This window comes from Cololabis saira, chromosome 24, assembly GCF_033807715.1.
Source record: "Cololabis saira isolate AMF1-May2022 chromosome 24, fColSai1.1, whole genome shotgun sequence".
In the NCBI taxonomy this organism is placed as follows: Eukaryota; Metazoa; Chordata; class Actinopteri; order Beloniformes; family Belonidae; genus Cololabis; species Cololabis saira.
In genome coordinates, this window is record NC_084610.1 from 19212991 (window position 1) to 19333854 (window position 120864).

Genomic DNA, 120864 nt, shown 5'->3' on the forward strand with positions numbered 1-120864 from the left:
TCTTTGGTTTTCTTTGGGGTTTTCCCTTTAGCGGCCCCCCCAGCAGGTCACCTGTTTCCATCTCACACTCAATTCTGCACATTTTCTTCAATGCATAAACTTAACTGCCAATTATCATCTACAAATATCCTCTTTTTTTTATAACTGTCCAGTTTAGCATTTTCAATTGTTTTCATCATGAGTTAACTTCCCTCTTCTAGTTCCAATGAGCCTGCTGATTTTATCTTCCACTGCTGTTTCAGTGAGCTTTAGTTCCCCCTTTTGGTCAGAATCCTCCATAGCAACGTGTCATTCCATCATATATAAGCAATATGCACAAACGGTATGAAACCACAGCCCGTTTCCAATATGGATCAACTTCTATCAATCTTTTCATGTTCATTGACTGACACTGTAGATATTCAAAGTTAAAAATTAGAATATTGTGATAAAGTTTTTTATTTTCTGTAATGCAATTTAAAAAAAAAAACAAAATATACATTCTGGATTCATTACAAATCAACTGAAATATTGCAAGCCTTTTATTATTTTAATATTGGTGATTATAGTTTACAGTTTAAGATTAAGATTCCCAGAATATTCAAATTTTTTTAGATAGGATATTTGAGTTTTCTTAAGCTGTAAGCCATGATCAGCAATATTAAGATAATAAAAGGCTTGCAATATTTCAGTTGATTTGTAATGAATCCAGAATGTATGACATTTTTGTTTTTGTAATTGCATTACAGAAAATCACAATATTCTAATTTTCTGAGACAGTCCTGTGTATGGCATTTCGGACGCACCGCATGTTAACCATTCCGTTTGCCATGTTGTGGCAACAGCTGCTCCGCCCGCCTGGACCTGCCGGATACATAAAACAAACATACACCGTTCTGCCAGCGGCTGCCGTGGTTGCCATGGAAACCACCTGGCGCACAAGTCCGTGTATCCAGGTAGCGACGGTGAAGTTGACCGACGCTATGCGAGTCAAGTAGTGCTGATATTGTACTTCATTTGCCGTTTAATAGAATAAAAACGACGCCTATGTCTGCTTAAACGACAGTTAAACAGAATTTAATCGGAGAAGCATGGATGGAAGTTGTCTTCGAGTTGATCCACCGTCTGTAGACTTCAAGAATGTAAAAGTCGGTGAGATTTACAAGAAAGCTGTCAAGGTTACAAATGTTGGAAAATCCTCGAAGAAAATATTGATCAAGAAGCCTGCACTGAAGGTAATTTCATTCAAGGTATTTTTAACGACTTTTTAAAGATGTAAAGTTGCGGATGACGTTAGTAGTTAATGAGACATTTTATCATTAATGAGCAAAGTCATTTTTATATAATTTCACAGTAGAGGATAGTGTTTTGTGTCTCTCTGAGATTTTAATTTATGAAAAAGATCGAGAAACGTGTGGACATTTGTATTTTCAGTGAAGGAGCAGCAAATATGGAGGATTTTTTGTGCCAAAATGTGTCTTTAATTAATTAAATGCAGTTTTACATTTCATGATTCACACGCAACACGAAATCATTAATTAAATGTGTCATTAATGTCATTAATTAAATGCTGAAATAATAAATATATTTTTTTACTTAAAATGAATTGTATTTTAATTAATTAATGACATATTTAATTCTAATTTTAATTAATTAATGACACATTTAATTAATTAATTATATATTTAATTCCCATTTTAATTAATTAATTATGTATTTACTTATTTAATTTTGGCACAAAAAATCCTCCATAATCAAATGTCAAACCGTAAATAATTCAGTAAATAATCTTGCTAACTAAAATACATTAAGCTCATGATTAAATTAAATATGACTTATAAAGGCCCTGAATTGTGTTTTTTAGCAAGAACAGACCTAACATTGATTAAAAAAAAAAAAAAATCTACCACTGTTCCCCATAAAGTTGTTTTCAGAAACATTCCTCTTTATTTCTCTTTTTACTTACCCTAATTCCATAAGAAGATGTGAAACATTTATTCCAACTTTGTGGGCAACAATGTATTTTCAAAGCATTGTCTTCTGTCTTTATTTTTCTAATAAAATGGGTATAAATTGGAGGCACACAATGTCAAACAAGTGGCCCAAAGATCCCAAAGATGAATTAATTAATCTAAGTGTATCCCATCAACATCTCCCATTTTTTAACACTATGTTTTTTATTCCGTTCTGAAATTTTACTGTTAGACATAATATGCTATTTCCTTCTTAATAAACACCAGCTGAAAGTCCACAGTTTAGAACAAATCCTAAAAGCTCATCTCAGGTTTAAATTTGGGGGTAAAATTTCAATGTCAGCAACAACACACACACACACACACACACACACAAAACGACAACCCGTTTTTAATATTTGAAGAGTATATATATATATATATATATATATATATATATATATATATATATATATATATATATATACATATATATATATATATGTATGTCTTTTTTTTATTATGGGGTGGTACAGAGGTCTCAGAGGGCTCATATTGTATCCAATATGAGCATTATAGTGTTAAGATTGAGGAAATATCTCTTGCTAATCCTCAATTTAATTTGCTATTACATTTGTTCAGAGCAAGTTTAGGACACATCCTACAAACAAAGAATTTCCATCAATTGCCAATTGAAGTAGCAAATGCTTAGACTAATCTGTTTACATCAGTCTGAGATGGATTACAACATTATGAAGGTGAAAGAAGGCGGTTCTAGAAAAATTGTTTTATGTTTGATACAGTTGAGATATCCTGGTCAAAAATTGCTCACAATAACTGATGTCAAACTAATGCGGTTCTGGGTTACAAAATGACTTACTTACTACAACCCCACTCTTATGTGGGTTTAATAACAGGTAATAACAGTCACCCTTATTTAGTCACCTTTAGTCACCTTATCAAGTTCCTTTTGGTGAAGATTTATCTATTATTAATTTTCCTTTCAATCGATTACTCAGTACAACATATAATGCCCTTGCGTGTCTTGATTGAACACACCTCTAAAGACACTATTAAGTTACTGCCAAATGATGAAAAGTGGGAGGCCCCACCCTCATATGAATGCAACCGTTATCTTACTTTTTCAACTTTCTTCAGGGCTCAACTTTTGTTTTGCAATACCAATGGTGCCACATTTGTAAAGAACATGCATTTGTGGGATGAGCAGCAGAGCTGGGTATGTGGGGTTTTCCCATGAAAAGTCTGACATCTCCAAATAGCTTATTTTGTTGTTGCTATTGACTCTTGTTTGGAGATTCTGGTACTCCCAGGTGCTGCCAATCAGGCGCCTGATTGGCAGCACCTGGGCACCCTGCTACAGTTGTCAGCAGGTGTCTGGTCCATGTACGAAGTGCCATGTTTGACTGATCTGGATAGAGCTCGTGCTATAATGGGGAGGGTCAGAGACAGGAGGCCACGAAGTGGATGTTCCAAGAATACGACACCCCTAGAGGATTGTTTTTTCACCCTGTGAGACTTGATATCATTGGTACGGAAGAGTATTAGGGCCAGGCAGGAGAAGAAAAAAAACATTTTAGAGGAGGAATATGTTTTTTTCATTATGCACTTCGAGAAAAAAGTCGAAATGTCGAGAAAAAAGTTGAAATGTCGAGATTAATGTTGAAATACAATTTCAAGAATAAAGTCAAAATTGCGTGAATAAAGTTGAGAAAAAAGGCGAAATTTCGACTTTATTCATGAAATTTCGACTTTATTCTTGAAATTGTATTTCAACATTTGTTTTACTGGCAGTCTTTTCTCTTACTTTTTGCTTTTATTTCATTCATTTAATTAATCTTTTTGTGGGTAGGCAAATAATAAGCTTTGCTTCAGCCTACCCCTTTTTCGGTCTAGATGCTATTTGTTTATTTGTATACTGGAAACTTTTTTGTTATGTTTTCTTTGAACAGTGTATTAGTTTTCTTGTTGTCAGTTTTATTCTTGGTTTTTTATTTTTTATTTTTTTGGGTCATGACCGAAAATAAACTGAACTAAACTGAATTTAACTGAAACATTAATCTCGGCATTTCGACTTTTTTCTCGAAATTGTATTTCAACATTATTCTCGACTTTTCGACTTTATTCTCGAAGTGCACAATTAAAAAAAATCTTCCCCTCTCAAATATTTTTTCTCCTGCATGGCCCTAATACTCTTCCGTACATTGGAGCCGATCTCAATGCAGAGAGATATGTAGATGTACTCACAGCAGCATTACAAGTGGAAAAATACTGTGAAATGAGTGTTGTAAGAGGCAACTTTTGACCTATTGAATCGAATAAGAGGAATGTGATTGATAGTCAAAAATGTGATAACATGACTGAATGAAAATAACTTGATGACGAGGTATTTTCAAATGCAGGTTGAAGAATGGTATGCCGTCGCACAGCAGTGTGTGGCCAGCATGAGGAGGAGATGCCAGGCTGTTGTGGCTGTGTATAGTTCTTCCACACACAACTGAGGCTCCTGTTTGTTAAATGGATAAATTGTTAAATTGCCAATATGTTTTGTTTCTTCAAACTTCAATCATCCCATCCATCAAACAAGAGTCAACGTTGTTTTGCATTGGCAGAGAAGATTTGGCAAATTTTTCATGGGCACAACCCTCATACTCTGCTGCTGATCCCACAAGTGCATGTTCTTTATGAATGTGGCACCATTTTAAAGGGAAATAAACAGACCGAAAAGTAATGGCTCAAGTACAAAAGTTATTTTTTTTTTTTTAGTTTATTGTTTTGCACAGTTTTTAAAAGTATACAGGAAATATCAAATATAAATACTATAGGTGCAGGAAGAGGCAAAAAACCCAATGGGCTTATTTGAAGCCTCCACCGAAGATATTAAAATTTCATGTGTTATAAAGAACACAAGATTAACATACAAAAACAAAAAGTATAACTACACAAAAGTGATGACAAACTAATAATGCAATATATAAATAATAAAGAATAAAGACAAAAAAATAAGTAATAATAAGTCACTATGAGTGAAACACAAAAAAAAACAACAAAAAGTACATGGATACATGTATAACATTACATTGGGAAAACCGTTACAAAACAGAAGTCAATTGGTCCTTCAAACGTCTTTTGTAACATTTCAAAGAGGAAGAGCTCTTTGCCAAGTGGGAAAAATCATTCCACAATTTAGTCCCTAAATCTCACCGAAAATTGACCTCTGCAAGTGAGAAATTTAGGAGGATGAAGATCTGAGGATTGTCGAGTTGAATAAGAATGAACCTGTGGATTTAATTTAAAGTAAGTCAGGAACTGTCCAGGAATATTCCCTTCACTTGAATTTAGCTTATAAATAAAAACGCATAACTGAAAAATATTGATATCATAAATAGTAAGTAGATGAAGTCCCTGTCCCTGTTTCAATCAACTTGTATTAACTAAGGGGTCTTAGTACGTTTAATCTACCGGTAGGTCTTTGATTCTACAATTTCTTTCCTTTCTTTCTTTTTCCTGCAGTTGTTGAAGTTCACTGGATGCAGCCGAGCTGTAGTTTTAACTCCGGGCTTTTCTGTAACTGGTGTGCTGGAGTTCACTCCAGAGAAAGAGGAGGAGGTCAGTGACTGTCTTCAGATTCTTATAGAAGATGGGGAGACCATGCGTGTCCCAGTGCTCGGGTGAGAACAGTAGACATCTGATATGTGATACAGCTACACTATAATGAATATTTGTCATTTACACCCATGTCTCCTGTTATTAATATCTCACCTGCTTCAGGATTCCCAGGGCTTGCTTGCTTTTAATAGATCCATTACTAGACTTTGGCTGTGTTCTCGCCAGCGGTCAAGTGATTAGTAAGCAACATCCTATAACCAATCAAGGATCAGCACCAGGTAAGTCATTAAGATTAAGATTAACCCATCCTTAATCAGCAGGTGAAACTAAATACTGTCTATTTACTATATGGTTAACTTTTTATCAGTCACTTTGTCATTTAGTTTAGTTTTTATTAGTTTAGTTTAGTTTATTTATTTAGCAATATAAGACAAATATGAACAAAAAATTAAAAACAATGAAATAACATGCAAGGAAAGGAAGAAGCCATGGTGGCTTATATAGAACCCTTTCCATATATGAATAAAAAACAAAACAAAGCTACATAAGGGAGAGTAAAAAAAACAAAAAAACACAAGAAAATGTAACTCAGATCAAATAATGAACATTACAAAGATGAAACAATAAGAAAGTTCTTTAAATGTTTTTTGAATATTGGCAAGGATGGTGATGATTTAAGAGATTTATTGAGTGAATTCCACAAGTGGGGGCCTCTGTAAGTGATGAAAGATTGCATTTCCATGTTCTACAAAATGGTAAATTAAAATCATCTTTGTGCCTTGTGGCATACGAATGAATATTGGAATTAACACAAAAGAAATTATGAAAAGAAGAAGGAAGACTTGTCTGTTCTGTTGATCTTTACTGGCACTGAGATATTATCAAATGCATTTGTATCTTTTTTTGTACAAAATGCCTTGCCAATAATAAATGCCTTCTCAAGCACACACATATTTTGTTCTCTGACTCGACAATACAGTTATTTGAAGGTAATCATTCTTTAGTATTATTACATTAAGCAACGTACAGTAGCTTTCAGTAAATGCCATTAGAATACATTTTGTCTGTGTGGGTGCGTGTGCTTATTTGTTCTTGCTTGTGTCATTACTGAAGGTTTCTTCCAACTTCAGTATGATGGAGACCCTTCACTCAACGTCTCACCGTCCAGTGGAACTATAGCGAGCGGTAGCACCCAGTGGCTGAAAGTGGAGCTGTGCACAGACAAACCCAGACAAATAGCTGAGGAAATACAGTATGTTGCTGTTTATTACTACTCTTCAGCATTACAATGAATGAATAGCACATATTCGAGAAAAAGACACTTCGTGTGAAGTGATACATTTAACAAAATTATACTGTCTCCATTATTAGCATATTTTGTCATGGACAAAATACAGCATTAACCTGTAATCTTGGTGGTTTAGATGCACTATTTTAAATTCTATCAACTGTAATAACAAAATAACATGTTTAAGATGTTTTAAATACCAGTTGTGGTATTTCTTCTCTCTGTCAAAGGGTGAAACTCCAGAATGGCTCTCCTGTGGTTCTCAGTATTAAAGCTACGGTTGTGGACCAGTGTTTGGAGGCTCTTGACCGGCAGGTAGGCTCATCACGTTTGATATGGTACCGACCGTATTTTCCGCACTATATAAGCTGCACTTAAAATCCTTGATTTTTCTCAAATCGGCAACGCGCCCTATAATCAGATGTGCCTTATGTATGAATTTTGTTGTGCTTACTGACCTCAGACCAGTTTTAGGTGATACACTGCGCTCAAAAATGTGTCTAAATGTTTTAGTGACTTTTGGTAGTGACGACTGTATCGTAATCCAATTATGATCAAATGTTGGAATACAACGGTGTTCCAACCTCACAGTTTGGCCTGGCAGGTATATACATGGCTTTTAAGGATTAAGGCAACATTTCAACTTTCTCTTAGTGCATGTAAACAGGATTTAGTACAACGCTTACCTCCTCCACTTTTTATTGGTGGATTTGTGGAAGACAAATTATTTAAAGTGTGAATGTATTTTTCTGGATTAGTTACAACTGAACGGTATTCTGAGTTGTTGTGAATGAATCACACTTTTAGGCAAATGGAGGCAGGATTTTGGAAAACTATTTGAGGGGAATGCCATACATTTTTCAATTTGGTACCTGAACAGAACAATGATGGACGGCAGTGAAGTTAGTTTTAAGTTAGATATTCGACAGACATTGTCTCTGGGTAAACCTCTCAGTTGCTCAGGGTCAACATTTCAAATGCACGAGTATTGCGGACTTTACAGTAAACACAAGGAAACGGAAGAGGGCTGAAGCGTGTCATGACTTCCTGTTTTTAAAATAAAATGTTGTAAACATTAGCTAATGAGCTAATTTTTCCAAAAAATAATAAAAAATAAGAACACATTTTAAATGCAAAGACAAGAGGTGTATCTCATGAAGCCAGTGAAGTACTCTGATCCCACACAGATTTTGGATCAATTGATCACATGACCCAGTGGGCCATATTTCAAATCTTTAAATATGTAAATATTAGCATTTTAGCTCAATAGCTTCCAGGTCATGTGATCGATTGATTTAAAATCAGTGTGGGATCACAGTAGTACACAGGCTGCATGAGATACACCCCTTGTTTGATTTTAACACACACACACACACACACACACACACACACACACACACACACACACACACACACACACACACACACACACACACACACACACACACACACACACACACACACACACACACACACACACACACACACTCCTTTGGGCAACTTAGAATTAACTTAGAGTGAATAGATTGAAAGAGAAATTAATGATAAATAAATCTTCCCCCAAAGAACTTAATAAGAAAAATGTAGATAACTTAATGGTGCCATTTTACAGGGGAATCCACTGTCATGCCTGTGGTTTGGACCGGTTTACTTTGGGACTTCCTGTGTGCAGAAAGTGGTTCTGAGAAACAATGCACCACAGGCTTGTGACTGGGTCTGCCAGCTCCAGGATAAAGCTGCAGGGACTGAGGTGGTGAGTGATAGCCTTAGTGTAGCTTTCTAGCTACAGATTTTTGTTTATAAGTTAGAAAGGGGAACATTGAAGGCTTCGACCGTTGACTTGTTTATGCAGGGAACAGACCTGCAGAGGAGCACAGGTGCCACCCTAGTGGAGAGCATTGAGAAAGGCAGCGCAGCCTCTGCTGACATCTCTGAGGTCTTGGCATGTGTGCCTACAGAGGGACGACTGGGTCCATATGAGAAAACCACTCTGGCAGTGTGCTTCAGCCCCATCAGGAGGTACGTTGTCTATCTGTGTGTGCGAACAGTGAAAGCACATTTTGGAAATATTGTACAATTGCATGTTAAGAATATCTAAACATGGGCCGCTCGGTGGCACAGTGGGTTAAGCAAGCGGCTCATATACTGAGGGTACAGTCCTCCTGCAGTGGTCGCAGGTTCGATTACTGCATGTCATTCTCTCTCTACCCCCTTCCTGTCTGCAACTTGAATAAAGGGCCACTAGAGCCCAAAAAATCTCAAAGAAAATCTAAACATTACTGATAATTATCATAGTGCAGGAGTTCAGTTTGTGATACAAGCATGAAATTTTGTACACAATTGCATGTTATAGCCAAAGGCATTCCAAAAATAATTGGAAGTGGAGCCATTGTGAATTTTCAACATGGTGCCCATGGCAGCCATTTTCCAAAATGGATGCCAGAAACAAGTGTTTTCTAATGAGTGATTAGTTGAAATGAGTTGTTAGTTTGCCCTGGCTCTTTTTTAAAAATTTTTTCCTCTTTTTTCCATATTTTTGTTCCTCTTTTTTTCCTCTTCTTTTTCATCTTTTTCCCCCTCTTTTTTTCCTCTTTTTTCTTGGCTCCACGTCCATATCTTTTGGGGATAGAGGAAAAAAAGATGAAAAAAAGATGAAAAAATAGGAAAGAAATATGGCAAAAAGAGGAAAAAAAGAGAAAAAAAAAGATGAAAAAAGAGAAGATGAAAAAAAGAGAAAAAAGAGGAAAAAAAAGGAGTGTAGACTCATTAGAAAACAGTTGTGTCCATGTTGAAAATTCACGATGGCTCCACGTCCATATCTTTTGGGGAAACCTTTGGCTATTTGTCTACCAAATTTCCTGCTTGTATCACAAACTTGTATCACAAACATTTTATAGCCAAACAGCTGGGCTATCAGTGGAGTCAACCTGTAAGGAATTGTTCCATAATAAAAAGGCTTTCCAGAAATGAGAATTGTGGGGCAACAGTTATGTTTTAAAACAAAGAGAGGCTGAACATCAACAGCAGAGCCTGACCACATGGTTCGAGACAAAGAAACCTTCTAAATGACTCAAAAGGATGAATTGCAAAATAGCTCAACCAATCAGGGCACCTTGTCAACAAGGCTGTTCCACCATTTCACCCAATACATAAGAGCTACAACACGAACAGACGCTGCATGTATGAACTTTGAATATCTACACTTACAGCATGAACAATTAGGATCTGGAAATGTAAGAGCCATAATAAGTAATAATTTATGTGATTGAAAACCCCATGGATAAAGCTGTGAAAAACTCTTTTATTTCACTTAGAAGCCACATCATTGGTAGCAATTAGTTGGAGTCAAGCAGTCTATGGAGCAGGGCAGTTTTTTGACCGCTGTGCCAAGTACAACATGTAACTAGAATGATTCTTGTAACTTTTTTATTATTATTATTTTGGGGAGTTAATCTTGTAAATTAAGTTATAGCTTCCGAAGATTATTTGCGTGTCAAGCTTATTGCACAACAGAATAACACTACTATTGAAAGGGGAACGTGACCATTTCTGTTTCTGTGTTCGGGAATCAAACCCCAGTCTCCCACATGACAGGCTGGGACATTCACCTCCACACAAATGAACGTTTTAAAAATCTAAAACAATGCACTGCTACTCTGATTCTGTTTTCTCTAATATGGTTGGCAGGAAGAAACGTGACTGCTCAGCTAGTCGGCAGGACTATTGTCTTTTCCTATTGTTTGATTGTGTTGGACGCAAACACGGCTTCACTCATCGTAATGGTACTTAGAGCACACATTTTACATTGAATAACTAGAATTTGCTATTTGTATAACTTACTGTTATTTTTAAAGTAAACGATATCTGCTTCATGTATTATTAATTAAAATGAATGACATTTTGATTTCCTTTTTCTTCTCAGCCAACAGCAGCGTGGAGGTGGCGTTGGTAGGCTCCGGCCTCCCTGTGTCTTTAGTGCCAAGTCCTTCTCACAGATTCAATTTCCTCAGCAGTTCAACAGGGGAGCGTGTGGATCTTCTGTGTGTGCTCCACAACCGCTGCGCTCAACTTCCCGTCAACTTCCGTTTCCGCAAATTAGCACACTTCACTGCTGAGCCCTCTGCAGCCACCATCGGCCCGGGTCAATGCCAGGTAAGAATGTACAGTGGCATCAGATAGTTTTTTAGTGCTGCCCCTAACCACTAATTTTCTAACCACTAATCTTTCAAAAAAAATCGATTAATTCGTCTATAGAGGTTATGCATTGACGTCACTTTTTATCAGTATTACTCTTAAATTTATGTTTTTATCATTTTAGGTCCGTGCAGCCTGCTTAATTGTTTTTTTTTAAATGTTTTTGTTGTCGTTTTTTTTATTGTATGACTGCACTGTACTGTATTTTTATGTTCAGGACCCCAGGAAGACTAGAGGCACATTTGTGTGCTTCTAATGGGGATCCTTAAATAAACTAAACTAAACTAAACTTTCCCACTGGACCAGCCCCCTTACTCGCACTGAGTGTCAAAAATGGCTGCAACTAGTGGAGAAGACGGGATAACAGCCGATTATGGGCTTAAATTAAAGGCATTTGGACTTGACAGTGACCCGTACAGTTACCAAGAACCAGTGGTCCATGGACATTAATATTTGTCCACAAATCGAGTTTCCTGATATTTATATGTACTTAATTTCTACGCCGGGGAAATACATGAAGCAAAGCTTGAAGGCTTACAAAAGTCTTGATGCTTGGTCCTACTTCAAGGCAGGATTTGTTGTAGAAATTAAAGTGATGAGGACACCGAACTTTATGATGTGACCGTTTAACGTTAGCTACCCAACAATCCAACATTACCTGATACAAAATGGGAACCGCAAATCCACGTTTTGGTGCCTGGAATCCAGTTGTTTCTGTGAATTGCAGTGATCCATTTGTCTCTCTTAAGCTTATTTTTCGGCAGTCTGTAAAACCATAACTCAGATTTCTTGCTAAATCTATGAGTACAGTCGATCGCACAACAGCTCTTTCCCATTTTAGATGTTCTCCAGTTGCTCAAACTGAAAGTTTACGCTGCCACTCAGTCTTTCTGCCACTCAGTGGGCGAAACCCGCATCTGTGACATCATGCGCATTCCCAAAAAAAAAAAAATCTAATGATTGTCATTTAATTTGTGTTCATTGTATTTTGAACACAAATCAAGGGCTAAAACATAAAATGTCACCTGCACCATATCAGAAGTAGAAGGAACCCTTGTTTATCATCCAAAGACGATCAACGTACTTCATTAGATTCATCTTTTTAAATATCACAAGCGTGACGTTTAAATAATAATCAAACTTAGGTTGTCCTTTGCTGTTCAGAAGCATCTTCAGCAGCTCCTGTGTGCTTCCTTTTCAGTGCTCGTGCATCGCGGTTGTGCTCCAGTGATAAGCCAGCGAAGTCTTACAAAGTGTATCAACTACTCTATCACCAGCTGCCTTAAAGTTTCCCTAATTTTCAATGCTTTTGGTCTTTTTTAGAAGCCATACTCAATTCAGACTCACTGCCGCACTTCCAATTTATGTATTAAAACAGGAGGATGCTCAGAACTGAAGGTAAAATAAGCTCAGTATAGGGGAGGGAAAAGAGAGGGTAGTCTATTTAACCAGCAGGGTGCGCACAGAAAAACAGATGAGCCGTTTGAGACCGGACACCAAAAATAAATTAAAGGTGGTCGACACGTCAACGGAAAAACTTGTGTCGACTAATCGTGGCAGGGCTATAGTTTTTACAAAATCAGGAAAGGTTGTAATGTTTGAACTTTCTTCTATCCTGTTTCCAAGGATATAGTTTTGGCCTTCAATGCACGGCAGCAAGGGCATTTCAAGGTCCATCAGAAGCTGGATGTACTAGGTAAAGTTGTCTCTCGTAGAGACGACACGACTGAGGATGTAACAGCCCTTGAAGTTTGCTGCTTCCATACCATTACTCTACATTTGGAGGCCATTTGCCAACTCAAGATGGTACACCAAATACGTGAAGTAAATCCTGGTGAGTTTTAGAAAGAAAATGTATTGCCATTTGGTCATATAGAATTACGGAAGAGTATTAGGGCCAGGTAGGAGAAAAATAAAAATAATATTTTAGAGGAGGAAGATTTTTTTTTTGTATTATGCACTTTGAGAAAAAAGTCAAAATGTCTATAAAAAAGTTGAAATGTCGAGATTAATGTTGAAATACAATTTCCAGAATAAAGTCGAAATTTCGCCTTTTTTCTCAACATTTCAACTTTATTCATGAAATTTTGACTTTTTTCCTCAACATTTCGCCTTTTTTCTCAACATTTCAACTTTATTCATGAAATTTTGACTTTTTTCCTCAACATTTCGACTTTTTTCCTCGAAATTGTACTTCAACATTAATCTCGACATTTTTACTTTTTTCTCTCGACATTTCAACTTTTTTCTCGAAGTGCATAATGAAAAAAAAAAATCTTCCTCCTCTAAAATATTATTTTTATTTTTCTCCTGCCTGGCCCTAATACTCTTCCGTATAGAATGAATATCTAGTCACAGAAGATGTATTTATAATGTGACCTGCCTTTGTTACCCTGTGATCCTACTCTGTGATCCATTTGTGTGGTTTGTTGATGTTAACATTTGTCCCTTGTACACTGCAGCAGGAAAGAATCCAGATGGAATCCCGACCTTTCCCCATGACAGAACCTCCACCATCGGACCAGCTTCTTCACACAAACAGTATGGAGAGAAATGAGTGAACACACAAACGCTTTGGCTTAGTGCAGTTGCAATGTCAACTTAGCTGTTTAGTAAAGCCCGAAGCAACAAATGCAAATTCCCTAGAAGTATTTGCAAAATCCCCAAAATACATGCTTCAATTAAAATAATGTGTGTTGGGAAAATATTTTATTTTTTCAAAAATTATTTATGATTTTTAGCTGGTATCACCAATTGTTAGCTTTTTGCTGTTATGATAAAAAAGGAATGTACTCACATCCATGTTGCAAGAAAATTATTATTTTGATTGTTAATACTTTGTAAAAGATTTAAAGTGTCTTGGCTTTGATTAAATAAATGTTCTTATGGCTAATTAAAAAGCTGATAGATTTAGAAAAGGCACAGTCTTCCAAATATTGTTGTCTATTTTTTATCCCTCCAGGACTGTCTTTAGTGGTGCATCACTCTGTCTTCATGTGGACAACGGCTCTGCTTTGATTAAGAAAACTGCGGAGCAAAGACAGCGGCATCACCAGATTTATGCAGATTCCATCAACCTGCTCAGACAAACACGACTCCAAAGGAACCAGAAGAGGTTGGCTTTCTTATGAATTATATCCATAATCAAGAATCCTATTCTCGTTTTCTCATAGCAAAAGCAGTTGGTTGAGAAAAGAAAAATATGCATTCTTGAAAAAAATAAGTTTGTTTTTGTTCTCATCCTGCAACAATGTTACCGTCTGCCGACCTGCGTTTTGTTTAAAATGAAAACTTTGAAACTACAACTGTGTTTATTGGGCATTTTTTTAGACCACAAGAAAAAGTGGACAGTAATGCGGACATTGGGATTCTTCTATCTCATGGGCTTGTTCCCCCTAAACTCACCGTCAGTGACCCGGGGGGGAGTAATAACTCAAAGACGAAGTCAGAATACCTCAGTTGTTCCCAAGTCACAGCTGCCATTACCAAGAACAACATCCAGGTGAGAGCAAAGGTTATTCAAAGAAATAAGCTTTTGCTTTATTTAAATGATTTGCATTCACCACTTCACTGGGATATTTAATGTTACCTTTTAGTTAGTTCTGTCATATGTTTTGTGCAGGCTTCAGAGGTAATAAATGCAGTTCCTTCCACGAGCCAGGAGGTGGCAGACTGTTCAAAGAGTTTGACTGCACAGGAACAACTCCACGTTGTCGTTGGTATGACTTTAGATTTCCCAGTATTTAAACATCTGTCACACTACTCTTACCAACAGAACAAAATACAAAAATGCCTGCATTCTCTTTACCAACCCAGTCTCACATCAAAATGTGAAATAGCAACGTTTGTCCACAGTACAAAACGTATTAGTTTCACAATAAAGCCTCTCAAATTGTGACATGTTCACGTTTTTTTCCTATTATTTTCTATTGGCCTGCCAAAAAGTCATGTCCTGTAGCATATTGTGTGTTAAATAAAGTGGTGAATAAATAATCTTCTGTCTTCTTTTATGTTGCTTGATTTGGGTGATTGTGGACAATCGTTGCTATTTCACATTTTGATGAGACTGGGTTGTCTGTTACTCATAGTTACTTAATTTGTGGCTCCTGAAGAGCTGACATAATTAATAAAATGATTCAGAACAGTTATGCCATCTATACACTTATTGAGGTGTGCAGCAACTACAACAAATAGATTTTTTAAACAATGAAAAGAGTAAACTGGAAAGGAGCAAAGTGGGCCGGAATGAGTAAAAATGAAAGAGGACAGAAGTCAGGACAGGCTCACTTGATTGTTTCATTATTAATGTGAAGCGTTTTTTTCAGTTTGGGTTGCTATATTATAACCGTGGTGGAAATAGTTTGCACTGAGAGCCTGAGATGTGTTTAGGGTCTGCAAAGAAACTGTGAATATCTGATCTAACTGAGTGAAGTTTAGCGTGATGTCATAGTTAATAGCACCATTTAAATAGTTTCATCCATCCATCCATCCATCCATCCATCCATCCATCCATCCATCCATCCATCCATCCATCCATCCATCCATCCATCCATCCATCCATCCATCCATCCATCCATCCATCCATCCATCCACCCATCCATCCATCCATTTTCTATACCCGTTTATCCTTTGCAGAGAAACCATTTTACAACTTTGACCATAGAATACAGTCAGGTCTAGAAGTATTTGGACAAATACTAGATTCGATCGAAGTGTAGACTTTAGCTTTAATGTAAGAAGTTTCAAAGAATAAGCCATTACCATTCAGGGATTCAGCAATGTACCTTTTAGTTTTCAGTTGTTCACAAGTATTTGGATAAATGGAGTTATTTTAAATGCAACCACAATTTTTTTATGTATGGGTAATGAAGCCTTGAGCCCATGGAGACACACAACTCAATACCTGATATCAACTCCAGACCTTGTATCTGATTCATCTGTCATGTAGCAACAAGGGAATGGACGGCACCAGATGGTTTATTTTAAAAGCTAAAAAAAATCTACATTGTTATTGCATCTTGATTCTTTTATTTCAAGTCCAATGTGGTAGTGTATCAACGCAAAATCCTAAAAAAACGTTGGCCGAGCAATTCCAGACCTAATCCTGAAAAAAAAGAAAAAAAACAGCACAGTGACCTGACTGTCAATGTGTTAAATTGCTTGTATGTGAAAGTAAGTAACATTTGCTTTGTACTTGCCAAGATTTTCCAACTAGATCCCTTGCAAAATCAGAATTGTCAATTCATCCTGCAGAAATCTACAGTGTTCATGCATGTATGAAAAGAGATTAAAGGAGCCACCAGAGTTTACAAGTTTTTAAACGATGGTTTTGTGCAGATTTCTTTTCCATGTTAAATAATTTTTTTAAACTTTTTCCTCAATAGAACCCATGTTTGTGGACTTTGGCCGCGTGTGTGTACAGTCGGTGTGTGTTCAAACGCTGACACTCGTCAATCACCTGTCAAAGTATGTCTGGGTGCAGCTGGACGTAGACTGCCCTGAACTGCAAGTCTCCTCACCCCTTTCGTGCGTCCTGCCTCCCTTTTCTTACTACACCTTACCCCTGACCTTTCAGAGCAACAAGCTGGGCCACTTCTACCGGTTAGTGCAAAAAGCTCCTTTGTAAACTTTTATTACATAGAACAGTACAGTCGATTATCTTTCCAACCAGCATAAATGCATTTTGTTTTCTCCAGATCCTTGTCCTACTCTATAAACACGGAGCACCCTGGTCAGATCGTGGTCGAGGCCCAAGTCGTGCCCTTGACCCTGGAGCTGTCCACAAGCCTGCTCGTGCTCTCCCCCACTCCTGCTGTGTTTGTTGAAAGCGAATACAGGAGCTCGGTAACCATTCAAAACCACTGCAACCGTGCTGCGGAGTTCACCTGGCAGCCAGTGGTCACGGAGGACGGCAACTTGTTTTCTGTTCGACCTGCAACAGGTGCTCAAAAAAAGCTTGAGCTTTTCTTGGAACCATTTTTAAAAACAAGATATTAGGCAGAGGTGTCAAAAGTATTCACATTCATTACTCAGGTAGAAGTATAGATACTAGAGTTTAAAAATACTCCTGTAGAAGTTGAAATATCAACTCGAGTTTTTTACTCAAGTAAAAGTATAAAAGTACTGGTTTCAAAACTACTTAAAGTATAAAAGTAAAAGTAATGTAAGGGGGAAAAAGCAATTAAGGACAAAAGCCATTGAAAATGAATGCATCTTAGTATAATGCAAATATATTAAAGAACCATATATGTGTACTATTGAGCATTAACATGTGTTTCAGAGAGCAGGAGATATGATGACTAGTTGCCTATAAGTATTGTAATGGTGCAAAAAGTCAAACTTCAGAGGCATGTTATCATTTATCCTAATCTTTATTGGAATGTACATCCAAGTTTAGTTGCAGGAATCTGAGGGAACGGATGTAAGAACAAAACTGGACAAGAACATCTGAAACAACCACAACCAAATTCACTCTATCCGGATGGAGCAATTTAACTGGATAGTTGTTTTTTAAAGGCCGAAATGAAATAGAGTAACGAGGCTGTTTTTAAAATGTAAGGAGTAAAAAGTACAGATAATTGCGTGAAAATGTAAGGAGTAAAAGTAAAAAGTCGCCTGAAAAATAATTACTCCAGTGAAGTATAGATAACCAACATTTCTACTTAAGTAAGGTAAAGTATTTGTACTTCGTTCCTTGACACCTCTGATATTAGGGTAACACTTTACAATAAGGGTCCCTTAATTAACGTTAGTTAATGCATTATTAAGCATTAATTAACAGTTTAATAATAGTTAAATAACCATTATTATGTATTACTTAACATTAATTAGCATATTAGTTAATGCATTAATAAACAGTTAATTAATGTCTACTGCTCAGAGTTAATTAATACATTAGTAAGCATTAATAAACGTTACATTATGTAATTATTTATCCTTATGTATGCATTATTTAGTATTAATTCATACATTAGTTAATATTAGGGGTGTAACAATACACTAATCTTACGATACGGTACGATACACGATATTGAGGTCACGATAACGATACGATATTATAGCAGTATTTTTTTAACAACCTTGAATGAGGAACATATGACTGGAAAAAATGTCTTTTATTTGAAAGACACAAAATACAAAACAATGCTGTGCGTTTGCACTATTGTTACAGTTTGTAATGCTTTATAACTGTTTAAGTTTTAAAGAGAAAGCCAGGCCAACCATTTTCCACAAACTGAACTAAAAGTAAATGTCAGGTTTGCATTATGCATCTTCAGTTTCATACAACTACAAATATTTTGCCACAAACTGAATAGTTTCTCTCATGTATGACTTGACTTTTTTCTTTTCCAGAAATGTAACAACTAAAATTAAATAAATAAATAAAAGTAAATAAATACATAGTCAACACAATAGATTAATATTAATAACCCGATATCACGATACACTTTGTCACCTCCACGACACATATTGTGACGTTTTTGTATCGCGAAATTTTGTGGCACGATATATTGTTACACCCCTAGTTAATATATAAGTAAAACGTTAATAATGCCCCTAGTAATCATTTACTAATGGTGTTTATTTGGAGTGAATAAGCAACAGCTACCTAATACATCTACTAATCATTCACTAATGGTGTACTTGTTACCTGGATGGGCATTATTAAACAACTATTTAGAGTCTTAAGTAATCATTTCCTAATGGTGCTGTGTATGTTATCAGGTAGCTTACCTAACCTTATGAACGGTAACCTGACATAAACCTTAATAAATGTATAGGAGTGGCTCGTAAGCATTACTTAACCATTAGTAAAGGCTGTCTGGACCCTTATTGTAAAGTGTTACCTATATTAGCAATGATTCTGTGATTTTTCTCCTTCTCTGTGATGGTTTTATTTAGGAAACCTTTTTTTGTGTGATTGTTGGTTAACAAGTTCTGCATGGTTGGATTAGCCCTAATGCAACAATCCTTCTCTACAGGTGTAGTGCAGCCACATAGGGAGTTGGACTGTGAGGTGCTGTGGCATCCCTCTTTCTCTTCCCCTTCAGAGGGCGACTATAACCTCTGTGTCCACGAGGGCAACACCCAACGCCTACACTGTGTTGCTAAGGTTTGTCCCTTGTGCAGGGATGACTTCTATGCACTGTTTTGATTCAAATCTCAAACTTTGATTCAAGAGTGTTTCACTCCTTTCCATACAACAATCCAATTTCCATTAACAACATTCAATTCAGGATGAACCTTATCCACCTTTATTTTTAATTCGGTCAAGTAAAGTGGTGACGAATGTAACTTGATCTTGTTAACCTCCTTATGCAAATGTGACACACTTGAAAATTGCATGGATTCATCCAGTTTATCCCATTTGTCTTTTGGGTATAAGGTAGGTAAAAGACCCTGGAGAGTTTGCCAGTTTGTCAATTTACATGCTAATCATATTGGATGTATTGCTGAGGGAGACATTATGCTCAAAATAAACATGTACAGATAAGTCTATTTTTTTACTTTATATGATGTTAATGGCCAAAACTGTTAATCAAAGTTTCCTTTTTGTCTTCCTCTCAGGTTCCAGCCACTGCTGTCAACCTGATAGAGAAGCAACTCATGTTCGGATCTGTGCCTTTCTACATACCCTCCGTCAGGACTGCTGTTCTGCACAACACTGGGCAAAACCATGCCTATTTTCAGGTGCCAACCGATTGTCTCTCACTTGCATGCACGTACGCATGCATGCACACATTGTTTTTAAAGACAACTGAAAAACAAACACATCACCAACAAGTAAACACTTCTTAATGTAGTTAAGAGATCAGGAAAAGAAATAGCAGGGTACCAACAGTGAGGGAAATAAAAACAGGTATAAAAATGTAGTCATTCCAAATATGGCCGGAGTCTGAAAAACATAAAAAAGCATATTCACATAGCATCCTAGTTTAAATCAGACCAGACAATAGTGTTAAGCAGTGTTGTGTATGAAGTCCATTGCAGTGAGGAGTATACAGCTCTTTATATTGAAGAAACTAAACAATAGTTCTGTAAATGCAGGGCACAAATCAGGGGAAGACTTAGGTCAGGATTCAATGGTCCACCTGCATCCGAAGACTCAGAGACAATCTTTTGATTGTATTCCCCAGAGAAGCAGAGAATAGGCCAATATAAGACCAGGCTCTTCTTACCTACCTATAAAACTTGATTTATATGTCTTTGTTTGAAACAGATCCCAGACGTGTGCCCTCTGCCAGGAATGGTGGTGAGTCCATCTGAGGGGATAGTGCCAAGCAAGGGGCAGGCCACGATCAAGATCCACTTCAACCCAAACTTTGTCAGCAAATTTGACACCAGGGTTAAGGTTGGAGACCGAGAGACAGAAAATATAATATGAAATATTTTCACTATATGATGGTTTTCCATGTGTGTGTGCATGTTTAAGAGATCCATGTGTTTCTATTGCAGATAATGCTGAGAAGCATGAAGTCCATTGAACTCAGAGTGTGTGGATCAGTGGAGCGTCCAAATATAGAGATCAGCATGGTGAGTGTGTGTAGTTTACAAACTATAGTAATAATAGTATGATTATACAATTTGTTTGCACAGAACATTTAGTTCATAGTTTTATAGAAGATTACAACCCATTTGTGACATTTCAAAACTTTTCCCCTCATTGATGGCCACGCTGGATCATCCGCTTCCATGTCACCCTGTCTTCTGCATCTTGCTTTGTCATATCAGCCCCCATGAATCTTCTCTGTGGTCTTTGTTGTTCCCTTTGTCTGGTGGCAGTACTCTCTGCAATGGTTGAAGTCTGAGGTGAAGAGAGTGAAGAGGAAAAGGAGAGAGGACAGTCCCTTGTGGGGCCCCAGTTTTGGTGACCACCTTGGCTCACACACAGTTCTGTAGATAGTTCTGATATCTCTGCATGGATGAAGGGCCGCCATCTTCAGCTAAATCTGTCCAAGACTGAACTTATTGTTTGTCCAGACAGACATTCCTTACCTCCTCAGATAAGCGTGCAGTTGGATTCCACCACACTTGTGCCCACGTCTTCTGCTAGGAATCTTGGTGTCATATTAGACAGCCAGCTGACCTTTAAGGACCATGTTGCCTCGGTTTCCCGGTCTGGCCGATTCGCTCTTTACAACATCAGGAATATCAGACCGTACGACACAGCTCTGGTCATGTCTCGCAGTGACTACTGTAATTCCTTGTTGGTCGGCCTTCCTGCATGCTCAGTTAAACCTCTGCAGATGATCCAGAATGCAGCAGCACGTCTGGTCTTCAACCAACCCAAGAGAGCTCATGTCACTCCGCTGCTAATCTCTCTGCACTGGCTTCCAGTTGCAGCGCGCATCAAGTTCAAAGCTCTGCTTTTGGTTTACCAAACAATTACCCAAACGGCTCCTGCCTACCTTCACTGCTTCATCCAGAGCCACACTCCCTCTACCTTCACTGCTTCATCCAGAGCCACACTCCCTCTACCTTCACTGCTTCATCCAGAGCCACACTCCCTCTACCTTCACTGCTTCATCCAGAGCCACACTCCCTCTACCTTCACTCCTTCATCCAGAGCTACACTCACTCTCCACAGCTCTGCTCAGCCAGTGAAAGACGCCTGGTGCTTCCACCACAACGTGGTGTGAAAAAATCAGTAGCCAGACTCTTCTCCTCCATTGTTCCCTGATGGTGGAATGACCTACCAAACAGGGTCTGTACCTACTTTTGAGAGCAACCTAAAGACTCAGCTCTTTACGGAGCACTTCTGCATCTTAAAACTTCCCATCAGCTCTTTGCATCACTCAGCACTGAGTAAACTGCATGCACTTATGACGTGATGATCGTATGATGGTGTCTTTTAAGATGTAGCTTTGTTGTGTAAAGGTACTGTTGTGTTGGGCGGGAAGGGAACAACAACAAAAAAACAACCTCTAGCACTAGCATGGCAGCACCTGTGTCCAACTGGACTCTCAGCAGTCTGACCAGCACTTATCCATGCTGTATCCTCCTATGTGATTTCTTGCTTGTGTTGTTCTCTCAGATGTAAGTCGCATTGGATAAAAGCGTCTGATAAATGACAGTATTAGTAGTAGTAGGCTACGTATTGTGGTCTGCCCGTCAGGTAATCAACAATCCAGGACATGATGGGGGCCTCCACCTGCATCGTAGTCATCCTCTCATCCAGTAGAGCTGGATGGATGGTCTTGAAAGCACTGGAGAAGTCAAATGCAGAGTTCTCAGCGTTCCAGTTCCAAAGTCGGAAAACAAGATGGCCATGTCCACGAAAGCTGTTCTAGTGCTTGCCTTGTCCGAATACAAGCAACTTCTGGACAAATATGCAGTCCTTCTGCAACTTTCAAACACGGTGGATGAAGAGGAAACAGAAAGGAGCACAGCTCTCTTCTACTTACTGTTTACAACCGGTGCAGCCATCTTGGAATGTTAACTCGGGGGTGGTGAAGATTCTCCGACTTTCCGAGTAGGAAATCCCACTTCGAGGGGCGTTCCAGTTGAAAATTCCGACTCGGAACTCGGAAATTCCGACATCCGAGGACAAATGGAACGCGGCAAAAGAACATGACTCTCACAGTTAAGGTTGCCACCCGTCCCGTAAAATACGGAATTGTCCTTTATTTGAGAAAAAAATGTTGCGTCCCGTATTGAACTAATACGGGACACGATTTGTACCGTATTTTCATTAACTTTTACACCATATTCTAGTTGAATTATTGAAATAAATTAACTTTTACACCATATTCTAGTTGAATTATTGAAATAAATTAACTTTTACACCATATTCTAGTTGAATTATTGAAATAAATTACCTTTTTCACCATATTCTAGTTGAATTATTGAAATAAATTAACTTTTACACCATATTCTAGTTGAATTATTGAAATAAATTAACTTTTACACCATATTCTAGTTGAATTATTGAAATAAATTAACTTTTACACCATATTCTAGTTGAATTATTGAAATAAATTAACTTTTACACCATATTCTAGTTGAATTATTGAAATAAATTAACTTTTACACAATATTCTTCACCTGTATGTATATTATACATCTGGGCTGATGTGGACATACATACCATAGGGGGTTATTTCAGTTGCTAGTATGGTTGTCTGTCTGTACAGTCATGCAAGTTCAATGCTATTAAAGCACTTTAAACTTTAAATCAAAGCATTTAGTTTTTTCATATAAAATAAACACATTTTTATTCAGTTTAGAAGTTTTGGGGCTTTTTTTTGGCTCCTGCGCTGCTGAAATCAGGACGTCCCTTATTTCTATTTCTGAAAGGTGGCAACCCTACTCACAGTGCTCGCCAGCTTGTCCAGATGAGTGTAGGCTCTATTCAGCAGGTAGATGATGCTGTCCTCAACTCCCAGGTGGGGTCTTCTTAATGTGGGATGTCAGGGTAACCGGTCTGTAATCCTGAGGGCTGCTGGGGTGCACAGAGACTCTCTGGAGGTGCAGCCTCAGGCTGAAGACTCAGTACTCCACACAGCTGGGGGGCACAGGCTTTAAGCACCTTTGGAAAATGAAAAATTTAAATGCAATTTGCAGCAAAGAGCGATCCCCTCGTGTTGCAGACACAGGAGGAGGTCCGATTGGACTGCAACACCATGTACAGCAGCCTTTCTTTCTACTTTGACTTTGATTTTGGATTTCTTTATTTTAGCTTTGGTGTGATGTTCGGATCCTGCAGCCTTGTCACACACTCCAATTCTTTTGCGTCTTACACCAAAAAAAATAACCAAAAATGTAATACTTGGTCTCCACCTGTACTTATGGTAGAAGTACATCCAGTGTGCCATTCTGTAAAATGTTTCTTCTTTTTTGATGTTTCTAGTGAGTTTTCAATTGTTATTTGGACAAAAGGGAAAGCATGCCACGTATTTATACTCATTTGGATGGTTATTAATGGGAAAAAAACAAGCTGTTCAAAGTAGTATGTGCAGCTGCGCTCAATTCCAAGTCAATTGGGATCTATCAAGGAAAGGTGCACGGATCAATACCTTTGAAAATCATCTGCCGTATCTATCTATACTACATTCTCTTCAAAGGTGCTTTCGCTTCTTCTTTAATCACTCCCTGCTTTTCTTTGTTTACAGGGTTTTCACCTTTCTTCCTTCTTTCCCTCTTCATTCATCAGCTATCCAAAGTATTATTTCCATCTCGTGATCACTCTTCTACTGAGCTGTAAGCCCATTTCCTGCTCCACATTTACCGGTAATCACCCCAACATGCTGCTCATCCTTCTCATCTCAGTGTCTCCGTCTATCCATAATTATAATGTCTTTCCTTAGCATTCATCCTAAGGATCCATATAGGGTGTGGGATGTGGTTGAAAACTAATGTCTTGATTATTTTTTTTTGGGGGTGGAGCTATATCATGATACAAATATACCTCTCAATATTTGGAAATAACCTTTAATTCAAATCTATGACGTATGAAATTACACCAGTATAATGATTTTCTTTAATTTATATGCAAAAGGAGCAAATCATGTGACTCACCAGTGAATTCAAATTCAGAAGACTTATTTTGAACAGATTAGTGCAGCTTTAACAAATTAAAATAGATTGCATTACTAGGTCCTCTCGAGTATAGACCAGTTTTCAAAAGCCAAAAGCTGTTGAAAGGCATTTGTTTTTGGCGCAGTCTCTGGACAGCTATGGCTTGAGTGATATCCATTATTTGATCCATAGTTATGGAGAAGTGGATCTTTTTTTTTCGCTGGTGGTCCAGCTTTTCTCTCACTGATATATATATATATATATATATATATATATATATATATATATATATATATATATATATATATATATATATATGTCTGGTAGTGACCTTTCTGCAGAATAAAAGAGAAACTTATTATATATGTGTATATATATATATATATATCGGACAGTGGAAGGAATACTTCGAGGATCTCCTCAATCCGACTGACATGCCTTCTATTGAGGAAGCAGAGACTGTAGACTCTGGGATGTGCTCGTCCATCACCTAAGCCAAGGTCACTGAGGTGGTCTGTAAGCTCCTCGGTGACCTCGGGGGTGGATGTCTGGATGTCGTAGGGCTGTGTTGGTTGACACGCCTCTGCGACATTGCATGGAGGAAGGGGACAGTACCGCTGGAGTGGAAAACTGGGATGGTGGTCCCTCTTTTTAAAAAGGGGGACCGGAGAGTGTGTTCCAACTATAGTGGGATCACACTTCTCAGCCTCCCCGGGAAAGTCTACGCCAGGGTACTGGAGAGGAGAATACGGCCGATAGTCGAACCTCGGATTCAAGAGGAACAATGTGGTTTTTGTCCTGGTCGTGGAACACTGGACCAGCTCTATACCCTCCGCAGGGTGCTTGAGGGACCTGAGGGGCATGTGCTGGGGCCGTTTGAAGCCGAGTGTGACGCGGCAGGGATGAGAATCAGCACCTCCAAATCCGAGGCCATGGTTCTCCACCGGGAAAGGGTGGTGTTCCTTCTCCAGGTGGGGGGAGAAGTCCTGCCTCAGGTGGAGGAGTTCAAGTATCCCGGGGTCTTGTTCACGAGTGAGGGAACGATGGAGCGTGAGATTGACAGACGGATCGGTGCAGCGTCCACACTTATGCGGTCGATGTACCGGACCGTCGTGGTGAAGAGGGAGCTGAGTCGAAAGGTGAGGTTCTCGATTTACCGGTCAGTCTACGCTCCTACCCTCACCTATGGTCATGAACTTAATTATCAAAAGGACAAGATCCCGGATAGAAGCAGCTGAAATCCGTTTCCTCTGCAGGGTGGCTGGACACTCCCTTAAAGATGAGAAGCTCAGTCACTCGGGAGGAGCTCGGAGTCGAGCCGCTACTCCTTCACATTGAGAGCAGTCAGCTGAGGTGGCTTGGGCATATGTACCGGATCCTCCTGGACGCCTCCCTAGGGAGGTGTTCCAGGCATGTCCCTCCTCCCTAGGGAGGTGTTCCAGGCATGTCCCTCCTCCCTAGGGAGGTGTTCCAGGCATGTCCCTCCTCCCTAGGGAGGTGTTCCAGGCATGTCCCTCCTCCCTAGGGAGGTGTTCCAGGCATGTCCCACCAGGAGGAGACCCCAGGGAAGACCCAGGACACGCTGGAGAGACTATGACTCTCGGCTGGCCTGGGAACGCCTCGGACTCGCCTCCGAAGAGCTGGAGGAAGTGTCTGGAGGAAGTGTCTGGGGTGAAGGAAGTCTGGGCATCCCTGCTGAGACTGCTGCCCCCGCGACCTGGTTCCGGATAAGCGGTGGAAAATGGATGGATGGATGGATGATTTATTTTTTTAATACAATGTTAACATACAATTCAGTCATTATATTCCACAAACTATCACCTCATTTCTACACTTTTCTATAATTTGAAACATGTTTACCAATCTCTGTCTGTTGCTAGGAGGTTGCTGTCTATAGTTTTTGTCTATACTGTTATTTTTGGTCATAATCAAATAATATTCTCAACCAAGGATGTTTTTACAAATGCCAGCTATATTCATTTAAGTTTTCTGTCAACATTTTTTTCTCTTTTCAGTCCCCTATCCAGTTCCGTGCAGTATATGTTGGTTCTCAAGAATTCATTACATTTGCTCTCAGAAACCACTCTTCAACTCCAGCCCGGGTCACTTTCGATCTGTCAAAGTATGAAGACTTCTCCATCCAGCTCCATCAGGGCTCAGAAAGTATGCAATCACACTGTAATGTCTGAATGTCTGTTGATATCTGCTAGTAGGCGTATTTTTACATCCCTGTTATGTACATGGACCACCTGATCTCCCCCATCAATCATTTCAATCGTGTTTATCTGGATTTGGGTTACTGGGGCAGAAACCAAAACCTTCTCATACTATTTCATGATTGTTTCTGTGCATTTTCAGAACCAGAGAAGGAGCCAGGGCTCAGTGTTGTGGAGCTCTCTGGTTGCCAAACTGAGAAATGCTCCCTTGTCTTCTCCCCCACCCAGGTGAGATTTGGCCAAACATCTCTCTGAATGTCCACAATAAAAAAAAAAAAAAAGTTTTTATATTATTATTATTATTATTATTATTATTATTATTATTATTATTATTATTATTATTATTATTATTATTATTATTATTATTATTTTATTGTTTATTTGATGTAGACATCACAGTCCCATTAGAGAAAGCAGATGCATTGTTTGGGTGTTTTAGCACATGCTAATTTGCAACAATTTTCCCCAGACGGCTTTTGAAATAATGAAATAAAGAGAGAGAGGACAAACAAACAAAAAGGTGTACAATAAAATTACAAGAGTAAAAGAGAGTAGGTTTTTCAAATTAAATCCACACATAAAGGCAACATAGTTAACAGCTTGTCCTAACTGCATGCGAGCGTCCGATGCGCTCTGTCCACACTGAACGCGTTATCGGCCCCACGTTCTACCACGTTCTTTTTTTTTTTTTTTGGGCTCTAGTGGCCCTTTATTGGAGATGCAGACTGGAAAGGGGTAGAGAGAGAACGGGGAAGACACGCAGCAAAGGTGGATTCGAACCCGCGACAGGAGGAGGACTGTAGCCTCAGTATATGGCCCGCTGCTTAACCCACTGCGCCACCGAGCGGCCCATACCACGTTCTTTTGAATGACACCTGAGACTCGCCTTTTAAAAGGCTGATTTATGGTTCCACGTTACACCAACGCAGACCTTACGGCGTAGGGTACGCGGCGCACTCACCAAACGGTGCGCGTCGCTGCGTACCCTACGCCGTAGGCTACGCCGTCGATTTTACGCGGAACCATAAATCTGCCTTTATTCACCCGCCCGAGACTCGCCTTTTATTCGCCCCACCAACCGCCCGTGGGCTCCTGAAAGAAACTCCTAAAAGAACTCCAATAAGTAAAAGATGGGTGAGTACTTTTTATTTATTTTCTAAACAGAAAATAAGCTTGATATTGTGATATTTCAGGAGAGCATGGGCGGTTGGTGGGCCGAATAAAAGGCGAGTCTCGGGCGGGTGAATAAAGGCAGGAAGAAAATAGAAGCAGGTCTAACGTCCAACCAAAGTGGGGAAAAAAACGAACAAAATAACGGCGTGTGGTGACGCAATCAAACAGCGAAAAGCTGGAGTGACCGGCGTGTTCGTGGTGTTAAATGCAGCAAACATGTCAGCATGTCAGATCATTACCGGGATGTGGGGGAAAAGCAGAGGACACGAGAAATGATCAAATAGGTACCAGATCTTGTTGGATCCGGCACAAATTAAGCCCTAATAAGATTAAGATAAGATTCTTATTATATCTTATTATTTTATCAGAACCTTCCAGCCTGGTGATCTCCCTCCAGCAGCTGCCACTTTATTGAGGTTCTTGTATTGAAATGACTGTTTCCTACAGCGCTTTCAACTTTTTTTTCAACTTTCAACCGGCTTTCAAAGCGAGCGACAGGAAGAAAATAGAAGCAGGGCCTGCGACAAAAGTCCAGCTCAAAACGGTGCGCCGCGTTGCGCCGCATCGCGTTGCGTCGCTTGCAACCAATGTAGACAGTGCAAATAAAAAATAAAGCAATGGAACTGTTTTTGACGCTGACGCTCGTGTAGACACGGTGTAAGCAACAAATTAAAACTATTCATATGAGCACTTTTGTTTTGATTTCAGCGATTCTTTGTTTGAGCCCTTTATTTAAAGCATTACTTTTGGTCTTTAGTTTTAAATGAATTGGTTCCAAAGTTTGGCCCCATTTAGAAAAAAGCAGAGACAGAATGAAGTCTGATCACCACTGGTGGAGGCTCGTGTGGTCACTCCATGAGAGCTCTGACGCCTGAAAAACATTAGTGAAACATGATTATTTAGACATTTAAAAAACTATTTAAGAGTACTAAGACTCATAAATATCATACAGTTTCCATGAAGATTTCATAAGCCAAGCTCAAATGCCTACTCGCATGAAACAAAGCAAAATAATGAACCTCATATCAACCTTATCCAGAGGCAGGGTTGACCTAGGTGAGTTTGGAGCCATCTGGGACACACAATTGTAAAATTGATTTATATCTGTTTTGTGGTCAGAGGAAACACTATATTAGCAATTTAAAGTGACAATAAAGAAAATGTCTCCTTGCAGGCGGACTGCTATGAATTTAGCCTCCCACTGATGGTCAACGGCGTGAAATGGCCGATTGCTTCATCATTTCCTATCCCCACGCTATCCTCCTCATCCAACTCTCCTTTGATGTCTGCCATCAGCAGAGAGACTATCAAACCACTTCCTCACTCTGCTTCTGTAGCAGCGCAGCAGTCAGTGGAGATAAAGGCCACAGGTAGGGTCATTACAGCTGGGGTTGTCAGTTTGTTTAATGACTGACGTTGTGTCAACATTTAAAATACTCACAATTACACATTTCTCACAGAAAACAAAGTCTCAAGTAAAGTGTCATGTTTTTTTTTAAACGTTTTATGTTTAGCCTTGGATGCCCCTCTGGAGATGACTCCCTCCATCCTGCAGTTTCATGTGGACCCACAGTTGGACATTTGCACAAAGGTATTGCATCAACAAATAAGCATACTTACTTTCTTCCTTCAGTCCATTATGATATTTCTTCTTTCTGTCTCCTTATGTTCAGCTTTCTTGCGTGATGTCTCGTCTTTTCATCTTTAAACTAATAAAATTCAATCTACTAAACATTTGGCCCCAGTCATACGCAGTACTCGAGTTGTAAAAAAGAATCAGGGGGCATGGTTGATTTTATCATATGGGGACAGATAATTTGTGCTGATTACAAATAATATAATATATTACAAATAATAGCAGTGACCAAAACACCTGCAGAAATACTGCAGGAATGACATAGCAGCAGTTAAATGCAGCCTTCTGTAAGCTTTAAATATCCACTGGGCTTACATCAAATACATCAAAACACAACAATAAAAAACAGTTTTCTGAACTTATCAATATGACTCTGTCCTTCACAGGATAAGTAAAATGGATCACTGCAAAAACTCAAAATGTTAACAAAAATATTTGTCTTATTTCTAGTTAAAATGTCAAATTTTAGTAAAAAAATCTCATTACACTTAAAACAAGACTCATCACTGGAAAAAACAACAAAATACCTGTTTCAAGTAGATTTTCACTTAAGTAGAAAAATCTGCCAGTGGTACAAGATTTTTTTGCTTGTAATGTGAGAAGATAAATCTTGTCCCACTGGCAGATTTTCCTACTTATTTCAAGTGAAAATTTACTTGAAACAGGTGAAAATTGTCAAATAAGTTATTTTTCTGGTGTTATTTTTCTGGTGATGACTCTAAATGTTGAAATAGCAGTAAAACCACATTCATTGATGAAATGACATAAGGGATGGAAAGGGGGGATGGCAGTTTTACAGGGGGGGTGATTTTGACCGTTTTTATTTCAGGGGGGGATGCCATCCCCCCTCATCCCCCGTCAACTCGAGTACTGGTCATACGTAAGACGCACCTTTGACAGCATTTTGATCTCTTCTTTTCATGTATTTTCTTTTGTTTTTTTCCTGTCTTTATCTCATCAGACAGTGGAATTGAGAGCAGAGCTTGAAGAGAGTGTCTGCCAGCGTGGTCTCGTAGCAGAACGCGTTTGTTGGTGGTTTGACTGCAGTGAAGCAAATGTACCAACTCAAAGCGGGGCCGAGCAGGGGCTGTGTGAACTGACGCCATCATCTGGCAATCTGGGGCCTGGTCAGTCCACCTGTTTCTCTGTTACTATCAACCCCAAGGCTATCAGAACAGGTAAGACATGTTTGGAACATGCAAACACATTATCTTACATACTATTTTTCTCTCTCTTGATAATAAACGCATGTAAACTAAAGCTAAACTAAAGCTAAACTAATATAATATTCAGTAATTCCGTAGGACAGTAACAGTGATTGCACACCGCATTTTAAACCTTAATCATACGGCTAAATCTGTCACGACTGGTGTGGTGAGGACCCAGATGCAGGAGAGCGAGGCAGGAGTTCGCAACAAAAGGTTTATTTTCCAAACCAAAAAACAAAGCGCTGCTTAGCAGGATCAAAAACACACGGAAACAGGGATAAAAAAACTGGAGCAAAAACAGGCAGGACACATGGAGGAAAACACAGTACGGAACCACCAGGAGCAAGGGAATGACAAGACCAGATATACACAGGGGATAACGAGACACAGGTGCAGACAATCAGGGCAGATGGGACACAGGCGGGGTAAAACAGAAACAAACTGGGGGAAATGCCAACCACTGACAAAATCACGTTTTTGAAGCGACTCAGTATGTTTTTTTTTTCAAATTCATGACTGAAACTGATCACAGTAGTCACCGACTGAGATACAATGCTTCCCAGGCTAACATACTTCAAATTGTCTTCTAATCAAAGAAGCCTACTGTCACGTGAGCTAGGCAACCGTCCTCAGGAAGTCAAGGAGAAAGTATACTACTATTTTTGTCTCAGTGTATGATCATTTCTAGAAAGGCTGGAACATTACCTTCTATCGGTTTATGAAAATTAAATGGAACAAGTCATCAGCTAGAAATCGCACATGTACGGCTCCACTTATTTTGTTCTTTGAGTCAGCCATTTGTCAGTTTGGTCACAAATGGCACATTGACTCAAAATACCTATAATTCAATTGATAATGTTCTGATCTTGAATCTTGAATTTTGAATCTTGAATCATGAGACCAAATGAGGCATCTAAGGATATGCTACCAGCTGTCATGATCAGCTGGAAAACCTGTCTTGGAGTGAGAACGCCTATGGACCCATAGTGGCTGAAAAAGCAGCTCTCTCTCGACTTTGCAACGGCCAAAAGGAATGAGATTGACTAATGGTAATAGGCTTAATCTGCTTTTTTAGTGGAAAGTATAGGTTTGGCTGGTCAGTTTGTTCATAAATGACACATCACTGCTTATTACAGTAGCGAAACACATGGTAGCAGCTCTAAAGAAGACTTGTTTGCATGGTTGGACACATTTCTTCTGGAGCAAACAAAGTTCTTGTGTTTCCAACTCTGATTAAAGCAGAGTAGCTGCTGATCAAGCACAACACACAGTAGTTTCTTTAATTAGTAAAGTACCCCACTAACACCATGCTCAATCGTCCGAAGATTCAGAAATTTCATTCCTCTTTTTCCTTTCTTTTTTTTACTGGACTGAATTTAAAGATTCCTAATCAAAAGAAATGCTTAAAATGTCAGGATCAAATGTCCCAGTAGTTTTTAAAACTTTTTTCTCTCTTTTAATTTTACAAATGAGAAACTAAAAGCCAAATTCAACGTGACTTTGAGCTGAATACATGAAATTACCCACTCTGTGTGGAGATTTACCACCATACCATAGCTATCACATAATCATACTCCAATTTTAAGGCTGTGTATAACATCACCTTTTCTTTGCAGGAACTAGTGAAACAAAACTGTCCTTCCCTCTTTATCTGGGAGTTAAGGAAGGGCAACGGATACAAGGAAGTGAAGCACAGCAGCCCTATAGAAAGCTGACAGTCACCATTACTCTAGAGCTTCCAACTATCTCTATCCAGCCATGTCAAGTCCTCCTGAGCCCGGTACCGTTGGGAAGAAGCACAGAAACCACAATCACCTTGATTGCTGCTGGATATCCAAGGTTGGCTGTTACACAAAAATATTCTGTGGGTGTATATATAATTAATTAATTCCAGGATCAATATATCTAACCTTTTTTTTTTTTTGGAATGACATATAATTTGCAAAGCAAGCACTTTGCAACCACAGGCTAATAAATAGCTTTAATGTTTCTGGCTGCAGCTGTTTTCTGACTTTGTCAGCATTTTATTGCCCTTTCTCCTCCTAATAAAACAGTTTTATACAGAAAAACATAGACCGTGCGATTACTGGAAGAGGACATAATCCATGAAGTTTAACAATAGCAGGTGATGAGCACTGTATTTACCAAAGCTACCTGAATGCAGTATAAAGAGGACAATGGCCAGTGTCTTTTTTTTTTTTTTTAATGTTGAATGTGTATGAAGTGTTCTACTGTCTGCATTTTTCACCTCTAGTGGAACATGCGTATCCGCTGAAGTCGATGAGGTACAAATGGAGAATGGAACTAAGATACAGCCCATCTCTGTAACCTTTCCTGAAGGTAACAGTATTCATATGAAGGTAAGAGTTTTGTCATGAGGCCAGTAAATCATATTACTGAAAAGCTTTACAGAAACCAAGACTGATGTCACTCATGATAATGTATAGAGGAGTTTGCTCTGGACATGCGTTATTTGAAATCCAGCATGGGAGATCTTTACTCACAAATATTCAGTAGTTTTCATGTCTTGTTCAAATAGCCCTGTTTCTAATAAAACGCTATCTTGATCTCTGTTCTCTTGAAAGTATAATTTTTGAGAACATATTGATATACAGTTCCACATTATTGCATTGAACAAGTTATTTCTATTTCGCCGGGCCTCTAAAATAAATATAAATATAAATGGTGCCCGCTCAACCCCCTGAGCTATCCAGGGCCCGCTTTGAATAAGTTCTTTATCTGCTGTTTATCACTTGTTTCTCATGTGATATATTACTGAATCTGTTTTGTGATCAGATTTAAAACATGTTTAAACTTTTAAGTGTTAGAATTTCTTTTAAAAATTACAATCCTGGGAAACTGACTTAGCAATTAAATTTGACCAAAACATTTGGCTTAATATCTGTGACAGAATACATTTTCCATTTACAAGTAACAAAATTAAAGAAACCAACTTTAAATTCATTCATAAATTTTATTTAACACCAGTAAACATGAATAAAATTTGAATGACAATTCACCAAACTGTTCCAGATGTAAAACCAATAAAGGTACTTTCGCGCATATGTTCTGGTATTGTGAAAAATTAAATGGATTTTGGAACTCTATCCACTCATTTACAAAAGCTGCATTGGCGACACAATTTGATTTATCCCCATGTGCCTATTTATTAAATGAACTGCCAGAAATATGAATGGACTCAAAGAAATACAGACTGCTAATTACGATAACATATTACGCAAAAAAAATGTATTCTTTTATTTTGGAAAGGAGAACAGCTGCCCACCTTTGAAATGTTCAAAGAACAAATAATACAATTCCTCCCATTGGAGAGGCTAAATCTCAAAGGATACGGCCGAGAACAAATGTTCCGTGAACTGTGGTCTCCACTCCTAAATCAATTAGGGGGAGAAAATATGGACTGACGTGACTCACTAAATGAGTTGACCATTTGTCAAAATGTTGCTGTTATCTCATGTATTCACTGTATATATATTCACTGTATTTATTAATCATTGTCTGCATCTAATTTTTGTCTGTGTTTGGATGTTTTTTATTTCTTGTTTTGTTTTGTTTTGTCAATGTTTGTCGGGGCTCCTATTATAAAATAATAAAAAGATATTTAAAAAAAATAAAATAAAATTACAGTCCTGTTAACTCCTTTTAATATATATATATTTCTACTTGCCACCATTAGGAAACCAGAGTCTCCACTTTGCTCTGCCATGTGTCATTCTGCTGTGAGGTCTGTTTGTCCCTGTGTACAAGCATCACCTTTACTGACCACCTGCAGAACAGGTATCCTTGTACTCGTTTACTGTATTCCACCAAATAAACCCAGAGGTTTTTTATTCACTTCGACTGCTTACGTTGCCAGGTCCGTAACAAAATGTGCATTGAATATTTTAACCAAAATTCAGATGTTGCTCCGGGTTTTCGACAGAGAATGTTATACGTGAAGAAGTTGGTTTAATTCCAAACATCTGGCTTTGCAGTCAAAATAATGTCTACAAAGTGAGAACATCATATTTACATTTAGCCAGCTGATTTGGATCGGATAATTATACAGAGAATATATGTACGTATATCAAATGGAGTTATATCAAAGTTACTTAAGATTTTAGTCCTTTGGTATATAAAAAGAAGTAGGCTATTGCATTTTCACAAATAGAGAATTTCATCTTTCACATATTTTCTCCTCCTGTTGGAGTTGCCTAACACCCCTCAACTCACAGCCGTGTCAGGTGTAGAAGACAAGACACACTCGATGATGCACAGTCAGCAGTTAATTGAATGGTTCAGAACGTAGTCGGCCTGCATGAGACATTAACTAATTATTAACATAACAAATTCCCTGTAACCACACCTTTTAGGCACTGATTTACATAGGGCCAGTACTGGAGTTGAGGGGGGGGTGAGGGGGGATGGCATCCCCCCTGAAATAAAAACGGTCCAAATCATCCCCCCTGTAAAACTGCCATCCCCCCTTTCCATCCCTTATGTCATTTCATCAATGAATGTGGTTTTACTGATATTTCAACATTTAGAGTCATCACCAGAAAAATAACACCAGAAAAATGTGACAATTTTCACCTGTTTCAGGTAAATCTTTTGACTTGAAATAAGTAGGAAAATCTGCCAGTGGGACAAGATTTATCTTCTCATTACAAGCAAAAAAATCTTGTTCCACTGGCAGATTTTTCGACTTATTTCAAGTGAAAATCTACTTGAAACAGGTGAAAATTGTTGTTTTTTCCAGTGATGAGTCTTGTTTTAAGTGTAATGAGATTGTTTTACTAAAATGAGACATTTTAACTAGAAATAAGACAAATATTCTCGTTAAGATTTTGAGTTTTTGTAGTGATCCATTTTACTTATCCTGTGAAGGACAGAGTCATATTGATAAGTTCAGAAAACTGTTTTTTATTGTTGTGTTTTGATGTATTTGATGTAAGCCCAGTGGATATTTAAAGCTTACAGAAGGCTGCATTTAACTGCTGCTATGTCATTCCTGCAGTATTTCTGCAGGTGTTTTGGTCACTGCTATTATTTGTAATATATTATATTATTTGTAATCAGCACAAATTATCTGTCCCCATATGATAAAATCCACCATCCCCCCTGATTTTTTTTTTTTACAACTAGAGTACTGCATAGGGTTAATGGAGATATCTCAACATGTTTTTGTTTTCCTTCATCAGATTCAAGGTTAAATTGTGTGCTATTGCTGAAAACTGTATGTTGACGGTTTGGCCGTACATGGCGCTGCACCACTCGGATCAACAGACAGTAATCAAGACAGGTAACATAACCCGACTCCCTGACTGAGCTAGATGACTCATGAAGCAGGGGTTGCAGTTACCCCCTTTTTTAATTCTGTGGCCTGAAGAAATGTAATTTAAAAAGGATGACTAATATTAAATATTGAACTTTAATGATCCTGTTTTACATTTTGAAAGACATGGAAAAACCTAGCACAACTCCGTTTTGAATTACTACATCTTTTGAAAAGAAATGAGCTGCATAATATTAGTTAAACATACTCCACATATTATTTACCAATTCTTCATCTAGGGGTCATAACTGTGGAGGCTACTCTTCAAAGCCATAACACACTAAATCCTGCATCAGGACCGACTCTGTTCACCTCCTCATTCGACTTTGACTGCTCAACAAAAAAGAGCTCAGGTCAGAAAACGAAGTATGTGTTTTGTGTGTATATTTGTTTGTTTCTTGTAATTGTTTAAGGTTACCCTGTATTTTTATACACACATAGCCTCTTCAGCCTCCTGCCCAGTTGGTGACGGTACGAGCGATCAGGCCAGCAGGGATATGTGTCCTAACAGAGACACCAATACCAGTCTCTGCACCCCACATTTTCCTGCTGTCAACACAGAGAAACGACAGTTTTACCAGAACGTATTACTGGCAATGGAACAATGGTTCAGCCTCTTTGGATGGCCAAGTGGACCCCACCCTGTCAAGATACCATACACACTCCGAAGGTAGACCCTGATTTTAAGTCCTTTGGTCTACACCAGGGGTCGGCAACCCAAAATGTTGAAAGAGCCATATTGGACCAAAAACACAAAAAACAAATATGTCTGGAGCCGCAAAAAATGAAAAGTCTTGTATAAGCCTTAGAATGAAGGCAACACATGCTGCACGTATCTATATTAGCTATAACTGGGGGAAGATTTTTTTTTAAATTATGCACAAAAGTCGAAATGTCGAGAAAAAAGTCGAAATGTCAAGAAAAAAGTAGAAATTTCGAGAAAAAAGACAAAATGTTGAGAAAAAAGTCGAAATGTCAAGATTAATGTTGAAGTACAATCTTGAGACAAAAGTCGAAATGTCGAGAAAAAAGTCGAAATGTCGAGAAAAAAGACAAAATGTTGAGAAAAAAGTCGAAATGTCGAGAAAAAAGTCCAAATTTCGAGAAAAAAGTCCAAATATCGAGAAAAAAGTCCAAATTTCGAGAAAAAAGTCCAAATATCGAGATTAAAAAGAAAAGGAAAAAAGAAAAGAAAAAAAGGAAAAAGAGAAAAAATAGAAAAAAGGAAGAGAAAAAAGAAGAAAAAAAGAAAAAAAGAAAAAAAAGAAGAAAAAAAGGAAAAAAAAGGTCAAACATTTTTGAAAAAGTTCCAGGGAGCCACTAGGGCGGCCCTAAAGAGCCGCGGGTCGCCGACCCCTGGTCTACACAAATCTGTTTTTGTTGAGGAATTATTTTATAATGTTTACCTCTATTCATTCAGAGTTGTATCAAAGATGAGTACTCCAAAATACTCCAGTGGACGGACTACAAGGTGAGTATGTATTGAGTATATTATCTGTTCAAAGCTGTCTAAGGAGTACTATTTTTGTTGTCTGTATCCTAAGTTGTACCAACAACGCATCTTTATGCTTAAAAATTGGTGAAAGTTCATATAACCAGTAAAATAGCAACAAAGCAAAGAACTGTCTGTATAAGAGAGACAACAGTGACTCTCATTTTATGCTGGTTGGGTCTTCAGTTCGGTGTGATACTTGCATAATAGGCTACTCTACGTACCCTACGTGGCCTTAAAAACTAAAAGCTTATGTTCCTATTGTAGGTCTGTCGTGGACATGCTTCATCACTTGACTGGCAAAAACATACCTGGAATTCGTCTATGTCAAAGTTTTTCCAGTGATATCACCCAGCGCACCAACCAGCTGCTACAACAGCATGAAGCTATGCTTGCTTTTCTCAGGTACGTAACATTTAAGGCCAATTGCAGTAGCTAAGGTTTAGTGTTTTCTCCGTTTTCATCACATATGATTCAGATTCAGACGACTTTATTAATCCCTTTGGGAGGTTCCCTCGCGGAAATTGACATCTCCATCTCACTCACTCAGCACTGTCGTATACAAGAACCAAGAAAGGAGAAATAAAACACCCCAAAAACCAAAACCTATATAAAAGATAAATAGAAATAGAATTATATGAATAGAAATGAAAAGAAATAAAAAAAATAAAAAAATAAAATTGAATAAAAATATATGTACATATACGTGTGTGCATGTACGGGAAACATGTATAATATAACATATACATATATACTTATATATATGTGAACCGTATGTTTTTTTTTTTGTTGTTTTTTATTTTGGAACCCCATTAGAGGACGCAAAATGCCAGCTAGTCTTCCTGGGGTCCATGAAGATTAAAAGTACATTCATATAAAAGCACAATTATATATATACTTCTTATAGTACTTTACATTTTAAATGTATGAATATATAACAAAATACATAAGTAAATACAATTACATCACTCCATTAATGCTACTTTCAGAAATGGATCTAATCAGAAAGTTCACTTTTGCTTTCTCTCCATTACCACAATCAGGGTGCAGGGAGCTTTCCTTTGTCACATCCGACCAGAGTATTTGTTAGATCTGCCGGAGTTCAAACACTGGTGCTCTCTGCAGGTACAGATGCACTTGCACACACAACAGTTTTGTGCTTGATTGAAACCTTACATACTTTGAAGGGTTGGCCTTTTAATACGGTTCGCCTTGTCTTTTTCAGTCAAACAATACAAAGGATGCCCTGGATTACAGCACCGTTGACTATGAGTCTTTGAGCAAACGAGCCTGGACTGATGTGCTTCTCCAAATATACAAGGTGAAAAAATGGTCCTCTTATTTACCGTATGGATTGTCATAATTACTGATGTGTTCGTTAACTCAGTCTGCAGTCCTTCTCTAGGGGCTAGAGTTTTTCTGCAAATGAATTAATGTATCGCTTTTCCTCAGTTCAGCTGAAAGCATGTAGCTAAATATGTCCTTTTAGACATTTGCACATATTGTGATATTGTGATATTTACGTTTTTCTTTTTCTTTTTTATAAATTTGCAAACATTTTCTACATTTCAGTTTTTTCTGTCAAGATAGGGTGCTGAATGTACATTAATGAGAAGTAAACTTAACTTTTTTGATTTTAGCAAATGGCTGCAATGAAACAAAGAGGAATAAATTCAAATGGGTCTGAATACTTTCCGTGCCCAATGCACATCTCACCAACCACTGAAATGAGTCCTCTGCTTTTAACCCATCACTACTTAGACTAGGAGCAGTGGACTGCCATTTTCCAGTGCACTGCGAGCAATTAGACTTAAGGGCCTTGCTCAGGGGCCCCAAAGTGGTTCACCAATACTCCCCTGTGTGTGTGTAACTTATATTTACAGCAAAATATAATTTCCCTTTGGGTGTTAATAAACTATTATTAACTGAATCTAATCAAATGGATTCAATGCTATTATAAATAATGAATGTCTTGCTAAATATTGCTATGGAATATTTGTTTCCACATGCACAGGTTCTGGTGTTGTGTCGCGTGTCAGAGGGAAGTCCGAACACAGCTTTGAACCCCAAAGACTCAGAGGAAGTCTGCCTAAACAGTTTACAGTCTCTAGGTAGCAACATCTACTCACCCCAGGAGCTACAGTTGCTCTCATGGCTCAGCATGCACTATCAAAGCATGAGGAAGACTGTGTGGGACCAAGGTAGTACACTTAATTATTTTAAAGATTCAGAGTATATATTTTCCAATGTGCATACGTTTATCTTAGAGAGATGCTCTGCTAAAAGAAAACATTGTATGAAAACCATACATGTGATATAAGTTATAGAAAATAAAAGTATGCATACAATAAATGCTTTAGACATTTTGTCTGTGCTGATCTTTTATGTAAGTGAAGTTTGAAAATGTTCAAAATCTACACATTTGCAACATTAATATTCTTTTCATACCTTAAAGGTTATGCAAACAAGAGCTATAGGTTCAAATGAACTTTAATGGTTAATTAATGTGCCAAAATGAGCACTTTGATGCCAAAGATTTCCAGTGAACATCGTTGTAGATGGGGACAATGACCTAAATGTGTTTTTCTGACTCATTTTGGCCACATCGCTGTCAATCAGCACAATACAGAAACCCTGAAGAGTGGGAAGATCTGGTCGTAGTTTAACCCTGAGCCAGACTTTGCAGATAGTACGCAGTATATCATATATATATGCAATTATTATTAATAATTCAGAGTAATTAGTGTAAAAGTAAGAGTAATTTGTGCATACTCTAGACCAGGGGTCGGCAATCCAAAATGTTGAAAGAGCCATATTGGACCAAAAGCACAAAAAACAAATATGTCTGCAGCCGCAAAAAATGAAAAGTCTTGTATAAGCTTTAGAATGAAGGCAAACACATGCTGCATGTTTCTATATTAGTTATAACTGGGGGAAGATCTTTTTTTCATTATGCACCTCGAGAAAGTCGAAATGTCGAGAAAAAATTCGAAATGTGGAGAAAAAAGTTGAAATGTCGAGATTAATGTTGGAGTAAAATGTCGAGAAAAAAGTCGAAATATTTGAGAAAAAAGTCGAAATGTTGAGAAAAAAATTCAAAATTACGAGAAAAAGTGGAAATGTCGAGATTAAAAAGAAAAGGAAAAAGGAAGAAAAAAGAGAAAAAAGAAAAAAAGAAGAAAAAAAAAGAAAAAAGAAGAAAAAAAGCAAAAAAGAGAAAAAAAGGAAAAGAAGAAAAGAAGAAAAAAAGACAAAAAAAAGGTCAAACATTTTTGAAAAGCTCCAGGAGCCACTAGGGCGGCGCTAAAGAGCCGGATGCGGCTCTAGAGCCGCGTGTTGCCGACCCCTGCTCTAGACCTTTAAACACTGGCAGCACAGTTAAATATCCTGCTAAAATGCTTTGCACCAAAAAATCCATATCTTATGATGCCTAAATATAATTAAAAACTCATCAAGAGTATTGATTATTACCTTGTTTCTGTATTTAAATCATTTGCAGGTGAAGTCCCATCTGCACGCCGGATAGTAAACTTTGACTTGGACTTAACAGACGGACTGGTGTTGGCTTGTCTGATTGCTGCCTACTGCCCCTTTCTGGTTTGTGTTTCTGTCTCTGTTATTATGCGGCCAGCCCTCTACATTAAATAGAGGCAGCTTAGCCTACCTGTAAGTGACAATGATGGAGGGGGCATCTTCCTCTTCATCACCTGCCGCCCCCCCTGTATGCCCAGGATGGGATGTTAAATCTAACTGATGGTTCAGTGCAGTCTGTTGGTTTCCTGAAGGAATATCCCAGTTTTGTAGTAACTGGAATGTACTTATATATAATGGGGGGGGTGGCTTGGTAGTTAATGCTGTTGCCTTGTATTGTCAAAACACATTGTAAGGGGAATTGAATAAAACAACTTGCACTTATGGCAGATTTACAATTCTCAATAAACCTTGCTGTGTTCCTGATCAGATCAGAAGCCACTTCTGGAGGATGTATACCACAGCTAACAGCCTTGAGCAGATCTTTCACAACAACATCATTGTGGTTCAGGCTTTAACTTCTCTGCAACTCAACATAGGCCTGCAGGTAAATACCACACATGGTTTCCTCATCATCAGGTGATCATGTAACTAGGTTTAAAAAGTTGATTTTCATTGGAGTGGGGCTTAAAATATGGTATCATATTGTGACACAGAGTAAAGTGATTCCCATGTTGTGTATTTGTTCTTGTATCTAAAATATTTGTAACACATGTAGCCCTCAGAGCTGTCGGATCCCAACCCGGTGCAGATGTTAATTCTGTGCGTTCAGCTGTATGAGATGCTGCCTCAGTATCTACCGTTACACACCATTACTTTATCAGGAGGCCTGCACAGCACTTTCAGCAAGCAGGTAATGTGGAAAAGGAAGTTAATGAGCTTTAACGAGACTGAAAAGACCTCAAATAACATCCTGAATGATTGAATTTACACATGCAAACATACAAATCCTGCTGATGGTATTGAACATAGTCACATGTTAACAGGAGTACAGTTATTTGAAAGTTTTATAGGAAAAAAACACACATGTGCTAAAAGGATTGCAGGCATAAAAATGTATATTATGATAATAATACGCATGTTAAAAGCTTAAAAAAAAAACTGGGCCGCTGAGTACAGTGGTTAAAACAAGCGGCCCATGTACTGAGGCTACAGTCCTGCAGCGGTCGCAGGCTCGAATCCCGGTCGTTCCCATTCTCTCTCTCTACCCCCTTTCCTGTCTGGGCTCTGAAAAAAGGCAACGAGAGCCAAAAACAATCTTAAAAAAAAAGAAAAAGCTTAAAAAAGACAGTGGCCAATTTTTCATTCCCACACAAGAGAGATACAACAGCGTTTCTTATATTGTAGCTTTCTCATCACATTGTTGTATTGTTTCTGACAGGGACATTTGTCTTTGTTTTTCGGTGTGATTGCCTTGCTGTCAGGCATAAAGGCTATCTGTATTTGAGGCCTGTGTGGTTATCTGTTCGCTCCAGGTACGACTGAAGAACCCGTCCTCTAGTCCCGTTAAATACCAGGCTTTCCTTTTAGGGGATGATGCCCATTTGTTCACCTTTCCTAATGGATCTTCAGTCACCATTCCCCCACGGTATGTTTTCAGTGGAAAAAAAGTTTTCTACATTCTTTTGTTAATACAATTTTCTTGTCACCATACAGGCACTATATTGTAGATAAACATTTAAAACATTGGAAAATATTACATCGCAAATAAGTGGTGCCTTTACTTCTTATTCCAAAATGCAGTTGGGTCCTGACGTATTTGTTTTTAGGATTTTGTCTTCATGAATGAATGAATGAATGAATGAATGAATGAATGAATGAATGAATAGCCGGCTGGTAAGATGGGGGAGCCGAGGAAGGCGTTGAGTTAAGGGAGGTGTGTGTTTATCAGTAAGTGTATGTAAGCAATGAGTCCATGAACTCCGCCCAGAGCTGCTCTCAGCCAGTGTCCTTGATGTTATCAGGCGGCTCGGTACAGTTCTGAAAACAGGGGTCCACAGATGTTCGTGGGAGAGGGGAGGGTTAGTGTTAGTGGGGGCAGAGTCACCTTGTTTACATTCCACCAGGAAGATTGTGACCAGAGTGATCGGCCAAAAATCGCCCTGTCAAGGCCAGATTATAGAATCAACAATTTTCTTGCAAAAACAAAATCATAGACCTCCATAATGGAATAAGACAAACTTTCAGCTTTCAACTGGCATTAAATGTACCTTCGTTAAGCAAAGAATTACCATTGTGAAGGGCTCATCAGTATTGGGACAAGTGTTAGCAATGTAAATACAACCATACTACTAATTATTGTTTTCAGCCAATGACTGCCTGGAATCTGAAGTCCATGCACATCGTTTCCTTCCTGGAGGGGCTTTGGCAGGCCTTCATCTCAGTCACCTTGGGCCTTTCTGTCTTCCCTGCTGTCCTCACTAACTGAAAATCATTCTCTACTGGTTGAGACCAAGCTTTGCCTCTGAAAAGTATTCCATTTCTTTTTGTTCATAAAGTTTATAAAAGTTGTTTTCGCTGGATATTAGTAAGTAGCATTTGGCAGAGAATGCTACAAGCAGCGTTCAGACGTTTTCTGGCAACGTCTGCTCTGGCTTTCCAGTTCTTGAATGTTGCCAGTGGTCTGCACCTTGTTACAGAAAAATTGCGGAAGCTCAGGCTGGCGGAGTTGTTGTTGTTGTTCTGGCCAGAGTTAGTTGTGGGCGTGGTTTCGCGCATCGGAGGCCAACCTATGTAAATCGCTCCCTTCTTTAGGTAACGACGGGAGCAGAATCTGAACGGCTCGTAGAAGCCACATCACACTGGATGGCTCATCCGGGCGGCTGTACAGACACTGCAGAATTTGGTTGCTTTCCTCCTTCTGTGAGTTGGCAGGTTGAGGGGGGACCACTTTATATATGTTAAAGCAAGAGAAAACGTGTTTTTCATAATAGGTCTCCTTTAAGCTTATTTTTCGGCAGTCTGTAAAACGATAACTCAGATTTCTTGCTAAATCTATGAGTAGAGTCGATCGCACAACAGCTCTTTCCCATTTTAGATGTTTTCCAGTTGCTCAAACTGAAAGTTTACGCTGCCACTCAGTCTTTCTGCCACTCAGTCTTTCTGCCACTGAGTCTTTCTGCCACTCAGTGGGCGTAACCCGCTGTGAAGGCGCATCTGTGATGTCATGCGCATTCCCTCTATACTGAGCTCAAGTCTCCTCCTTAACTTGAGAAGTGAACCGGCCACCGATTGTGTGGGTGCTGAAGTCATGAGGGAACTTAACACGCACTCAGCACCCACAGCGTCCCCGGCGGGAATTGAACCCAGGTCCTAGCTGTGAGACGCCCCCCTAAATATTAGCCTTTATAGATTTTTGAAAGCTTTCTTTAATTACACCAGCTCTTGTACCTGCAAATGTTTGCAGTACTGTACGTATATGAAATGATAATAAGGATAAATTGCAGTAGGACAGAATATTTGTATTTGCTGATTAGTCACTGGAACGGCACAGAGATATTCAAAATGAAATGAATAGTGCTTATCATTAAACTGAAGAGGTATTGTCATAGCACTGTGATATTATCCCACTGGGCCCATATATGCTATTGCTCATGGAGTTGGAATTAAGAATTGTCTCATCTTCTCATGAAATTATTCATAAATATAAAAGAATATGATATGTTGTGACCACAGGTCGAGCGCTGAACTGACTGTCCGGTTCAGCTGTTTTTCCCTCCTCCCAATGGAGGCTGCTCTGTTCATCTTCAGCTCTGCATCTGGCCTTCGTTGCACCATTCTGGCCTACAGTCTGAAGACACACGTCAGCCACATCACACCGGCTGTGAGTATTATCAAGATTCCTACTGTAGACACCTTGTTCATGTTTTTCAGGGTTTTTGTTTACGCCTCACAAGGAACAACAAAAGTTGTTAAAATTTCTACTTTTTCAGGCACATTCACTTCATCCATGTTACCTGTTTTTTCCTTCTTTCATTCACTTCAGACGTGTGTGTGTACGTGTGTGTGTGTGTGTGTGTGTGTGTGTGTGTGTGTTTGTGTGTGTGTGTGTGTGTGTGTTTGTGTGTGTGTGTGTGTGTGTGTGTTTGTACTTGCGTACATATTCAACAGCGGACCTCGGCATCGCAACACACCCACAAACAGCAGACCTCAAAGCCAGCAGGGGACATTTTTCAAGTCCCCTGAGGGTCATGCTTTAAATAAAAGTACATTTTCTATGTTTTTTTTCAAAAGTCCAAAACAGAGGTCCACTGTTAGCCGAAGTGCAACGACAGGTCCACTGATAGTGCAGTACACGTGTATGAGTGTTTGCGCGTGTGTGAGTGTGTGTGAAAGTTTTGATGATGGAAAATAAAAATGTGAAACAGTTACCAAATATTTTTTGATGGTTCTTAATATACCTGAGTGACCTGTCCAGTATTAACTGCTGTTGGAAACGCTCCAGCTGCTGTTAGGACTTGCCTTCAACGCTTTATGCGCTGCTCTGCTAAGAGTTCGCTGATCAACTGCATTTGACAGTTCTCACCGAGCATCTTTTATCAAGAGCAGCGTTTACAGCTATATGTGGCTAAGCTGTCTGTTCTGTTCTGTCTCTCCTCAGAAATCGGTCGAGTACAAATCTCCATGTTACCAGCTGAAAGTGATCCAAGTGCCAGTAATTAATACCTTGAACCAAGAAGCTGATTTCAGGTAAGCTGTCGAAGATGGCTAAGTTACAGGCACCATCAAATCTAAACACCTCTTTTTTAGAAGGGTTGACATTTGGGTGGGTATTTTCTTTTTAAATCTTCCAGTTCTTTTGGGCTGTGGCCCACAGATTAATCTTTTTATTTTGGTGTCATAGTTACAGTTGACTGTACTGAGGAAATGCTTACATTCAACATTCTGTCTGAGGTTAATTAACTGGGCTGTCTGACAAAGCATCACTAGTAGGCGATTCTGTGTTTCTAAATGTTAAACATACAGGACTGTCTCAGAAAATTAGAATATTGTGATTAAGTCCTTTATTTTCTGTAATGCAAAAATGTCATACATTCTGGATTCATTACAAATCCACTGAAATATTGCAAGCCTTTTATTATTTTAATATTGCTGATCATGGCTTACAGCTTAAGAAAACTCAAATATCCTATCTCAAAAAATTAGAATATTCTGGGAATCTTAATCTTAAACTGTATTGCAATGCATAAAAAAGTTGATCTTAATATGAAATTTAAATTAATTAAGTGGATGTCCCCACATTGCTATACTCATGAACAGAGCACCCTTTTAGAGGAGCAATAAACCATAATAAGAAGACTTGGATTAATGATAAAATAAAGTTAGGTTGTAGTGGTTATGTTTGAAGCTGAATAAGGTTTTGGTACGAGGCCCTTGTGGTTAGAGTTTAGTTACAGTCTCCAGGAAATCAGATGATGAAGACTACAAAGTAATGAAAAAGTCATGTTGGGTTGTGTCTTTAGGGTGTTCCTGGTGGAATCCACCTCCAATCTGCTGGAACCTGAAATGGGAAAAGAGCTTCAACAGGCATATTCCAATGCCAGGTAACATGTGCACTGCTCATGACATCCAGCAGAGTACACACTTAGCTTGAGGAAAGGTTCAAAGATCTGGGAAATCCATCTTTTCATGCTTTTACTTAGATTTATGAACAAAGCAGAACCAATTAATTGATCTTATCTTGGAATGCTTGTGATTTAAAACGGAGAACAAAGCTTAAAGCTGAACCATGAAAGCTACAGAGACTGCAGAGCATTCATGCCTTGAAAGGTGATTTAAGAACACAAATCTTAGGACTGCTGTAGTGGAATGAAAATAATGGCTTTAAATTTAACATCATTAAAGACGTATTAAATTCCAAAATGAAATGGAGTTATGTATGTTTTGTTTTGCTCTAATATAATTTCAAAGATAACTTTTTTTTTCCCTTAACAGTACAATGGGCAATATATATTACTTTTTGCTGCAAGTTACAAATGTATTTCAGACTTTGACATGTAGAATTTGTGTAGCACACTGAATATTATTGATTTCTTTTATTATATAGTTGTATTTGATTAAAAAAACAATGTTATGTTTAAAATTACAATAAAAAATAGTTTAAATACAAATAGAACATTTGAAACTTTCATTTAAACATGTGTAAATGTAATAATTCCAACTTGTTGGTCTCAAAAACTATCATTTAAACTTTGGTAATACAGTGTATTTACTACTATAATACAGTGTATGTACTTGTATATGAATGTGACTGCATATGTGTGTGAGAGCAATATCAGCAAACAATCAGAACACTCAGAGAAAAGCTCAATATTTGGAGCGCTTATGGAAATCAGATTTATTGTGAAAGTGCAAAGTCTTGATATTGCGTTCTCTCCACATGTTGACGTCAAGGCTGTAGATGGTAAATGTAAATAGTGCATTAGTTCAAACAGTGTAAAACCATACCTTTGTAATGCTTTATGATGCAGTTGTTATGAATAAAGTAGCTCAAAAGGAGAAACCCCTTCTTCTAGTCTAAGCTACAGAACCTTAAAATTGCATGTTAAATAGCCGATTCTTCTTTTTTTTGTCTGCACTTAGTTAAGCACATAAACTTAACTTCAAAAGTGTCACAGTTGTCCTTTATCAACACTCACCTAGCTTTAGAAGATACATATCACTACAATGTCTGAGTTTTTTGCTGTTTTTTGTCTTCTACTTCAAAAACGTCATCGGTTTTGGTTAATATGTTGGCAAAGAAAAGCTAAAGCATGGTGAACTACAACTGCTGTCATGAATGCAAACACACAAGCCCATATTCAAACAGACTATGTGGTACACTTTACTGAAAAGCTGCTTTATACCAAATTATCTTTCAATATTTCGGAATAACTGAATCAATATAGCTCTTTTTGTCTCGGCATACAAATGATGTTCTTCCAATCTATCGCTTGTATAGAATAATATGTACAAAAATAAAGTTGTTCAGCAGGGGAGTTCTTAGTTTCCATTAAAAGCAGCAGATGTCCCATTCTACACAAGAGGTCTCCAAAGCCAACCATCAGCGTTGATGAGGATGACTTGAATTAGGACTGAAGTCTTCTTTAGTTCCTGATTCAGGATGTGTAGTCTGATGGCTTTATACTGTGACTGTGGCTTATTTTCCTTATCCCTTTTCAGTATAAAGGTGATGGCCTCAGACATGATTGGCGACAGAAAGATTAAAGGTAGGAAATAATATACTCGGTACTTAAACATACAGTATCATCACACAGATGCACACGTGCTCTATACTCATTGCTTTCTAAATGGTTGTTTTGTGAATGCAATGTGTCCTGGAGAAGTTAAATATTTTACATATTAAATATCATTTGGAGAGAAAGTTAGAACTTCTGCAGTGTCTAAATTTCCTCTGACACTCATTCACACACCAGTTGTCATTCTGTTCTTTCTCCTCTTAACTCATTTCAACCAACTTGAAACTGGTGCTGATGCCGGGCTGGTGCCAGAGCAAGTTAAGACCTGGTTCTTTTCTATATAACCTTACGAGGACAAGTTTGCTTTTCCATACACGCAAAGCCACAACAGAACCGCATCCTTAAATCATTATATCTCATCTAATGTTGGCTATCACTTTACTGTACCCAGCCTTGCATTGGGTTGTTGTAGTTGGTGTTTGTTAGGTGTATTAAAACACCCAAAACGGTTTTGTAATGTTGACCCAAACATTGTTATGAGATTCAGTTATTGAGTGCAGCTTTATTTAGCACAGCGGATAATGTTCACAAACACTGACATCATATCCAGATGTTGACAGTATTCATGAACACAGCAGACAGGATTTATACCTGTTGTTGATACACAAATGACAGTGCTGCAATCTCAAACATCTTGCAATGTTTATTAATGACTAAGTAAAAAAGTTTTTCAAAGAAACTCCCACAGTTGTTCTGATGTTTCCCACACAGAGACCAATGTGAAACTAACTTCACATGTGCGCTCTTGTCATTCAAGTTGTTGTGGGTCTCTGGAAAGCGCCTAGAGACAACTTCTGTTGTAATAGACGCTATATAAATAAAATTGAATTGAATTGAAGGACTTTGAAGTTAAAGTAACTGGACTCTTCAATAAACCAGATCAGCCGCCTGATCTCAACTCACTAGAGTGTATAATCTCAGTTACAGAAAGCAAAAAAGGCTCAAAATAAGCATCAACTGAAGGGGGCGACACAGAAGTCCCGGCAAAGCATTTCCAGGGAAGAAATTCCGGATTTGGTGTCCCCAGGCTTCAGATGTTAGGGAATGGGAAGGATTTTCTTTCAAGTTTTGAAAATGGAAGTGCAAACTCTGCACTCTGATCCTATCTTGATTGTTTTATTTCAAACCCATTATGGTCGTGTAACATAACAGATGTCAGCGTATACTAGAGGAGCTGTTAATCTGTCTGGATTGTCTGCCTTTGGACGTCTGTGTGTGGGATCCAATGAAATGGAGCGATGTGGCTTTTTTCATATATATGTTGGTTTTGGTTCATATTAGGGCTGTCAGTTTAGCGCGTTAATTAGATTAATTAATTACACTGCAAATTAACATGTTCTGAAAATTAATGCAATTAATTATGAGTGGCAAAATGCGCGAGCATTTGAAATTTGGCCCATTGAGGGACCCGTAGGCCACTTCCCACCTGCTGCTAGTCAAACAAACAAAGCAGCGTGACAGACCTGGACGCGACTCAGGGGAGCGAGGCCAGCAAATCTTTGCTAGGGCCTTTGAACGGCAAGTTTATGTATAAAAAGAAAGAAGACGAGACTATCAACAAGAACGCGGTGATTTGTACATTTTGTAAAAAAGAATTTTCCTATCACCGGAGCTGCTCCAGCCTGAATTATCATTTAAACGCTAAACATGTCTGGACAAGTTCCACTTTAAACGTTACAGCTACTAGTGCTAGCGTGAGCTCACTTCGCCAACCCACGCTTGCAGAATCTGGGAAACGAATGAGCAAAGCCACGACAGAAAAACTGACAAACTCAATTGCAAAGTGGGTTGCTGCTGATTGCTGATTGTTCAATCGTGGAAGACGAGGGCCTCAAGGAGGAATGGCGTCATAACCAAACCGTATTAAAACCACTCACCCAGGCCAACGTGCACAGATGCACGACCATCCGAACAGGAAGATATTTTTTCTTTGGAATTTCATTTATGAAACACACTTCACCAATAAAAATGTGGATTACAAATCTTCTCTTCTTAGTGTATCCAATTGATTAGTCATGCACTGTAATTTTGTAATGTCCTAGAATTCAAATTCTTTTTTTGGGGACCTTTAGCAGATATGAGATTAAAATGCAATTAATTAGAGTAATTAATTATAAATCCTGTAATTAATTAGATTATTTTTTTTAATCGTCTGGCAGCACTAGTTCTTATACATTTGCTGATCTGCCCAGATGGCGATGGTGAGTTCCTGAGTCCAGCAACAACTGTTTGTCTGAAGCCAGGCCAAGCAGATACTCTAAGCATCCTTTACCTGCCCTGCTTCCTCGGCATCAGATACTGCACCGTGCTGCTGGTTTGCCCACAGGTCAGTGTGTCCGTGCAGCTGGAAAACAACTAGCACACGTGGGATTGTATCTGGGATTGGGTTTGCTTCCACAGATGCCATCATGTCCCAAGCAAAATATTTTTTTCTATGTAAATGTGTCACTTTAGGTGGGAGATATGGTTTTTATGGTGAAGGCAACATCAGAATTACCGCCTGCTTCCCCTCTCACCGCAAGGCCAAGTTGTAACTCAATCTCCTTTCAAAAGAGCTCAGGTAAGAAACCTGTATCGTTAAAGATACACAGAACATTTTGACTTCACACAACAGAGTTGAACCCAAAGAAATTGGTGGTTGTTTCTTGCATAACAATCGAATACTATGAAATGTTCCCTTTCTTTCCATTTCAGGACATCAATAGTCGCAAGTGAATCAGTTATTATTCCAGTTGTGTTTTCTGAATTCATCCCTATCAAAACCGAAAGATGAAAATGTCTTGAAACCTGTTCTGTATATATTTGGTGCAGTGGATAGTTCTCATCTTCTTTATTATCTGAACATCTTTGTGTAATTATAATGTGCATATTTAAGAGTCTTTGACCCTGTTCAGACTGCAGGAAAAAGTGTCCCAAATCAGATTTCAGAAATCTGAAAAAGAGTAGTGTGAACAGTCGAATCTGGCCCAGATCTGATTTATATAAAACATTTATTTAAAATCAAATTCAGGCTGTTTCCATGTGTTTCCAAGCAAACCAAAACCAATGAGATTGGCTCAAACTACTAAAATGGGGTTATGAAATGTTCCGGGCCTCATTGAAACACATACAGATAGTAGTAAACTATCTTCAAAGGAGAACAAGGATTAGGAAAAAATCTTAAATTATCACAGATCTGTATTTAAAGAAAAATAGAGTCGTCAAAAGAATTCTCAGCCGTGTGCTATCACACACATGGGGCAAAAGAACTTACGGATGTGAGACTAAACAGGTGTGCAACCTTGAGAAAAAGATTGGAAGATTATGTTGTCCTAGGAGTCCAGATTTACCCTATTCCTGAGTGATGGATGACAATGTCACGATTCACGGAGTTTAAACTACAAAATAGCGATGGGTGCCGCAAGCATGATTTTCCAGTCCAGACCTGTACCTTATTGAGAACCTGTAGGAGGTACTGAAGAAGGCTTTACACAGCAGCTGACACTTCCATCATTAGCACAAGATCAGGTTGAAAAAAGGATACAATCCTGTGCAGAAAATACATATTTTGACATTGCATAATCAAACTGATGCCTCAACAGATGTGTGCTGTTGTAAAAAACTAATGGTGGTCCAACAAAATATTTATAACTCTTTTTTTGGCTAAGTATTTTGTCTTGCAAATCAAATAAATATATTTTTCTTTACCCTATTATTTTCAGTAATCGACAAAGCTGTGTGTGTACCAGCCCTGACCCTTCACTGCAAGGTGGGGGAAGTGTGTACGGTTGTACTCCAGGTTCCTCGGGTTAATACGCTGTGGGAGCAGGCCCTGGCCAGCTGGGGGCAGCACTGTATGAGCGCTGAGGAATACAGGAGGCGGAGGCTTACACACACTCTGCACAGCAGCACTGTGAGGTCAACCATCGCTGCACAGAAGCTGTTAAAGCAGCAGGTAGCCACACACACACACACTCAAGATGCGTATGCAATTGGGGATTAGTGGCAAAACTGTGCTTTAAAAGATTCACTATTGAATGTTCCATATTACTCATATTTTCCTTGCTGTGCTTTCCTCTCTTCTCTTCTCTTTTGCCTAGCTGTTGGAAAAGGTTTACGACAGTAAAGCCATAGAGTACAATGTGGAGGTTTCAATGCCACGTTACTTCACCGTGCCGAGTACTGTTACATTACCCATAAGAGAAGACACAAACATCTCATGGGAGGATCCTGCAGGTATAAACATCCATCTGAAATATAAGGGTTCCATATCAGGCAGGTGGCACTAAGTTCTCAGAAGATGGAGGTTGTTTCAGTGGCGTTTGATTGATTTGTTAATACCTATTGATTGACACCTTGATCAAGAAATTCACTGTCATATTCTTCCGTTTTTACTCACAGGAAGGAAATAATAAAAAATGCAGTCCATGAGTAAAAGAGCCATTTACTAGTATTTTGTTGCACTAAAGGTAACAAGCCCATGGTACCCATCACTGTGTGAAAGATGTAGATAGTTAGAAAGAATGAAAGACAAATAGAAGGGATGCACCAATATTGATAATGGAGATTGTGTCTGGTATTTATAAATATCTGGATTGGGCTCAGATCAACAACTATTCAGTTTAGGTCTGTTTTCTGTATTCATTTGTCATCAAAAGTGATCTGATCCTGAGCAAACGCAATGCGTTAAAACCAATAACAAACAGCTATAATTTCTTGTGTCTTTATTGAAGACTTTTTTCTCCAGCACTGTGAATGTTTAATTAAGATAAGATACAACTTTGATCCCACAAGGGGGAGTTTGTGCGTTTCCACAGCCCAAGAACAAAAAAGAGAGGAGTAAGTAAAAAAAGGTAATAAATAATACAAGATAAAATACAATACTGTATACAATGGTAGCTGGTATTTATGTATAAGCGTACACAATATGCATTATGGATGGAGCATTCTGGAGATAGGCAAATAAATAATATCTAACTATAAATAGAACGTGGATATATGCACACATACTGTACATATACCTATATTCATACATAAATGTCTACGTTTATTGATGACAGTGGAAGTAAAGCGGTCCTTCCCAGCACAGAGCTGGGTAGGTTTATTTAGGTTTATTGGATAACGGTTATTGGTTTAGGTTCATCGTTTATTTAATTGATTTATTAAATATAAAAAAGCATATTGTGTTTATCTGTTCTTGTGACTTAGACCAAGATCAAATCACATTTCATGGTGAATTAATGCAAAAACAGAATACAGATTTACATGCATTTCATGCCACTGCTCTTTTATATTATATTATAATTCAGTAAATTCATAGTTGTGTGATTTAAAATATTGTTCTACAAGGTTTAGACAAATATTCAAGTCAAACCTAAAGTCTTCAGTCTCTTCCCAACATAAGTCCCCCTGAATCGGTGTTGGGTATCAGTCGCCGAGCATATACTGTATAAGTTATTGGTATTAGAACAGGGACTTTAATGCATCCTTAGCAAAATGGAGATTTTACAATCAGATGATCAACAAATTAGGTTTTATTTATCTTGATTATCTTTGGTCACATTTTATCTTGTTATTTTTTAAACTACTTACTTCCCAAAATACTGACATCTCACCTTTATTTTTTATTTACTACTTCTTCACATATTGTTTTTTTTTTTTTCCAATTTATATTACTATGTTTCCAGGGCTCATTTTACATGACTGTAGTATTTCTGCTGCTGGCCACAGTTAGTCAGTTACTTGACTTGAGGGCTGGTGTCCTGCAGCTTTCAGACCTGTGCAGACCTTGATGACCTGCTGATGATGACCCTTCATTAGAATCGGGTGTGTTTATTCAGGGGAACCTCTAAAACACGCAGGACACCGGCCCTTGAACGTAATCGTATGTGCACCCCTGGTTTTTACTTTAAAGTGGGTCAGACATGCAGCAGCTGTCTGGTCTGCATGCGTCAGGCTCTCTTGATTAAGCCACAGTGGATTCGAGTGATGCCCAATATTAACAACATTATCAAAATACTGCTGCAGTTCAGCTTGACTAAAAAGTCAGTAGAAAAATGGATAAACTAGAAACACTGATCCTACAATTCAAGGGACCTTTTTGACACCTGAAACATTTGCACTAGAACTAGTTTAAAGTCAGTTTCTTAAGTTCATGTTCCCCCTGGTCCTGTGCCAGAGAATTCCCTCATGAACACATGGTCTTTATTTATGCAACAACCTATTAACCTGTATTGATATTCTCCACTTAATCATTCTGTCTTTCCTTCTTGAATATCTTCCTTGTGTTCAATAGGTTGGGACTTTGTGGATATCCCACTACAATTCCAGGCTGACTCTGTGGGGCACTTTACATGCAAGATGATACTGAGGTCATGTTATGATACCCGGGTCCACCTGTTGGAGGCACAGGTCACCTCACAGGTAAGTCAAGCTTTGATTCTATCTTTAAAACACTTGAATACTAAAGAATCATGAAGGCATTGATTTGAACTTCTTATACTTCAGACCATATACTTCTAATGCTAATGAACCTCTGAAAATTATGGAAGCATATGAGGGACTATATTCAAATTAAAATGCATTTGCGGAAATGCTTTTTCATTTTAAGAATGTGGCCGCATTATTTGAGTCAAAAATTAAATTGATAATATATAATCCGATTTGCATTTTAATTTTCGTATTCAACACTGCTTATTCTTGTACTTGATTCAAATTAAAAAGAAAAAGACGTTTGAGATTTAATTTTCAAATCATGCCTCAGCAAATAGTTACCAATATTCAATTTTAAATCTAAAATGTGAAAATTAAAATGCATTTCTAAAAATGCTTTTTCATTTTAAGAATGTGGCTGCATTATATGAGTCAAAAATAAAATTAAGAATAAATCATCCAATTTGCATTTTAATTTTCACATTTTAGATTTAAAATTGAATATTGGTAACTATTTACTGAATCATGATTTGAAAATTAAATCTCAAATGTATTTTTCTTTTTAATTTGAATTAAGTACAAGAATAAGCAGTGTTGAATACAAAAATTAAAATGCAAATCGGATTATATATTATCAATTTATTTATTTTTGACTCAAATAATGCGGCCACATTCTTAAAATGAAAAAGCATTTCCGCAAATGCATTTTAATTTGAATATAGTCCCTCATATGCTTCCATAGAAAATGCTGGTACTTAATTGGCTGTTATTCATTCATGACTAAAACTACAATTCTAAAACTTTCTTCACATTAAAGTTGTGTGGTGTGGAGGTGGTGCCATTTGTTACTTACAGGCGTATTTTATCACTACCTCCACAGGGAGAGCTGTCTTTACATAATGACAGAGACGGCACACAGCACATATATACCTTCCAGGGAGTGGGGACACCCCCCCTGCCTGTAGGCCATGTGGTGTTACACTGCCCTGTTGGGAGGACCACACACACTCAGCTGGATGTCCCCAACTACGGCCGGAACAACCTCACCCTGAAGGTAGAAACTACACATGGGCCAAATACGGCCGGGAGGTTTTTAACTGGGGGCATGATGCAGCCCAAGACCACGGTAACCCAACCCTATCAAATACAAATCATGAAAGACAAACATTTGAGATTGTTAATGATTCATCAAGTGATTCAAAATGAAGCCTGTACTATTTATGGCCATTTAACTCGGTTACAGGAAAGAGAACTTTGTTTTTTCTCCTTCTGATGGGTGAATGGTGCAGTGGTTTGGATGGAGAACTCTAACAGTGGGAATATGGTCCTACGGGGAAAATGTTGCAAAAGCAGACCTACAAACTATTGCTGCAGACATTCTCTATGCTCTAAACCAGGGGTGTCAAACTCATATTGCTTGGCGGGCCGGATTTGACCAATTTTTTTCTCGCGGGCCGCACGCTCAAAATAACAAAAACGGTGCGGAAATTTTTTTCTCTAATTCTTTTTTTTTTTACTATTGTAATCTAATCCAATATCAGTTTAGTTAATTTTAAAGGAAATATGCACTTTGTTTACACTCTAATTATGTAAAATATATTTCTTCAGGATCTTTTCTTGAAATTTCTCGTTTTTTTTTCAAATTATGTAAGATACTTTTAATATCATTTTACAAAGATAAACAGAAACAAGTATGTTTTTTTTATATTTTGCTTTTTTATAGGAAATTTAATTAAAAGCAAAATCTTTCTTATTACATCCGAGAGTGTTTCTTTGTGATTTAGAGATTTTTCCAGTATAATTAAGTGTATTTATTTTTTTTAATTGGCGCGGATATTTTTGCCAGTGTGCCGAAAAAGTCAGCACTTCTTTTTTAACTGTTTTACTTTGTCGCTATCCTCGTATTCAAAACTGAAATTCTCCGAATAAATATCTTCTATCATCTTTTTTAGCAGTGATATTTTTCCTGCGAAAATATGTAATAGTAGTCAGTTAGTAATAAATAGCAATAAAAATAAACGACCGTCTACAAAGAAATCGGCAAATGCATTCTAGAAAACTAAAATTTTTTCGAAAAGTGCTCTATTTGTGGAATAACGATGGATTTGTGGAAGAAATATATTATCGGATATGCTGCGATTCATGGCAATTATTTATGCCTTCCTTTTTAGTAAATTAACATTTCGTTTTTTTGCGTTGGAAACTTCTCGCGGGCCGCATGAAAATCTCTCTCGGGCCGCATGCGGCCCGCAAGCCGCACATTTGACACCCCTGCTGTAAACATTAACACATTCAAGGCAATGTTTATTCATTTAAGTTGTGTTAGTACATCAACTTGAAGCTTGATTAGAAGCAATAATGCATAAGAATGCTCTTAATCAAGGCACTTGCTGTATGTATTCATTCATGTTTGTGTGTGTTTTTGTGCTTCTATGTATTGCATGCATGTGTGCATTCTTGCAGATGGTGACAGATCTATCTATTTTAAGTGGTATCCCATCACTGGAGATAAAACATGGCAGCAACTGTCCCTACTCTCTGGCTATATTGCCATGGATACGTGGGAGATGCACAGGTAACTATTTATTTGTTTATTTCATACTTGTGTATTTGTTTGTACCTATCTGTCTGTTCTTAGTTTGCTACTGTCAGATAACCTACTGGGAAACATGAGTACATAAAAACATGATTTCTTTACTAAAAAAGAATTATTACCATATTCAGTAGCAATTACCAGACTGATGCACTTGCATTCTTAGATGAGTTGAAAAATGTCTTTAACACCCACTATGTGGATGCCATATCATTTGTTTTGCATGTTTTTAGGGCACTTATGTATACAGTATGTTTGCACATGTAGCATTTTACTGGGATACGCATAATCCCAGTAAAATGAGTTAAGAATAAACATCTTAACTTATTTTACAGGCATGGTGTCATTTGTGGAACATGGAGACATGCAAGAGTCAGTTAACGACAAAGGTAGAGGTGTTAAGATTTCCCCTTTATGGTTATCAGCTATTCACTGATCACGGTAATCCAGAAGTACATGATTTCATTTCATCTGTGTCACTAGAGTTTTAATTCATACTTTATGCATGTGTCTTCAGAAAAGGCATTTGGACACTATGAAGTTCATTTCTCCCTTGAGATAATTTGTGAGCCTGCAGCACCATTGAAGGTCATAGATGTGCAGTGCACTGCTCAGGTAGGTTATTTAACTTTTTCATTAGATCAACTGACTGTACACTGTAAATGGTAGTTGTGGAGATGTGGCTCTGCTCTGACCCACCTGCAATTGTTTGAATCAGGAGTGTTGGAGCAGAACAAAATCTAACATGCAGCACAGTGTTCCCTGAGGACCAGGGTTTTTCAACACTGGTCCAAAGATGTATTGTGTCAACTGGCTCTGTGATCTAGTTAAAAGGATAAATCCCTTTTAAGTTTCATTCTTCCCAAAATCAGATGGCCACCGGCATCAGATGTAGGAAGATATTATCTTGCTCTCTTCAAGAGTTTCAGAACATCACAGGAGGAGGAAAAAAAACAGCTCACTTACAAATGTTTTATTCCTAGAGCGCAGTTGGCATAGAGATACCTGTCAGTAACCCTGGAAAAGAACTGCTGATTCTGGAAGTGCACCTGGAGGGGGACGACCTGACTGGTGCCAGTTGGATTTCAATTCCCCCACGGGAGACACTCACCTACAAGGCTACATTCAGCCCTGGGAGAGCTGGAAAGAGCACAGGCAGGTAGGAGTCACAGAAGATGATCTAACTTCCTTTTAGGGGAGAACATCGTAGAAAAACATCCACCCAAACTGCTATTTAAAGGATTTGTGTCATGTCTAACCACCTGAGACTTTTTTGTCATAGTGACAATAACTTTTTGGGAATGCAATATGTGACACATCGCCTGGTTATGAACGTCAATACGCTGTTTATTTATTGTGTTTGTTCCTTACTTTTGCCAGCATTTTGTTCCAGTCAGAGAAAGTCGGGGAATTCTGGTATCAATTACAGCTTTATTCCCTCCCTCCTCTGGTCACCACACTACCACAGGCCTGCTGTCAGCTGGGCAAGTAAGTACAGAAGCACGCACGCACGCACCCACGCACGCACGCACGCACGCACGCACGCACGCACGCACGCACGCACGCACGCACGCACGCACGCACGCACGCACGCACGCACGCACGCACGCACGCACGCACGCACGCACGCACGCACGCACGCACGCCAAATGTCAAAACCATAAAGCATAACAATGTTAACACGAGTATGAATCTCTGTATCTATATATAAATAGCTATACATATACAGGACACACGTGCATACACACACATTTTGAACATTGAATTCAATTCAATTATATTTATATAGCGTTTATTACAACAGAAGTTTTCTCCAGGATCTTTCCAGAGACCAGAACATGACCCCCAAGCAATTATTACATAAACAACGGCAGGTAAAAACTCCCCTGGGGGGAGAAAAACCTTAAACTGTGGCACAGAATAACATTCATGGTCAACTCACTGAAGGCAAAGCTATTTAAATATTACATATAACGCATGCACACACACACACACACACACTGGTTTTCCCTGTATCTGTGCATAAGAAACGATTACAACTTGAGTGTTTTTTCAAGACGATGCCTCTCTCAGTCAAACAAATACTGCAGAACACATTCCCTGCACCACATGTCTGGCAGACACAAGGCAAGATGGTTATTGATGATCCAGGCAGCGAGACTGCATCTCAAGTTTATCGTTGTCTCAATGAACTTGAGTCAATATTGATAAAAATATGAAAACGAGGGCACACTTTCATGGACTAAGGGTGCTTCAAATGGTTAGATCATGGATTAATGATGGTCTATGATGAAGGAGCCAGTAAAATGTTGTGACAGCTTTTTGGAAGGTTGTCTTTTGCAGAGAGCCGTATACCGTCTGTCCAACGAGACGCACGTAGGAGTCAAGTGATGGTCTGCCAGGCATTTATTGTGCACTACAGTAAGCCAGTCATAGCGTCACCCCAGATCTTTCTACAATGACAGATGTGGGAGTAAGTAGGTCTTTGAATTGGAACAATGGTGGTCGGTAACCCAAGGAGGACTCAAAAGGTGAGACCTGTAGCAAATGAAAAAAGAACTGAGAGTGGGATTTCATTCAGATTTAAAACGTATGATTTCCGGCTGACTTAAATGCTGAAAGCAGTTTAGGAGGAAGTACAAGGTAAGCTGCCTCAGAGAAGCTTTCAACATAGGTGTCATATTCACTTATTTCAGGCGTCTCCTATGCAGGCAGAAACAAAATAGTGTCTGCCATCATAGTGCGCCACCAATTATGTCAATGTAATTGCTGAGGTGTGAGTCCGTACCGCTGGTGAAATGAGAATCAAGGACCCCCTGAAGACCCGTAAGTCTGCGGTGCATGAAAGCGTCTCTATGATTGGGTTAGGAAGCGAGAGCTTGACAGACAGAGTGAAGCTGCCCAGCATGTGGGAGGGAAGGTGTTATTATCACTGGCACTAGGCTGGAGGTGGGAGTAGGCATTCACGTACTGAAGTTAAAACAACCAACAATAAGGCCCAACACATCACAGCCTTTTTTATTTCTTTTCACTTTGGTTTTTTGTTCTTGTTAGGGCCCGAGCACTTACAGTGCGAAGGCCCTATTGTATCTGTGGGAGTTCTCGTTCTTGTTTTTATTTTTCTTCTGACGAAATGAGGGCCTTTTTGCCCCCCGTAAACTTGCCCCAAAAGTCAGCAAATTTTGCACGCAAGCCAGGCCTGGCGAAAAATTTGATATTTCATGGTTTGCATTAATGGGCGTGGCCTAATGGCTCAACAGCGCCCCCCGGAAAACTTTGTGCCTCAAGCCCCACAATGTGGTTTGACGTACATGCACGAAAATCGGTACACAGCTGTATTATGTCGCATCTTAAAGAAAAGTCTCTTGGCGCCATGGCCGAAACCGAACAGGAAGTCGGCCATTTTGAATTATTCGTGTAATTTTGGCGCAATTTATGCCATTTCTTCAGCAGTTAATACGGCCCGAACCGTAACGTGCACCCAGGTGTGTTATACATCAAAATGTGCGTCTCCATCCTCCATCCTTGACCTTCTCAGTCAAAAGCGTTACCGTGGCGACGCTAGACGCCGAAAAGCGCAACAATAGCTCAACAGCGCCCCCTAGAAAACTTTTCTCTGCCATAACTTTTGAATGGTTTGACATAAAGAGTCGTGGGTGGTGTCATCGGACATGGTTTTGAGTCCTTCACCATAATTGGTGCAAATCAGCCCAGCCCCTTCTTCTGATTGGTCGATATTTCATAGTTCCTATTTTCTGCCATAACTTTTGAATGGTTTGACATAGAAAGTCGTGGGTGGTGTCATTTCTGATATGCTTATGGGGGGTGATGGCCATGAGTGCGAGGGCCCATTCATATGCTTGCAGCTTTAATTTTTCTTGTTTTTTCTGGTTTGGTTTCTCTTTTTTGATTTGTTTCCCATTTTATTTAGAAATTCTGTGTTCTTTGTCTGTTACTATTGTTTTTTTTTGTCTCTAATCTTCGTTGTGTCCTGCATCTCTTCCTGTCTCCATTTATTAATGTATTTGTAACAACCTCGTGCCACTTGGGGTCGACCGACAGGAAAGAGGACACGGGGTTTAGTGCAGAAATTGTGATTTATTCTGAATCACACAGACACACGTGCCAGCACCTTCAGCAGCTCTCCTTCCTCCCAGCAGAGACCCTTGCTGGTGTGCAGCCGCTGTTTAAATAGCCAGGCAGGGTGGAGAGATTTATTGGGCACAGGTGTGCCCAATCAGCTGAGTGGCTGCTCCCTCGCAGCCCACACCCAATCCTCCACCCTGCCACAGTATTGATTATTGTTTATTTGTAAGGATCCCCAGTAGCTATGCCCTTAAACACAGCTAGCCTTACTGGGGTCCACATTAAAAAACAATACATTTAAAACATACAGTTAAAAACAAGACATAAAGAAAGAAAACGAAATAACATGACAAACCTACATTAAAGTTTACCGTACATGTAAATCATTATCTTAAACCAAAAAAAACCATACATGTAACATTCCAATATGTAAAACATCATCTAGGGCCTAGATGATGATACCAAAAAGAAAAGCAAAAGCTTTAATTGCAAGTACGACATTATGTATATAAAATACGGATTTGTTGCAACGGGCGATTTGGAGACGCCAAACCAACTATGTATTTTATGTGGAGAAACGCTCGCCAACGAAGCAATGAAGCCATCCAAGCTCCAAAGACACTTAAATACAAAACATCCTTCTCTCAAAGACAAACCAGTGGATTTTTTCGAAAGGAAAAAACGTGAGTTAGATTTGCAGAAGCAAGTTTTAAAGGCCACAACATCAGCTAACGTCGCTGATGATAGCCTGCATTTTAAAATGCATTGTTTTTTTCTAAAATGTTTATTAAAATTGACATAAATTGTCAACCGGTCCCTGAGCTTTTTGTTTATACTTCTGCTGGTCCTTGGCACAAAAAAGGTTGGAAACCCCTGATCTAGGCAATGAAAATCAGATCAAAAATACACCTTACCCTGTCCAGTATGTATATGTATCTGTATAAGTACGTGTGCATGTATGGTATTATCTATTACTCAACAATTTTTTTATTGTTTATTTATACCTTTTTTTAATTTATTTTCTTTGAATGTTTTTATTCAGGTGTTTTTCTGTGTGTTTCAGATGGGTCAGGCTGAATATTCCCCTGGTCAACCCGACTGCTGAGCCTCTGGAACTCATAGTAACCAACACGAACCCCAGGAACTACACACTGGAGATGACGTCAGCACGCGTTGTTAGTAGTTTCTCTCTTCCCTCTTAGGCAGGGCTACATTCTGGACTGGTCTCCAGATTGGTAGTAATCACACACACACATCTTTGTCAATTTGTTGTTTGCAAATTGTTTTTATCACTATTAAGTTTTGTAACAAATCTCACCAGTAACGAATGTACAGAAGCTTTCTTGCTCCTTCACTTAAGGACATTGCTTATCCATTATGTTAAAATATTTTTTAAGCCAGATGACATTTTATCATGTTTGGTTTTGATTTCATCTCTTAAAGGTTCCACGTGACACTTGTAGACCCAGACTTCTTCACATATCCAATAAAGAGCAGCGGCCACTGTGTTCTATATACATTTACTACTGTTCTCAGCTGTGAGATTATAAGATTATAACAAGATAAAAGCAATGGATAACCAAACAGTGTGTGTGTGTGTGTGTGTGTGTGTGTGTGTGTGTGTGTGTGTGTGTGTGTGTGTGTGTGTGTTGTAGTTCACTGTTGATCCTAGGTCTTTCACCCACCTTGGTGTCAGATTTCTCCCTTCAACTGTTGGACAGGAGAACCACCAGGGAAAGATCATTTTCAAATGTTCTCAGGTGAATATTTAACCGTACCTTTCACACCGAATACATGTACAGACACACAAACAAATACTGTATCTGTACAGTCATGCAAAAGAAATAAAGCCTGTCGTTCATAAGATGTAATATTCAAGATTTCATTAATAATATTTTTATTTTCATTTCATTTATCGATCTAGACATGTCAAAACCATAAAGCATAACAATGTTAACACAAGTATGAATCTATGTATCTATATATAAATAGCTATACATATACACACGTGCATACACACACATTTTGAACATTGAATTCAATTCAATTAAAAAGACTCAATCCAGTTGCAAAGCTGTTGTAGAACCTTACAGGTCTGTTTATCAGCATGAATGGAAGCAACATCGTAAAGAAGAGTGGGCCAGATTGCACTATTATTTGAGACTGAGAAAGTAATTCAAAAAGTTATTACCTAAGCATTACTTCTGTAGGTGGGTCTTCAAAATGTTGAACAATAATAACTGTAAATAGTTATGACTATGAAGTGGCGTTACTGACCTAGAGACGGAAAGCAGAACTTCAGGGGACGATGTTGTTTTATTCATTTTTCAATTGTTTAAGGAGTGACATGAATTAGTAGGATCAGGCATGAGCACGGAGACTCAACGAGAGCTATTCTTTGGTTTGACCCCAGAGGGAATAGAGGGAAAAGGCCCAATGACAAACTCAGCGTCCACTAGCTAGACGTCACTGAAGAAGACCTCGATGATCCGGGCATAGCTCCGGAGAACAGAAATCATGTTTTTATTACCACTAGAATTATGCAAAACCCTGTAAAGGAATTTGAAAAAAACTGTCAAATCGAGCAAATAAACCTTTTCACACTATCAAGCAGTGGTTTTTCAAACATGTCGATAATCCAGTTCCAGCACAAAGTTCCAGCACAAAAGGGTAATAAAGACACTTTTTTGCACTGGTACATCTGGCATCACTGGATTTGACCTAGTGGGTCAATACAAAGTCATCAAAATGTAGTTTCCAGCTGCTTTTAGCGTAATTTATACAATGTAATTGTGCTATACTGTAGTATAGTGATTGTGCATTACTGTCTTATATTGGGGTTTCACCTTTTGAATAATCATTTGATCATCCGCTGCCTTCGTCTTTGGACTATTTTCGCAACAGTGGTAGCGGCAGCACTGATAATTTGCCCCAAACAAAAAATGTTTCTGTTCATCTTCGAAGTCGAGATCATCATCTTTGCTTTGAAGAGGATGTCGTACAGAACGAGATTCTAGGAGACCTGTGCTCATAAAACTAAACACCAACCCCCCTGCAGCTGTACCTTGTTGCATGCCAGAATTGTCATGTTTTTTTTGCGAATAAGTGTAATGGAAATCCACCTACCTTGTGAAACGGATCGGTTCTAGCACCCTCAGCTGGAAAGGATGCACTGCAAGGGCAGGAGTGAGTGAGTGAGTGAGTGAGTGAGTGAGTGAAAGAGGATGTACAGTTGGTTGGTGTGATGGATATACAGTAGGCAGGTTGAGATGGAAACAGATGATGCTCTGTGGTGACTCCTTAAGGGGAAAGTGATCAGGTGTAGCTCATTCTTTTCCTTCTCATTGTTCTATTGTTCATGCTCATTTACTGCCTTATTATCCCGACTCATTCACATATAGCAAAGAGCAATCGGACAACCTCATAAAGCATTGAGTTGTCTTCAAAAAAATTACTTTATTAATCGCCAAAGGGGAATTAAAGTGGCATATAGTCTTGGCTGGGCACTTCATTTAGTGTCCCACACAAAAATGTATTCTGGTCTGCATTTATCCCCTTTAATGTTTAACTGTCACCAAAATCACACTAAAAATGTTGGTGTGGTGATGATATTTCTTAGTTTATGATATGGACTTGAGTGATATCACATCTATAGAGAGTCTTTTATGAATTAGCATTTTTTATTTTTCGGTTTTTAAACTTTTCTATTAAGCATGTTGCAAGTATGCGCTAGGTGTTTCCATGATAGTAATTGAAGGTTGACGGCTAATATCTTAGCCAGAGCAACAAAAGAAGAAGATTAGATATAATATGACATTAGAAGAGCGACAGTCAAATCTCAAACACTGGAAAACAATCTGAATACATGCACGAGGAGCCTGGTGACACTTGAAGCTTCTCAGAAAATAAAATGCTGCCCTCTCTTTCACTTTTTAAGCACCATCACATAAAGCAGGTCAATTAACACACAAACAGCAAAGTTCCAAAAGTCTAAGATTGTAATGCTGAAATGTGGACTATCCACACTGACCTGCTGTAGACTGACATCTTCCTCCTGGTCTGCACAACCTAATAGGAGGACGACTTATATCAAACTGCTCCACAAGCAATTTTCTTTAGATTTTTCATTTGTTTGTCAGATTAATCCTTCAGGGGTTCAGAACGATGCAAAAAGCCATAAGTTCCACTTTGCTGCTCGGGCCTGGAGTTGCCAACGGCACGACAGCCATCGTTTTGTAGTTGGGGAACATTTCCTCCCAGAAAAGTTGTCAGGGGTTGGCAAAGACACTGACGGTGGAAGCTTTAGGGTGATGAGCAACGGAAATTGCTTTCCTAACTTTCCAGGATTTGTTTATTTCTGTATAATTACTTCAAAATTAAATCACAAGTCTTACAATTTTCACAATTTGTTTTACTTCAGAAACTGTGCTTAAGGAGATTGAAAATTACACTAATCTTTTGCAAACTGGAAAATATGCTAAATATTGTCAATTTATATGAAAACGGGGCATACACTTTGTTTTCTCCTCTTCAGTTAGCATTTCAGGATTACTAGTATTCCAATTTTCCTCAATTTTTCCCTTAATTCTTTCTATTATTTATTTAAGCTTGTTTCTTCTACATTTGTCATTTCATGTGGTTGTTAATGTTGTCACTCTGCAGTTCCAGGAATGGTGTGTTTTGCTGAGTGGATGTGGTCTAAACCCAAGTGGGAAGGGGCCTTTGTGCATCTCATCCATGACTGGCGCGAGTTCCTCCATCACCATCCCGTTAACAAACCCCACCGAGTATCCTGTCACTCTTAATATCAAACTAACAGGTCACAATTTCTTGTTGTCTTCCTAACTAATACATTTCTTTTTCCACTCATGTAAAAGACTTTGACGTGTTTGGCATTGGATGTGTTCGTGTTTTAGATGAGGACCCACGTGGAGCCCTCACCTGCCATCCAGATACTGATGAAAGGGCCTTTTCTGTCCCTTTGAGACCCACTGAAGGTTTGATGCAGCACATTTTTACTACCATTAAATGTTTTACGACGAAAAGTAAATCTAACGCATACAAAATTCTTCTCAATGTTTTGATGAACGAGCTTTCAGTTTTGGTTGATTTGGTCATAACTTGTTAGTAGGAAAGTGCAGTTAGATACTGCTGGCATGGAATTTTGATTCATTGAGGATCATCTTGGTCAAAAATACAAAATAAAAACACAAATCCTGCATTGTTAATCCTGGACTCTTACTGCATGCAGATGTTCTGGCTCTGTAACATTCAATTAATCACATTTCAAGAATTGTGGCAGCCTATCTGACAATGCCCCTTGTTCATGGAGTATACAGGAGTATACAGGAGTCTCAGCGGCACACTGCATGGTGCAGCACTTTTAGTATACAATGTATTGGAGAATATGTTGTGATGATCTCAGGGGTCCATTTTACAGAAACAGGTCCGGAGTGAACTTTTGCAGAAAACTTAAAAAAAGAGGGAAAAAAACAGTTATTTTTCTTGGTTGCAGGTTTACAGATCAGAAGCAGGGCAACCGTGGATGTGCCTGTGGTGTTTACAGCTAAATCTATGGAGCTACAACAGACCTGGCTGTGCATCACCATGAAGGCCTTCCTGGAAAGCAACCTCAAATTCAGCCCAAGGTGTGTGTGTGTGCGTGCGTGCGTGCGTGCGTGCGTGCGTGCGTGCGTGCGTGCGTGCGTGCGTGCGTGTGTGAGAAGCTCAGACAGCGGGTCTTATGAACTGCACTCCCAGCTATCCATGTCAACAATGTACACTCACTGCCAAACAAGATGGATTAACTCCTCCCCCATAATCAGATTTTTGCACATTTATGGCGCTTTTCATCTAGTACCTACTCTGCCCGACTCGACTCGGTTTGGTTCTTTCCCACTAGGGGTCTAACGTGCCGAGTAGATACTTTTTCTGTAGCTATTCTGCCGAGGTTCTAAGCGGCTGAGTCGGCTGTATCTGACATCATCACACTACAGGCCACCGATTGGTCGGGGGGTTGGAGTCAAACGTCTGAGTTAGGAGGTGGAAATCAGTGAAAGAGCGACTCGCAGCTTCTTGTTCATTTTATTCAACAGGCAATGGCAGCAAAAGTCCTTTTCATGATCCAACTCTGAGGTGCAGATGTTCATAAACCTGGTGGCTGAGGAGAGAATTAAAAAGGGATGTAGACGGGCGATAAGGAACGACCAGATCTACCAGGAGCTGTAGCGGAGCAGGCGGGGGGGCAGGGGGGGCGGCCGCCCCGGGCCCACTGCTCCGGGGGGGCCCACTCCGAAGAGGAAAAAAAAAAAAAAAAAAAAACTCCGAAGAGGAAAAAAAAAAAGTGTTCTGAATAAAATAAGGAAAGTTGGACTGTATAAAACTTGTGTTCATAAGGATAAAGTTGTTTAAAAAATAAAAATGAAACAAATAGTCCCTTCTCCCCGTGTGTGTCTGCCTGTCATGCACGGGTTCGCACGCGCATCTGTTTAAGGCTGATTTATGGTTCCGCGTTACACCAACACAGAACGTACGGCGTAGGGTGCGCGTCGCTGCGTACCCTTCGCCGTAGTAATGCGTCGAGCCAGTTCTCGCATCAGAGCCTTAACTCATGCTCATGAGTTTCAGGCAGCAGCTGAAGTTGATTAAAAACTCTCTCCAGGCTGCATGGATGAGACAGACTATCAAACCTCACCTTGCTCTCATTTGAGAGGGACTTCGCCATTGATGAGAGCAAGTTTATTGTGACCAAAAAGACGAGTCATTAAGAAATCCACTGCTGATGTTGCCAGATCTGACAGGTTCCAGCCCAAATGCAACGTAAAACCCACCGAAATAATAAAAAAACCAGCCCGAATCTTACATTCTCTTGTTAAAACCATAAATTATGAAATGCGTAATACATTTCATCTTCACATTACTAAATAACCTAAAAAAAAGTTCAGGCTCCAAACAAAAACTACAATAAAATGGAGTAGATTAAAGCAAATATATTATCAGTGAGTTTATTGTGTAAATTTTCTACTTTTCTCTGCCATAATGGAAGCTTTTTTTTGTTAATAATTTCTCCTAAATATTAAGTAAAACCCAGGAAAAGCAGCCCAAATATATATTTTTTAGCCCAATTGGGCTGAAACCTGCCCAACCTGGCAACCTCACCTTGCTCTCAATCCAGAGAGATTTCTCCGTTGATGAGAGCAAAGTGATTGAATGGTGAAGAACCGGCTGATGGTTCGGAAATAGTTCGGATTTGAAAAAGTTTTAAAATAAAAGTTTTTGCATTTTGGGTCGTTCAATACCCCCACCCCAAATGGAAATATTTTTTGTTGTGGTTCTCCGCCCACCGCTGGATGAAACCATCATTGGTAAGCTGTCATAATATTAATTATTTCTGATGACATTGCCATAATGCTGAATATATGGCCTTTCATATATTGTTTGTTGCTGTTTGACCGCCGTGTCTGATTGTGTTAAATACATGTCGTCGTCGTCGTGTAGGTTTAACACGTGTGTCTGAATTGTGCTACTTGATATCAGACATCTATGGCTAAGATGAAAACTTAGCCTTAAAAATAAATATATCCCCACGATAAATCATAATTATGAGATAAAAAAGTCGAAATGATGAGATAGAAAGTCGAAATGATGACTTTTTATGTCATAATTATGACTTACCGTGGGGATATTTTTATTTTTAAGGCTAAGATTTCATCTTATTTTTTTCTTTTACTGGCGGAAATGAGCTTCCATAGACATCACTGGATGTCATTTGATTTTTATCTCCAGTTTGATACTTATATCTTAAAGTCTGCATTAGGGTTATAATTAGGTTTGACATAATGACTGGTAAATCCATGGTGCTGAAACCTCATGTAAATGGTTCTGACCGTGTCGCTGCTGCTGTTGGAATTGTGGTTGGTTGGGCCTGATCTGTGGCATTTTTAGCGATTATGTTCTAACGGGGATGTTTAGGCCACAAGGGCCCATCTAGAATGCTTCGCCCCCCCTAGGCTGGGACCCCTGCTCCGCCCCTGACCAGGAGCTCTGTCACTTCATAGCTGCTCGCGGCTCCAGCTGACTTTTCAGCAGCGCTGAGACAAACAAAATATAAAAAAAAAGCGTTGCTGCTTGAAGCTTCTCTCTCTCTCATTTTTTAACTTGATATCGAACACAAGTCACAGACCCAGCAGCACATCTATCATCTCCTCCAGGTTCTACATCTTTAGTGTTGTCTTCTTCGTTTAGATCACACAATCAAATACGTCACAGCAGCTTCACTCCAACCTCCTACTTCTGCTCTGGGTGTTGAAAAGAAACGAGGGCGAGTCGAGTCGAGTCGGGCTGAGTAGGTACTAGTGGAAAAGCGCCATTAGAGTGGCTCTTTGTTTCATAGTAGCTGGCTCTCTGAAGCCGTCCTCGAGAGTGGACTGCTGCTGCGTGTGGACCACACCACTGAGCTCCCGGGGAAATCAAAGCATACTGGAATTATGCTTCTTGGGAGTTTGTGTACAGATGAACGAGGGCTTTATAAGTTGGGAAACAAATTATGAGTTCCTCATTCTGAGCTGTAAGCCTTGCTTTTGACAGCAGTTCTCCTTTCATCTTCATCTGTGTTTACATCCTGATCCGGGACGATGGAAACGAAGCTGAACAGTTGATTTAAACATGTGACTAACATAAATGTAAAAAAACATATATATGCAGACAGTTGTTGGAAAAAAAACCCCTCATCAATATGGTGACTTTTGTTTGCTAAAACAATTGAGAAAACGATAAAAAGGCAAACTGCAATAAAAACAAAGTACAATGGAAGAAGTGTTATGAGTGTTAGGAACGTAGGTATGTTAGGAGAGAAGGTGAGGAGGCATAGATGTTCTACATCTGTTAGGCATATTACAGATCTTTTCTAGTCCTTTACGTACCCTGAATGCTTAACTGTTCAAACTTTCAGGTTAGAGGAAGAGCTGCCAAGCATTTGTTGGATTTACTCCATCTGTGGGATCCCCATTGAGGTGCCTGCCAAGAATTTTCCACTCGCTGTCATCCAGTGTGAAGCGGGTGGCCAAGTGGAAAAGGACGTGGACGTACATCTCACTGGTTACATTCTAGATCAGGGAGGTGAGTATGTGCATTTATAAGTGATGACTTTAATGGCTTCACAAATTTGAAATGGTCCAGGACTAGCGATCTAGCCAAGATGTACTCCACCTTACCTCACCTACTGACAGCTGAGGTGAACAACAGATCCAGCACTCTGCAACACATTGAAAATGAACTAAAAAAACATTTAAAGTCCCCAAGTTCCTCAACTTGAGGCAGGACCTCTTCACGTATCCAGAGACGGCACGCCACCCTTTTCCGGTGGAGAACCATGGCCTCTGATTTGGAGGTGCTGATTCTCATCCCAGCTACTTTGCGCTTGGCCTCAAACCGCCCCAACACATGCTGAAGGTCCTGGTCCAATGAAGCCAACAGGACAACGTCATCTGCAAAAAGCAGCGATGAAATCCTGTGGTTCCCAAACCGGATCCCCTCCGGCCCCTGGCTACGTCTAGAAATCCTGTCCATAAAAATTATGAACAGAACCAGTGACAAAGGGCAGCCCTGCCGAAGTCCAACATGCACAAGTCGGACTTATATGCAATACGAAGAGATCAAATAAAAACTTCTACAAAAATGATCACATAGCTGGCTTGCAACTACCTTTTCCAGAATTTTAGATACAAATGGAAGGTTGGAAATTGGTCTATAATTAGGTTAAATGTCTGGTTCAAGAGAGGGTTTTTTAAGTAAAGTTTTAATTACTGAAACTTTAAAAACCTGTGGCACATATCCAAAGTTTATAAGGGATAACCAGCTGAACTAGGGCTGGGCGATATGGACCAAAAGTCATATCTCGATATTTTCTAGCTGAATGGCGATACTCGATATATATCTCGATATTTTTTCTGTGCCATAATTGGGGTTTCCCCCAAAGCATTATAGCATAGCATCTCTGTTAGCTTCATTTTTTTCTGAGGCAAACCCTTAAAAAAACAGTCAGTTTTAATACAAAGCCTCGTGCCAAATGTCACACAGGTACATTTATTAACAGAGGTCTGCACAATATCAAAAGGTATAGAACAAATGAAATAAAAATAAACTGCCTGCATATATAGAATAAAATGCTTCTTGAATAAAATAAAACAAATATCCCTTTCCTGCATAACAATTAAATTAAAATACACTGTACAATTAATACAATGTAGACAGTAACAGACAGACTTTTCCACTGAGGTTGACAGTTGTGCAAATAACAAAACATTTGTGCAAATCTCAAATAAAACATTCAAGCCAATTTGTCACAAAATAAGCTATATTAAAAAAAAAAAAAAAAAAAAAAATTAAATCGATATAAACGATATTGTCTCGTACCATATCGCGTTTGAAAATATATCGATATATATTAAAATCTCGATATATCGCCCAGCCCTAAGCTGAACCATGCTGTTTTATCAACTAATAATCCGTACATTTTTTCTGCAGCCCGGAGCCTATATCAGCTGTCATTGGTCAAAAATGTGGCTACACTTAGAACATGTCACTGGTTTGTCACAGGGCTAACAGATAAACAGCATACACACTCTTGTATGGAGGGAAGCTGGAGCACCTATTAAAAAACCCATGCAGACATTTCATTTATTTTTGTTTGAATGATCATTAAATTAAACACTGTTTTGTCAGACTTTTTTGTTTGAATCTTACTTGGTGACAGTAGATATAGAAAATGTATTCATTCATTTTTATTTCATATGAGGTAGGCTTTTGGAAATGAGCTTTGAATAGCATTTGTAGTATATGAGTTCTTTGACATGACACTCACCAGTCACTTTCTTAGGTATACCAGGTGTACCTACTGAAGCAGAGGTGTCAAAAGTATTCACATTCATTACTCAGGTAGAAGTATAGATACTAGAGTTTAAAAATACTCCTGTAGAAGTTGAAGAATCAACTCAAGTTTTTTACTCAAGTATATGTATAAAAGTACTGGTTTCAAAACGAATTAAAGTATAAAAGTAAAAGTAATGTAAGGGGGAAAAAAGCCATTAAGGACAAAAGCCATTGAAAATGAATGTATCTTAGTATAATGCAAATATATTAAAGAAGCATATATGTGTACTATTGAGCATTAACATGTGTTTCAGAGAGCAGGAGATATGATACTAGTTGCCTATAAGTATTGTAATGGTGCAAAAAGTCAAACTTCAGAGGCATGTTATCATTTATCCTAACCTTAATTGGAATGTACATCCAAGTTTAGTTGCAGGAATCTGAGGGAACGGATGTAAGAACAAAACTGGACAAGAACATCTGAAACAACCACAACCAAATTCACTCTATCCGGATGGAGCAATTTAACCGGATAGTTTTTTTTTAAAGGCCGAAATGAAATAGAGTAACGAGGCTGTTTTTAAAATGTAAGGAGTAAAAAGTACAGATAATTGTGTGTAAGTAAGTAGTAAAAGTAAAAATAAAAAGTATTTGAAGTATTTGTGCTTCGTTACTTGACACCTCTGTACTGAAGTAACCGGTGAGTGTATATATTAGGTAGCGTAATGCGTCACCACTTTTCTACTTGTCACCTCCGTTACAGTTACCTTTTTTAGGATGGAAGACTTCCTGTGTGAGGTGTGCTCAGACCGTGAAGCTGGGTGCTCTGAAGAAGAGGAGGAAGAGGACTGCCTTTCCTCTTCTATTCAAACGGCAAGGAAAGATGCAGAAAATGGCATTGTTATACTCACCCTTCATCTGGTCTACACTCCCCTCAAGACACACAGGTTAGTGTGCTGCAGATAACATGATCAGTATGTGATAGTTAAATAAACAACACAAATGATATGAACTTTGAAATTTGTACATACACTTGCGTGCATGTGCAAGACTATAGACTTAAAGAGAGACAAAACAACAAAAACCTACTGTCAAAGATTGTGCACACTTCGTCTGTTCGGAGTAAAAACAATAGTGTATTAAGATTCTGCTCGCTGCTCTCAATCCTTTGTGCTGTTCAGATGACACAGTTATGTCATTACTGAGAGTAAATTGTGCAGTCATTTATCTCATGTCTTCTTCCATTTTTGGGTCTCTTCTCCCTTTCATTGTTTCTACTCTTTGCTCACTTTAAAATTTTTGTGTAGCTTCTGCATTCATTTATTATTGTCTCCATATGCAGAGTCTCAAGTTGTGTTGCCTCAAAAGTTGCAGTGCTTTCTTAGAAGTAAAGGTCTCATCACTGGTGTGACCTGTTGTATAACAATCCCACTGAATTTTAAACCAAGTCTGAAACGTTTTTTTATAATAGTTTTGAATAACAGCGTTTTACAAGAAAAATTATTTGAATAATATTGGGAATTAAGTGTCCGAGGGACAACAAACAGTGACCCTGTTATTACCTGATTTTGAGCTGGCCATTAAGGAGCAGAATTGAATTACACATGCTACCAATGACTAATTATGAATACTTTAAATTTATTTTGTGCTAATGGACTTGAAATGTGGTGTACTTCTCCATCAACACAGCAACTGACTGACTGACCTAAATAACAGACTGAAATGCTAGTCATAAACAAAGAGTCTAGTCTTAAGAGCTCAAACAAATATAAAGAATAACTTGTTCTCCTTTTATGGCTGAATTAACTGAATGGAGTTTAAGAATGCCTGTTTCGGTTTATGTGCCAATGATTGTCTTAGTGTGATTCAGTAATGTATTCAAATTAGGGATGGGCGGTATGGACTAAAAAATGTATCACGATAATTTCTGGCATTTATCCCGATAACGATAAAAATGACGATAGAAAAAATAACAATTAAACTCCACCTTTGTAACTATAAATCTATCAGATCCGCCATGTTTGTTACACAAAAACCTCATCAACCGGAATTTATCTTTCTTTCTTTCTTTCTTTCTTTCTTTCTTTCTTTCTTTCTTTCTTTCTTTCTTTCTTTCTTTCTTTCTTTCTTTCTTTCTTTCTTTCTTTCTTTCTTTCTTTCTTTCTTTCTTTCTTTCTTTCTTTCTTTCTTTCAGGCCCATTTCTTTCTTTCTTTCTTTCTTTCTTTCTTTCTTTCTTTCTTTCTTTCTTTCTTTCTTTCTTTCTTTCTTTCTTTCTTTCTTTCTTTCTTTCTTTCTTTCTTTCTTTCTTTTCTTTCTTTCTTTCTTTCTTTCTTTCTTTCTTTCTTCCTTCCTTCCTTCCTTCCTTCCTTCCTTCCTTCCTTCCTTCCTTCCTTCCAAATTCTTACCGTGGGGAATTTTTTTGACGGTTTATCGTGAACGGTAAAATATCACCCATTCCTAATTCAAATACATAATTGTGGCATTTCTGGATCAATTTCCTATTTGGCTTCTCCTTTGAATCTAGTATAAAGCTATAAGAGATGGATGGATGGATGGATGGATGGATGGATGGATGGATGGATGGATGGATGGATGGATGGATGGATGGATGGATGGATTTCATAGACCCAGGAGTAGTTAGAGGTAATGGGTGGATGCTTTTAGAGAAGGATTTTAAGTAAAGCTATTTTGACAGCATGTAGTACACGAATGAGTCATCTGTTGAGAGTGGAGGATGACGAGGACAGAAAGTGGGGCTGTTGTAATGGGGTTCCTGAGCAGCAGCAGAGATAACTTAGATCAGGGGTGTCAAACTCATTTTGCTTGGCGGGCCGGATTTGACCGATTTTTTCTCGCGGGCCGGTGCGGAAATTTTTTTCTCTAATTCTTTTTTTTTTTTTACTATTGTTATCTAATCCAATATCAGTTTAGTTAATTTTAAAGGAAATATGCACTTTGTTTGCACTCTAGTTATGTAAAATATATTTCTTCAGGATCTGTTTCCTGAAGAAATATACAGAATCTGAAATTTCTCGTTTTTTTTTTAATTATGTAAGATACTTTTAATATCACTTTACAAAGATAAACAGAAAAAAGTATGTTTTTTTTATATTTCGCTTTTTTATAGGAAATTTAATTAAAAGCAAAATCTTTCTTATTACATCCGAGAGTGTTTCTTTGTGATTTAGAGATTTTTCCAGTACAATTAAGTGTATTTATTTTTTAAAATTGGCGCAGATATTTAGGCCAGTGTGCCGAAAAAGTCAGCTCTTCTTTTTTAACGGTTTTACTTTGTCACTATCCTCGTATTCAAAACTGAAATTCTCTGAATAAATATCTTCTATCATCTTTTTTAGCAGTGATATCTTTCCTGCGAAAATATATAATAGTAGTCACTTAATAAAAATAAACCACCGTCTACAAAGAAATAAAATCGGCAAATGCATTCTAGAAAACAAAAAAAATGTCGAAAACTGCTCTCTTTTTGGAATAACGATGGATTTGTAGAAGAAATATATTATCGGATATGCTGCGATTCATGGCAATTATTTATGCCTTCATTTTTAGTAAATTAACATTTCTTTTTTTTGCGTTGGAAACTTCTCGCAGGCCGCATGAAAACCTCTCTCGGGCCGCACATTTGACATCCCTGACTTAGACCAAAGCAAACTAACAGGAGCAGAAGCAAGGTAACAGCTTAACCAAGCAGTGTTAGACTAATTGGTGATGAGCGGACGACTTTAGGGTTGCACAGATGAGAGAGGGAGGAGAAACCATAACAACCATAAGGCCATGCACTGCTCTCTAAATGTTGATATTTTGACCTCGTGCTCAGCAACCCGTCCCACTAAATAACATTTTCAGTAGAGAGCTGGGTGAGACTGTGCACAATGTAGCATCTGGTCTTTCATAGAATTTAATGTGAGCCAGCAAGTGTCCCTGGGGAGTTGATGCTTCAGACATTCTATTTTGGCTGACCTGTATATGGATTTTTAGTTGCTTTCCACAACCTTCTTTTTTGCTCCATGCCCTAGCTGTGCACTCCAGACAGACATGTTTCTACCTGTTTCTAGCCGTGAAGTAGCTATGTGACAAACTGCTATAGAGAAACGTCCAGGGGTAAAATTGTATGAACGTCCTACTGAAAATATTCCTAGAAGGAAAAAAGAGAGCCTCCTCAGTCATTGCTGACTTTTTGTTTATAAAAAACTGTCTGGAGATCAAAAAATTGTGTAAAATCAGTGCCACCAGTATGAATTAATTCAAATATTTATTAGTCAGAAATAGGGATGGGCGGTATGGACTAAAAAATGTATCACGATAATTTCTGGCATTTATCCCGATAACGATAAAAATGACGATAAAAAAAATATCATTTCAACTCCATCTTTGTAACTATAAATCTATCACCACATTCAGTCTTTGGAGCCCCCAAAACACTGCTCTAAAAGATACTAAATACTACTGAACTACACCAACATATCAACGGGAATTTATCTTTCTTTCTTTCTTTCTTTCTTTCTTTCTTTCTTTCTTTCTTTCTTTCTTTCTTTCTTTCTTTCTTTCTTTCTTTCTTTCTTTCTTTCTTTCTTTCTTTCTTTCTTTCTTTCTTTCTTTCTGGCTCATTTCTATTTCTTTCTTTCTTTCTTTCTTTCTTTCTGGCTCATTTCTATTTCTTTCTTTCTTTCTGGCTCATTTCTATTTCTTTCTTTCTTTCTGGCTCATTTCTATTTCTTTCTTTCTTTCTTTCTGGCTCATTTCTATTTCTTTCTTTCTTTCTTTCTTTCTTTCTGGCTCATTTCTATTTCTTTCTTTCTTTCTTTCTGGCTCATTTCTTTCTTTCTTTCTTTCTTTCTTTCTTTCTGGCTCATTTCTCTTTCTTTCTTTCTTTCTTTCTTTCTTTCTTTCTTTCTTTCTTTCTTTCTTTCTTGCTCATTTCTATTTCTTTCTTTCTTTCTTTCTTTCTTTCTTTCTTTCTTTCTGGCTCATTTCTATTTCTTTCTTTCTTTCTTTCTTTCTTTCTTTCTTTCTTTCTTTCTTTCTTTCTTTCTTTCTTTCTTTCTTTCTTTCTTTCTTTCTGGCTCATTTCTATTTCTTTCTTTCTGGCTCATTTCTTTCTTTCTTTCTTTCTTTCTTTCTTTCTTTCTTTCTTTCTTTCTTTCTTTCTTTCTTTCTTTCTTTCTTTCTTTCTTTCTTTCTTTCTTTCTTTCTTTCTTTCTTTCTTTCTTTCTTTCTTTCTTTCTTTCTTTCTTTCTTTCTTTCTGGCTCATTTCTATTTCTTTCTTTCTTTCTTTCTTTCTTTCTTTCTTTCTTTCTTTCTGGCTCATTCTATTTCTTTCTTTCTTTCTTTCTTTCTTTCTGGCTCATTTCTATTTCTTTCTTTCTTTCTGGCTCATTTCTATTTCTTTCTTTCTTTCTTTCTTTCTTTTCTTTCTTTCTTTCTTTCTTTCTTCTTCTTTCTTTCTTTCTTTCTTTCTTTCTTTCTTTCTTTCTTTCTTTCTTTCTTTCTTTCTTTCTGGCTCATTTCTATTTCTTTCTTTCTTTCTTTCTTTCTTTCTGGCTCATGCTCTTTCTTTCTTTTCTTTCTTTCTTTCTTTCTTTTCTTTCTTTCTTTCTTTCTTTCTTTCTTTCTTTCTTTCTTTCTTTCTTTCTTTCTTTCTTTCTTTCTTTCTTTCTTTCTTTCTTTCTTTCTGGCTCATTTCTTTCTTTCTTTCTTTCTTTCTTTCTTTCTTTCTGGCTAATTTCTTTCTTTCTTTCTTTCTGGCTAATTTCTTTCTTTCTTTCATTCTGGCTCATTTCTTCCTTCTTTCCGTCATCAACGGGAATTTATCGTTTTTACCTCGAGATGACAAATTCTTACCGTGGAGAATTTTTTTGACGGTTTATCGTGAACGGTAAAATATCGCCCATTCCTATTCAGAAATGGCTTTATTGTTGCCACTGGCCAACTGGCCTCGTTAAATTGATGTCCCACGCCTCAAACACATACTGAAGTCACTTGTTTTACTGAATTAAGAATACTCTTATGTGATGTAAATATGTTTTCCCTCTTTACTGTGCATGTGGCATCCTGCTGTGTAAAGAACCCTTTAATTTGTCATCTCCAGTCTTCCGTGGAAGATCTGTAGTCCATTAATGAGGCGTGTACTGGTGCAATCAATACCTCAGGAGCTAATTACTTAGCCATCAGGAAATGACGGAGGGTGTGGTGCTGCTAATAGGCTCTTCGATTATCTACATGTTATGTCCCTGGTGTAAGTGGTAAGAGGAAGAACTCTAGTATCAGAAGCTGAAAGCGAGAATATTAAAAGACTGAGTAAGTATATCACAAAGAATTTCTCAAATGGGAGTAATTATAGATAAAAGAAATGAAAAGAAGAACCAACAAAAGCAAGTGAATGGGGCTCTAAATCAGACTTTAATTCCGTCATGCACGCGTCATTTAGAACCAGTAGTATGCAGGTCCTGTAAACATATTTTTACCTCAGGCCTCACCTCAATGAGTCTTTTACGTTCTCTGCCCCATGTCATCGTGTTTGTTCACATTTTAAAAGGTTCCTATAAAACCCCAAATCGGAAAAGCTGGGACGAAATAGGAAATACAGAGATTTTTATTTTTACTTTGACTTTTATTTCTTTGACAAGATTAATGAACCCCAGCTATTTCATGTTTTTTCTTGTCAACTTTATTGTATTTCTCTTTACTTTTCCTGCCAAAGCCATGCTGTTTTTCTTGGATGCTGGATGTAATTTTGCATTATCTCGCTAAAATATGCAAGAGACATTGGCTGGATAGAAGTATATGTGGCAGGGTGGAGGAGCAGCCACTCAGCGGATTGGGCACAGGTGTGCCCAATCAACCTCTCCACCCTGCCTGCCTTCATAAGGAGCAGCTGCACTCCAGAGAGCGGTCTGCTTGGAGAGATCTCTACTGAAGGTTCTGCTCCTTATGAAGGCAGGCAGGGTGGAGAGTTTGATTGGGCACACCTGTGCCCAATCCACTGAGTGGCTGCTCCTCCACCCTGCCACCCTGCCACAGTATACTATGCTCTTCTAAAATCTACATTTTCTTTTCAGCTTTGTTGGTCCCTTTCCAGGTGTTTAAGCTGCTCACGCCGGAGGCATTTATGCAGCCCCATACCATTAAAGATACAGGCTTTTGTACTAAGCACTGATTCCCTGGCTGGATGGTCCTCTCCGCTGTATCAGCAGGAGACAGCATCCATGTTTTCCAAAAAGAAGTGTAAAATTATGATTCACCCACCAAAAAAACCAGTACCATTTTGCCTCTGAGCATTTTAAGGCCAGCAACCCTGTGGGGTCAAGGTCTGGGCTCTGACCAGGACATTTCCAAAGATGTATTTTCATCTTCTGAGGCCATCCTGTGCTGACTCACTTCAGTGTTTAGACTTCTGCATCACACGGCTGTCATTGAGTTTCACCAGGTGGACATTATACTGCAGGATATCTTGGGATACTTTTGTGATAATTTTCCCGTCAACTATGGTAAATGTCTTGCTCAGTTATTTATAATTGGTAGATTTACAGGCTCTTCACTTCACAGAGTCTTGTTCATTGTGCCTTACCTTGGCTGGGTGCCCACTTCAAGGAAGGGAAGCCACAGCACTAATCCATATCAATTTATGAACCCTTAGCTCTAACAAGACACTGGTGGATGTTTAGACGTTTTGAGATTTCCTTGAATCGTTTTCCTGCTTCTACAGATTCTTGATCACCGCTCTGCAAGGCATGGTTTGCCTCAGCAGATGCTTCTTATGAAGATCAAACTGAATATGCTTGATTGCCTTTCACTGAAAGAAGTTGCTTTAAGTCACACATCCAACTTTAGTCTTCAGATGTGACTACAATTAGCTTTCCCTGATGTGCAGCTCCGTACTTGTGGGTATAGAACAGAAATGATATAAAACAACAAATACATGTATAATCAGGGGTGTGGCCTTTTGATCGATTTTGTTGTGATGTTAATTTATTTAGAATGTTGTTTTGCTAGAGACACCGGAAACAAGGATGTTTGGACAGATATGATCAGAATTACATTAATGGTTTCCTAGGTGAAATTAATTGCTGCAGTGCTGCTTTCAGTCTCTTCAAGGAGTCGTTTTACAGGTTTACTGCTGTAGGAATTAAGGATCTACTGTGCCAGTCTGTTACAACAGACCTGTAGAAGCTCTAACTGAACACACTTGAATCACTGTGTCGTGAGACGACTCAGGGTTGCCCATGATTTTCATCATCTGATGAAGTATCCTCCTTTTCACAATCAGCTCCAGAGACTCCAGAATAGAGACAGCCTACTTTATCAGTTTGTTCAGTTTCCTAAAGTCTGTTTCTGATGATGCTCCCCAGCAGATGACTGCAGATGTGACTGAACTCTCCAAAACAGACTTATAAAAGATATTCATCTCGGCAGGGCCGCCGCAAGGGGTGTGCGAACCGTGCGACCGCACGGGGCCTCGCGCTATGGGCCTCGCGCTATGGGCCGGTTTTCACATTTTTTTTTTTTGTTTTTTTTTTTGTTTTTTCCCTTATAAATATCAACAGTCACGTTCCATTGCAGACCAAAATGTGTACTAGTCTGTGCATATCAATAAATATATGTGCAATGATGCGCGTGTCTGTTATTCAATACAACTGCGTCAGACCAAGCGCAGACACAAGCTGCTCTGATCCAGACGGGTGGAGTTGGAACAAACTGTCACACAATGTCAAGAGAACGAGACAGATTCAGGAAATTTCCATCAGGGGCTGAAAAAAGAAAAAAACTAAAGAAAATGGAAGAGTTTAATGCCTCTCTGAAAGGCACGTTTGATAAATTTGTTACAAAAATCACCAATCCGACCGGGTCTCAAGCAGCCATGGGGCCCCGCGTCGAGGTAAGACATGATGATGAGGCAGGGGAAGGTATCCAGTATTTTGCTAATTGGAGAGTTAAAATTGCGCATATAGACACCCGATCCGACCCGAAAAACCCAAAATAGAGAGGGCCCCCCCCAGCCATATCGCACAGGGCCTCGCAAATCTCCCAGACGGCTCTGCATCTCGGTGCAAACACTGAAGGACCTATACTTAGTAAAGTACTTTAAAGTAAAGTCTGTATCTGTATCTCTCTGTTGTTCAGATGAACACCGGGGTATTTATAGCCTTTCACCACCTCCACTTCTTATCCTTTGATGGGGAAACTATTCAACTTAACTCTGTTTCTCCTGAAATCCATAATAATCTCCTTTGTCTTGTTCACATTCAAAATGAAAAGATTGTTCCCCTACTGATACACCCCACAAGTGCGGAGTTATCTGAGTATTTCTGCAGATGACAAGACTCCGCCTCGTACTGTACGTCTGAGGTTTACAGCATGAATAGGAATGGTGAGAATACAGTACCCTGTGGTACTCCTGTGCTGCTGACCACCTGCTCAGATACACAACCATCCAGTCTCACAGACTCTGGTCTGTCTGTCAGGTAATCAGTAATCCAGGTGATTGTGGAGGCACCCAGCAGTGTTTTCAGGAGTTTATGTCGTAATACAGGCAGAGTTGTGTTCAATGCCTGCTGGCTTGGTCCGGATGACTGTGGGTTTGTTGAAGCAGCTGTATGATTGACGATGAGAAAACTGCAGTGGGTCCTGGAACCTTCTTGTTTGCTTATTCAGTTGATCCAATAAAAGTCTTTGCAGGACTTCCCTGATGTGAGATATTAGGGCTATAGTCATTAGTAGAAGTTAGATGAGTCCTAGGGGTGTAACAATATATCGTGCCACGAAATTTCGCAATACAAAAACGTCACGATACGTGTCATGGGTTATTAATATTAATATATTGTTTACTAGTAACATCGTATTGGTGCAGCTGGATCACGTGACGACCGCGCCTCGACCCGCAGACCAAAATCTTACTATGCTCAGAAGAAACTACCGTTTGCGGTCCCGATCACGGGACTCTTGGGGGTTTTGAGCTCCGAACTTTTATTTATAAGGTGAGCATGAATCAATCTTTTTTATGATGTAAAGATTGTGTCGTCCCCAAAGGTGTGAGGGATGAAACGATAACGGGGTTCATTACGGCCTCAGGCTGGAGCATGTGAAGCACTTAGCTTTGCAGAAGATAAATAACAGACATGTTGACTTTGGAGTTTGGGACTTTTCATAGTTTATTTATTTACTTTTATTTATTTATTTAATTTTAGTTGTTAAATTTCTGGAAAAGAAAAAAGTCAAATCATACATGAGAGAAACTATTCAGTTTGTGGCAAAATATTTGTACTTGTATGAAACTGAAGATGCATAATGCAAACTTGACATTTACTTTTAGTTCAGTTTGTGGAAAATGGTTGGCCTGGCTTTCTCTTTAAAACTTAAACAGTTATAAAGCATGACAAACTGTAACAACAGGGCAAACTCACAGCATTCTTTTGGATTTTGTGTCTTTCAAATAAAAGACTTCTTCCAGTGATATGTTCCTCATTCAAGGTTGTTAAAAAAATACTGCCATAATATCGTATCGTGACCTCAATATCGTGCACCGTATGGTGAGATTAGTGTATCGTTACACCCCTAATGAGTCCTGAGGAGGATGCTGCTGAATATAGTAAAGCAACAGATTTGACCTATTAGGTATGTATCGATGTGTTCAATATTTTAAATGTGTTTGTGTGTACGTGCAGGCGCTCCAACATCATAGCAGTGACGTCTGCGTCTGGACATAAGTGGGAGTTTCCCATCGTTCTCATTGCAACAAAGCCTCAAGTGGATGACGTCATCCTGATTAAAACAACCAAGCTGGGCCAGAATTCAGCTGTGTGTTTCCATCTAACCAGCACCACCAGGTGTGTGGATGGGTTTTCACTTGATTGTTTTATTTGCTTTTTTTCCATCCAAGTTGTCTCATAATGGAATACAAATTATTCCTTATTTGTTTTACTTGTTCTGTCATTGTTCTCTTGCTTTCCTCGTGTAACGTTCCCAACTTGCTGATGCAAATACAGTTTAAATACCTACTGATCAATATAAATATCAAACCTTACAGGGCATATCCAGCCAGTATTTAGTTTTTATTGTTTTTTTGCCTATTAGTCTAGGCAGAATTTCTGAAAATGTGCTTATTTAAAGTGCTGAAGGCATTTTGTGAATATTTATAATATACAACATTGCTAGGGGTATTAAGGGATGCTGAATCCAAATTTGGTGTATATGAAGCTCAAAAATGTCCCAAAATGCCTCAAAATTGAGAAATCCAACATGGCCGCCACCGCCAGGCTGAAATCTATTTTTCAGTATATCTTTTTGACTAAACAAGGTACAAACATGAATTAAATGTACTTTTGTAAGTTTTCCTACATGGGCAATTCAATGCCATATTCAGATTTGAGATGTAATGTGAAGAAACTGCTTAGATATTGCAAAAATAGTTGTTTTTAACTATGAATAATTACTCAGTTATTATTATTACTATTATTATTAATAATAATAATAATAATAATAATAATAATAATAATAATAATAATAATAATAATAATAATAATCATATTATCAGGCTACATTTACTTACTTTATATTTTGTTTTGAGGTCAAATGTACAAATAAATGTACAAAAAGTTACAAACTTGAATTAAATGTTCACAGATTTTCACACATGGGGAATTTAACATCCTGTCCTGATTTAGATCAAGTGTCATCAGCTTGAAAATCACACAAGTATAGAGAAAATGGTGGTAATTAGTGATAAAGAAGTTGTCAATCAAATAAGATCCAAAAGCAATAGCACCAGGAAGAAAGGACTCAGTGCCTATGTAATTCCATAGTAATTTAGTTATCATAATAGTTAGAATTGTACTTCCTCTCCCACCCAGGGTATGGATAGTTTTGCAACGAGGACTTGTGATCGCGGACACTGAAACTGGAATTTGTTCAGTGGAATCAAACCATTACTTTATAATATTTGTCATGCACGTCTGCTGTGTTTATACGTTTTTGTTGGTTCCAGGAAGTCAAAGCCATTCACGACAGCGTTCCTGCCAGGCAGCAGCAGTGAGTTCACGGTTACTCCGACCTCAGGGACGTTACCTCCTGCTGGGACACCTGGAGTTCCCATCACGGTGACCTTCACACCCACCGCCAGCTGCAGCAGACGCACAGCCAGACTGGCCGTCCAGGTACTGGATTTGTTTTCTGAATGCTAATTCAGATCACACACACACACACACACACATACACATACACATACACATACACATACACATACACACACACACACACACACACACACACACACACACACACACACACACACACACACACACACTCACACACACACCTTGTTTCCATATCAAACTGATCTATTCGTTTTTTTTTTACACTAGATAAAAAACTGATTCCCCCAGCATAAATGATATATAACGTAATTTTTACGCACGGTAAAACTGTAAGGCAAGGAAAGTTTATTTGTATAGCACAATTCAACACAAGGTAATTCAAAGTGCTTTACATCAACATTAAAAGCAGCAAGACACAATTAAATCGTAAATAACAAATAAAATCAAATAAAATTATAAGAAAAGAGGTAAAATAATAAAAAGCACAAGTTGTTAAAAAGTAAGTGTCAGGGTTTGACACTTCCCCCCAGTTTGAGTTTTAGTTCTGTCCCTCCTGTTTCCCCTTTGCCCTGATTGTGTCTGCACCTGTGTCTCGTCGTGTCTCGTTATCCCCTGTGTATATCTGGTCTTGTCATTCCTTTGTTGCCTGTCGGTCCGTACTGTTTGTTCCCTCCATGTACTCCTGGTTTTCGATCCCTGTATACGTGAGTTGTTTTATACGTGAGTTGTTTTTGATCCTGCTCTGCAGCATTTTAGTTTGACTTTTTTGTGGAATAAATCCTTCTGTTTTTTGAGAACTCCTGCCTCCAGCCTCCCTCTCTCTCCTTGCGTTTGGGTCCTCAACACCACGCCCTGTGACAGAACGGACCGACCAGCATGGACCCAGCAGGAGAGAGTGCATCGGCCCCTGCTCCGGTGATGGTCCCGGACCCCCCACAGTCTGCGCCTCGGACCCGGGTCCCCACTCGGGCAGCTCCGGGGATCCTCTGCCCCCCGACGCCGGCTCCCCGCATCCTGTCTGCCCCTGTTCCGGCACCCCGCATCCTGTCTGCCCCTGTTCCGGCGCCCCGCAGCCTGTCTGCCCCTGTTCCGGCGCCCCGCAGCCTGTCTGCCCCTGTTCCGGCGCCCCGCAGCCTGTCTGCCCCTGTTCCGGCGCCCCGCAGCCTGTCTGCCCCTGTTCCGGCGCCCCGCAGCCTGTCTGCCCCTGTTCCGGCGCCCCGCAGCCTGTCTGCCCCTGTTCCGGCGCCCCGCATCCTGTCTGCCCCTGTTCCGGCGCCCCGCATCCTGTCTGCCCCTGTTCCGGCGCCCCGCATCCTGTCTGCCCCTGTTCCGGCGCCCCGCATCCTGTCTGCCCCTGTTCCGGCGCCCCGCATCCTGTCTGCCCCTGTTCCGGCTCCCCGCATCCTGTCTGCCTCTGTTCCTGAGGCGGTCCCGCCGCCCATCTCGGTTCCTGAGGCGGTCCCGGATGGATCTGCCCAGCCCCGAAAACGGCCCTCTGGCCGGTGTGCCTGGCCCCGAGTCTGGTTCCGGTGTTGGGCCCCCAAAATGACTCTCCGGTTGGCCCGGCCCCGTCGGCGTCCTCCGGAACTCTCTCGCCGGTCTGCCCGGCCTCGAGGACGGCCCCCGGAACGCTCTCGCTGGTCTGCTCAGTCCCGAGGACGGCCCCCAGAACTTTGGCCGTGTGGGGCCTGGGCCCCCTCTGCCCGCCCTGGGTGTGGACTGTTGGGACATCTGGGATCTGTCCCTTGAGGGGGGGGTACTGTCAGGGTTTGACACTTCCCCCCAGTTTGAGTTTTAGTTCTGTCCCTCCTGTTTCCCCTTTGCCCTGATTGTGTCTGCACCTGTGTCTCGTCGTGTCTCGTTATCCCCTGTGTATATCTGGTCTTGTCATTCCTTTGTTGCCTGTCGGTCCGTACTGTTTGTTCCCTCCATGTACTCCTGGTTTTCGATCCCTGTATACGTGAGTTGTTTTTGATCCTGCTCTGCAGCATTTTAGTTTGACTTTTTTGTGGAATAAATCCTTCTGTTTTTTGAGAACTCCTGCCTCCAGCCTCCCTCTCTCTCCTTGCGTTTGGGTCCTCAACACCACGCCCTGTGACAGTAAGGGCAGTAGAGTACAGCAGGACAACATCTTATTCTTACAATGGCAAGAATTACGTTTCTATACGGTCAAAACGTACAAAGACCGGGTCAAATAAAGTATTACAAAAGTAATCTGTAACAATTCGTACAGTGAATTAAACCAATTTGACAATTCTATGCCACAATGCCTGTTAATAGCCGTTAAGTGTTGGCATGATACCTTTAGAGGGGATGCCGAGGCTTTTGTCGTGGGAGTCTATGGACAAAGTCTGAATCTTGTGGTTGTGTTTTAGCTGCACTGCAGCCGGATGCATCGCAGGCCGACGTCTGTGTTTGCGTCAAATTATATAAGAAATAATGGTCAGCCACTTAAAGCACTAAAAATACACGTCTGCTTTTTTTTTTTTTTTTTGCCAGCTTCTGCAGAGTTGACAAGTTATTTTAATTTAGGCACAAGAGCACTTAGAGAATCCAGTCAAGTGTGAAAATAAAGGAACTTAAAGCAAAGAGCGAGCGACTGTGTCCCAGCCCAGCTGTCAGATCTACCTCCCTTCTGAAATGTTTCTGCTGAGACATTAGAGCAGCTGAAACCACATCAAAGGCATGAGGCAACACAACCCCATCCAGTGCATTTATTACGTTGATACAGTCGTGTGAAAAGAAAGTATTCAACTCCAAGTTCTTTACATATAAAGAAAGAATAAAAGAAAATCATGTAGATGAGCAGCGACATGTTACACGTTCTTTGTCATTATTTATTTTAATAAATAAGAGTTTATGTATGTGCCAAACTAAACTCAAACCTTGAATCAGTGGGTCTTAAAATGTTAAAAAATTAAAATGTTAAAAGATGGAAATCCTAGAGCCCTATAAAAAGAGCTGTAAACTATAATACCAATCATTGAGATAACGTACCAGTCCAGAGGAACGACTGAGCAATCGTTTTCTTGTGACTCACTAGTTTACATAATTATGGGAACCTTTCCATTAGGAATGGGAGATATTTTACCGTTAGCGATATACCGTCAAAAAAATTCCCCACGGTAAGAATTTGTCATCCCGCGGTAAAAACGATAAATTCCCGTTGATGACGTTTTTGCATGAAGCTGATTTATGGTTCTGCGTTAAATCGACGTACAACGTATGTGTGAAGGAAGGAAGGAAGGAAGGAAGGAAGGAAGGAAGGAAGGAAGGAAGGAAGGAAGGAAGGAAGGAAGGAAGGAAGGAAGGAAGGAAGGAAGGAAGGAAGGAAGGAAGGAAGGAAGGAAGGAAGGAAGGAAGGAAGGAAGGAAGGAAGGAAGGAAGGAAGGAAGGAAGGAAGGAAGGAAGGAAGGAAGGAAAACACAAAATACAAATATGTCTGGAGCCGCAAAAAAATAAAAAGTCTTGTATAACACATGCTGCATGTATCTATATTAGTTATTACTGGGGGAAAAAAGTCGAAATGTTGAGAAAAAAATCAAAATTTCGAGAAAAAAGTCGAAATGTCGAGATTAAAAAGGAAAGGAAAAAGGAAGAAAAAAGAGACAAAAAAGGAAAAAAGAAAAAAAGAAGCAGAAAAAGAAGAAAAAAAAGAGGAAAAAGAGAAAAAAGGAGAAAAAGAGAAAAAAAGAAGAAAAAAAGGAAAAAAAAGGTCAAACAATTTTTAAAAAAAGCTCCAGGAGCCACTAGGGCGGCGCTAAAGAGCCGCATGCGGCTAAAGAGCCGTGGGTTGCCGACCCCTGAGCTAGAAAGAAAGAAAGAAAGAAAGAAAGAAAGAAAGAAAGAAAGAAAGAAAGAAAGAAAGAAAGATTCCCATTGATGACGTTTAGTAGCATTTAGTATTCTTTTGCAGTGTTTTGGGGGCTCCAAAGACTGAATGTGGTGATAGATTTATAGTTAAAAAGGTGGAGTTGAATTGGTATTTTTTTATCGTCATTTTTATCGTTATCGGGATAAATGCCAGAAATTATTGTGATACATTTTTTAGTCCATACCGCCCATCCCATCTTTCCATACAGAAGCCCACAGGTGACCAACGTTGATTATTTTCCTGCAGGCAGCAGACATGCAGTGGACGTATGAGGTGAGAGGAAACACCCCTCATGACTCCCCCTCCTCCAGGATCAGCCGGCTGTCTGGTCCCTCTGAAGAACGTCCTCGTAACTGAGTAGAGAAACCTCCATCCGTCCTCCGGCCCACTCATCTCCTCTCAAAACAACAATAAAATGTCTTCAGTACCTCTGTGTTTCCAGGTCGAATCATAATTCAGACGAAAACATTGCTTCTCTAATGGTGATGGGTTTTAACTTTTTTCTGTTTTTCTGCTTCATTAGCTATGTTAGTGTTTCTCATTAGCAGCTCTAATTAGCTCGTTCTCTTCTGATGCAAAGATGTGTTTAGCCTACCTTGTGGCAAGCTAATTAAAGCATCTCCCCCCAAAATCTTCTCCAAGCATTGCCCTAAACTTTTGAATGTGCTTTTTTTTAATGGGTGGAATGAGCCCTTAAGTAATGTTATAAATGTAATGTCTCATCGTCAGACATGTTGTTCCACACGAGTCACGTATTTGAATGAGCATGCACTCTGTATAACTCTTCATGTATACATTTCTTTGAGCTCGTCTGGTTTCATTCCTCTACTTTATTCCACACGTTGTAGCTTTTATTATAAAGAACTGTGGTGACAATCTAAAAATAAAGACGGACAAAATAACCAAATGGTCTTTATGTCATTTAATGAAAACCTTGCAAGGGATCAGCATACAATCACAACAAAGTATAATTGCACCCTGATGGTTTGCTCCAGTGTAGGTGTGTTTTATAGACAAAGATTGTGTAAGTAAATGTATAATAATCTATAGGTGTGGTGTCTGTAAGTCTGTAAACAGTCAGGAAAGAAATTACAATGGACAGGTGATCAGTGGTTCCTTCCTGGATTCAGATAAAGTTAAACAACAAACTAAGAGCATAAAATTAAGATGATTGCATTTCCAAGACTCAGACAGTGAGTTCATTCAAAGTACAAGTCTGGAATCAAAATGGATCATATAAAGAATTACCATGTGTCCGAAATGTAGAATACATTGTTATTTTTCCATTATAGAGGTTTACCTTATTAGTCCTATTTGAGTTTGTACACATTTAGAAGATATCAGGCATGTGTTGAGCAGTCAGTGGTAATGAATATTAGTCTACTTCAATTAAAGCCTTATCTACTTTGTTTTGTTCGCCTCTCTTTGACGGCTGAGAGACTTGGGCCATGAATCAGTTTCACTTCCAGCAGCTGCTGGCTCATGGACGTACAAAGTTTTTTTTAAATAACCCATCAGGACTTTAAAATATTCACCCAGCCCTAGAATCTGGTGTAATAAATGAAGCTTTGTCAACCTTTAGAGGTTATCCAGAGGGCAGATCGCCTTTCAGATGGACTAGATAATCAAGACATTAGCAGCCAAGAATTATTTTTATTAAACTTCATGCAGATGACATCAGTAGATGTATATACACAAGATTTCTCCACTTGGTGTCCCCAGGCCAGGGTGTCCTGGGCCTTCCGGGGGTCTACTCCACGTGGGACGTGCCCCAAAGACCTCAGCAGGTATGACTGAACTTCTCCCCCCATCTCTAAAGGCCCTGACACACCAAGCCGACTTTCGGCCGTCGGGCCGTCAATGAGCGTCGGTGCGCGTCTGTCGGCCTAGTTTTCCCGGTGTGTCCCACACGTCGCGACAGGTCGGGCGCCCGTCGGGAGCTTTTCAGCCGATTCGACATGTCGAATCGGCATCGGCGGTCGGTCAAACAGCTCACTCTGATTGGCTGTTCCCAGAATTTCCCAGAATGCTTTTGGTCGTCATTTGCGGACTGAATAAAAAAAAAAAACATGGCGGACATTTCCTATTTTTTAGTGAATAAAATCAAAATTTTGAGTTAGTTTCTGCATAAAAATGCGTTTTGATTACATTTCTAGCGAGAAATATATATTTTACTTTCATAATATTCACTCAGTGAATGTATATAATCACTCGCTTTCCCGTTGTTGCGAAGGTTTTTCAAACCTCGCCAGAATAAAGGCTGATTTATGGTTCTGCGTTACACCAACGCAGAGCCTACGGCGTAGGTTACGCGGCGACGCGCGCCGTACGATGTACCCTACGCCGTAGGCTCTGCGTCGATTTAACGCGGAACCATAAATCAGCCCCCGAGCCGGCAGGCAGAAATCCCGAAATTTTCGGAGCAAATTTCTTAACAGGCGTAGCTACAACTGTTAGATTTCATCTATTAAACCAACATTTATCTTCCTAAATGATTTATTTCAACCAGGGGTAATTCTCCACAGAGCTGCAGGTTACTCCCCGGGACGACGGCGCAGGTTGACCTGGCAATCTGAGCTGCTGCTGGTCCCCGGACCGGCGGCTCTTCTCAGAAAACATTGCAGCAAATTGAAACGCAGACTGCGCAGAACGTACGTGCTAGTCGGCTGTTGGGTGTCGTCTTTGTGGTGTGTCTAGTGCTTCTTTTTTGTGCCCGACCCAGCCCGACACAGGCGACGTGAGGCGACACAGCAGTCGGCCGACAGCGGGCGAGCGTGTGTCCTCGGCTTAAGGGGGGTGTCCACAAACCTTTTGGAGGAAACTCATTTCCGCCACTTGTATCTAAGGGTGCTTTCAGACCTGTGGCCCGTTTGTTTTGTACCGATTCAGGGGCTAAATCGATACAGTTGTTTCGTTTTTCGTTTGTGGCGTTTGTGTTCACAAGGCAACCGTCTGTAGCGGTTCAAAGCTGTTAACAAATGCCATGCGCTGGATGGAGCGTCGTAAGCAAGTGTGGCTAGTTTCTGTGTGATTCTGTGGTGGTTAATCGGTTGCTGTGTCGGAATGCAGTCTGGAATGGCAGTGAGCCGAGACCACCTTTCCTAGGAGATCTCGGCTCGCTTGTTTTGTCCCGCATCCGAGCGCGATTGCTGTGTTCACATATACCAAACAAACCGATCTTTAGGGGGAAACGCTCCCTGTTTCGGAACAACTGATCCAAACGGGACAGGTGTGAAAGCACCCTGAGATCCCATTCTTTTGGTCACTCCCCACAGCTCGTAACCACAGGTGAGGGTAAGAGATTAGGCCGACTGGTGAAATCACCACCTTCTTCATCGACGGACCGAAGCAGGGCGAGACTCTGGACTCAACTCGTTCTCTACTTTTAAACAGCTGCAGGTTTAAAGTTTAAAAAAGATGCTAGATGAGCCCCATATGAGCTGGACGAATTGGTCGGGGAGAGCGAAGTGTGGATGCTGCCGCCGCTACCCGACTCTGGTAAGAAGATGGCCAGATGGACACAGTTCAATACAGTGAAACTGTCAAGGTTTGACATTCCCCCCCAGCCTTCACTTTCTGTCTTGCCCCGCCTGTGTCCCATCTGCCCTGATTATGTCTGCACCTGTGTCTCGTCATGTCTCGTTATCCCCTCAGTATATCTTGTCTTGTCATTCCTTTGTCCCCTGTCGGTCCGTACTGTTTCCTCCCTCCATGTGGCATGTCAAGTTTGATCCTGTTTAAGTTCTGGTTTTTGGTCTGCCTTTTTAGATCCTGCTAAGCAGCGCTTTTAGTTCTTGTTTTTTGGTGGAATAAATCCTTTTTTGTTGCAACTCCTGGCTCCTGCTCTCCTGCACTTGGGTCCTAACTAAACCGAACCATGACAGAAACAAGTGGGCTTGGAAGAACGGGGACCTCTCGTGGGGTCCACATCCATCCCTTTTATGGCTTTTAACTTTCATAATTATCAAATAGTTACGCGATTCAGAGTTTTTCCTTAAACAATCTTAACCTATATTTCTACAATCATAGAGCTTATATTTGTAGTTCATTAGGGTTAATTTTTAGATGTGATATGTTTTCACTATAAGAATAAAGAAAAATCGTTTTAGTTATAACCTTGTCCTCAGAAGACCTCTGTGGAACCTCCACTCTGATTCCTGCACTGTATTTCTGCTGAATGTCATCACTCACTCATTGAAATGTAGCCATAAACCTTTTTAAAAGAGACATTTAATAGTTTTGTTTTTAATAAAAATGTTATTCATGGTCATAAAATGTGGGTAGCTAGAGGTGCGTGTGTGCTTGCCTACCTTCCCGAGTGTCCATAAATGGAGTTGTCCTACCGTTCACCTTGTGCCTGCAGAATTATTCACGAGGCGGTTCCGCTCCGTTATGCGTCCATTAAGCAGCATCTGCAGCCTGCTGGGTGAAGCATGAGGAGAGGGGAGATGGGATGAAAGAGGAAAGATAAGTGAAGGGGGTAAAAGATTTTTGATGGAGAAAAAGCAACGATGGGATAAAGGGCCAGTGCTGTGGTTGGAATAATAGATGATGGAGGGGGAAAACATGACTCACTGTGTATGTATTTTGCTGTGTCATTGTGGGAAATCAAGAGGGGTTCTGAGTCTGTGCTGTACAGTATCTCCATCCCTAAGTCAGAGGTGATCAGTGATGGAGGGGGTTTGTTAGGTTGTTGGTTTCCATCCATAGATTACCGTGGAAACCACCTCTCCCTTCCGCCTGCTTCTGTTAGCGTGTTGCCGCAGCAACAGATGGGCCAAGGCCAGCAGTAAAGTGTGAAGTGTGTGTTATGCTCACCTCCACTAACAAGACGCCATGCAAAAGTCAGATTCACTTTAATTTGAAGCTGCCAAGTGTTGAAGCGCTGAGATGAGCAGAACGAAACAGAAGCTCCGACATGTGCAAGACGTCCAGGGAGGAGATCTGAAGTCTACGGCTGAAACTACTACATCCTTTTCATATTCAGCCTTCTGTAGTTTGATAATTTTCATCTAGAATTGGGGCTTTCTCTCGGTCCTGATTAGATCCACAACGTCTCATCAGCGCATCTGAGACTTGGAGTCTCAATCTGGGTTTTTGTTGCCTTTGAAAGCTGCTGATTGTAAACAACTTTGTCATTGCTACGATTATTCCTCACCAAGTCGTATGTCCCTGGAGCGTTTCCCCCGAGCAGAGCAGCAGAGCAACACACAGCAACATGTATATTTATGCATAGTAACCAACATTTGAAGTGGAGCAAACATTTCATCAAATTTGAAGAAGTGTGTCTTTGATCCACTCCAGAAGTCGACTTCTGTAAAATACATAAAGTATATCATTTCTTTTTCAGAAACAATTTGCATTTGTTTGTCTTTTAATTTCCAAACATTTCATTTCATACGAAGAGGTGGAAACTGTTTTTTTTAAACACTGGGAAACTGTGTATGTATAAATAAAACTGCTTCTCAGTGCAGATTTTTTAGGTCCTGCACAATAATCATTGTGGAGTTGAGATGAACCGTTTCATGAGCTGACTGGAGGTTTACTCAGACAACAGGTGCCGTGCTTCTTTTGGAAATATATCCTTTAAGTATTTGTACCCTCTCTGAACATGTAGGTATGGTCCAGCCTTATGGAGCCAAACCAAGGCCAAAAGTTTTGCTAATTTGAAAATAAAATTTGAACCTGAAAATTCTTTTTTACAGTTTCAATTTTATTTTTTTCAGTATCAGATCTTTTTTTCAGTTTCAAATCCTTTTATTTCAGTTTCAAATCTTTTTTTTTCAGTTTCACATCTTTTTTTTCAGTTTCACTTCTTTTTTCTCAGTTTCAAATTTATTTTTTTTCAGTTTCAAATGTTTTTCTCAGGTTCAGACTTTTGGCCCCAATCTGGCGTGGGGGGCGTGGCATCAACTGAGAGAAAAAATTTGAAACTGAAAAAAAAAAGACGTGAAACTGAAAAAAAAGATTTGAAACTGGAAAAAAAGATTTGAAACTGAAATAAAAAAATTTGAAACTGAAAAAAAAAGACGTGAAACTGAAATAAAAAGATTTGAAACTGAAAAAAAGATCTGATACTGAAAAAAAATAAAATTGAAACTGTAAAAAAGAATTTTCAGGTTCAAATTTTATTTTCAAATTAGCAAAACTTTTGGCCTTGATTTGGCTCCATACAGCCTCTGGTGAGATGCACAGACACAGAACCAGAGGGGGAACCAACAAGACCAATCAAGGCTTGGAGCATCGATTGTTTTCAACTTTTCTGTGAAGAGTGCAAGGTTTCTTGACTCGGGCCGTCTTTGTCACAGTTTCACAGTGTAGGATAGGTTTTTTTTTACTGTTTAACTCACTCCCCTGTCTTCCCAGATCCTGCCACCCTAATCAGCCAGAGATCCACTCATTCCCTTCACCTGTGCTTCCCCACCCAGCTCCACACCTGGTTTCCCTCATCAGCAGTTCCCCTCATATACCGGCCCATTTCCACCTTCTAGTTTGCCAGATTGTCGAGTGTTTATGCCTCGCTTTTCCAGCCTGATCCTGTTTCTGTTCCTGTTTCTCTTTTTACCCCTCCCCTGCATGTGTGTGTTAAGTGTACTGCTGCCAACAAAATAAGTTTCCCCACTGATGGAGAAAATAAAGGATTATCTTATCTCTTATCTTATCTTCTCTCAGATGTAAGACGCTTTGGATAAAAGCATCTGCTAAATGACAGTAGTAGTAGTGGTAGTATTTCATTGTTTAGCTAGTTGTGATAAAGTGTAGTGAGTTCTTTATCAAAATAATATACTTCATGGGTGTTTTATCCGTTTCAATTCCGAGTGTTTTCGACGTAACATTAATTATTAGTACCACTGTGAATGGGTAATTGTTCTTAATTGCATCTAATTTAGCTGGTTTCATGATTTGCCATTGATATATTTAGGGACCGTCGGAATTCTGAAACTGCCTATTACTTCTCCATATCCACTTGTTCAGGGCAACTATTGCATTTGGCAAGAATTGACCATAATAATTGTATTTTCTTTCTAATTCACTGTTGTGGTTAAGAGACTGCCATTTTGATAATTCTTACACCATCTTGGTTTATTCCATTTTATTTATATAATAATAATAATAATAATAATAATAATAAATAACTTTATTTATCCGTTAGGAACTTCATTTGTGGAAAAGCATCAGCATCATTGTGTGTACAGATAACATATGCAACAGGACAGTACAGAAACAAACCAAACAATCAATAAAGCAACATACATTGGGCAATCACAAATACTGCTGGACTTAGATGCTGTAAACCATAGCATAGATAAAATACGAGAGAGAGAGAGATAAAAAAATATAAGTCCCCCGTTAAGTGCGTGATAAATACAATGATTTTTAAAAAATATGTATAAAAGCGGGTAAAAAAGTGAATAGGTAAGATCAGCTGTTTATGAGTCTGATTGATGAGGGCACGAAGCTTGACATGGCTCTGTTTGTCCTGAATTGTAGTGATCTGTATCTGTGACCTGAAGGGAGGAGCTTATACTGACTGTAGAGTGAGTGTGTGATGTCTGAGGCTATTTGTTGTCCCTTTCGTTTAGTCCTTCTGTTATAGATGCTGATCAGTGATTCCTGATTCTGTCCAATGATTTTGCTGCTCAATGTAATAATTTTATTTAATGGATTACGGTGAATGTTAGATAAGGATCCGAACCAAGCTGTTATGTTGAAGGTTAAAACTGATTCAATAAAACACTTATAAAATGCTGTCAGAACTGATTGGTGGACTTGAAGTTTACGGAGTTTCCTAAGAAAAAAGAGGCGTTGCTGGCACTTTGAAAAAATGGATTGAGTGTTAGGTTGGAAGTTGAGCTTGTGGTCGATTACTGTCCCCAAATACCTATATGAGTCAACCCTCTCTATAGGCTGATTGTTGACAGACAGAGTGGGGATGCTGGATGGACCTCTCCGAAAGTCAACAACCAGTTCCTTAGTTTTAGTAATGTTGAGGTCCAGACAGTTCTGCCTGCACCACTCTGTAAAAATGTTCATCTCAGCCTGCAGCTGACCCTCTGAGTTGGTAGTGTCCACAATAACAGTATCATCAGAGTATTTCATGTATGTTATACCAGGGCTCGTACTCCTACAGTCATTTGTGTATAGAGTGTAAAGTACCGGTGAGATAACAGAACCCTGAGGGGCTCCTGTGGAAAGTAACTTTGATGAGCTGAGGTGACCATTGACCCGAACCCTTTGATGTCTGTCTGTTAAAAATGAGAGGACCCAGAGGATCAGATGTGGATTGGTGTCCAGTTGCAACAGTTTCCTGCCCATCAAGTGGGGTTGCACGGTATTGAATGCACTAGAAAAATCCACAAAGACCAGTCTGATTAAGGACTTGGGCTTCTCCAGATGAGTGAAAGTTCCATGCAGCAAGGTGAGAACAGCATCATCCACACCCCTGTGCCGCTTGTAGGCAAACTGAAGAGGGTCAGCACGCATACTGAGCTCTTCCTGAAGCTGAGAAAGAACAAGCTTCTCCAAGCTCTTCATAACCAGTGATGTTAATGCCACAGGTCGATAATCATTATTACAAGTTGGATTGGTCTTTTTGGCTACTGGACAGACAATGGCAGATTTCCAGAGTGATGGGACAGAGTGTTCGGCCAGGGAGCGGTTAAAGAGAGAGCAGAAAACACCAGACAGCTGACTGCAGCAGACTTTCAGCAAGCGTCCACTGATCTGATCAGGTCCTGGTGCTTTATTTGTCTTAATCTTTCTAAAAACCTTTTCAACATCCGCCTGCTGCAGCTCCAGGTTTCCATTGGAGAGAGTCAGTGGAGTGAGTTCAGTTATTAGCTCCTGCCGCTCCTGTGAGTAGTCCAACTGGTCGAATCTACAGAAAAACTGATTCAGACTCTCTGCCATTTCGACATTGTCTTTTTCCCCATCCTTGTGGTGTGATGTGGTAGGATTTCTGTTGGGAAGGCCTGCCAGTGTTTTCACGCCTGCCCAGGCATCCCTGGCTTTGCCTTCAAGAAAAAGCTTCTCAACTTTATCCTTGTAAGCTCTCTTGGCAGATTTTATTTGTTTGTTCAATTTATTTTGAATAATTTTTGACTCAGTCCTGTTTCCTGAGATGAATGCTATTTTCTTTTCATTTAGAGTGGTTTTCAAGGCTTTTGTGATCCACGGCTTATTATTAGGGAATACTTTTACAATTTTGGTTGGGACAATTATTTCCTCACAGAAGGTAATGTAGTGAGAAACCACCTCAGTCGCTTCCTCAAGACTATTCCCACTAATTAACAGGTCCCAGTCTGTGCAATCAAAGCAGCCTTGAAGTGTTTCAGCCACGTTTCCATCCCAATTTTTCACAGTCTTCTTAGCCACGCCCTCTCTTTGCAATTTTGTGCGATATGCAGGCATAAGATGTACAACGTTATGATCAGCGGTACTAAGTGGGGGTTTTTTGTACGCTTTATATGCATTCTTTACATTACCGTAGCAGAGATCAATTGTTTTATCACCTCTGGTGGGGCAAGTAACATACTGCTGATATGTTGAAAGAGTTTTGTCTAGCCTACAACTGTTAAAATCCCCCAAGATGAAAACAGGGGAGTCTGGTGATGTGTTTTCAATCTGATGGACACACGCCGTGACGGCCTCTGACGCGCGTGTGACGTTTCCAGAGGGAGGGACGTAAACAAGCACTAGAGCCAGCTGACCAAACTCCCGGGGGAGATACTTCGGTCTAAACGACACAGCAAGGATCTCTACGTCAGGTGTGCAGCAGGAGTATTTCACATCAGCAGATCTACTCCATTGTTTGTTAAAATACACACACAGCCCCCCGCCATGTTTCTTCAGACTACTCCCAGTGTCCCGGTCCAATCTGAGCGGAATTCCAAATCCGTCCATATTGGATTTATGCGTTGTTAGATTGCATGCCCTTTATTGTTTATTTCAGGGGTCGGCAACCCAAAATGTTGAAAGAGCCATATTGGACCAAAAACACAAAAAACAAATATGTCTGGAGCCACAAAAAATTAAAAGTCTTGTATAACACATGCTGCATGTTTCTATATTAGTTATAACTGGGGGAACATTTTTTTTTCATTATGCACTTCGAGAAAAAAGTCGAAATGTCGAGAAAAAAGTCGAAATGTTGAGATTAATGTTGAAATACAATCTTGAGCAAAAAGTCAAAATGTCGAGGAAAAAGTTTAAATGTCGAGATTAAAAAAGGAAAAAGGAAGAAAAAAAAGAAGAAAAAAAAGGAAGAAGAAAAAAAGGAATAAAAGAAAAAAAAGGGGAAAAAAATAAAAAAAAGGTCAAACATTTTTGAAAAAGCTCCAGGAGGCACTAGGGCGGTGCTAAAAAACCCAAAATGTTGAAAGAGCCATATTGGACCAAAAACACAAAAAAACAAATATGTCTGGAGCCGCAAAAAATTAAAAGTCTTGTATAAGCCTTAGAATGAAGACAACACATGCTTCATGTATCTATTTTAGTTATAACTGGGGGAACATTTTTTTTTCATTATGCACTTTGAGAAAAAAGTCGAAATGTCGAGAAAAAAAGTCTAAATTTCGAGAAAAAAAGTCGAAATGTTGAGATTAATGTTGAAGTAAAATCTTGAGAAAAAAGTCAAAATGTCAAGGAAAAAGTTGAAATGTCGAGATTAAAAAAGGAAAAGGGAAGAAAAAATGAAGAGAAAAAAGAAAAATAGAAAAAAAGGAAAAAAAAGAGAAAGAAAAAAAAGAAAAGAAAAAAAGAAAAAAAGGTCAAACATTTTTGAAAAAGCTCCAGGAGGCACTAGGGCGGCGCTAAAGAGCCACATGCGGCTCTAGAGCCGCGGGTTGCCGACCCCTGGTTTATTTGATCAGTCATTGTCATTTCCTTCTCATTTGTAGAAACCATAAACTCACCAAACCCATAAAAAAGAGTGGCATGAGTGTAACTGATGCCTTCTATCATCTGTTCTGGCCGGACAACCTGGGGAGGTTAAGGATTTAAATCAGTTGCCTTATACATTCCTGCAGAGGTCACAAGTTTGGATTATATTCCATCACCTCTTTTACCTCATCAAAACACACAAAAAGGAAACAAACTCATCCCAACCCAGTAGACTGACAGCCTGGAGGAGGTTTGTCAGATACAGTATGAAGGAATTTCAGAGGAAAGAGGAGATAACAACTTTGATGTTTTCTTGCAGCTGAACCATATGGTGCTGCGACTAATCCTCCTTATTTCTCCAGACGTTTCTAAATGGATTATCAAATTGGCTGCTTAATACTATTTCATTTCCATTCTGTTTGCAGGGAGTCCTATCCCCACATATCACTCACGCAGGGATTTAATTAGCATGACAGAAATTAAGCAGGGGCTGCTGCTCCCTGGAATGCACCCACATTTAAAGGTCTGCCACCAGAAGAAAGACGCATCTAGATCTGAGTTTAGAGAGTATTCACCTTGCTTATTCCCGTGTAGCATAATCTGTTTAAACCAATATCATTCAGACAGCTGATTATGGGATCTAAGAAACATACTGTATATATATTATCCGATTTGACTGTATCATCCCCTGGTTTCTGTAACCTCAGTGACTCAGCAAGAGTCTGAGTTTAATTTTACTGCAGGTTTGGTGCCAACGCTTTGAAATCTAAACAGAATGAACTCATTTCAAAAGTGACACGGGGTCCTTGTTGAAGAATAACGCTGACGTTCAGAAGCTCTGGAGAGTTTGTTGACACTGTTCATGAAAAGCTATTTTAAGCACCATCATGATTAAAGGGGTGCAGAGACGACAGTGGGGGAGCAGAGAGAACAGTGGGGGAGCAGAAATAAAAATGTCTTCATGTTTTACTTTATTTATTTTTCATTGATGGAGGCTAAAACACTTTTAAGGAAGAAATAGCCCAAATAGGCTCAAATGAGCTGAGATCTACGGAGTATTAGGGCCATGCAGGAGAAAATATATGAGAGGGGAAGATTTTTTTTTATTGTGCACTTCGGAAAAAAAAGTCGAAATGTTGAGAAAAAAGTTGAAATGTCGAGATTAATGTTGAAGTACAATTTCGAGGAAAAAAAGTCGAAATGTTAAGAAAAAAGTCAAAATTTTTTGAATATGCTTTAGTGTTGACTACTTGAATTATGTTAGGTTGGTGACAACAAGGTTCAGAATACAAGAATTGGCTTTACGATATTGATTTGAAACACATATCACACATATGCAGTTGCATAACTTCAGAAACGTGCCCTTAACGTTCCACTCCAAGGATGTAAGTTAGTTAGTTAGTTACGGCTGCTGCTGCATAGCTGTCAGTTGCTCTCCTAACTGGATTTGATGGGCCAGAGGAGACATTTCCACTTTATTCACCAAATTGTATTTCGACTTTATTCTCAAAATTTCGACTTTATTCTTGAAATTGTATTTCAACATTAATCTCGACATTTCAACTTTTTTCTTGACATTTCGGCTTTTTTCTCGAAGTGAGAAAATCTTCCTCTCAAATATTTTTTCTCCTGCATGGCCCTAATACTCTTCCGTAGAGACCTTCCATTGAATCAGGAAATGTGGATTTTACATTCTGACGCTTCTTGGGATATGAGGCATACATTTATAGCGACCCCTACTGGAGAATTAACATCAACTCCGGTAGACTCTTCGCAAATACAATTATGAACTAATTTAAAGTTTCATTATTGAAATTGTTGCATATTGACAATTGGGATTTCAGCATCCATGATGTAAAGTCAGCCCAGCAGTTCTGGAGGTTCTGTCAACAAGCATACAAAATGTCTGATCTGTATCACAGTTGGTTCATGACATGTTGGTGTGTGTGAGTTGCAACTCCCCCTATAGACACATGTACTGTTTTGTGCTTCCAAAAATGCTTTTTCCGATTGTGGATGTGAGGTTTGAACCATCTCCTCCCAGGTTACAGGCCAGAAAACACATTATGTTGCTGCGTCTCCCTTTACTTCAGCATCGCCCGGGCATCACCTGGAGCTTCTCCCTTTGCCTCAAACTTACATACGTTACTATGATTTGTTGCAATTAGTTTAAATCAGTGGTCTTCATTCCAGGTCCTCGAGAGCCGCTGTGCTGCATATCTTAGATGTTTCCCTGCTCCAGTAAACCCTGAAACAAGTTAACATGGAAACAACACATTGAATATATTAAAGGGAAAATTTCAAAATCACTCGCAATCCTGTATAAATCCAGAAATATACTGAATTCCAAGGCCTTGCATTTGATTTACTACTCATTGATTGTTCCCTATTTATCTTACTGTGTGGAATTGTGGGGATCCACCTTTAAAACCACCTTAAATTCAATAATAAAACTTCAAAAACGAGCCATACGTATGATCAATAAGGCTGATTACTACGCTCACACAGATCCACTCTTTCTAAATTCTCATGTTATTAAATTTTATGATTTGTTTTATTTTAAAATCATGCAAATTATGTTTAAAGCAAAATCAAAAATGCTCCCTGACCCAATACAGAGGTTCTTTTCAATTCAGGAGACTCATTACAATCTTAGGTGTGTCTGCAATTTCACAGTACAAAAAGCTAAAAAAGGTATGAAAAGGAGACGTGTCTCCATTACTGGAGTTAAATTCTGGAAAGATGCCAACATAAATTTAAAAACATGTCATTCTTTTGTTGTATTTAAGAAAATGGTTTGTAAAGCTATTTTTGAAGCTTATAAGTGCAATTGACCATCTGTAAATGTGTCTTTGCTTTTCTATTGTTTCTTTGCCTTTTGTTGTTTCTTTGCTTTTCTATTCTCTTTTTGGTTTTCTGGAGGTCGGTAGCCAAAAATAGAAAGTTGGTAATATAGGATAGGCTTTTATAAGCAGTTTGCTTCAGCCTATGCCTTTTCAATTATTGTTCAACACATTTTTTTGGTTTTGTATGAAATGTTAATGCTGTGTACAATGTTTTTTTGGTGTTGTTTTGTGTTGCAATGACTGAATAAACTTCATTCATTCATTCATTCAAACAGATGACTGTGTCACCAACAGAACTGTTCCTTTTACTTGCATGAGCATGAAACACTGGGTAAAGTCTCACACCAGACGTCTGGGAAAGTATTCCTCTGGCAGAGACCTTGATAGCCACACCCATGCCCAAAAGCACATATAATGAGGTAAAGTGATACACATCCCATCCTGTAATGCTAAATTAGAAGATAATGGTCCAATTTCCTGGAGGGACCTTAGCCCCTCAACTACTATTTTTGAGTAGCCAATGGCACGTCGGCCCCAGTTCCCACAGAACCAAGTGCTTGTTTCTTTGAAGTGAAAGCTAATTATTGCTGCAGCGCTTCTCTGTGAACACTCTGTGTGTGTCTGTACTTGTATCCCCGGGCATGTGTGTACATGAGAGAGTAAGCTTACACCTATCAAAAATCCTGCTGGTGAACATGACGGAGGAGATGAGGAGAACCTCGCTTTCATCTTCTCCCTCTCTTCACTCCCGTAAAACTCAGCTCTGACACATGAGACGGGATTGTGAGTCGCGGTGCTGCTGACAACTCCAAAAGTTATTCTTTGTTCGCCTCGGTGTTTGACAACTTCTGCGGGTGAAGTCTCAGTAAGCCTGTGTTTGTCAGCATTAGATGAATTCTGTGTGGCGTAAATGTCATGGATGCTCTGGTTGTAAGCACATGTACTACTGTATGCTGAGCAACTATTCGCTACTACAGGGTTACTAAGGCCAGCACCTGTGTCTTATCATCCCTGCCCATGGAGATGGTTAGAGCTGGAAAAGCTCTGCGGCAGGATATGAAATATGCTAATAGCCCAAGGTAATAATAGCCTGTCATTATGCATGCAGTAGAAACAAAATGAAAAACTTTGGAAAGGATTTTAGTCTTTCTGTGACTTTGATCAGTGAATATCCTCGGCAAGGGCAGCGTTTGCAGGCCGTGATAACGCATACCTTTCTTTGCATGTCGTCCACAGCCAGCTTAATATCACTGTTTCAACTTAGTGGTAAAAAGGGCAGTATTTATCAAACTGCAAAAATTTCAAATGAGAAAAACACAGGAAAACACACAACGGGCACACAAGCCTTTGGAATCTGCAAAAGAGAGAAAACAAACAACCAGATACGAGAACTTCTGTTGTCTATTATAACAGAAGTTGTCTCTAGGATCCCAGAACATAAACCCCTGAGCAATTATTACATAAACATAACATAAACACTGGCAGGTAAAAAACTGCCAAACAGTGTCAAGAAAAACTCCATCCACTTGGTGATCAACGCTGGGCTGGTGCAACGTGGGCAGACGGCGACCTTAAAGGCACTTTAAAATGCTAGATATGCAGCTATCAATGGTGAGCTACTTTTCTGATGTTGACTCTGAGTCATACAATGTGTTGTCAAGCCGAACTACGCTTGTAAAGGTGCTAACGACCCGCTAGCATAAACAATTAGCGCTTAGCATTAGCATATGAAAGCCCATTGAAAAGATTTCATTATTCGATTTTGAGTTGTAACTTGATTTGGCTTTTTATTCTAGCCCTGAACGACTAAAGGTTTGTTCTTTTGTTTGTGAATTGTTTTTTGTGGCACTTTTTTTTGTTAACTTTTGGCTTTATTTAAAGCTATTGTAACAGTAAATATAGTGGTTTTCCCTATGACATTTGGTATTGGGTAAATGTTGAAACCATTTTTGAGAATTTAAGATAAGAATGTTGTACAACTAATATTGAATTTTGATTTAAGAGATATTGATTACTCTTTTCTGACCTGTTTTAGGTCAGGTTTTTTTAGTTTAAACCTTTGAATGGATTTGGACAAAGAATCCTCTACAATCCTTGATGGTGAACTACCTTGGACTCAATTAAACCTCCACAACTGGTGGTAGGATCAACCTTTTTTTTTTAACTGAATGAAGATTACTCTTGTTCCTTGACTCCCTGGACAAATGACTTTAAAAAAAAGGAACTCTAAGGAAGAGAACCTTCCAAATCTCAGATGTTGAGACTTGTGTGTTTACCAGAGGTGGACAGAGTACTCGACCCCAGTACTTGAGTAAGAGTACAAATACTACTGGTCAAAATTTACTCCGTTACAAGTAAAAGTAGCTCAGTCAAAATATTACTCGAGTAAGAGTAGAAAAGTACTTGCTTTTAAATGTACTTAAGTATCCAAAAGTAAATGCTTTTAAATTTACTTTAAGTAAGAGTAAGTGTACATTTCTTATTTTCCACATCAGTAAATTACTATATTTTTTCTAAATTAATTTAAGGATCTTTTAACTCTTGTTTCTGAGAATTCGATGTTGAGTTGTTGAAAGCAGAGAGGTAGTTCTGCTTCGGCAGACACAATAAACATTTGAAAATAAATGTCTGTGGTTTGTCTGTGCCCTCGTTTTTTACTCGGTCGAACTCAAACATTGAGTTAAGATACGGCCAAGGATTTTGTGAAAGTCCCTGCTCCGAGTCCGGCTCATTATCAGACTCAGACGACTCAGCGGATTGTCTTTCTTCTCCTGACGCAGGCGTAGCCATTGTTGCAGCTCTGTCTTGACAGACGCAGGCTACTTTGGCGGTATCGTTTTGAGGAGGCTTGACGTATTTCCGCTTTACGTACATCCCAGTGGAGAGCGTGCACTGTGATAGGTCTCCTCCTTTGACAAAAACAGCTTGTGTCCAATAGGATTTTAGGGAAGAAGAAAAAAGAGCAGACCTGAAAGTAACGAGTACTTTTCAGCCTTCCTAGAAATTTACTCGAGTAAAAGTAAAAATATTTGCCTTGGAAATGTATTCAAGTAAGAGTAATAAGTACCAAAGAAATCTAATACTCAAGTAAAGTACAAATCCTCTGGATATGTACTTAAGTACAGTACTCAAGTAAATTTACTCCGTTACTGTCCACCACTGGTGTTTACTTTAATTTTGTTTTATTTATTGTGTGAATTTCAAATACAAATCATTATTTTCAAACTTAAGTTGTGTCTGTGGTTTTCATAAAAATTGGACTCCTCATTGAACCTTTGTTACATTATCATTAATAACTGAGAAAGGTAGGAGGAGGGTGAGAGGCACCGCTCAGTGGATCATGTTCGTGTCCCCCTGCAGCGTAGCTCTATAGCAGCATATCTAGAATGAAACTCTGTTTCAGACCAGCTGCTCTAGTCTGGTCCTGCAGCTGCAGCTACGACTACTGGCCCTAACACACTAGAGTTTACACTAACTATAGGCTTTACTAAACAGAAAGGTTTGAAGTTTGGTTTTAAAGGTGGAGGTGGTGTCAGCCTCCTTAACCCAGATTTGTTGGTTCCATAGTAACGGTTCCTGATAGCAGAAGACCTGCTCTCCAAATATACATTTGGATACGAACTACGGGTAAACCTGCATGAATAAAATGAACAAGAAGCCGCGTCTCGCTCTTTCGCTGATCTCCACCTCCTGACTCAGACGTCTGACTCCAACCCCCCGACCAATCGGTGGCCTGTAGTGTGATGATGTCAGATACAGCCGACTCAGCCACTTAGAACCTCGGCAGAGTAGTTACAGAAAAGTATCTACTCGGCACGTTAGACCCCTAGTGGGAAAGAACCAAACCGAGGCGAGTCGAGTCGGGCTGAGTAGGTACTAGTGGAAAAGAACCATTAGTGACGAGAGCAGAACTGAGAAGCATAACATTCAGTTTACCTGCTGACTTGTACTGTAACCCTCCCCTCCCGGTACAGTGTCCTCCCACGGCGCAGCAACGTGCACGTGAGGCTAAAAGCAGATTCTGAATTGACCAAAGGAGAGAGTTAGTGGGTGTTGAAGGGTGACCTGTTCAGGGGGTTACCCCCCTCCTGTCCAAGGAAGGCTGGGACAGGCATATCCCCATGACCCTGCAAAAATAAAACACACTGATATAAACAGAAAGGATGATATCTATCTTCATGTACGACATATTGTGCATGAGATACACTAAAAAAAGGGGGTTTATGGGGCACCCTCCCCTGTTGAGACTGCAGTGATGAACTTAGCTTCTCACAGGTTTTCAGTGCTTATGTAGCAACTCATAATGTAATAACGTCTCATAATGTAATAACTTAAATGTAATTAAAGTTCATAATGTAATAAAATCGCGAGTGCATAACGTAATAACGGCTTTGCGCATAATGTAATAATGTAATAACTTATTACATTATGAGCCTTACTGGCGCCGCTCATAATGTAATAACAGCTCATAAAGTAATAACGGCTCATATTGTGAGAAAAGTGTTGCACTATCATCATTTTTACATCTGACATTCCTGCAGGGGTGGAAGGAAATGCTTTCACCTCTGTGTGTGTCCGTCTGTCAGCAGGATCACACAATTTCTGCAACACGTGGTGGCGCATTGGCCAACTTAGATGCCATATAACTCCGCCCCCAATATGGGTGAATAGGTTCAGTTATTTACTAATTTATAACATGTTTATAACACATTTATTACATGTTTATAACACAAAGGGGGGGTAGGTTCAGTTATTTACTAATTCATAACATGTTTATTACACAAAGGGGGGGTAGGTTCCGTTATTTACTAATTTATAACACATTTATTACATGTTTATAACACAAAGAGGTAGGTTCAGTTATTTACTAATTTATAACACGTTTATTACATGTTTATAGATGCCATATAACTCCGCCCCAAATATGAGGCGGGCCACATTACCAGGAAGAGAAGCCTAATTGTTTAACACATCATCCCCTATAGGTCAAGTCCATGGTCTAAAGGTCACACTATAGCACACACTGACAACAAGAATGGACTTATGGGCAGAAGTCTGTGTTTGTGTTTGACTATGATTTGTACATAGTTGGCGCTACGGTAACCAACTCAAAAGCTGCCAGGACAAGAGGGTGGATCAGGGAAGAAGGAGGGGATGTTAAAATGTTCAGAGCGTCTGTGGACAGCCCCACAGTGAAATCTCGGGATATTTAATAGAGCAGGATTCGCCTGTAACTCGTATCTTGTTGTCTACAGATGCAGTGAAATTCTTCAATACTCTCAAGGCTGCTCCAGTTAAACTTACTAAAGTCTTATTGAAGATCCTTTCAAATATAATTGCCAAATAAACTCTTAGAAATGTCCATTCAAGTTGTTCTGGGAGCTTGACGAGGACGGACACTTTTGACCACTCTGACAGCAGAACTCAGGTGGAGGCCGCGCCATCTTTTAACACAAGAACAAAGAAACATTTCAATTTGAAGAAAATGTTCTTACTGTTCAAGGACAGATGAAAGAAGACCTTTCAATATGTTAGATTCTATGATATTTTATATTTCCTGATGTCTAACAATGCACTTATGAAACAGGATGATGAAAACTCACGTTAATTACTAGGGTTTTTGGACGTTTCATCGAGGAAGTGATCAACTTTCTGGTTGCAAAAGTTTGTTATTAAGTTACATTAAAGTCTGAACTCTGCTGTCAAGGTCACTTATATCAAAGCTTCACTTGTTTTTGTTGCCTGGGGTTAAACTGGAAGGTGTTCAAGGGTAGATTTGTCAGGATCGCGTGGGGGCGGAGCCTCTGCTGCCTGTCATTAGACAAGAGTTGGGGTACAGACACAGGACGGGTAAGCCATGCACCTTTAGTCAGTACTGGAGTTGAGGGGGGATGAGGGGGGATGGCATCCCCCCTGAAATAAAAACGGTCCAAATCATCCCCCCTGTAAAACTGCCATCCCCCCTTTCCATCCCTTATGTCATTTCATCAATGAATGTGGTTTTACTGCTATTTCAACGTTTAGAGTCATCACCAGAAAAAAAACTTATTTGATAATTTTCACCTGTTTCAAGTAAATTTTCACTTGAAATAAGTAGGAAAATCTGCCAATGGGACAAGATTTATCTTCTCGTTACAAGCAAAAAAATCTTGTTCCACTGGCAGATTTTTCTACTTATTTTAAGTGAAAATCTACTTGAAACAGGTGAAAATTGTTGTTTTTTCCAGTGATGAGTCTTGTTTTAAGTGTAATGAGATTTTTTTTTTACTAAAATGAGACATTTTAACTAGAAATAAGACAAATATTCTTGTTAAGATTGTGAGTTTTTGCAGTGATCCATTTCCTTATCCTGTGAAGGACAGAGTCATATTGATAAGTTCAGAAAACTGTTTTTTATTGTTGTGTTTTGATGTATTTGATGTAAGCCCAGTGGATATTTAAAGCTTACAGAAGGCTGCATTTAACTGCTGCTATGTCATTCCTGCAGTATTTCTGCAGGTGTTTTGGTCAGTGCTATTATTTGTAATGATTGAATGATTTTTTTTTACAACTCAAGTACTGCTTATAGTCGATTCAGAACTAGCGGTCAACCTGACATACATAGTTTTGGACAGTGGGAGAAAGTCAAAATACGAGTGAGACCCAGTAGTCGGAGAAAATCCGCACAAGCGGCACAAACAAGCAAACTGCCCAGAAAAGGACTGTCGCTGGGGTTTGTACCAGGAACCTGCAGCTGTGAAGTCATGTCAGTTCACGTCTAAAAATGATGTATCACGCTCAGAGGTGGGTAGTAACGAGTTACATTTACTCCGTTACATTTACTTGAGTACGTTTTTGGGAAATTTTGTACTTTTAGGAGTAGTTTTGAATCACTATACTTTTTACTTTTACTTGAGTAGATTTGTGAAGAAGAAACTGTTCCCCCGCTACATTAAGCTACATTGAGCTGTTACTTTTCTTTTATCCCCTCTGCGTACGCGTCAATCTCTCTCTCTCAGAGACAGGAGACAGGATTGTCTACAGATAAAGTAAATCGAAAATGGCACTCATCAGCAACGCAGACCATGCAGACGCAGAAGAAAAGGAACACCCCTGGCCTCACATTGATTGATTGATCGATTGATAGAATTGTTTATTTCGAACACATAAGGAAAAAAATATAAGATTTTAAAACAAATTCATAACATACAGAAAAAAAAGCAACAACAACAAAAACGTAATACAAACAGGGGAAAAAAAACAGTGTCCGAAAAGGAGCAGGTAAAACTTATTTAACCCTGCCCCATTGTTACCTCTATCATAAATTAAACATAAATATTAATAATAAATAGCTGCAATTACCTAATAGGCTACCGATTTTCCCATTGGTTGTGCCTTTGCACCTAACCAGCTAACAAACACCATATTGCCTTAACATAACTCCTCCTCAATCAAATAACTTCCCAGAACTTCCTTTTTGTACCGTTTTTTAAATTGATTTATATTTGTACATGGCTTCAACTCATCACCCAACCCATTCCATAGATCCACTCCAACAACTGAGATACACATGCTTTTCCTTTTAGAATGAAAACATTGTTTTTTGAAATCAAAAGCATTAAAAAAACATTAAAAGCATGTTCACTTTAAAAACGGCGGGAAACACCTGCAACCGTATGCAGTGTCTTCATTGTTTGCCTTAATTTATTATTTTATTTATTCTGTTATTTTATTTTTATTATTTATTAAAGTACTTGAATTTACTTTAAGATTATTTTTAATGTAAGCTATTTTTTAATAATTTTATTTTATTGATTTAATTTACCTGAAGATGATTATTTTGTACTTTTTTCTGTTTTAATGGTTGTGTTAAAAAATAAATCAGACATTACTCAACAGTTACTCAGTACTTGAGTAGTTTTTTCACCAAGTACTTTTTTACTTTTACTCAAGTAATTATTTGGATGACTACTTTTTACTTCTACTTGAGTCATATTATTCTGAAGTAACAGTACTTTTACTTGAGTACAATTTTTGGCTACTCTACCAGCTCTGGTCACGCTTCCAGATTCACCCTCACATGATCTGAACTTGACTAATCTTATCTCTGTGAGACAGAGCTGCGATCAAAAATGGCTCTCAAACTTTACTGTGCAGAAAAGAAGACGCATGTTCTCCCAGTCCAGAGCTGACGATGGTGTTGATGTCTTTTCCTTCCTGCAGGTCATAACCACAATCCCTCATGGTTTTAATAATGGGTTGACCATTTCACCTCATTTCTGTAGCGTCAGCACTCCTCAGTCATTTGCTTTGCTTGACACATACTGTACCCATAATTTGCTCATTTTCAATTTATGTTACTTTTAGGACAGCTTTCTGCACAGCACGACTCCATAACCTTGAACATTAGTGGTTCTAGTTTGTTTCTTTTTGGCCAGGGAGCTTGCAGTGCATCATTTTACAGCAGGATCCTGTCGGCTTTCAGTCACTTTCCTCACAAACTCCAGGACGTACCCCACATCTCACCTGATGACAGGTGGACCAGCGGCCATCCTCCCCTCACCCAAAAACATTACCCAACTGGGTATAAAACAATAACTCACTGGCTTACTCGCTGTGTTGACAACCCTGTCCAAAAGTGAACTCATTAAAACCTTTCTTTGATGCCATGTCTTCAATCATTGTATTCCCTGTAATACAAGTAAGGATGGCATAGGTCATAGTACTAATAATAAATCCTACAAGAACATTTGATGCATTTTTAACAATATTATATTTGATTTTGCATTTTAATTCATTTAAACTGAAAAAACACAAACAAACTTCTCTAGTTTCCAAATGTGATTTGATTTCATGTAGCGCAGAGGTCGGCAACCCGCAGCTCTAGAGCCGCATGCGGCTCTTTAGCTGCGCCCTAGTGGCTCCTGGAGCTTTTTCAAAAATGTTTGACCTTTTTTTTCATTTCTTCTTCTTTTTTCTTTCTTTTTCTCTTCTTTTCTCTTTTTTCCTCTTTTTCTCTTTTTTCTTCTTTTTTCTTTCTTTTTCTCTTCTTTTCTCTTTTTTCCTCTTTTTCTTTTTTTCTTCTTTTTTTCTTTTTTCTTCTTTTTTTACTTTTTTCTCTTTTTTTCTTCCTTTTTCCTTTCCTTTTTAATCTCGACATTTCAACTTATTTCTCGAAATTTTGACTTTTTTCTCGAAATTTCGACTTTTTTCTCGACATTTCGACTTTTTTCCCGAGATTGTCCTTCAACATTAATCTCAACATTTCGACTTTTTTCTCGAAATTTTGACTTTTTCTCGACATTTCGACTTTTTTTCTCAACATTTCGACTTTTTTCTCGACATATCGACTTTTTTCTCGAAGTGCATAATGAAAAAAAAAATCTTCCCCCAGTTATAACTAATATAGAAACATTCAGCATGTGTTGCCTTCATTCTAAGGCTTATACAAGACTTTTCATTTTTTGCGGCTCCAGACATATTTGTTTTTTGTGTTTTTGGTCCAATATGGCTCTTTCAACATTTTGGGTTGCCGACCCCTGATCTAGCGCCACACCACATTTAGAGAGTCAAACCAGAGCAAAGTCATTTGTGGTCTTAAGATCAACAGGGACTCACAGAGAAATCCCCCTTTTTACTTAATCTGACTGCCCTAATATTTAGCAGCGAGGACCCCGATGGCAGGAGACCAGAAGGGAGGACATGATAAAGTCTTTTATCGACTTGAAAGTGCTGACCCAGCAGGATATCTAACCTGAAACAGAATACCTGGATGCAACGGAGCAGGTGAACAGCAAAGCGGAGCATGATCTGACTTCTGTTGCACTGTTTTATTCCGTAAAAATGAATGTTTGTTGTTGTCTCCTCTGAAACACTGTGACCAAACCTGAATATTTAGCATGATTTTAATTCTATTCCAGCTATAATAATCAAAGTACCGGCACCACCAGGATTGCTTCAGCACTTCAAAAGTGAAGAGGACTGTTTTTTTTTAAAAATCACATCACAAACCTCTCAGAAATGCGTCACTAAAGTCTCTTTTTGGTGACTCTTAGTTAAACATATTACTTTCAGAATCCCCTCTCCTCCCTCGAGTCCTGACTGAGCTCGCTGACCTGAAGTATAGTTCGTTTACTGCACATTCTGGGTTGTTATCGTTGATTCGAGGCATGCTAGTAGAAGATAGGCTTTATGTTTTATCATTTGATTACATGCTGTGATCCTGAATAGGAAACAGTGGGTGTCGATAATAGACGGAGGATTTATTTCACCTATATTTTTCATCTTTTATATTTATACGTGCATGCATATGTGTGTCTGTGTCTATGTGTGAATATGCATAAATTGATATTTTTAAAAGCTGTTTATGTATAAATAGATAATCACTGTGCTATACAATATATTGTTTGTCCTATCATCTTGTTAAACGCATCGGTAGCTCCCACCCCCTTAATTACTGTTGCTAATTCAATATTCTGTGGCTGTTTTTTACAGCCATACTTCTGCACCTGAACGTGAGAAAACATCATCCAAGGAAGCAAAGCTATAACTTAGTATCAGTAACTCAGAGGTGCTTGGGTGGGAGTTCAGGACCCTCCTGTGCTTCTCTGTGGAGCAGAAAGCTTCCTGTGCCAAACATACTGTGGTACATGGGCATTGGAGGGGCGAGTCTTCAAATAGGTCAATTACACTCAGGGGATGAGGCTAAATCAGCTGCAGTTTCACACTGTACTGCCTCAAATACAACATCTTTGGATCTGAACCGCAGCTAATCTTGAGTTTGAATGTAACTGCAGGGTGGGTGTCGCTGGTCTACCATTAAACTGGCTGGAGACCAGAAGTACATGAGAATGTGAACATCAGTACAGCTGCTCGTGATGCCAAGCCAATGCCGGTGAAATCAAATTTCTGTCAATGTTCCAACTAGCATGAATAAAGCTGGCGTACCAGAGCTGGTGCACGGGCAGTTTGGTTGACTGACACCCTTGGAATGAAACTGTGACAAATGGTGAAGCATTATTATTGTTATTTATTCATGTTTAACATAAGACAGCATAGTCACACTCAAGCAAAACAGTGGTGCGATCTGACAGGCCATTTTAAAGGAGCATGAGGCTCCTTTTAAGAAATGAGACTCTCTAGCGCCACCCTTCGCCACGACGGCCGTCGGGGGTACTGCAGCCAACAGAGAAGCCGGCACGGGAGAATGGGGAGAATGCACATGCAGCGTCATGTGACGTCACATCCGCAGGAGAGCGCGGGAAATTCCAGCCCGGAATTGCAGCACATTTTGCAGCACACAGCCTGTTCAAGGCAACGGAGAGATACACTAGAGCAGTGGTTCCCAACCTTTTTTCCTTGGAGCCCCCCTACTTGTGTCTAACACCAGCCGGGCCCCCCGACCCGTACGTACTAGCACCAAAATAGTCTTTAATTGAAAAAATGAACATTAATTATGTTTTTTTGATACATTTCCCTTTGGTTTACTCTGTATACATATGACTTTGTTTTTCTCCAATGTCACCAATGTATAAAATACGCACAAAAGGACATAAAAATATTTCTGAAAAATGTCTCTTTTAATATGAGACCAAAATTTAAAAAAATGTTCCTTTAACAACCTGTCGGAGTAGATTAAATGTTGAGTAATGATATAATAATAAGGAATGAAATCATTTCCTGTGTTTGTCACCGGTGTATAAAAAACACAAAAAATATTCAAGACATTCATAAATTATTCCTAACAATTTCTTATGAATGACCCATTCGCAAATATAATTTTTACAACTGCATAATTTCAAAGCAGACAAAGTTTCGCACCCCCCCAGAGATCTCTGGCGCCCCTCCAGGGGGGGCCCGGACCCCAGGTTGGGAACCACTGCGCTAGAGGGCTCATTGTTTTTGGTTTGGAACGCTTCATCTGACATTATTACTAGAAATTTAAAACGTATATGAATTTTTTTCATAAATCCTGCCTCAAGCTCCTTTAACTGCAGGTACCGCAGTACCACCAGCAGTGTTGTGCAAGTTCGTACTTCTCATGAACTAGTTCAAAGTTCAGTTCACATAGTTTAAAAATGAATGTGGTTGAAGACCCTGCTGTATACAATCATGTATTGTCCTAGTGGCTTTTCAACTTTACTCAGAGGCTGTAAATCTCTATCTGTAAAAGGAAAAAAGTATGAGGATAAAACCATCTGTTAACTGCACCTCTCAGCATAAAAAGTAGCAGCCTTGAAAGTAAGTAATAAATGATTTAGTGCGATCTTTAGACAGCAAACCACGCTGTGCAGCTTTTACATAAACCTGTCGGTGGGCGTTCATTCTGGATACTGTGATATTAAAACAAAGCCTTTATTGAGAGGCTTGTTTTGGTTTATCTTCACATTTTTGTAAAAGGCATCACTTTTTCACAAATATGTCTCATTTCTCAAGTCGCCACCAAAACAACATCTAAATCACGTTCTTTTGAGCTGTCTCTGGGACATCGGACCTGCACTGGTGACCTCAGTCCTTCATGCAAAGTTAAAAATGACAAATGCGCTTGTATAAAACTGTTTCCAGCAAATGCTTAGATCAGGGGTGTCAAATGTGCGGCCCACGGGCCGCATGCGGCCCGAGAGAGATTTTCATGCGGCCCGCGACAAGTTTCCAACGCAAAAAAACGAAATGCTAATTTACTAAAAAGGAAGGCATAAATAATTGCCATGAATCGCAGCATATCCGATAATATATTTCTTCTACAAATCCATTGTTATTCCACAAAGAGAGCAGTTTGACATTTTTAGTTTTCTAGAATGCATTTGCCGATTTTATTTCTTTGTAGACGGTCGTTTATTTTTATTAACTGACTACTATTATATATTTTCGCAGGAAAAATATCACTGCTAAAAAAGATGATAGAAGATATTTTTTCGGAGAATTTCAGTTTTGAATACGAGGATAGTGACAAAGTAAAACAGTTAAAAGAGAAGTTCCGCGCCAATTTTTAAAAATAAATACACTTAATTGTACTGGAAAAATCTCTAAATCACAAAGAAAACACTCTCGGATGTAATAAGTTGCTTTTAATTAAATTTCCTATAAAAAAGCGAAATATAAAAAAAACATACTTGTTTCTGTTTATCTTTGTAAAATGATATTAAAAGTATCTTACATAATTTGAAAAAAAAAAAGAGAAATTTCAAGAAAAGATCCTGAAGAAATATATTTTACATAATTAGAGTGTAAACAAAGTGCATATTTCCTTTAAAATGAACTAAACTGATATTGGATTAGATAACAATATAAAAAAAAAAAGAATTAGAAAAAAAAAATTTGGCACCGTTTTTGTTATTTTGAGCGTGCGGCCCGCGAGAAAAAAATTTGTCAAATCCGGCCCACCAAGCAAAATGAGTTTGACACCCCTGGCTTAGATGTTCACTTCAGTGAGTCATGCTGAAAAAGTGTTGAGTTAATCTTTACTGGGATATGTAGTCCTAAATGCATAGAAATGTGATTTCTAAATTATAATAAAGGAAAACTTCTGAGTAAAAGTACATTCGTCGGCTGGGTTTTTATGGTTCAGCATTCATCGTATTTCAGTTATTATTCAATGACTGAAAGTTGATATCCATCTGTAATTGTCTATGCGAGCAAATGTTGAACAGTTTTGAATAAATGTCATGAATCAACAGCGAATCTCCTCTTTAAGACCTCCATCAGCTTTTTATATCCCACCATCCTTCACCTCTTTGCTCTGCTCCAGCGTCTGCTGCTGTCTTCCCTTTCATCAGGCTTTAATATCATCCTAATGGAAAATAAACAACCCCATCTTTCACCTCCATCAGTCTCATCCTCCCTCCTTTCTTTCCGGTAAAATGAACATACAGATAGCTCTGTCTCCTTGAATGTGCACACGTCTACTTTCCTGGCCTTGGAGCTTATGATTTCCTCCCTCTCCCCGTTCCACCATGGATTTGTTATTATTATGCAGAGGAAATAATATTCCTCCCCGTGCCTTCTGCTTTCCTCGGCCTTTATCTGTGTGTTTGAGTGCCCTTTCTGCTCTGCCCTCGGAATCTGCTTTCACCAAAAGAAAACATTCTTAAAATGATTTTACAATAAATCTAGAATGTATTATTTTAAGGTCAGATGAGAATAAAGGACATGTGGGGTTTAGTTCACTAAAGTGATGACATTCTTTTGAATGAACACATTTTCCATCTTAGACAAAAATAAGAAGTACAATTTTAAAGGCTCCACTACTTAAGTGTGGTATTAAGAATAAACTCTGAATCTGAAAAAAGCTGAAATGCACAGAAATTACCATGTTTTTTCTTGTAATTAGGCAATTTAATGTCAGTAAGGAGGTGAAAGAAAACATAATTACCCTCACTTGAAAAGGGGAAGTCAGCAGGTGAGTAATGATGACTTGATACAAAAACAATATTCATGCAAGTAAGAGTCTTTGAGGAGCAAAAATGACGGATTATCGCCACTTTGTCGACAAATATGTAAGAAAGTCCTTACCGCTGTAAAACCACCTGGTGGTCCCAACCGTACAGGTTCAACCAGGGTTCTGGCTTGAGCCGATCAGCAGCACAAGAAGCCAACCTTAAAAGGGCCATGGGGGCAGTTCTTGTAGGTGCCAATATCTCTTCTTTCTACCCAGACGCTTGGTGGTGAAGTGGAAGTAGTGAAGGACACAACAGCCCCACAGACTGGGGGCTGTAAACTCTGGCATAACAGCTCTCCAGGCCCCCGGTCTCGCACTCAGAAGGCACGCCGATTTTTCCCAGTGGCCAGCCGCGGTACTGCAACCAAAAATCCCATGGGGCCCAGAAAGCTTTTTTCCCATAGACCGCAATAGTAAAAGAGAAGCCTCTAAAACTGTTCACAGGAACCTCCAGCTGTAATCACCGGCAATTACTAATCTTTATATCCGTCAAAAATGTTTTCTAACGGCCAGAAAAGTCAAAGAAAAGTCTCTTTCTGGGTGTGACGTCACGGCTGACGTCACGGCTGTGTCCGTGCACTCCATGGATGTATTATATTAATATATATTATATAATTACATTATATTAATACATTAATAATATATGTAATAATATACATTAATTAATATATTATATTAATACATACAGAGGTGGAAAAACTACAAAAATATTGTACTTAAGTAAAAGTACAAATTTTCTGCTTGAAAATTACTTAAGTAAAAGTAAAAAGTACCCATTAAGAAAATTACTTAAGTAAAAGTAAAAAGTACCCATTAAGAAAATTACTTAAGTAAAAGTATAAAAGTACCTCAAATTAAATATAATAAAGTACCAAAAGTACATGGTGTAAAATGTACTTAAGTACAAAAGTAAAAAGTACAAAGTACAAAATTCAAAGTACAAAATTATTTTCAAAAGGATTGCAAAGAAATGAAGAATCCAAGAATTTGCTTTCAACTCTAAATAATGGTGATATTATTATGACCCCTTTAGCGTTTGTTTCCATTACCCCATTTTAATTTCGTCGGCTTGAGTGTCGGCTGCCGCTCAAAGCTGATTTATGGTTCTGCGTTACACCAACGCAGAGCCTACGGCGTAGGGTACGCGGCGACACGCACCGTACGGTGCGCTTACGGCGTAGGCTCTGCGTCGATTTAACGCGGACCGATAATTTTCTCCTTGAAAATGTAACGAAGTAAAAGTAAAAGTACAGAAAAATTAAAGTATCAATAAAAGTACAAAATCTCAAAAATCTTACTTAAGTACAATAACGAAGTACTTGTACTTCGTTACTTTACACCACTGAATACATATTATATTAATACTCTCGTCATTGCCCCGGGGCATGATGGGAGGCCCCAGAGCATCATGGGAGGTGACCCAACTGCGCATGCTCTATGGGCCCCTTAACGCGGAAGTAAACCCGGAAGTCAGGAAATTTTTCGGCGTATGCGCCAGGCGAGCAACTTCCATTGAAAAAAACGGCGGCCATTTTCCTGTCTGCTATCCAGTTATTGTAATACATCCATGCAGCTCTCAAGTAAAGCTGCGACCCAGCTGGTGGGTGAACCATCATCTAAGATACATTTACACATACAAAGTGCGATGTCCAGTCCACCACTTTGCTCAACGTCAGCAATATGTTGAGGGGTGACATCCGCTCTAAATCTGAAATGAGAGAAACACAGGAAAATGCACAACGGGCACGCAAGCCTTTGGAATCTGCAAGACAGAAAACAAACGAACATCTTTTTAGACTTTGAAGACTTTCTCTATTTTGGTACTGCCAGAGAATCAAGAATCGTCTTCATGCACCTGCTGTTAGTGAAAAATGTCAGAGGGTGGTACTGGTGGGGATGTTGGCAGAAATGGCAAGTTTAATAGGGGGCACATGTGTCATAGGCTATGACTAGATGTAGAGGGAAGTAGTTGTTTACTGTACCGCACAAACAGACAAAACATGAAGATAAACTATATAATTTAAGAGGTAGTTTTAATTTCAAAACTCAGAGAGTGCACACCACTAGAAGATGTTTTAGTATATCAGTGTGTGGTGTCAAATTGTGGAATAGGTTGAGGGAGGAGCACAAGGAATGTTCAAACATAAATCATTTCAAAAACACGTATAGAAAAATATTTTTCACAAGGTACAGGGATGAGGGTTATTGACTGTCACCATGTGTTCATTGTTTATGTGTATGTGTATATGTATATATATATGTGTGTATATATGTATGTATGTGTATGTATATATATGTATATGTGTATATGTATATATATGTATATGTGTATGTGTATGTATGTATATGTGTATATGTATGTATATGTGTATGTATATGTATGTATATGTGTATATGTATATATATGTGTATGTGTATGTATGTATATGTGTATGTATATGTATGTATATGTGTATGTGTATGTATATATATATATGTATATATATGTGTATGTGTATATATATATATATTTTTTCTTTTGTTAATTATTATTTATTTATATGTTGTCAGCACAATTAAGAAATATAACGAAAAAAGAGTGTATGTGTGTGTATGTATGTATGTGTACTTGTATGTTTGTGTGTATATGTATATTATGTACGTACAGTATGTATGTGTGTGCGTGTGTGTGTGTGTGTGTGTGTGTGTGTGTATGTATATATTTATATATAATTAAGAAAAGAGTAATGTAAAAATAAGAAGGACATAAATAAATATTGTTAATATTTTATGGAGAAGGGGCGGGATTAAATAAGTTATACTTCTTCCCACCCCTTTTCGGACATGCAAGTGAAATTACTGTGCTGTTTTTTTGTTTCATTTTGTTTTGTTTTGTAAAATTGTCTTGATCGGCCATTTTGTATTATTATTTCTGTTTTACTTGTTCATATTTACGTTATATATCATTGCATGTTCGGAATAAATCACTAACTAACTAAAACTGCTTAGTAGTGGCTCGTATTTGCCGAAAATGGTTCAAAAGATAAGTAGCAAACCAGAGTGTGCTCCCAGTCATGATTCGGGAGAAGAGACCAACGTTGCATGCCAGTTTGTGGCAAGTGGTTATGATACCGTAACAAGGCTAAACCCGTCTATATAAAAAATCTGTGTGATAACTTAATCTCAAGTCGGATTCTTTCTTAAAGTCCTATCAAGCTTGATTTCTTATTTGCTTTCTTTAAGGCATTGGGCAGAGTCGCAGTAATCCACCATCTTAAGCTGCATGTGAAGTGGCTGATCGCTAAACTGAGTTGTGGGATACCTGGCTCAGTCAGAAAAGAAAAACTCGACATTGGACAAAAACGTCTTCAGTCTTTGACAAATAATTAGTAATACATAATGACTAAGTGGTATTTTAGCAAAACTACATCGTATGAAGGAGACCAAAAACAGCTGGGAACTAGATTTTGATGATGATAGATTGACCAACGTCACATCCAGCGCTATCAGTGAGAACTATGAAAAGGCATTTCCGTTACACTTCAGTGATAAACTGGATTATCGACTGCCCTGAAAAATCACCTTGACAAAGGGTAAAAGGTTTTTCTGTGATATTTGGCAGTTTTTTTAAAAATCCGAGACGTTTTCCACTGCAATATGCACAAATCTAATAGAAATGTGACTATTATATGACGTGGAACATCTGACTTGGACCTAGAATGAAAGATTGCAGAATTGTCTTTGTAACATCCTGTGATCACCGGTTCCTTTGGTGGAACAGCTTCTAGAACCATAATTCTTTAATACGTGATATAACCACACAGGAATCATCTCTTTGAGACAATGCTGCTATCAAAAATGGCTCTCAAACTTTACTGTGCAGAAAAGAAGACACATATTCACCTTGTCCAGAGGTGACGTTGATGACGATGGTGTTGATGTCTCTAGCCATATACCATCAAACAATGCAAACAAACAAAAGACTATTCAGACTGTTATAAGGAACAACTCTGAAACCCATGCCCTCTTTTTTCCCCCTTTTGGCCCAGTTTGGGTCTGGTATGGGGAGTGCACTTGCAGGAGAGGACTAAGACTTTGGTGACACCAGCATTTATAGGAAATTCAAAGCAACATCCACAACTTTCAATACATTTTTAAGTGATTTTCAACATGATAATGCAAAACAACAATCTCCCCACATAAAGCTGAGAAAGAAGAGCAAGTAGCTACTGGAATGTGTCTGCCATCCTGATCTGTCCTTAACAGAGAGGTGTGGGGAATTTTGAAAAGAAATATATATAACAACAACAACAAGCTTACACTGTTATTGATCAAATAACAACTGACATGTTTCATCACTTGGGGTCCTCAGTGCCAGGACGCCTTCTCAGTGTTTGGGTGTAGACTGTGTAC

The 120864-nt window shown here is 39.0% G+C and overlaps 1 protein-coding gene across 1 annotated transcript; it reads left to right on the top strand.

Annotated features, from left to right (window-relative positions):
- Nucleotides 1–1070: 1070 nt before the first annotated feature.
- Nucleotides 1071–88766, top strand: LOC133424839 (cilia and flagella-associated protein 47-like). The gene is given in 66 exon segments (XM_061715374.1): nucleotides 1071–1214; nucleotides 5463–5620; nucleotides 5721–5836; nucleotides 6672–6810; nucleotides 7077–7161; nucleotides 8459–8599; nucleotides 8699–8880; nucleotides 10534–10628; nucleotides 10769–10998; nucleotides 12667–12846; nucleotides 13503–13597; nucleotides 14003–14155; nucleotides 14371–14554; nucleotides 14663–14759; nucleotides 16425–16641; nucleotides 16737–16981; nucleotides 19023–19153; nucleotides 19609–19731; nucleotides 20261–20392; nucleotides 20497–20574; nucleotides 26574–26712; nucleotides 26917–27002; nucleotides 29122–29317; nucleotides 29462–29538; nucleotides 30545–30761; nucleotides 32408–32630; nucleotides 33046–33151; nucleotides 34489–34589; nucleotides 35993–36093; nucleotides 36366–36479; nucleotides 36568–36796; nucleotides 37547–37612; nucleotides 37868–38023; nucleotides 38662–38743; nucleotides 38844–38939; nucleotides 39633–39822; nucleotides 41124–41215; nucleotides 41580–41696; nucleotides 41868–42002; nucleotides 42625–42737; nucleotides 44825–44972; nucleotides 45750–45838; nucleotides 46612–46692; nucleotides 48311–48357; nucleotides 50580–50713; nucleotides 50842–50947; nucleotides 51500–51505; nucleotides 52101–52321; nucleotides 52467–52602; nucleotides 54662–54789; nucleotides 55679–55852; nucleotides 57262–57373; nucleotides 57727–57780; nucleotides 57909–58006; nucleotides 58375–58550; nucleotides 58772–58879; nucleotides 62541–62652; nucleotides 63133–63237; nucleotides 66140–66296; nucleotides 66394–66474; nucleotides 66993–67125; nucleotides 70428–70594; nucleotides 73110–73293; nucleotides 83028–83189; nucleotides 84347–84515; nucleotides 88576–88766. Coding segments are annotated over 66 exon segments (8760 nt in total). The 3' UTR covers nucleotides 88687–88766.
- The last annotated feature ends 32098 nt before the right edge of the window (nucleotides 88767–120864 follow it).